The sequence below is a fragment of the Gavia stellata genome, chromosome 29 (assembly GCF_030936135.1).
Source record: "Gavia stellata isolate bGavSte3 chromosome 29, bGavSte3.hap2, whole genome shotgun sequence".
NCBI lineage: Eukaryota > Metazoa > Chordata > Aves > Gaviiformes > Gaviidae > Gavia > Gavia stellata.
In genome coordinates this window covers 4,234,913-4,366,317 of record NC_082622.1, presented here as the reverse complement: position 1 = coordinate 4,366,317, position 131,405 = coordinate 4,234,913, and the positions used below count along the sequence as shown (strand labels likewise).

Sequence of the window (131,405 nt, the reverse complement as noted above, 5' to 3'; positions counted from 1 at the left end):
AGAGCATCTCCTCCCATGGCTGAATCTCACCTCCCAAAGCATCAGCCTGCCCTGCATCATCTTCCTCCTCTCACCGGTGGTCTGGCAAAGGGGGTTTTCCTCCTTCTCAGGGTGCTAGAGACACCCCCCCACCCAAAGCCCTGGGCAGAGCGACCCCGGGGAAGCCAGCCTGGCTGGCACATCCACAGCCCATCTCCTCCAAACGCTGGCAGCTGCAGCCGACACCGCCCTGCCCTCAGCCCCTTCCTCAGTGCCGAGACCTGGAAACTCCTTGCAGGTGTGGCCAGAGCAGCACCCTCCAGATGCCTGGCCCATGGGGATGGGGTGGGGGCACCCAGTGTTCAGCCGGCGGCAGGGGGGGAGCTCTGCCTGCAGGCGATATAGTCCTGCGTGCCCATGGGTGCAAATGGGCACAGGGGCTCAATGCCCCCAAAATACAGCCCGAGGGGCGGTGTGGGTCTGGGTCAGCCCAGACAGACTCTTCTCATGTCCCTGCTCCTGCCATGCCTCAGTTTCCCTACCTGTAAAATGGGCCTCATGCCCAGGAGCTTTCAGACCACCTGTGGGGAGATGCCCTGCGCCAACCCCCTTCATAGGGACAGTCTCCAGCTCAGCATCACCCGGAGGAGCCCAGGGACTGGGCGGCTCTGTCCCTGCCACCGTGGGTGCCCTGAGAGCCCTGGTGGTGTGGGCAAAGACTTTGTCCAGGGAGGTGGCGTCGGAGCATCCTGGTCTCCACATGCAGAGACCTGACACGCTCGGTGCACCTTGGCGAGGCCCCGCCAGCGCCACTCTCCTCGCCGGGTGCCAGCTGGGCAGCCAGACCCAAAGCCGTTTCTTGTCAACACCTCAATTTATTTTAAGCTCTTGGGCCCTTCCAGGAAAACCCAACTCGAGTGAAGCGCAAAAGGGCTGTGAAGGGCTGGGGGGTGTTTCCGAAAGGTGTCTGCTGCTGGGGCCGCGCCCAGAGCAACCGCAGGCTAAGGGGGAGCATGGGAGGGGGGGTTTGGGGACCCCCTGTCCCAACCCCTGGGCATGGGGTTGCCATCAGCACCCTACGCTGCCAGGAATCCCAGCTCCATGGACGGTCTAGGGATGGGTGCTGGATGCTGCTGCTGGGATGACAGCAACATCCCTGGGGGCTGGAGGGGTCAAGACGGTGGGGGGGGAGATATGGGGGGGCATGTGCAGGTCACACATAGCATGAGCGTGTCAGGTCTCAGCTCCGGCTGTGTGCTGGTGAGCTGCTGCTGCTGGAGATGCTTATCTCGAGTCATTGTGGGCAGGCAGGGAAGGTGTGAAATTTTGGAGGGGGAGATGCTTGGGTGCTGAGCAGCACCACGCAGGTGCTGGGTGCTGCGAGCTCAGGGTGCAGGCAGGGGGGATGGTGGTGCCCACTGTCTTTTTGAAGTGCTGGCAGGGAGGAAGTGGTGACATCTCACTGCGGTCCCCAAGCGCTCACTGTCTCAACTTCCCCAGCACCCGGCACCCCATTTCCTCCTCCCTCCTTCCCTGCTGGTGGGCTGCTAACCATCGCCTTGGTGCTTGTAATGCACCCAAAGACCTGCAAACCTGCACCCCTGGGCACCCAATCATCCCCCCAGCACCCTGCCATCCCCTCCTTGAGCACTCCGTCACCCCCCAGCATCCTGACATCCACCCCTTGGGCACCCTGCCACCCTCTTGGGCACCCCATCATCCCGCTAGCACCCTGCCATCCCCTTCTTGGGCACCCTGCCACCCCCTTGGGCACCCTGTCACGCCCCCAGCACCCTGCCATCGCCTCCAGGCTCTGCAGCCCCCCAGCTCTCCCCAGGGCACTGGGGTGCGCTGCGGTCCCAGGACACATGTCCCCACCCCAGCCCTGCCTCACCCCCCCACCAACCCCGGCTCTATTTTGGTTTTGTGTCTCGATCTCTCTCAACCTTCTTTTAATTTTCCTTTCCCTTCCCCTCTCGCTGTCGCCTTGCCTGGAGGGAGGATGACGGCAGGGACCCCTCTGCATCCCCCCGGGACACCCCCAGGTACTGTGGGGCTCCCTCTGGTCCCATATCCCCCCCGGCGGGTGCTGCAGCTATGCCCATCCCTGTCCCTGCAGCCTGCCCCATACCTTGTCCCTCCCTTTGCACACAGTGACTCAAGGCCCCAGCTTGCCCCGGCGTCCCTCCAGTTCCCCCAGTGCCTGGGGAACTGGTTTGCCCCGGGAAGGACCCTCCCCAGTGCTGACTAAATCCTCCCCGGCCAGCCCCGGCGGTGCTGGGGGACGTGGCAGGGAGCTCCTGCTTCCCACAGAGCCGCGGCCAGCTGGCTCGGCTGGTTTGGCATCTACACACGCTTGCTCATTCTTGCACATGCTTACACACGCATGCACACACACGCTAACACACTGCAGCCAGCCCCAGGGCTCCCAGGACCCCCCCATCGCTGCCCCTCATGGGAGCCCACTGCGCTGGAGGGATGCAGGGGCTGGATCCTGCTGCTGTGCCAGGGCCATGAGGACGGGCAGCTGGGCCCCACATGGGTGTTCAGCCACCCTTGGGCTCCCCGGGGCCGCTGGGGACCCCTCCGTGTCCCCTCTGTCTCTGGGGCTGTTCCCGAGGGGACTCAGCTGGTGCCCACTGGTACCACCACGGAAGCAAGGCCGTGGCTCCAGGGTGGCCGGGCAGGAGCTGCTGGCGTTCCCCTTCTGTGGGACCCCACGCAGGAACCTTTCCTCCCAAAGGAAATTGGTGTGAAAGGAGGTTTCTGCCCCAAAACCCTTCCCCTACCACTCCCCACCTGGTTGTGTTTTGCATGTGGTTTCTTAAGCCACTGCGTTCCCCATGAAGGGTGCTGGAGGGGGGGCAGAGGCTCTGCTGAAACCCCGCAGAGAAGGAGAAATCAGCTTTTTCTGGTCTTTCCCGGTGGGGCAGCTTTTTGGGAGGTACTGGAGTGGGTGTGGGACTCGTCCCCACTGTCACAGGAGAAGGGCAGCCCCCGTGGGTCAGGGTCCCCACCAGCTGGAAGCTGCTCCGTGCGCTCACTGAGCGCTTCTCTTCAAAGTGGTGACCATGTTAGCCACCAGTAGGCCTCAGAGTTAACGCCCTGTTTAAGGGGAGCCATTCATGTGGTCTCAGGCTGTCGGACACTCCCAGCTGAAGCTGCTGCCACTCCTGGCACTTCTTCAGGCTCCCGGTGCAGCCGGGGCTGGTGACACCAGCTGGAAGGTGGCTGAGGTCCCTGTGGTGGGTGGCGATGGCACCTCTGCCACACCCAGCCGGGGCAGGAGAGCCCGACTGTGTGGTGCTTGGGGCCCTGCTGCGTCCCCATCCCTCACAGCTCTCAGTGCCTCCAGTGCCTCCAGTGCCCCCAGTGTCCCCAGTGCCAGGTTCAGCCCTCTGTCCCGCCAGCTGCAGCGGTGGCAGGCGGGTGGCCGGGGAGGGGACAGTGACCTCCCTCTGCTTTCCTGGGGATTTTCTGCTCCGGGAGAGACCCCATCATGGTGTCACGGGTGGCATCTCCCGGTGGCGGGCCATGCCCTGGCGAGGGAGCCGAGTCCCCGGCCGCGGGGCCGTGTCTATCAGAGACAACACAGTCCCACCTCCTCCTCCTCTTCCTCCCTGCAGAGCTGCGAGTGCTGAAGCTTCACCTCACCTCTCCAAATTTAGCAAAGGTCCCCGAACCCAGAAGTTTCCTGTTCACTCTCTCCTGGCAGCCACTGAACGGTAACACCGCAGCGGCCAGGGCTCATCGGCGGTTGCGGTGCTGGAGAGGAGCAGGTAGGAGCCACTGCGCTGCCATGTCCCACAGGGACGCCCCCATGTGCAGGCATCCCTGCCAGCTCTTCTGCCCTTTCCACCTCCCCTGCAGATCCTGCTCCCATCGCTCCGGCTCAGGGCTGCCATCGCTGCCATTTGCCATTTTACAGGGCACAGCATCGGCTGGAGGGGACAGAGCTCCTCGGTGCCAGGACACGGTGATGCTGGGACACAGTGATGCCGGGACACAGTGATGCCGGGACATGGTGATACGGGGTGGTGCGCGGCTTTGCTTGTCAGGCTTTGGCTTCCCCAGCCCGCGCTGCAAACCTGGTCTTTAGGCTTGACTGTTGCTTTGGGTTTAGTTACCCCAAAAACAAGCAAAGGGGGGAAAAAAATGCCTGTTTGCCTTCCGATGGCTGGGGAAGTGGGGCCGAGCCGAGGGCACTGCCCTGCCCGGGTGCGCCCCAGCCCCAGCTCTGCTCCCTGCCTGGCCCTTCGTTTGTGCTTGGCGGGTTTGGGCAACCCTCCTGTACATGCTATTTTTCCTCTGGCAATGGCTTTTCATGCTGTGGGTCAGGGTCGGTACTGGGGCACCAGGACTGGGTGCCAGTGCCGTCCCCAGGGCACTGGGACGTGGCCAGGCTCTGCGCAGCCCCACGCACTCCCCGAGCGCGGCCCCGCACAGCCTTGTCCCGTTGTGGGGGCTCAGCCCGTTGGGTCTGGGGGTGTGGGATGGGGCAAGGAGGTAGCTGAGCCCCCCTGGTCCCCTCTGAGTGGTGGCTGGTGCCCCCCCAGACTGGCCGTGGGGAGCAGTGAGTGCACCCCACAGGACACACAGGTCCGGTTGCCACCTGGGGACATCTACACCGAAGGGGACATCTGACGGGCAGCCCTCCTGGCGGGTAAGTACCGGCGCCACTGCCACCGCCATGGTCCCCCAGCACCCCACAACCTCTCCCTCACCTCCAAGTACCTGTGGGGACACCCCGACCCCCCCCAACACAGCCCTGGGCTCGGCGGGGAATGGCTCAGCCCTCCCCAGATGCTGCTGCAGGGGGGAAACTGAGGCACGACTGGGGTGGGGCAGTGGCAGACCGGTGACAGCCAAAGACCTTGCTCCACAGACTGGGGGGGGGCCCTTGGCCACCCCTCATTTCCAAAACCTCCTCCAAACCGCAAGGCTGGGGTTTGAACCCCAAACCCCTATGCCAAGATCTGGTGTCCGCAGAGTCCCGCCCCATAACTCCGCTCCACGTCCCAGCTCGTGTTCCTCCCCCCACAGGTCTCCTGGCCAGAGGGGACCTCCGGCCCCCCCCTCGCCACCCCTGGCTCCCGTCACAGCGCCTGGATGTGCTACATGAACCCGGGCCCCATGGTCCCCAACCTCCTGCTCTGCCCCAGCAGCCTTGGCGTCTACTTCTGCTGCCTGTGGCCGCTGCCCACCCACCCCGAGCTCCCCGTGGGGCGCAGCCAGGAGCACCCACCACCACCACCCACCACGCAGCACCCACCACCGCCACCGTGGCCCGCGTGGTTCTGTGAGGATGCGGCCAGGAAGGGGATGATGCTCTCTGCTCCAGCTCTCTGCGCTCCTTCCTCCCCATGCTCTTCCTCCCTGCCCTCCTCTGCCTCTTCCCTCCCGTCCCTGGGATGTGGCCGGTTTCTCCCGCCTTGTCCCCAGGGGCTGGGGCCAAGCTGCTGGCTGTCCCCAAAGGGCTCCTGCCCAGGGCTGAGGGCTCGGCAGACCCCCCCAGCAGCAGAGCCTCCGCTCGCAGCTGCCTGCACCCCTGGCCCCACAAATCCGGCAGCGGGTGCTCCTGTCTGTCCTGCAGACACAGCGTTGCTCCCGCCTGTTTGGCTCCCCACCACCAGCCCCTCATCCCTGAGCTCCCTGTGCCCCCCGGGCTCCCCGCTGACCCCCCGGCTGCTCCTCTGCCCGCAGCTCCTGATGCCACCAGGGCCACCAGCTGCGGGACACCCACGGGACTGCCCATGGCCCCTTCACCAGCGTGGCCGCTCTGCACCGAAGACATCCCCACCAGCAGCACGGAGGAGGAGGAAGAGGCAAGAGCCGAGGCCGAAGAGCTGCAGGGAGCCGTGGAGGGTTGGAGGAAGGAGCCCTTTGGCCGAGAAGAGCCGATGCCAGTGGGGGCCCAGCCACCCACCCCGCTGCCCACGGAGATGAGGGTCCACCTGGGCAACCTGTGCCCCCTCCTCCTGCCCCAGCCGTGCCTCTGCGGCGCCCACTGCCCTCGGCTCCTGCTCGCCCTGCAGCCCACCCCACCCCTCGCTCACCTGGGTGACTTGGGGACCCGGGTGTCACCTTCGCAGGGCGGCAGCGGTGCCCTCCTCCAGCTGCCACCCTGCCTGCTGCCATGCGGGACCCTCCTGCCCGCCGGGCAGGGAGCTCCCGGGCTGCCTAAGCCACTGGTGGGATTATTCCCTCTCCTCCAAGGGCCTTTCCCCTTCCCCGGCTGCGGGGCAGGGGGGTGCCCGCTGCTGCGGGAGGGGATGCCCTGCTCTGCCCCACAGCCAGAGGTGCCCAGCCACAGCGTGGCCAAGCCGTCCACCAGCACCGGGCCGTACCCGCTGGGGAAGGACGCGGGCAGGAGCAAGTACGAGTGCAACGTCTGCGCCAAGAGCTTCGGGCAGCTCTCCAACCTCAAGGTACCCGGGGTGCTCCAGCACCCGCTCTCCCCCCACCAGCCTGGCAGCGCACCCCACCTGCCTCCCTATACTGGGGACAAGGGGCAGCAGGGACTCGTCCCAGCTGTGCGGGCAGGTCATGGGCCTCTCCCTGTGCCTCAGTTTCCCCCCAGCAAAGTGCCCATCGGCATGAAGTGCTCCGAGATGGGCTGTGGATATACCCGCTCTGCGCTCCAGCCGTGCCCTGGGGTCTGCGGGATGCTCCCGGGAGCAGGGGGCTAGGGCAGCCCGGACTCCTGGGTTCCCCCAGTGCCCCCCTGTAGCCCCGTGTGTCCTCGCCCCGGCAGGTCCACCTGAGGGTGCACAGCGGCGAGCGGCCCTTCCAGTGCCTCGTCTGCAAGAAGCGCTTCACGCAGCTGGCACACCTGCAGAAGCACCGGCTGGTGCACACCGGCGAGAAGCCCCACCAGTGCCCGGTAGGTGCCCGCTGGGTGGCAGGAGGGTGGGTGGGGGGTCCCGAACTGGGGTGCAGCATCCACCCTGAGCTCCCCATCCTCTTGTCCCCGCAGACGTGCCACAAGCGCTTCAGCAGCAACAGCAACCTGAAGACCCACCTGCGGCTGCACTTGGGCGAGAAGCCCTTCCAGTGCCACCAGTGCCACAGCCGCTTCTCCCAGCACATCCACCTCCAGCTCCACTGGCGCCTGCACCAGCGCCAGCGCCCACCCCCTGGCCCCGTGGTCCCCCACGGTCGCCTTGCCCAGGCCGGTGGGTGCTCCAGCCTGGATGCCAGGTGGCCAGTTCAGGAGGAGGAGGAGGAGGAGGAAGGAAGGAGCCGGCCTGACCGGGCTATGGCGCTGCTGCAGGGCTTTGTGCTGGGGGAGGTGGGGAAGGGGCTGCCCAGAGTGGACGTGGGGACCCGCCACGGTGTCCCCAGGCAGCAGCAATGTCCCCCAGCGAGGCCTGTCTGAGCTGGGATGGCTCCGGGGGCTGCGCAGGTGGGGGCTGCCCCCCCAGCCCCGGACCCTCAGGGCCAGGAGGAGCCACCACCATCACCCACTGAAACCCCCAGCTCCAGCAACGCTGCCCCAGCCTCAGGGACAAGGACGGAGGAGGGTCCCCCCCAAGCGCCGAGCAGCCCGCTGTCCCCAAAGCCCTCGGGGAGGGCAGCCCCCCAGCCAGCCCCCCCGTCCCAGGCCATGCCCACACACCCACCCTGCAGCACTACTGCCCCAGGGCTGCGCCTGGGGTGCAACAGACCCCCCTTTCCATGGAAAAAGCTTTAATTTCTCATCCCCCCCCAATCTCAGGAGCACCCCGAGCTCCCAGTGTGCCACCACCATGGCACCGTGGGGGCACGGCTCTGCCTGTCACTGCTTTCCCTGGCTTGGTGGCACCACCGAACCCTCCCAGAGCTTTGTCTGGGGGTGCCATGCCAGGGTGGGCATCTCCACCTCCGATACCTCTGGGTGCTGCTTCCCACATCCTGCCAGCACCTCAAGCATCTCGCTGACACCCAAAGCTATGTGACGGCCCTGGCTGTCCTCACCTGCTGCCAGGGTTGGGGCTGGTGAGTGGCACCCCTCTCGTGATTTTATTCAATAAACATTTCTGCCTCTACAGCTCACCCGCCCTTGGCAGCGCCCAGCCCCAGCCCGGTGGAGCTCCCCAGGGAGGGGAGAGAAGGTTCCCAGGGCCCCTGGGACATCCCTGCGGGTGTCCCTTGGGAGATCATGGGCCGTGGGATGGAGCCACTTCCTCCTGTGCCTTCAGGCAGCACAACTCGGTACCCTGCCACCGTGGTCCCCTTGGCCAGAGGCTGGCAGGGCTCCCCAGAGCCCCCCATCCCCATGACTCTGGGGGCCAATTGGGCTGATCCCTCCCCTTGGGGACCAGCACAGGGGGGGCTTCAGAGACCCTTCCCCAGGCGGGGTCAGGGACACAGACCCCACGGGTGTCCTCAGTAGCCTGCAGCTCCTCCCGGGGGGTTTCACAACCGCGTCCCACCAGCTGCGGCGGGGAGGGACAGGGCAGAGTCCAGCTGATCCGCTCCAGCCCCTGCCGTGACCCGGCACTTCTCCAGGACGGGCAAAGCCGGCACGGCGGTGGGTGAAGGATGGCCGAGCCGTGGGTGCCGCATTGCTGGCTGGACCCCGGCGCTGCTGGCCAAGGTGCAGAGGGATCTCGGCTGTGCCTTGGTTTCCCTGGCGTGTGACCGGTGGCACCCAGAGGTGGGTGGCCCCGGGCACCCCAACCGGAGCTGAACTTTGGCCATTTGCACGGGGCCAGCTGTGGCTGAGGAGGCTCCCGGCCCGGGCAGGCAGCCGGGAGTGGTGGCCCCGGGGTGAGGCAGGCACCATGGTGGGGCACCCGCAGGTGCTGGGGAGGAGCAGGAGGGCAGGGTGAGGATACAGGGCGGGTGCTGGTTCTGCAGTCGCTCCGAGCCCTGCCAGGAAAGGGCCCTGCACACCGGGGTCAGGTCTCCTGCAGTGGCCCAGGGCTACCGTGACCCCCGCTCTGTCCCCAAGGCAGCGCAAAGCCCCTCAAGAGCCCCAGCTCCCCGAGACCTGGGAGACCGCCCAGCATCAGGAGCCTCTTGGGAACGTGCTGCAGTGCTGGGGGGGGCTCTGCGTGGGACCCCCCATCTAGCTGATGAATCTGGGTGCAATCGTGGCCCTGGGGACCCGTAGCCCCTCACTGCAGTGTGTTGGGACCCCGCCAGCCCCATGGCCCAGCCGAGCCCGGCTGACGTGCTGCTCTGGCAGGCTGGCGGTGCAGAGCCGTGGCGGCGAAGCCGGGCACTGATGTCCCCTCCAAGATTAGGATCACCCTCACCGAGATGGGTGGCGGGGGGTCTGAGGGGGCCCAGAGCCACCCAGGCTGGCCAGGCTCCCTCCCGGCGCTGCTGAGTCGGAGGAAACAGAGGAACCGGGTGCCGGGGAACCAGCCTGACCGGCTCCCCGGCTGTCAGCACCTGAGGAATGCCAAACCTCCGCTGCGCCAGGGCTGGGTGCTCAGGGCTGGGTGCTCAGCGAGGGCTGGGTGCTCGCCCGGTGACTCTGCCGGTCCGCCCAGCCGCGGTGTGCAGGGAGAAGCACCCCCAGCCCCACTCGGCACAGCACAGCACGGCACAGCACCCCGCTCGCCACCCAGCCAGCGCGGCAGGACCCTCAGCCAGCAGGTACATGGGGGTGCGGGGCGGAGGCCCTGGGCGTGGGGTGCTGCCCAGACCAGCCCAGCTTGCATGGGTGCTGGCGAGGAGGGAGCCTTTGCGGTACTGGGAGCCGGAGGGCACCGGTGCTCCCATGCCAGCTGCCAACAGTGGGGGCTGCGCAGTGCTCGGACCCATGCCCTGGCTCGGTGGGTGCTGGGATGGGTCCCCACTCACCCAGGATTGGGATCAGCACTGGCTGGGGAGGGGGGACGGGGCTGGGAGGTGGGGGCTGAGCCCAGCTCTGCCCCTCTCAGCTTCAGCCCCCAACATCGTGGGGCTGCTGGGGTTGTAACCCCGCTCCTGCCACCAAATTGTGTCCTCAGAGCCACCGGCGCAAGCCAGGGCTCCTCCAACTCTGGTGGCCTCACGACCTGGGCTGGGGGGACAGTGGGGCACCCCTGTCCCCCCTGTCCCCCTCCTCCCCGCAGGGCATGTGGCCGCCTGTGACACAGCTCGGCGGTGGGGAGGCAGGGGCAGTGAGGGGAGACGGCGGTTCCCCTGCCCTCGTCATGAACCCCAGCCTGCGCAGCAGCCGCCCAACCCAAATCCTTGATTTTCCTGAAGGCGGCAGGTCCGCTCTCACCCCATGGCAACGGGGCTCAGCCCGACATGGCCGGAGGCTCGGCTTAATCCGTGGTCACCGGCTCAAAGGCAGCCGCAACCACTGCCCTTGGTCCCTCTGTCTCTTCTGAATATTAAATGGCACCCTGCACCTTTTACTTGGGTGCTGGGAGACCCTTTGGGATGACGGGAGGCAGAAAATGAGCTGAGTGGGTTGGCTTGGCTTGGCCAGGGGGGATTAATTAGCCGTGCCGGGTGCTCTGGTGTGGCAATACCGCTGGGATCCAGCGCGGCATGTCCTGGCGGGTAGGGATGCTCGGCAGGAGCAGCTGGGAGGCTGCAGGGTCTTGCCCTTGTGTCCTCGTGTCCTCATGTCCCTGACCCAGGACAAGGACATACTATTTCCCACTAGGAAATATTTTAGCAAAAAATGGGGTGCTGAGGCAGAGCAGGGTTCTGGGGTGAGCTCCTTTCCCAGGGCCGGGGGCACAGTGGGTGGCCCAGGGTGGCACCGAGTGCCGATCCAGCTGCAGGGATGGGATGGGAAAGACAGACCTGGAGATCTTTGGAAATCCGGCTCCAGACGAGAGGCAGCTGTGACGCTGAGTCAGCAGCTCCTGCTTCCCCACCACCACCCCGGTGCCGCGCGGGGCCGGCATCCCTGTGCCGGTGCCTCCCTGGGGCCACGGGCACGGCGGGGCCGGGCACCGCCAGCGAGCACTTGAGAAACCAGCGCTGAAGCAAGCCCGGGGTGCAACCAGGTGCCAGGCGGCTCCAGCTCCAGCACCGGTGGGATGGCAATAGTGCAGGGCAGAGAGGGGCCACGTCCCTGGGCAAACCACACTGCCCTGGCACCGCCAGCCCTGGCAGGAGCTTCTGAGGTGTGGGGGTCCCCTGTGTGCCACCACGGAGCCCCCGGCTCGGGGTGCTGGGGCTCCCTGCAGCCTGACCCCACTCTTGCCCGTTTGTTCTGACGCCCGTCTTGTCCCCAGCACATTTAAGCAGCTTTTCCTCTGCACTGCCGAGTGCACCCATCCCTTTTCCACTGGCGGGTGCTGTGACCCTGGGAGTCCAGCTGTGGCCCTGGGGATCCAGATGTGGCTTTACCCATGCAGATGTGTGGCCCCGCCCAGGCTGGTCCCAGCCTCCAGCAGTGCTGGCTGTCCCAGACGAGGTCTCATCGTCTCCTGGAAAATGACACAAACTCTTCCTATCTGTACCGGAAAGACCTGCCGGGCCGGGGAGAGCGAGACGTGGAGGGTGCGTGGCGGGCTGGCAGAAGGGGCAGGCAGCTGCCTGTCCCCGGCCTCCCTGACCCCCCTTAGGGACCGGTAAAGCCCAACCTGCAGCCGTTGGAGGGAACCCAGCCCCAAGCAGTGCAGGATGGGGCCCTCTCCCGAGGTGCCCCATGGGGAAACCAGCCCTGGAGGCTGTGCAGGGAGGTGTCCCCGTCCCCGGCTGGGAGCCCCCAAGCTCAGCCTGTCCTCGGGCTGAGCCCAAAGCCCTGTCCCCGTAGCCGGGTGGTGACACCAAACAGCTCCTAATTGGGAGATGCCGAGGTGCGGGCACGCTTCCGGCTCCCTCCCCGGCTCCTGCTGCGTCAGCTGCTTCCCAAACCCCAACCCAGCAATAAAACCCTTCTGGGGCAGGGACGCAGCCACGGCGCAGCGACGCCTCAACCGGCATCCCCCCCAGCCTGGGTGTCCCTGTCCCTTCCCTGCACCCTGGGGACAACAGTGACGCCCACCCTGCAGTGCCGAACACAAGGATACAGGAACTGAGTGCTGGGTATCAGCTTGGATCAGGGTGCAAGTGCCGGGTGATTAGTGCATCTCGTTTTCTCGTGGCTGCAGAGGTGGATGAAGCCATCCCACCTTTGCCGAGCAGCAATAGGGAAGGGTCAAGGGAAGGTGCTGCTCAGGTCCCCACCTCCTCCTGCGAACCCCACGGCTGCCCCAGCCCCGGTCCCAGTCCCGGCCAGGCCCTTTTCCCCCACGGAGCAGCTTCCCTGTTGCTTTTTCGGCTTGTTTGTTTGCTGCATTTGCTGACTCGGCGCAGTCCTGCTGCCCGCCTGACTCATCCTGCAGCTTGGGGCATGGCACAGCTCGGGGCACGGCATGGCACGGCCGGATCCTGCACGCTCACCTGTGCTGTGCCGGCCCACCGGGCTCTGCCGGAGCCCACCTTGGCGGCATGGTGGAGCTCCCCACCATCTCTGCTGGATGCAGAAGCGTTGGCAGGCAGAGGGGCCCACGGTGTCCCCCACATCCTGCACCTGCCAGGACGGATGACATAAGCACCCCGAGAATTGCAGAGAGCCCCAAAGCCACCTGTGTGCTCATGGGACCCCCCCAAAATGTCCTGCAGGATCAGAGGGAGGTCTAGGGGATTTTAGGGTCTGGCTTGGGGTCCAGGGCTGGTTCCCTGCAGGGCGGTTTCTGCTCAGCTCTCCCAGGGTCTCCTTCTCTCCCTGCAGCTCTGCCAGCCCCAGCGCAGCAGCCGCCGGGACCAAGCCCGGCAGCGCGGGGTGTTACGGGGCCACGGCAGCCCCCTCCCCGGCCCCCCGGCATGGATCCGCCGTTCCGGCACGCCAAGACCAGGGGCTTCGTCTCCAGTGCAGAGCTGAGAATGAAGCAGGCGACGGCGGGTGCTCCAGGGTCCGAGGGCAGGTCCCGCTTCCAGAAGGTCTCACTGGTGTCACGGCGGCTGGAGAATACGGGGAGTGTGCGGGGCCGGGAGGGGAGCCCCTCCCGCGTCTCCCTCCTGCTGCAGGCCTGGGAGAGGGAGATTGTGGAGAAGACAGCATCCAGCCCCGCCACCGTGACGCACCGGGAACGCTCGTCCTCTGTCAACCTCCTCAAGGACTTCACCACGCACGGCCCCATCTTCTCGCAGGTGTATTCCCCGGCGCAGAAGCCCCGGCGGCAGGATGAGAGGGGGAAGGCGGAGGCCGGTGGCGGCGGTGATGGCATCCCTCGGCTGGTGGGTGCCCCCCGTGAGATGCCCGTGCACAGGGAGAGCTATGTGCACGGCACCCTCCTCCCCACCCGACCCGCTGAGCGCCCTGCAGGGGGTCCCGGTGAGGGTCCCGGTGCCCCGTGCGGGGTTGAGCCCCACTGCGTCCCTGCCCTACCCAGGCCCAGGAACGTCACCGTGCTACGAACAGGCAGGGACGCAGCCGGGCTTGAGCCCGGGCTGGCGGAGGGAAGGGAAGCCCGAAACGGGATGCACGGTGATGCCAGTGCCACGGTGGCCCTGCCGCAGCGGGAGAGCAGTGAGCGGGACGGCAGCAGCTTTGCTGGGGCAGCAGCAGGCAGCGAGAGCTCGCCGGGCACTGCGGAGGCCACTGGGCTCCCGGCCGAGGGATCCCCCGGGGACAAACACTTGCCACAAGCCGAAGCCACGCCAGTGAACGCAACCTCGAGAGACAGCGACAGGCCCGGGGACCCACAAACCAGTATAACCAGCTCCCCGCAGTGTCCCTCGGCGGATGCTGGTGGCCAGGCTGATCCAGCTGGTGCGGGAGACGGAAGCGCAGCAGACGGGGACGGCACCATTTCAGCCACGCCACCAAGGACAGAGAGCACTCCGGCAGCCAGCAGCACCCTTGAAAACCCCTCCTCAGAGGCGAGCGATGGTCCAGAGCCTTCCCCCGAAGCATCAGCATCTCCAAAGGCTGAGGTTGAGTTGGAGGGGGGCGAGATGACAGGGGACCCCCAGAGCACAGCCCAAGAGCCCGAGAGCAGCCCAGAGCCCCCCACCGAGCCGCCAGCCCCTGACCCCCTGGCTGAGAGCCCCCCAGACGTGACCGAGGAGGACCCCGAGCTGCTGGTGGACATGGAGATCTTCGTGGACACGCTGCGCAACATGGAGCCCTCGGAGATGCGGAAGGCGCCCAAGACCCCGCGCCAACCCCGGCCGTCGTCGCTGGGCCGCTGTGCCGCTCTGCCCCCCATCCAGGAGGACCGCGTGGCCCCCCGTGCCGCCGTCTCCCTTCCCCAGGCCCTGCACGAGCTGCTGGTGCGGGGCCCAGTGGGGTGGCAAGAGGAGAGCCCCGAGGAGGAGGTGGAGATCGAGAACCCCTACCTGAGCCCTGATGAGCGGGCGCAGGTGGGGACCCTCCATGGAGCACCCGGGGACAGCACCGCCAGCAATGGCCAGGTGGAGGGGGGCTCGCTCCCGGAGACAGCGGGGCAGGCGAGAGCGGAGGAAAAGGCCAAACCGGTGGCCGGGGGCTTGGCTGAGCGGAGCGTGCTCTTCCGAGGGAATGTCCTCAAGGGCATGGCGCTGCTCTCCCACTTCTTGGAGCACCGGGCGGCCGCAGCCGACGAAGGCAAGCCCTACTCGCGCCTGGACAACAGCGTGCTCTACAGCCGCTTCGTCTCCCCCAGCACCGCCCCGCTTGAGCTGCCTGGCAGGGACGGCGGGGACACAGGCTCGCCCACCCCCGGGGACTACAATGGGCTGGGTCCTGGTGACCACCGCGGCCCCGAGATGGCCGTGCTGGAAGCCCTGAATCCCGGCTCCGTCCTTCCTGTTACCGAAAAGCCAGAGAGTGCCGTGGCCCTGTGTCCCACTGATGTCCTGGTGAGTGAATCCCACAACACGGCGCCTGGGGAGGTGCTCTGCCCTCCTGGGCACGCGGGGAGGTGGGGGGGGGTCGGAACCCTGGAGCATCTTTCCCTGTTCCCAGCACATGGCTTGCGCTTCCCATCAGAGAGGCCATGGGGTGAAAGCCCCTGGTGTGATGGGAGGGTACTGGGGCGGATGATGGGAGGGTACTGGGATGGGTGACAGGACGGTAGCAGGGTGGGTGATGGAGGGTATTGGCATGGGTGATGGAAGGGTACCAGGATGGGTGATGGGAGGGTACCATCCTGGGTGACAGGAGGGTACCAGGCGGGTGACAGAAGGGTACCAGGTCAAGTGATGGAAGGGTGACACCACGGATGATGGGAGGGTCCCAGGGCGGGTGACAGGAGGGTCCCGGGGCAGGCGGGGAGGCTGATCCCCATCAGGGCAGGAATGCTCGAGGTGTGGCTGCTCGGGGCGGTGGGAGGGATTGGCAGACGCCAGACGTGAGGCTGCAGCTGCAGCTTCCTTGGGCTGCGGGGAGATGGCTGGTGCAGCCGATGTCCCTCTGTGCTCCTCACGCGCCCGTCCCCTCGGGTGTTCACAGGAGGAGGACAAGGAGGGCTTCGAGAAGATCAACATGAGACCCGGCAAGGTAGAGGGAGCGTGGCGGGGCCAGGCTGGGCTGGCTGGCTGGGGCATGGCGCGGTGAGGTGAGGTGTGGTACGGTAGCACCTCTTCGCTGTGTCACCTGTTCCCAGATCATCCTCTTCTCCGAGGCCGGCTTTGCGGGCCAGAAACGGGAGATATGGGGCGACATACCCGATGCCACGTCCTGGGAGTTCTCGCACACCATTTCCATCCGGGTCATCCGAGGCGGGTAGGGGACGGTGGCAGGGCGAGGACGCGTGGCGAGGACGCGTGGCGAGGACGCGGAGGGAGGGCTTGGCCTGGACTCGTGCACTCCCCATGCTGGCAATGGCAGCTGGGTCCCAGCCTGGGGTTCAGGAGTGACCGTCCCGCCAGTGCTAATTACTGCGGCTGCGATCCAGCATCGCGGCAGTGGCAGGACGTCCCCACCCTCGCACTGCCCCGAGGCTCCCGACGGCTGCGGGGCTGCAGGTAAAAGCAGGATTTTCCCCTGTTTGCTCCCACCCTGCTCCCAGGTGGGTGATGTACGAGAAGCCACGGTTTCACGGGCGCAAGTGCGTGCTGGCCGAGGGGGACGTGGAGATCGACAACCCCTGGACGGCGTACGGGCAGAGCGGGCAGCCCCACGGCAGCCAGCCTTTCCGCATTGGCTCCTTCAAAAGGGTGGTGCGGGTGAGCGCAGGGACACCCCCGAGCCTTCTTCTCCCCCCATGCCTCCCAGTCCCCCCCAAGCAGGGGGTGCCGGACCCCCGTAACGCTGCTCTGCCCCATGCCAGGATTACCGCACCCCTGAGATCAGCCTGTTTGCGGAGGAGAACGGTGAAGGCACCCGGCTGAAGTTCACCGACTCAGCCGAGGACACCCGCGTGCGGGGCCAGGCACTCACCGCCGCCTCCATCATTGTCCACTCGGGCCTGTGAGTGGGACTGTGGGGTCGGGTGGGCACCCGCTGGGCTCCAGCACGGGCTGGAGTGGGGCGTGATGCTTTCCCCCTCTTCCCCAGGTGGTTGGTTTACTCCAAGCCTTTCTTCGACGATGATCCCTACGTTTTGGAGCCAGGAGGGTACCCCAATTTAAAGGCTTGGGGAGCAAAGGACCCATCCATCTGCTCCATGCACCCCATCAGGCTGGTGAGTGCCGGTTGCTGGAGCGCGGTTACTGGGGTGCCAGGGCCGTATCCAGCCCTGGGCGTGACAGGCGAGAGCATCTCCCAGCAGTTCCCGGTTCACATCAGTGAGAGCTCGGTGTGGAAATGTGCCGAGCGTGGCTCTAGAAAGTGCTCCTGTGGGTTAGTGGTGAAGAAAAGCAATAAAACAAAGCCCAAAAGAGCTTGTTCTTGAATGAAAATGACCCCCAAACCAGCTCAGGCTTTAAAGAGGGGGATCGGATGCCCCCGCGCTGTCCCCTCCTGCCACCGCGGCCTCACTGGGGCTCCTTCTCCTTCCAGGGCTGCCCCGTTGTGGAGAGACCCGGCGAGCCGCAGGTGAGCGCTGGGCCAGCGCCCGGGGAGGCCACGGGGCCGGGATGGCGATGGGACCATGCTCACTCCGCCGTGTCCTCAGGTGCTGCTCTACGAGGCTGCAGGTTTCCAGGGCCGCAGCTTCGCCATCAGCCGAGATGTCTACGACCTGAAGTGCCTGCGCGGGCCAGCGCTGGCCACTGTGGGCTCCCTGCATGTCCTGGGCGGCTGGTGAGCAGCGTGGGGTGCACAATCCCGGCTGGAGCAGGCTGGGAAGGTGACGGTCACCCTGGGGAAAGGGCTCGGATGAGCTGCCCAGAGCTGTGGGATGTCCACAGGCAGCTTGGGGGAGAGGGTGGCACTGGCGGAGTGTGGTTGGTGTTCCCATGTCCCGGCACGTGGAAATCCTTCACTCCGGAGACCTCACTGCCCACATCTGCCCATGCTGCAGCTGGGTCGGCTACGAGAAGGAGGGCTTCCGCGGCCACCAGTACCTGCTGGAGGAAGGGGAGTACCAGGACTGGAGGCAGTGGGGCGGCTACAGCAAGGAGCTGGTGTCCTTACGGCTGATACGGACGGTGAGGGCAGGGGTGGCGGCATCGCTTGGGGACGGACCCAATGTGGGCAGGGAGAGCCTCCCCCCCCCGGTCCCATCCTCACCCCCAAAGAGAGCCTTCCCTGCCTGCATCAGGCAGCTGGGCACGGCCTGAGTTCCCCCAAACTCATCACACGCGGAGGTCTAGGTGCCCAGAGCTGCTCCCACCCTCCCCGCTGTCCCTGAGGCCAGGCAGGACCCCAGCTGTGTGTGTCAGAGTGCCCAGCCCGCAGCCCCTTCCCCCCGACAGACCGAGGGGCTCGGGGGGGGCTCCTTCTCCCCGCAGGACTTCTCCGACCCGGCGCTGGTCCTCTTCGAGGCCATGGACTTCGAGGAGGGCCCGAGCGTGGAGCTGAGCGAGGCGCTCCCCGACACGCAGCTGGCTGGCTACGGCACCGTCACACAGTCCATCCACGTGCTGAGCGGCGTGTGAGTGCGGGGACGGAGGAGAGGGGGCACGGGGTGGGTGGACGAGGTGGGGGCTGAGCCAGCACCCACATTTTCCCGGCAGGTGGGTGGCCTATGAGGGCACCAACTTCTCTGGCGAGCAGTACATCCTGGAGAAGGGGGTGTATCGCAACTGCGAAGACTGGGGTGCCATGGATTGCCGCATCGCCTCAGTGCAGCCCATCCTGCAGGTGAGAGCACCGGACACCCCCCTCCCTTCGCCGCGGGACCCGCCGGTGCCGCCGCGCACGGGGCTGGTGGGGGCCGGGCTGAGACACCAACCAGCCCCACTCTGTCTGCTTCCAGGTCGGGGAACACAACCTCCATTTCGTCTCCAAGGTCAGGGGTGGTGGATGGGGAGGGGGACGTGCCCCCCGGGGGACGCAGCCCCTTGTGGGGTGGTGGCAATGCTCTGCCCCCCTCACCGAGCCCCTCGCTCTCCCTCCCCAGATCCTGCTCTTCTCAGAGCCTGACTTCTTGGGGGATCATGTCGCCTTCGAGGAGGACCAGGACACCCTGCCCGCCGCCTTCGTCCCACGCTCCTGCAGAGTCCGTGGGGGCAGGTAGGGTGTCCCGGGGCCCCGCTGCCTCCGGCTGGGGACGGGGACAGGGAGGCCACTCGGCCGGCAGCCCCACAGGGCTCCCTGGGAGGGTGGGCAGGCCGGGGGGTGCTGGGGGGCCGCAGGAGGGATGGATGCCCTCCACAACAGCCACGTCAGCCCGGGCACGCTCCTCCCCGCCAGCTGGATCCTGTTCGACGGGCAGGCCTTCGTGGGGGAGCAGCACGTGCTGTCCGAGGGCGAGTACCCCACGCTCAGCGCCATGGGCTGCCTCTCCTCCACTGCCATCCGCTCCTTGAAGAAGGTCCCAGTGGTGAGTACCAGCCCTTCCTTCCCCTCACCGGCACTGACGCAGAAACCCGCCAGGAACCGCGTTTTTCCCCTCCCACGGACACCCCTGGTGCTGGCATCCAGCCTTGGAGCCCTCTGCACCCATGGGTGCTCGCTTCTCCTGCCTGCTCCCCTCACGTCTCTTCCCCCATCCCGCAGTTTTTCTCGGAGCCCTCCATCTTCCTGCACGGGCTGGAGTGTTTCGAGGGGAAGGAGATTGAGCTGAACAACGAAGTGCGGAGTCTCCAGGCAGAGGGTTTCAACAACCACGTGCTGTCGGTGCGCGTCAAAGGCGGGATGTAAGTGAGCCCCAGCCCTGCTCTCCCCCCAGCCGGTGGGTGCCGTCTGCCTGCCCAGGGGTGCCCATCCCATCCCATCCCATCCCGTCCCATCCTGTCCCGTCCCATCCCATCCCATCCCATCCCATCCCATCCTGTCCCCTGCCAGCTGGGTGCTGTGCGAACATGGTGACTTCCGAGGGCGTCAGTGGCTGCTGGACTGCACCGAAATCACCAACTGGCTGACGTACAGCGGGCTCCAGCACGTGGGATCCCTCTACCCCATCCGCCAGGTGAGTGCTGGGACGGGACAGGGCACTGGCACTCGGGAGGGTGAACCCCAAAACCCCGAGGCAGGTGGCTCACATGGAGCTAAAGAGCTGCCAGTCCCGATGGCTGGGAGGAAGACGCGGTAGCAGCTCCAGGTGAGCTGGGGGAGGCAGCGGACAATGGCCTAGAGAGCAGCGGCATGCCGCTGGCAGCTCTGGTCCACGAAAGGTGCCACCAGCCCAGCACCGTCACCCCCAGATCCCTGTCCCCCACCCTGGGAGTGGCCGCTGTGGTGGCGAAACGCTCCCCGCGGGCAGGCACCTTGCAAAACACCCCGGCATCCCGGCGGGGAGAGCTGTGCCCATGCCAGCTAGGAGAGAGAGGCCAGGGCCACAGCCATCGCCCTGGGGAGAGGCAGGGACCTGCCGGGGGGACGAGGAGGACCCTCCGGGCAGCCACCCCAGGGGACCAGGGTGCTCCCTTCCCAAAGCCACAGGTGGGGTAAGGTCCTTCCTCGGCCAGCCACGGTGTGTGGGGCCAGGGGTGAAGGCAGCAGGGCTTTTTGGTGCAAAAAAGGTTTCTCTCTTTCCAGAGACGGATCTATTTCCGCATCAGGAGCAGGGAGCTGGAGCTCTACCTCTCCGTCCCCGATGACGTGGAGGATATGAAAGCGGGACGGGTGGTGGTCTCCAGCCTGAGCGAGCAGAGCAGCTCCATCTGGTACTACGAGGATGGGCTGATGAAAAACCAGGTCAGGGCTCATGTGTGACAGCCAGCGCCGCGGAGGGGAGCAGGGGACCCCCTGCAGGACTCCTGCTGGGGTACTCCCCACCCCACAGCGATCTTTTAGGGCTCATAACAGCCTTTCCCAGCATCTGACCTCAGCCTTGTCCCCGAAGATCAGTTGATTCTCTCCTCCCCAAGTCTCCCCTGGAGCCATGAAGGCATCTCTGCCTTCCCTGACAAGTTTTTGTCACTCTAATGATCCCCACCTCTCACTGAGGGGTTTTCCCGCTCATCCCATGTACCACCCCAGAACCAGCTGCATTTACAGGGAAACCCTCCGAGCTCCAAGCCTTTGCGCTGGACGGAGGCGATGGAGAGAAGTGGGCTGACCCAGCCACTGCTGCTCCTTGCAGGTGGCCCCCACCATGAGCCTGCAGGTCATCGGGCCGGCTGGGAAGGGTGCGAAGGCTGTGCTGTGGTCCGAGACTCGGATGCCACGTCAGACCTGGAGCGTCGATTCTCAGGGACGGATCCACAGCCAGATGTTCGAGGACATGATCCTCGATATAAAGGGTGAGGCCTCCGTGCCGGCACAGGGGCTGCTTTCCCAGGGACCCTCCAAAAACGGGGTGTTTGGCTGTGAGATGGGGCACCCACCCCTTCAGTGCCATCAGGAGCACAGTCTGCCCTCCTGAAACCCTCCCCTCACTCCGCAGGTGGCCGATCCTACGACCGGGACCACGCCATTGTTTGGGACATGGCTGAGGAAAGACCCACGCAGATCTGGGACATACAGGTGCTATGAGGGGGCGGCGTGTGGCCCTCGCACCCAGAAGTGCCACGGGGCAGGACGAGGACACCCTGCCAGCGTCCTCACACTGGGGCCGGGAGGCCTCCTACCCCACGCGCACCGCACCCCAAACACCCCTCTGCCCCGGCTGCTGGTGTGAAGGATGCCCACCATCCCCTCCATCACAAGGGGGAACGAGCCTGCCTCCCTCCCGGGGAGCCCCGTAGGTGGCTCACGAAAGACCCCACAGACGTGACCGGCGTGGGACCCTCCAGAGAGCGGCAGAGCCCCTTCCCCACCAACTTCCCCCTCCGAACTGTATTTATGTACGTGTGTAAGATACGGCCCTCCTCGTCCGGGCCAGCTCCGCCTGGGTGGTTGGCGTCCTTGTCCTTGCACTGACCACAGCCTGGCAGCCCCCATGCCAAGGAGCTGCCTCCCATCCCAGCACCTTGCACCCCACCAGCCCCGGGCCCAATCCTGCTCCCAGGGTGGGAGCCCGGTGCCCTCTAGTGTCCACGGGTGACAGGCAGCACGGGAGGGGTTTTCAGAAGGGAGGCACAGGCCAAGCTGCGTCCCCCGGAGCACCGGGGGCTGCTGGACCCCACCAGCCCCAGCTCGGGGCCGGGGGAGCCCAGCCTGCTTGTGCTGCGGGCTCGGGGGTGTTCCAGTCCTATCACCCCACGGTGAGCTCTGCGTCAGCAGCGTTTAGCGGCCACGCTGCAGAGCTGAGTCATGGCTCAGGTCACTCATCTTCGAGGTCCCCAGGACAGAGGTCTCCTCCACGTAGGTGAAGGCAGGAGCTCCCCAGGGATGTGACTCAGAGCCAGAAGGGACGTGGGGTGAGAAATCCACACACGGAGACATCAAGCGCTTCTGTCCTCACTGCTGGGGAGAGGAGACGGCTGCCGGCGAGGGCCCGGTTTGCTGAGCAGGTTGAGCCCAGTTTGGGGAGAGTCACTGCAGTCGGGCAGCAATCACTTATCAACCCTGCAGCGAAACCGGGCTGTTCTGGCAGCAACAGACAGTGCAGTGCCTCCCCGGGAGGTTTCCTCAGCAGACTTGGGTGCACAAAGGTCCTTACATCAGGCGTCTCCAGCTGGCCAGCAACTGCTCTGGCTTTCGGCAATAGCCGTCATCTAATGTCCATCTTTACGCTGAAACATGCCCCCAGTTGGTCCAGGACCTGTTTGGGCAGGAGGACCTGTAACCATAGAACAGGAGAGCGGAACGTGCTGCATAGGGACGCCCGGCTCCCACGTGCTCCTCTGCCAGGCCAGCGGGCAGGCACATTCTTGCTGGCCCAAACCACTGCCGGCAGGCAGCGGTGACAGTGGCGTGGCTGCTTGGAGAGGGCAATACCAGTCCCGCAGAGCCAGCAGGCACACAGATACCGCGTGCCAGGCTAAGCACCACAACCCCATCCCCAGCCTCTGAAGAAACGCTGCTGGGGGCACAGAGGAGACCACCACAGAAGGGGGAGTGAGGGCCTGGGCCGGGCCTGTGGCACTGCTTAGGCGCCTGGAAGCTGCGGAGGGACATCGAAACACACCAGCTCAGCCCGGTTGGGCATGTAGGGACGCTGCCAAGGGGGGAAATCCTCTCAGCGCGGCCCCGATCGCGCAGCATAGATCCCACGACCCCACACCTCCTCCCCCCCCACCAAGGCCGCGGCTGACAGGAAATGTCCTCCTCCCTCTCCCGCCCTTATATACCACCCGCCAGGCTGGGATTGGCTAATAGCAAGGTGTTTGCCAGCGTCGGATTGGTGGGGAGCGCATGCCCCTGCCGCAGGATTGGCCAGGACTCATCGTGGGGCTGCGGGAGGACAGCCCGGCCTGCCGGGGGCGCTGTGTACACTTGTCGGCACCGGGCCCCGACCCCGGCCCCGAGGCCCGGCCCCGGGCCTACGCCCGGGGCCGGGCCTCGGGGCCGGGGTCGGGGCCGCCGGGCCGGGGTCGGAGCCACCGGTCCCTCTCGCCCCCCCAGAGCCCCAGCGGGACTGGGGAAGAGCCTCGGGGGAGCCAGGCCGCGCACCCCGATCTCACCCCCTGACCCGCGGGGCTCAGGCCTGGCACCACCCAGCACCAAGGGTTGTTCCAGGCCGCGGGCCGAGGGCCGGTGCTGGGATCCCACACCGGCCCCCTCAGCCCCGTTACCGAACCTGCCCCAGCCCCACAGCAGAGAGCAGCCCGAGGCCTCTACACCAGCGCTTTATTTCTCAAAGCCTCGCAGCAGGTCTGCTCCCAACCGGCCCCAGGGGCCTTGCTTGGAGCCCAGGAGGCTTCAGGGTTTCGTTTCGAGGCCGGAGGGTGAGGGCTGCACTGAGCGGAGGGAGACAGGGACGGGCGCGATGGCAGCGTGCTGGCTGGTCCTCCATGCTGCGAGGGTCCAAGGAGGTGCCGGTGCAGGAGATGCCATCCTGGGGGTGTCTTCTTAGGGGAGCCGCAGAGGGTGGGGTGCACGGTGGCCCATCCCGGGTCAGCGCAGCCACAAGAGAAAAGCCGCAGCCAGCCCCAGGGCGAGGGAGAGGAGGGGTGGGCTGCCGCAGGGAGGGCTCAGGCTGCTTGCAGAGGGGTTTGGAGAGGTGGGGAGGGGGGTCGTGACCGTCTCTGCCTGGCCAAGAAGCTGCAAAAGAAAACAAGAGGATCAGCCATCGCTCCAAACCAGAGCAGGCAGCAGCACAGGGTGGAAAACCCCCCCGCCCGAGAGCCCTGACCCAACTCCCCTGCGGACAGAAAGGAGCCGGGGGCACCCTGGTGCCCACACTGCCCCTTCCCAGGGGGGACACGCAGCCTCCTCTCCCCCCCCGGCAGATTCTCCTTCATGCCACACATAGAAATCACCGTCAGCTTTGGGGTTTTCCCAGCGCAGGGAGCGAAGCGAGCTCTCCCTCGCCCTGTTTCTAGCCAAAGGCTTTTAGAAATTGGGGGTGGGGGCAGCAGAAGCCAGGGGGTTGGTCTCTGCCCCTCAGACCGCTGCGAGGAAGGGGCTGGGGACGTGGTGGCCCGCGGGCCCTGTGCAGGAGGATGTGGCATGCAGGAACAGAGCTGGGAAACATCCGTGCTGGAAGCGAAGGGGAAGAGGAGGGACCCCCATCCCCCCGGGCTGTCGCAAGCAGGGACATTTCAGTCGGTGTGTGAAATGTAACACAGCTGGGATGGTGATTTCAGGGCAGTTTCCTTCCGTCTCTAAAGATCAGCACCTTCCAAATTAAGGTGTTTGCATGAATCCCTCCTGCCCCGGCTGTGCGGGACCACTGTCACTGGGGTTTTGGACCTTTCCTGGGACTCCTGGTGTAAGCGGCTGTGCGTTACGCCTGGGAATGGGGACTTCAGCAACAAGCACTGCCCTGGGCTGCTGGAAAAGGGATGCCATCTCCCTCCGTGAATCAGCCCCCGCGCTGGTTCGCACCGTTCCTCAGGTCCCTCCGGAGCTAGGACAGGGCCAGGGATGGGGCCCCACCGCCCAGCTCTGCCCCCTCACAGGCAACCTCACGCTGTGAGGGTTTTTGGCTGGTTTGTCCGCCCACAGACCGGGACTCCCAAAAGGTAAATGCACCCTGTGGAGCCAGCAGCAGGGCGCAGCTGCGTGGAGTTTGTGAGCGAAATAAGCACAGAGAAATCTGGCCCTGCTACCAACACCCTGTAGAAAAATAAATCATGCCGACAGCTGCTCCGAATAGCATCACCCTCCCTGAAAGCACCGGCGTGTTCATCCCTCCCACACAACCGTCCCCACCCCGGAGACAGCCGACATCCACCAGCGCGGTGCTTGAACTGAGCCCCCACGGAGCCTCCTGGCAGGAAGGAAAATAACCTCCACTGGGGAGAGGCAAGAGGAAACCACACAGCTGTGCACCCACCCAGCGTCCCCACAGTCGTGCCCGGCGTCCCCACGTCCTCACAGCCATGCTCAGCGTCCCCACACCAGGCGCGGGCTGGGGCCAGCATGCAAGGGAGAGGCTGCAAGGTGGGGTGGAGAGCTAAGTGCGAAGGTTACGGATATGAATGATGCTCTTAAGTAAAAAATGCTTTAAAAAAAGCAATGTATGGAAGTATTTAGATCTTACAGACCACAGTGCAAAGCTCCCAGTAAGAAACCCAGGGTTAAAGTCAAACAGAAAGTCAAATGCTCAGGTTTCCAGCTGAAGTTCAGCAGAAATTCTCCCACTGGTTGAACCCTACAGCCCCCCAACTGCTGTCACAGCCACGGGACAGAGCTGGCCAGACCCCCCAGCCTTCACGGGGCCCCGTACCGTGGGGTTTCTCTTACCATGCAGAGGACAAGCAGGGCAAGCAGGAGGGTGAGCTGGAGGGGCTGCATGGTCGGGGCTCAGCTCACAGTGTGCCGTGATACTTCCTCATCCGCTCGCAGCAATTGCAGTCGGAGGCTTTAAGCACAGCGGTGGCCCTGCCTCACCAATCACGCCTTCCTTCCCTGCACCAGCCCCGCCACCCCAAAGGGCTGTGTGAACCCAGGGCGATTTGGGGAAGTTGCATCTGCTGCTGATGCTGCAAGGGAGAAGGTACAAGGCATGGCATGGGGGATCTCCAGGCGGGGATGACACCGTACAGCCCTTTCAGCCTCACTTCTCCGGAGCCATCGGTCTCCATCGCCCGACACGAGAGCAGCTCCTGCTCCCCCTGTTCGCTGGTGTGGCCTCACGGCCAGCTCCGAGCGGGACATCCTGTCCACCGTCTCCAGCAAAAGCAGCAACCCCCTCACCCTGCCTTTTCCCACATCACAAAATACCGTCTGCAGCAGGAAACCCCCCAGGTTCTCCCCAGGGGCTCTGTCCTGTGCCCTACACCCATGAAGGACTAATAGCGGTTCACTGGGAGAGTTTGCAAATCACAGCCAACGTTTCAACAAGGGCTCTGCGTTGCACCGTATAACAAACCTCCTTCCCTGCAGCTCGGGGCAGAAGCTGGGTGCAAGCTGTCCCTCTGAATTTCAGTTACAAGCCTGGGGTAGTCTGATCTGGGGAACAGATCGGGGAAACGCTTCCTTCCAGCCCCCCGACATCTGTCTCCTCACAGCAGATCTCAGAGCTCCCTCACCCACTCAACTGCAGCAGCAGGAAACAAAAGGGACCTCGTCATTTTAAGATGGTTTGAAATAAGTAAAGCTACTGAAGTGCGCCGAGCACATACACCTGGCGTCTGGTTTTGTGCTGGTGAAGCGCATCACAGCGAGCCCGCTGCCAGCCTCCGCCTGGAGCTGAAGGCTCCTCTGTGGCAAAGCTTCACCAAATTTAGTTAATTTTTGCACTTTATAGAAGTGTCAAAATGAAAGTATTTGGAGACAGCCGACATCCCATAAAAGGTGCTAAAAATTGGCCTGTCCTGCTCCACTCCAAGCGGCGAGGCTGAGCTCTCTGAAGACCGGAGCAGCACGGCGGTAGCGGGCAGGATGGGGGACGCGCAGGGATGGTGGCAAGCGCTGGGTGGAGTTCAGAGCATCAGCGAGGCAAAACAAGCGTGCGGTAGTGCGCGGGTGAGGGAAAGCACTGCTAGAAAACAGAAACAGAAGGAGGTGAGGAAATCAGGAGCAGCTGTACAGCATGTGATGCCTCAGGTCAGGCTGTGCCCCAGACTTCTACCAGCTGAGGCTAAGGCTGCGCGGAGGGTGGCTGAGGAAAGGAAGCGTGGCTGCGCGTGGTGCTCCTGCACCAGGTCCCGCCCCAGCACCGGGGAACGTTCGAAGCGCCCTGAAGCGAACAGGGGGTGCAGAAGCACCATTTTGCGGGCAGGCGTGCGGGGCAGGGCACAGGCAGGGAGCAGTGCGGCCTGGCTGGCGGCCGCGCAGGATGGAGACTGCCGGCAGCGCGGGCCTCCCTCCTCAAGCGACAATCGGAGGGGGTGTCCCCCGGCTTATCCCTCCTCCAGACGCAGGTTCGGGCAGCAGCTGGCACCGAAGGCCCGGCAGGCCCCGAAGGCCCGGGAGGCCCCGCCACGGATCGGGAGGCCGGATCACCCACAGCGCAGGCCCAAGTGGCCCCGGGGTAGCCCACCAAGGGGCTGGGAAGGCCGGGAGGGCCGCGCTGGGGCCCGGTGGCACCAGGGCAGCAGCAGGAACCCCGGCGGGCCCCGTAGGTGCCCTCGCAGGGCCCCGGGCCCGGCCCCCCCCGCCGCCCTCCCGCCACAGCCGGGGTCCCCCGCCTCCCCGGGGGGCGTCGGAGCGGTGCATGCCGGGACGTGTAGTCCTCGGGCTGCCTCGCCCTCCACGTGACCAGGACTAAGCCAATCGCAGCAGCCTCACGTCGCCGTGGCAACCGCCTGTAAACAAGATGGCGGCGGCGCGCTGAGCGCGGGGTGAGTGCTGCGCCAGCCCGGGGAGGGGGGAGCGGAGGGATCCCCCCCCTCGCGGTTTGGGACCCCCCCCCGCACTGTGAGGGTCCCCCCAGCACACGGTGCTTCCCCCCGCACACTCCAGTGTGCATTGCCGCCCACGTCGGCCCCCCCAGGGCCCCCCAGGCCTGGGTGGTACCGCTTACCGCCGTTATTTTGAGCCCCCTTTTGTCAACGATCCTTCAAAAAGCTGATGGCCACCGGCCTTCTGGGGACCCACAGGGCTGCACGTGGCGGTGACAGCCTCAGAAACAACACCAGCTCGAATAAAACCTCCCCAATTTCTTATCTGCTGCCTCCTGGCCGGCATCGGTCCCCAGCAGGTACCAGGGATATCGGTCAGTCCGGTCTCGCACGGGTTCAGATGGCGTTTGCGTTCCCTCAGTCTCAAGCGGAGAAGAGTTGCTTCCTGCAGCTGCAACGGCATCGCAAGCGTCGGCTCTTTCACCCGCTCCTGCCCTGATGCAGCGGGCACCGCTGCACCTCACTCACCCGGCTCTCACCCCCTCTGCTCTCAGGCAGCTCCCACAGATTGCGGCTCGAGGATTTTAACAGTTACTACAAGGCACGGATTTAGTTGTGGGTGTATGAACACGCACTCTGCCCGGAAAGCAAGGATATATGGACTGGGAAGATGGGCTGATGAAAACAATGTACCATTCCAGCTTTTTTGGACAGCCTTTTCAGTTACATTTTAAAAAAAATTTTAAAAATTTGCCCATCAGGCAAATCTTCCCAAAATTAATGAACCTATGTTTTATTTTTACATATTATCCCCTCTTATTTTTACTGAAAGGGCAGAGCTGTCCAAGTTCATTGCCTCCACTGGTAAGGCTTTCCTTACCATCCTACATGTTTTGCAATGATTGTAGCTCTTTCTCTCCTACGTGTGTCCAAAATCAGATAAGTAACAAAAGGTTTCCACATCCTCAGCAAGACCTAGAGCACGGTAGAGCCTCATCTATTTTTACAGTTCCATTTTAGGTCACATCCTTCCTACTAGACCTTAGAGCAAAAACTCCCTTTCCACTTCCAGTGAGGTTTGCTGCTTCTGTTAATCAGAGTATTGTGCTTTTTGTTAAAGTAGCTCAATATTACCACTTTCTGCCTCACTGTGCAGCGCAGGATGCTCTGTACGAGTATCATGGTCTTTTTCTGCTAGCCCCATTTTGTGTTCACTCTTCCTGGCTGCTGAGATTGTACCTTCCCTTGCGTCCTGGCTCGTAACGAGTGCCCACATACACTCAATTAGTCTGACAGTGCTTATGGGAGCAAATGGACTGGGTCACTCGGCTTTCTCCCGCCCTCTCTTTCCCTCACCATAACCCCAGTATTTCTTTACCTGCTTTTGGAGAAGTTGTATCCAAACCGCTGACCTGTTTTCTTTCTTTCATGCTCTTCGTGCCTCTTCTCAGAAGATGACAGCCTGTCTCCTAGGAGAAAGAATCCAGTCCAAGGCAGTCTCCCCTCCTGCTCAAGGGGGACAACACTGAAAAAGAATATGCAGGGTAAAGTCCCTCAATGATTAGGGGATTCCGGGCCATCACAGTTTCTCAGTGACAGCCTGGTGGACTCAGTACCCCAGGCCAGGGCTAATTCCTGTGGTCCCCCTCTCACACACACAGTGTGCTGTCAGTGACACAGCCACCTCCCTACCAGTCAGGAGCCAAGGGATTTCAAGCCAGTACCCCCAAAGGGTACCCTCGTCCTACCTGCTGTGGCAGAACAGGAATTCTTGTGTGGGGTCCCCTATCGCGCAGCTAAATCTCCAATACCAATCGCCGTTTTAGAGAGGTAACACGCTGTATTTGTGCTTTCAGGCACAGCTCACACTGACATGGAGCTCATGTCTTCCATGATGCAAAAAATCACTCTGTTGGAACAAAAAATAGAGAAACAAGTGCAAGAAATCCAAGCGAAGGTAAAAATCCTGCTCCTTATTGAACCTGTTCTGTGCTCTGCTACTGTGGCTTCAACCGTCAAAGCATTACACGGGCTCAGACCTAGTTTGGGCAAAAACAAGTTAATCTGTTGCTTGCTCTGTTAATTACACAAACGAGGCTTTGCAAAGTGACAGAGCAATTGTATCAGTCCTTGGGGTGGGAGAGGGGACAGTCCCTGCTGTGACTTCTTACAGTAAAGACTCTCAGCACCTTTTCACTGATATTATTAGCTGTTTGGCTTCAGACCTTTCTTTTCTTCCTTTTGCTTTCTGAAACAACAGCTGCTCATACAGCAGAGTCATCCTGGAGCAGACCTCTTTGCATTTCTGCAGCTTAGCATAAATACCCTTTTTTTTCTTTTTTAAAGAGGTGGCTGCAGAGATGCTGATTTCATTTCTAGATCAGCCACTTACTGCAGGTCAGAGCATGAGCTGTGCCTGGGCAGGAAGCGCAGGGGCACCAGCCCGTGTGTCTGCCTACAGCTCTTGTGCAGATGGAGGAAGGGGAGACAGGTCAGCGTGTCCCTCACCTGTTCTTGGAGCAGTGTATTTATATCACACCCCTGATTTGAGTCTAATTAAGGTATTTGTGAAGATACAGCCTTTCTGACCCTTATTTTGCCTGCCTCTGAGTGGGCTGGAGAGTACGTGCACCACTGACTCACCCAGCCCGGACTAATTATGCAAACTGTGCCTCAATGTCCTGAAGGCCAAGGAACTAAACAAGGTCATTATTTGTTCTGGTCCTGAAGGATAGGAGGATTGCTGAACTTGAAGAGAAGATGAAGACTCTTGAGAAAGGAGAAGGTAAAAATTGTTCTACCCTTGGCACCTTACTCCCACCTGTGGGAGAGCTACAGAGCTCCTGGTACTGCAACAGAGCAGGCTTGGGGACCTCCTCTCTGAGCCATCCTTGCCTTCAAAGCCCAAGAGCCTCTTTGGTGAGTGGTATCAGTTACACGCACACGGTACTATTTACCAAAGCAGATCCGCACCTTACACTTGCATCTGTTAGTGGGCTTTTCTGGTGCGGTGCAAAACATTGTTTCCTGACCTATTTTCTGTGGGTTACTAAGTTTCCATGAGCATAGACCAACCACACAGATACTTGAGGATGGTCAGAAAAAAAAAGAACAGTAAATACCGCAGAGTTCAAACAGGCTGGAAAGACAGGGCTAAGTGAAACCAAAAATCAAGTTGGAGTCTCAAATAGTATTACAGGTCCAGGCTCACTTGTCCCATAAGGCAGCCTAACTCTAAATTGAACCCAGCTTTGAGTGCGTCACTGAAGGTCTTCCCCTCCATTCAGTTCCTTGCAATCCAGCAGCTCTCCAGCTGAGCCCAGACACGTTTCCTACAATGGCTGAACTACCTTGTTAGCACAAAGCTGTGGTAAGTTCTCCATTTCCTGAGCAGAGAACAAGAAGATGCCTGTGAAACCACAAACATGTGTTTTGTACCTCATCATGCATTGTTCTAGCCACTCAGCCTAGGTTTCTGGATCCAGCTTTAGTGGACACCTGCTCATTTTTTTTAATAGGTCCCTTAAGACTGAGTAAGCCAAGTAATTCTCATTGTATAATTGCGAACAGCACGGCTCACATCAGCTTCCCACAGCATAAAACTTCACCAGTATTGTTCACAACTATCTTTTAGTCTATCAGCATCTTTCTCAAAGGGCTGCAGGTTGAATTTTCAGGGACCAGCATGCAGAGCTCAAGTTCAGCTCCTGTGTTGTACAGGCTTGAGTTCACTTACGGTACAGGCAGGTACTGCTGGGGCATCGGTGCTACGTGACACAGGTTATCTATAGCTCTTCTTTAAGGCTGGACATAGAAAAACAAGTCTTCCCTTTCAGATGCTCCTGACTCATCCACAGCAGAGGAACTGGAAATTAGGTGCCTTCAGCTGCAGACCCAGGTCTGGGAGATGGAGGTGAGACACCTGCTTCACTTGCCTTAAGCCATCTGCACCTTTGGTTGGAGATCATTGCGGTCCCAGGCTGCTTGGTCTTTTTCAAGCTGCCACTTTGATCATCACAATTCTTCACCTCACCCCTCTGAAAAGAAAGAACAGGTTGGATGTGAGCTACAGGGCAGTAGGAGTTTTTTTAATACACAAACATTTGTGCCTCCTGCAAGCCTCTTCATTTTGACTTTTAGGACCGTAGAAATATTCTTTGCAACTGCTACAGTCTTGGAAGATTACTCTGTCACTACAGATACTTTCATTCTCCCTTTTGCCTACTAGTAGAGTTGCTACTACTACCCTGCCAGAGCCAAAGACCCTCAAGACAAACTTTTTCTTTCACCTCCCCTTCTGCTTCTCACAGTCACAGCTGACCCCTCTCAGACTTCCATTTCTAGTTTTTGGAAGCTTGGGTCTACAAAGATGACTTGTACTTTCTTCTTACAGCGGTTTCTAAATGACTATGGTCTGATTTGGGTTGGAGAGAGACATGAACATGAGCTGGAAGATTTAGAATTGCTCAAGAATGAAGAAGAGCTGCCAGCAAAGAGCCTTTGGAAGCCAGGTAAAGCACCAGCACTCTTTGCTGAAAGCAGCTATCCTAGCTCCTGCTGCATGCTTAAAGAAGGTATGATACTCCCCAGAGTAGGTAAGTGTCAAAGACCCAGAATTTGGGTCTTCAGAATTTGTGATCCTGTGCTGAGGTCTCCACATCAGTCCATCTCAGGGACAGAGACATGGAGCAATTTAACAGGAGCTAAGCCAGGCAGAACATTGGTATTTTATAAACTTATATTTTGTAAGCCCCATCTAGGGGGAGAGGAGGGAACCCGATGGCTCAGCTATTTGGAAGGATACCCTCGCAGCAGCTGCTTCCTGAAGAGTTCACATACCCTAAGTGTTTGAAGCTTGATTGCTTTAATAACACTGACGTAAAATGAGTGGAAAATGGAATCAGATGCTTTGTGTATATAGTAGCTGTAGTAACTTACCCATATTGTCTGGCCCTATCAGAGACTATTGTTTGCCTTTCCTCCCAACCACCACGTGAGTGGTTTAATTGAGACCTGATTGTGCTGTATGGGGTCCAAGCACATTTGGCAACGGCTTCTTAGGAAGTGGTAACGGAGAAAAAAAAATACTTGGGCTGTACAGCCAATGCTGCTTCCTAACCAGCATGCAAATATTAGCTAACTAATCCTTCCCTCCCTTAGATGCAGGAGGGGAGAAGATGAGGGAAGCAGAAGAAATAGCTTTCATTGTTTTCAGCTGACTTACCCTTTTTAAGGGAGATTTCCCCCACCCTCCTTTATCAAATCATAAAAAAGCAGAACAGAAAATACCAAAAGCTTTACCTATGCCTACATCTCCTCTTTCATTTCCTCTTCTGATTTCATTTTTCTGTCCCATCAAAACTCTTTTACTGCTTCACTCTACCACCCTCCTCAACCACCCTGATAAACATCCTCAGCAGTGTCCCAGCAAGAGCGAGCAATCTGCTGGTGGCAAGGAGCAGGCAGCCGGCTGTGTTTACACCAGCATTTCTTCAGCCCTGATCCATTTATCCCATCTAGTTAAGTTCCCCACTCGGTGCATTTTACACTAAGGGGCAACACAACACTTTTGAAATTACAACCAAAGACAAGGAGCTGAGTGTAGTCTCTAGAGCTGGCTGCATCTGTAGCTGGCTCTGGAGTTACAGTAGCTTGTGGCAAGAGGGCTGTTTCCCCACTGCCCTGCCCTTGTCGTTTTGCACACACCCATGTAAAGCTGGCAGCGCTGCACCACAGCGGCACACGTTGCAAAAGTGCGAAAGGTGAAGCATGGAGAGGCAGCACAGACAGCCCAAAAATGTTAGGACTCAAATCCACCTTGAATTCACACAGACGTGAAAGCTGCTTAGGCTGGCATCCCCTTCCCCCTGTAACTCTGATCCCTCTGCCACAGGTGAAGCAGTTGTTTCCAAACACCAGATTAATTTCGATTTAATCTTGGAAAACGTGAAGGATTTGAATGTGCTGGCTGGAGAAGGCATTTCTCAAATCGAGCACACACCTGGGGGTGCTCGGCTGAGACAGCCAGAACCCCTCCCTCTTACGCTGTATCAAAATGGGATTGTCATGTTCAACGGACCCTTTCGGCCCTACGAGGACCCATCCGCACAGGTATGGAAAGGTCTGTAGAGGAATTAGACTTAGAGCCACCCTGCTATCATTCACTAAGCCTCAGGAAAGGGAATGTATAGGGACAGGGCTTGTGAGCTCATCTCAGTCCTAAAAAGGAACAGCTACTGAGACCTCCAGCTACTCACCTGCGTTCCCATGGTGCCTTTAAAGATTAGTATGTCTTTGTATAGGAATTTTTAGAAATGGAGATTCTGGGTCTTTGATGCAGACTCCTCTGCACGGCAATAACAACACAAATAGGAGCAGCCCAGAAGGAATGTATCAGTCATGAGATAAATAGAAAGTCTAAGGTACGACCACAAGCTCTCATTTTGTTTCAGCAATGCCTGCAGGATATTATGGATGGCTATTTCCCTTCGGAGTTGCAGATGCGCTACCCAGATGGCATCCCTTTGCAGGTAAGCGGCACAAAACCCTATTCATCACCTTTTTGAAAGAAATTGCTCCCTTGCTTCCCAAGAAAATCGTTCAGGTTTCTTTCACCAATCTGCTGGATGCTCCCCATAGCAAATTAAGTTTGAGGTTTCTGAACACAGCATACATGCAGCTTTTTTGTGCATGTGTGTCTTGGGGAAGGGGTGGCTGGGAGCACACCTGCTAGAGCCGTTACAGGAAGTGAGCGAGCGTTTCGGCATTAGGACTGAATGGTTTCTCTGCCTCGGTGAGTCTTGGCTTTGGAACAAGACTTCTAAGAGCATAGCAGGCTTTGTAGAAGAGAAGTAGTACGTGCAGTGTCTGAAGAGCTGTGTAACAAGAAGGAGAACGAGAGTGCTCAAATAGTTCCCCCGGAAAAACTTTTAAAAACAGTTTGAACAACTCTCAAGGAGGATGTCAGGAGAGTGTCTTTTACTACAATTGAAATGTATTTGACCACCTGAGCTTCTTTTGGGCCCCACTTTTTGATTTCTCAGAAATGGCAAAAAGCCAAGGCCACATTTTCAGGCAGAAAACAGGCAGAGAGCCTCAGAGGACTCTAATCTAGGTCTTGAAGTGCATCCGAAATGTAAGAAGGCATAACCAGAGGGGTGCACCTTCCCACTGCCACAAAGAAAGCAGGGCACAACTACACGGGTAAGTGTGAGGTCAGGACAGCCAGAGTGAGCTGGTAGGTGTGATAGTTAAAGTCAGATTAAAGAAGGGTTCTGGGAGGCTGTTGGGGCTGTGGTTCCCTATAATCTGTGCATAGTTGACCACGTCTGGAAGCCACAGGACAGTACCGTAATCTGGGGTAAACACAGAGCGCATCCATCTGTGATATGGACAGACAGTGTAAGAGGAACATAAGTGGAACCCAGACAGAAAGACTGCCCCTATTTATACAGCTTTGCCCACTGCTGGGGGCCTCAGGGTAGCACACTGCCTTCCTTGGTTTGTTAGCGCTGTCTGACAGTCCCCACCGCAGCTTCTTACTGCCAAATCCCTCCCCACCCCCAACCTGCTGCTTTCACATCACTTCCCACCCAGAAAGCCTTTTCAAGTGCAGAAGCAGACGCAGGTCCAAGCACACTTCTTACAACTCGTGGGAAGGAGCAGCTGCCCAGTGCCGGTTGAGATGGATGAACAACTACCCTGAGGTCTAGGTGGGCCATCCTGGGGACTTGAGGGATCCACCAAGATTTACTTTGTTAGAGAGCCTATAGGAGCTGAAAATGCATTTCACTGAATCTGGACAGCTGGAGCAGCTTCCAAGGAAGCAGCTCTCTGGTTTCACTTGGGGTTTACAACTGGTGGTTGTCATTGCTGTGTTTTATTGTGCTCTGATGCAGTGAGAACACATTTGTGCAACAGTCAGATTTGCTTATGGCAGCTGACCTTAATTCAACAGATCACTGACAGAAGGGACGCGGTATTTCGGGAGAGAGACCTTCCAGGGAGTTTTCCCGGCCATGGCCAAGTGGTTGGCCATTCAAAATCCAGTGAGGTGCAGGAAACCACTGAGATCCCAGGTAAATTCTTAAAGCTGCCTCAAAAATGCAGCTAACTCCCAAGGAGGAGCATCAAAGCCTTACCAGGGCAGTCTGGCTAGTAGGAAGGGAACATGCAGGGTTTCAGTGAGGAAGGGAACACCTCTGGGTCAGAGCCCTGCGCTTGTAGCCCCAGTGTTGCTTCAGGAGCTGGGAGTCAGGCAGCACACATGGTGTCCTCCCATCATTAAATCCTCCTAAAGAATGAGACACACCAAGTAATAAAAGACCAGAAGATCATCAGGTTTGCAAAAACATATCTGCCCTGAGCCTTTCTGAAAGGCCAAACTCCTTCTAGCTTCACCTTTATCAGCATCCAAGAGTGCTGAGGGAACCCTGCAGACCTGGGAGGGGGGAGCACCTTGCAAACAACCTTTGGTTCTCCTACAAGCTCATTCCGTAAAGGCGTACATCTTCAAGCCAGCCCGATCTTAACTGTACCACATATGGGACAATTCCTCTTCAGACTTTCATAAGAGAATATGGGACATAAGGTCAGGCCACAGATTCCTCGTTTTGCTTCTAGACTCCACCAGTCTGCATAAGCAATACCTGTCAGGGTTGGAAAGTCAAATGCAGTCAGTCATTAGACAGAAATAGCAGTTTTGTGCATGCATAACTAAACCCAAACACGTGCATTGCCCATCAGCAAGATCTTCCTATTTATATAAAACTGTACTACTTGTTTGTTCATCTCAAGGCCATTCACAAACAGAAGCTGTGCTAAATATTCCCTTTATCCAAGTAGTAAAAAAAAAATACTTGTCTAGTGACACCACAGAAAAAGGAATGGACACCTACAAGATGAAAAATTTTCCAAGTCTGTAAAAATTGTATGGTTTCAGTTTTTCCTGTTCACAGCAGGGCTAACCAGGTTTCTACCTGTTGTGCACCCCAGCTGTGTGCTGAACAAGCTGCACAGTTGCTCACTGTTGATGTTGACAATCAAACATTTAGTGGGCCAGAAAGTGGGACAAGCTTCAACAGGGGAGACCGAGAGCCAGTCTCAGCCTAGCTAGGGGAGGTTAGAGCTCTCCCTGTTGGCTGTTGCACTCCCTCATTTCACCAAATCAGCCTATTCTGGAGGCAAATTGTTTGTCAAGAAGGTCACACATGGACACATCTCCCCTCTGCTCCGGCAGGTCCCAAAGTCTCCTTGGAGCAGTGTCTCAACAAGCTTTCCAAGCCCTTGAAACATGGAGAAGTGATCGGTGTCCGAGGCTCGGCCAGAGCAGCGCAACAGGTATGAGTGGACCCCCCAAACACCCACAGGATGAGGCCAGCAGCAATTCCCCGGGCTCAGCGCCCCACACAGCACCAGAACCCCCTCTCCTCAGGCCTCTCTCAGCTCTGCATAACCTCCTCCTCCCAGCAAGGCTCTGCCAGAGCACACTTGGCACTTTGGCACCCGCTCCCGGGCTTTCCTGGCACTGGTTGCTCTCTGTGCAGAGCAGGCAGCGGTGACACTCACTTGGTTTGGTTTCAGGGCTCTGGTGGGGTGCGGAGCAGCAAAGAGATCCTGGTGGAGACACCCAGGCTGTCTGCCCTGGAGAGGTAGAGGCACAGCCCCCTGACCCCTGCCCTATCAGGCTCCCATCTTCCTCCTATTTCATCACTGCGGGTTTATTTCAGGGGTTTCAGTTGAGGAATTAAATGGACTTGCCCCTTTTATACCTTAGAAGTAATTAGAAAAAAGGCCCAGTTTGGTCTTTTGGGAAGACCACTGAATTGTTCATGGTAAACCTGCCATCTTTTACATCTCTAACAAAAGCTTCTGTTGTTCAAAATGTTACTTACTTATTGCTGTGAAATACTTTTCCCAACAGCAAGCCAAGGCCTAAGAGTTTGAAACCATCTAAGAAGCTGTTTGCAGTCACGTTAAATGGGAGAATCCCTCCAGGAAACTGATGCCCAAGTGGGAGGTCACACTAACAGCACTTTTCCACTCATAGTCTTCTGGCAAGACAAGACCCAAATAGCTAATGAAAAAACCACCAAGCAGATTATTTTTAATCAAAGAAGTAGGGCGAAGTACTTACCAGACAGCTCTGATCTAAAATGAAAGAGCTAAAAAAGGTCAGCAACCTTCTTTTCAAGGCACCTTTAAGCAGGGAAAGCAAAGCAGCAGTTTGGTCCATGGGTCAGTTTGCTTGCCTGCAGTCAGACAGGGCCTTGTTCATCTCAAGGACATTCCCAAACATGAAACACCTCTCCCCCGTTCAGATCACCCTGGCAGCCCAGGGGCTCTGCCCGTTGAGTAGAGCTCATAGGCTCTGCCGCTGGCAGAGCCCTCACTCCTCAGCTGACGAGGTTTTCTAACCTCCAGGGTGAAGATGGCTGAAGAAGCTGGAGCTTCTGCCCCTGATGTCTGCACTCTCCGCATCAAATCTGAGAGCGGGGAGCAGATGTACATTGTAAAGATGCTGTTCACAGAGACCATAGGTGACCTACGCCAACACCTCACCCACGCCAGGTAGGCCTAGAACTTCCTCCCCTCCTCGCTCCCCAGCCGGCTCCGTCAAGCCCCAGGGAAGGTTTCTGGGCTGCCGCTCAAAGTCCTGGAGCTGTGCTTCAAACAGATCAGCTTGAGCTGAGCAGGGCCAAGGGTTACAGTCCCAGGAGCTGCTGGGCACCCTTGCTGCTTTGGCTCCACCGCCCACCGGAGATGCTCTCTGGGCAGCACTGCCAGGGCCATGCTTAGCTCAGGGCATTTAATACCCACCTTTCCCAAAAAGCTGACACAGCAGCAGAGATAAGCCTCTCTCGTCCTCTCAAAATTGCTATCTGACCCAGGTCCATTGCTGCCTTTGCCTCCTTCCAGCTGCTCAGGAGCACTCATCTGACTATTGCCACCGTTCCCAAGGTGTTGGTGCAGCCTGGAAGCTGAGCTGCAGCCTTCAGCTTGGCTGATGGATCCGCTGCTGGACAAACACCGCCCTTTGCTCAGCCAGCTCTATATCCCAACGCATTTAATGCTGCCCAAGGGCTCACACATCCCTTTAGGGACAGTACCAGATGGCAGAGGGGACCCCTTTGCTCTCCCCTTTTCCCATTCCTGTTGCGGGCCGTAGCTCTGGCCTCAGTCTAAGCCCACAATGAGCTCACTGCTGTTGGGATGCAAGAGCCTCCTTCCCCACTGCAGCTGTGCAGCCTGGAATGGCCGCTCTGTGCCTGGCTGTTTGCAGTTTGGGCGGGAAGCCCTTTTTTCTGCTCAGCCTGTGCTTGTGAAACAGTCTCTCCCTTTGCTCTTACATAACCGCAGCTGGATCAGCCAGAGCATCTCAACAAAACCTTGGGGGAACCCGCGTGTAGGAAAGATTGTGCTGTTCTTTCCTAGGGGTGGAGACTCCGACTCATATGAGATCATCAGTACCTTTCCCCAGAGGGTGTACACGGACAACTCCAGGAGCCTGCAGGAATGTGGCCTGATCCCCAATGCCTCCTTGCTGCTGCGGAGAAGAGAACCCTCCCAACAAGAGGGGACAGGGCTGCAAACAGCTTAACAGCTCCTAGCAAGAGCTGCTTACCCCGAGCAAGAGGAAGGAGCTGCCTTCCACCATTAGCTGTTGTAACCTCCCCTGTCTGGGAAGAGAAGAGAGGGGTGTCTTTCCAGATGTAGTTTCATTGCGCCGTTACCTGGGATGGAGAGAAGAGCTCGGAGGCAGTTTGGCCTCTGCCTTTGGCGGAGGGTGCCAGGCCCAGTGCTGCTACCTTGTGGGTGGATGCTTTTCTCCAAGAGAGGTGGGCTCCTAACATGGGGGCACTTCTGGCAGCTCAAACCCGAGGCCTGGGTTCCTATCTCTGCTGAAGGTTACACAGGTTGATCCCTGCCCAGGGAAGGCTGCCAGCTTTACACCAGTACTGGGCAGCTGCTTAGCTGGGCTTGGGGATTCTCTATAGCAGCAGGAGAGACAAACAGCTAGGCTCAATTTGCTTTCCACACACAGTTGCTCCCCAGAGATTTCAACTGCACTTACACCACGAGAGAAACAGGCTCAGCTATCCGGTCCCTGGTGAAGCTAAACCAAAGGCCTTGAGCCATCGCAATGCTGGGACTGAGCCAGACTCATCTCAGCCAGGAGATCCTGCTACTGGGTTTCCTGTACGTGAACAACTCCTTCCCTTGGACAGCCCCCAGCTCCAGTGGGGCCCAGGCTCGCAGCCACGCTGAGCCCGCCTGCATCAGCCCCAGCCGCCTCCCTCCCTCCCAGCCAGGAGCTGGATGCTGCAACAGGACACCGTGTCATTGGAGAAGAGCATAATCCCTTCGCTGCTTCTCTACTGAACCCTGAGTAAAGCATCTTCCTCCCTCTCCCGCGGGCTGGGGCTGTGCTCTGCAGGCCCCTTTCCCCAGCACATTCTTCCTGTTTCAGCTGTGACAAGCTCCCACTTGACTCCCAGCTGACAACACTCCCACTTGTGCAAGGCAGCACCTTCTGGCATGTTCCCTTTTAGCAGAGGCCCTGCACATGCTGCCACCCAGCCCTCATTAAAGGCTCCCAATAAACCCATTTATTGAAGTTGCAGTTTCTGCTTCCATTAGGATTTCAAAGGCACAGATGCTGTGGAAGGGGGCAGGATGCCCAGAGCACTTCCTAGACCCCTCCCAACCAGAGCTGGACCCTGCACAACTCCAATACAGGAAGTGCCACTCATGCAAACCAGACACTTCCACGGGCTCCCCGTGACCAGTGACTCAATCCCCACCACTCCAAGTTAGCCTCCTCCTTTTTCCACCTATAGCAGATATAGGGGTGTACAGGGGACCCTCCTACAGGGCAGCCTTGTGCACTGCCCCTCTATATCCTGGTCTATAACCACCCAGGTAATCTTTGTGTTTGTTTTTCGCTCACGTGTCTGGCTGAAGCTGTCCCTCCCTCGGGCCGCTGCTCTTACCACGCAGAGGAGAGGCATTCTTGAGAGAGGTACCTGTCACTACCGCGCTGTAGGATATTCAGACAAGTCCTCTGAGCCTTTGATTAGCGGCAGCAATCTAAGGTGTTAAGATCTTTGTGTCAGACTGCAGCAGCGAGTACAACTGACTCAGCTTCTCTGAGCTGGAAATGACTCAGAATCGTTAACATAGGGTGATGTTTTAACCTGTAGTCAAAATAAAACCAAATTTTACACAAGTACCGATGTGAAAGGTACAGTAACATTTAATAGCATCTCGGAAGACAACACTGGTTATAAACTCGCTTTTTGGCAGGAAAACAAAATGCACTTGGTCCGGGTTGCAAAAAAGCCAACTCAAAGAGGAAAGATAAGACAGCTGGAGCATCAGCTGTTCTGGAGCAGCCCTGAGCCATTAACGCTCACGAGGGAGCCCTGGCACTGCATCGCAGCGGAGGGCAGACGGAGCAGCATGGGTCCCACTTCTAGGTCCATCCATCCCCCCAGGCAGCCTGCCCAGTGACACCGGGCCTCGCCCCCAGCCCCAGCCTTCTCCGCAGTGGGTGGTCAGACCCCAGCTTTGTGCAGCATTTTTGCATTAAAACAAACGAAAAAAAAAAAATCAACTTAGTTGCCATAATCTCTGCAGTTGAGATGAAGAAAAAAATTAATAAAGGAAGTGAGGCAGCAGGATTTACAATTTTAACAGCAACTGGGCGAAGTGAGAAGTAACATGCAACCCTAAGCCCTTCCCTCCTGAAGCAGAAGCTCTCCCTGCAGAGGAGAGGGCTGACGGACGGCTGCACTTCGCACAGCCCCAGAGGCTTTGCTGTTTACAGAGGCACTGGAAGCTGCGGTGTGAGCGAGGCCCAGCTTTGTTCAAAGGCCATGCGCAGTGAGCGTCAGACTTTCTTTGGATCCCTCTGAGATGATATCAGGGTTAGGCAGGAGGGAATCGTAGGCAGCTGCAATGAGTAGTTTTGGTCATGGGTTTCCCTATGCTGGGATACAGGTCGTGGTGCCAGGACAGTGCTGACAACCTGGAAGTGAAGGTGGTCAGAGATGAGGGTGCTCAGGAATGCAGGTAGAGTCCAGGACGGGAGGGGAGCCCGGGGCTCAAGCCAGCTTCAGGAACTCCTGCAGGGTGTTTTGCTCCACTGCTTCCACAAAGAGCTCGTAATCCTGCAGGGAAAAAGCCACACGGTCGCTCACAAGGCAAGAGCGAGCTATATGCTCCTGCCGGGCAGGCAGCACAGGGTCCCCTGAGCACGCAGCACAAACTGGTTCACAGCACGGGTGCCAGTCAGTCACGCAGAGGACGACAGGGCGAAGTGGGGACAGCCCCACGCAGCGCAGCCCCGCTGCCCACAGTCACCCAGAGTCCCCCTGCATGGGTCCCATTTTTCACAAGCCATCGTGCTCCAAATGCCTGTTAACCCTGGCAGCACTTCGCCTGCACATCTCACATGAAATGCCTTTTAAAAGGTGCCTTGACATCACTTGTAGCAAAAACAAGGGGATGGGATTATTGCCCACCACCCAACCTCGATGGTGCTTATCCCCCATGCAGAGCATGAGCCTTACCCCGCAGTAGTGGTCTCCGTTGACGATCTGGGGCGGGATGGCTTTGGGGTTGCCTGCCTTCGCCCTCATCTCCTCCCGGAGAGCGTTGTCCTGGGAGATATCCACCAGCTCGTACTTGATGTTTTTCCCATCGAGGATTCTGGTTACTTCGCTCTGTTGGGATTTGATCTGGAACCCGGGCGGGAAAGGCAGGTTATGGGGAACTGGAGAGGAGCCCGAAGGGCAGGCACGCAGCCCAGCGTGCCAGCCACACTCAGCACAGAACTCACCCAGCGACCGCTCCTTATGGGCCACGGGCCAGACCCCACCTGGCCACGGGGCTCGGGGGATCACCGAGCACGGAGGAAAGGATTCAGGGGGAGTAGGGGACGGTGCAGCGTGAGCAGGGGAGGGGACACCTGGGATGGGGCGGGGGGGGGGCTTCGCAGCTCCGCGGGGAAGAGACGCCCACCCCCGGGAAGAGGGGCCCCGGGGCACCCAGCCCCGCCCCGCCGCCGCCGCTCACCTCCCGGGAGCCGGTCACCGAGGTGCTGTAGACCTTGAGGGTGCTCATGCTGCGATCGCGGCCGCTCCCTGCGCTCAGCCCGGCGGAGGGAGGCTCGGAGGGAGGGAGCGGGCGGCCCCGCCGCCGCCCGGCATGTGACTGCGGGGACCAATGGGGCCGGCGAGCCCGGGCATGCGGCATCGGCCGCGGCCCTGCCCCGGGCAGCCACCGCCCCCCCGTCCGCCCGGGAGTGCCTCGCACGAGTGGAGCGGAGCGGCTTTATTTTATACTCGAAACAGTCGGTACAAACAAGAGGGTGAGACAAAGGCTGGTATAAATACACGGCGCCCAAGGCGACGGGCAGAGCGCAGGGAACCGGGCGGACAGGCGCTGCACAAGGGGACAGCGGGGCGAGAAGGTGGGACGGGGCGGGAACACGGTCCGGGGTGCCCGGTAAGGGAAGGGCCAAGATTTCCCCCGCGTGGAGAGCGGCAGGCACAGGTACGGCAGATGGGATCACCACCTTAGCTTACAGGGCCAGTTTTGCAGGAGGACGATGTGGGGGCATTTCTCTTCCCCACCTGCAGCCCAGCCGCTGGGCCAGGGCCAGGCTCCGAGCACCGGCAGAGATGGGGTTTCGGCCGCGATCGCATTCGCGCAGCCAGCTCTGCAGGGGCAGAGGGCAAACGTGTCCCCACACGACACCTGGGAACCGGATCTCCTGCTTGCACCCCAGGGGAATGGAGGGAAAGGGGATGGTGCTGAACAGCACCCTGCTAACCTGTGGGTGAGAGCAACTTTCACAGCTGGTGCTGCTCTGCACCCCAATGCCTAGAGAGCTCCCAGCAGCCAGGACAAATGACTTCAAGAAATAGCCTTGGCCCACATTTAGCTCAGTACATGGCATCAGCAGCCTGGGAACAGAAACAGCCAGAAATGTAATACACCAGATGCGGAAAGAACAGGGCAGACACTGGTGCGTTCCCTCCCCGTGCCGTGCAGGGGGTAGCTTGGGACAGTAACCTAACCAATTCGTTGCCACCATCACCCGTGTTGGCCAAACACTAAGAACAAAACAGATTTGGTCTTAAATTTTAACACAAAGGAATAACGAAAGCATTTCTCCCAAACCCAGGGCTCACAGCCCCAACTTGAACCAAGAGCAACCAAACGACAGAAGTTTCAGCAGTATTTTCCCCTCCCGTTATAGAACCGACTTCTTATCTTGCTCTTAACTCAAGCTGAAAACCAAAAAAGCTCCACCCTCAACACCACGGCGTTGTCACAAGCAAGCACTCAGTACTGTAAAGTTGCCACTAAGGTTAAGGAGGGTTGTGCAAAGTGAACCGCATCCCATGCTGATTTATTTAGAAATTTCATTATTTAGCAGAGGCACAGGGAGCTCCCAGAGAACAAGAGGCAGGTCTACAACAAAGCCTGAGTGGTCACTGCCTTGCAAGCATCAGGAAGAGCTCTCAGATCTAGCTGTACCTCCTGCCACATTAGGACCGGCATGGCTTTCTCCCTAAGCAGCAAGCAGAGCGCCAAGCAGAGGTGTGCCTCCCCACTGGCCTGCAGTGGGGTCCCCCAGGGACGCAGAGGCTCTCTGCGGCTCTGGCAGGGGCTACAGACATTTGAGGCTCCCCAGGATTGTTTGTGATGGCTCTAAAGGCTGCTGCAAGAAACAGCAGTTCCTCACCCTGCCAGCAGATGCATTAGGCACGAAGCAGTGTGGGGACAGGAGGTTTCTCTAGCACATTAAGGCACTTCAGCATCAATCCACTTCCTCTGCAGTCTGAATCATACCCACAGAGTGCTATTTTGGGGGGATAAAAGGCTTAAGGCTTCTGGGGTAACAGTGCCCAGGGGGAGCGTTTTCAGAGTTTTCTTTTAGTGTTGCTTTATTCCCCAACTCCTGTTGGCTACTGAAAGACTCTGGTTGCGTTTACCTGAGCAAAGCAGGTCCTGCTCCATGAATGGCTACACAAGCATCCAAGCCAGAACAGCGCACGCAGCATCTGAGGAGCCTGTAGCACCTCGATGTAATTAGCACACTGTAACTGGCACACCTGCTTGCCTATGAAGTCCACAGATATCCCCTGAACACTCTGATAATCCTCTGGTCTTACTAGTCACACAGGATCTGCGCAGAGAATTTATCAGAAAGACCAGGGCATACATTTCCTTTCAGTGATGATTTTAACTGTCACATTTGCATGTTCATCATTTGACATGCCTGGAAGGCAATTCAGAATTCATCTCCCAGCATCAGAGACCACACCAGCTCCAGCAAACACAGCATAAACACATTCCACAAGATCAAAGCTACTGCAAAGCCCGACACCGAAGCCCTGAACGATTCCAGTTAGCCAGTCAGCAGCTAAACACTTCTGGCAACAAACCCCCTGATTTCTCACGGATTGGATAAGTCACACATCTTGTACCCGAGCAAAGGGATGGTAAAGTGCTGAATAGGTTTTGGGTTGTAGGAGCTATAGACTCCTGAAGGTTTCAAGTCTTCATTTCCCATCTTACTTTGGGGAGTGTTCTTTACTGGGTGATGCAGTTGTCTCCCATGTCCTGAGCATATCTGTCAGATATTGCCGTCCTTAAGTCCTCCACCTCTTTGTGAAGCTGTTTTACCTCCACCAGTTTCTTTGCAAGTCCATCAGGGCTCAGCAAGTCGTCCTTCTCCTTAGCAGAGTACTGCACAGCTGTGGAATCAGAGAAGGGAGTTACTTCACATGCAGTTCTGACCAAGGAACACACACATTTGCAAGCGAGCCAGGAAAAACAACGCACATTTGCAAGAGAGGTATTACTTAACATTTAGCTATTACAGCATGCACCTTTAGAGCTAGCTACCCACAGAAAGAAGGTTCAGAATCCCAGAAAGACGAAAACCTTCCGTGCTATAATATATGCGAGTTATTTAATTCTGCCACAGCACAGGAACCGAAGGGTTCGCTCTGCCATTATTCCACATACTTACAGTGAATGCCCAGGAGCAGAGAGAGGTTAGGATCCTTTCCCTGAGCCCTCTGAGTGACAATGCTGTAGACAGACTGCAAATCCTGCAGACAACTGGCCAGCTCGCTGTGCAACTCCTGGGCGAGGCGGGCTGTCTCGGCAGGCAGTGGCTGGGTTGTTAGCTCTGCCTGCCGGAGTCGTTCCTGAAGGGTCAGGTTCTTCTCAATGAGATCCTGGTTCTGCACTGAAAGCTGAACAAACGGAGGCAGCAGATTAGAGGTCACTTGGTACAGAACCAGCACACTTAAAGCAACTTAACGCAACTGCTCGATGATGATGGGAGCACCGAGGGCAGGAGGAGCTGGTTTACATCAAGCCCTCCAGACTCTTGCCAGATGAGCGAGTGTCAGTCCTACAGGGTGTGAGCATTCGGCTTTCCTGGCTCAGACAGGAAGGGCCTGATGACATTGCACCATCCCTGCCGAGGAGCGATGCACCAAAAAAAAGTTCCCAGGAGGCTGTGCACCAGCCACTCACCCCAACACGGGCCATCCCTTCCCTCAAGGGCTGCCATTGTGCTTGGCTTCTTTTAGGCTTGAGAGTGGGGCTCTGCCTTGCCCTTCAGCCAGGGCTGTAGCCAAGTTTGGACTCCTGCTCGCTGCCTTGCTGCCCCCAGCTGGCAAGCTCAACGTCCTCCACCACAACCCACAGCCCCAGCTGAAGTTCCCGAGGCAGAAACTGCCTTTCTCCTCCTGCTTTTGAACAGAGAAGAGCTCCTTTCAGAGCTCTGTCAGGGCAACTGACTAGCAGGAAGCAGAAGAGGTTGTGCTGCTGACTGCAAATTAAGGGCCTTGCTAAAAAGACAATTCATTGTTCATTCAACTGCTATGCTTGGGCACTCTAAATGCTCCCGCTCTGACCTCTTTCACAGCAGTCCGGAGCTGCTGCAGTGCATTGTCTCTTCTCATTGCCTCCTCTTTCAGAGCTTGGCTTGTCCCCTCTTCCTGGGCCACCTGTTCTTCCAGGTTCTGGAACAGACCATGGGAAAGTAGCAAGTCTAACTCACTTCACAGCAGATTCTCAAGTTCTAGGTCCCTCCGCAGTCACCTCTCACCTTTACTTGCAAGGACAACTGCTCCATCTTCTTCTGCTGTTTGTCCACAATCTGGAATCAAAAGCAGAGGCATCAGAACTGGCCGCATAGACTCAGTAATATCACCAGGATTTCTCCTTCAGTAGGACAGCATCCCCTCTCCTCCTCTTTCCTGTCCACTTACTGCTTTAATCACTGCCTCTGTTAGTAATGGACTTAGATTCCCTGATAAAAGGCACCTGATAAAAGGCACCATTAGAAGTATCAGCTAAAAACAGACTGGAGAAGTTGCATTCTTGTGGTTTTCCTCTCCCTCCTTCTGCATTCTGCAGCTTCTCACCAGTGTTACTGTAGGAGTGCACGGTTATCACACCAAGAACAGCTTTTAAAACCCCCCAGTTTAGAATTCCAGGAGCTGCTGCTTCAGTGCAATTGTGATTGCCTATGACTGAAAAAGTCCTTGATTTCATTTTAGTGCCTGGTGTGACTCAGTGGAAGGAAAAATGTGTGATTCCCAGCTGGGACAGTCTGTTACCTTCCTGAGGCAGTCACATTCTTTCTTCAGAGAGTCATTTTCTATTTTCTGTCTCTCCCCATCCTGGGCAGGGGGTCCTCTCTCTGCATTCTTTACACACTGCTGCATCTTGTCCTGCAAGCTGAAATTAGCAGAAGACCATGGGAAAACCAGCTTTATTTGGGGTGTTTCCCTCACTAAACAACACGAGGCAGTGAATGATTTTCATATCAGGTGCCAGCATTGCCCTGTTTGCATCCCAGCTTGCAAACTGCCAGGGCTATGAAGGAAGGAGTCCCTCTCCCTGGACACAGCCCTGCCCATGATATTGGCACATTTGCAGAGATGCAACAATTGTGGATTACATAGTCCATTTTGCAAGGAGTTACAGTTGAGAGCAATAACCTGAGGACACAAACCCAGGTGACAAAACAGGGGCCCCCTTCCTTTCAGCCATCTGATTCTGCTCCCACTCTCCACTATTGGCACACAGAATTTGGACACTGTGTTTTGGCAAGCACTCACATAATCACCACAAATCCATGGTAACCTGGTCCTGCCAGGTGGGACAGTGGCTGTGCTGAATCATCACTGTTCTCATGCAGCGATTACTTCAGTGCTAAGATGAAGCTTATTCTAATCTTCCCAATTTTTACCTGCGCACGGTGGAACGAAGCTCCAGCTCCTTTTGTTTTTGGGTTTCTAGCTGCATCTCTTGCTCCCTGAAAGCAGCCCGGACATCTCCAAGCTCTGTTTCTAGTGCCAGCACTGTTTCCTGCATAGCAGTACTCTTCAGTTCAGATTCCTTCAGCTGCAACAAAGACCATCATAACACCCTAGAGACCTCCCAGGGGTTTCACCACACACACCATCTTTCAATACATTCGCAAGGCAGATTTTTAGTACCTATGTGGCAGTTCTCAGCTACAGCTCAGAATATTCCTCCTCCAAAAAGGCCACACCACAACTTTAATTGAGCAGCTGCACAGAGGATTAACTGCAGCTGGAGAAAAGTCACCTGAGCAAGTATGTGAAGAGCTATCATCTCAACTCAGAAAGTTTTACCTTCTGACTTTGTTTCTGGTGGTCCTCAAGGGTTGGTAGATCAGCCAGGTATCGTTCCAGGGTCTCAATTCTCTGTTGTCTCTCCCTGTTTTGTTCCGATTCCTTCTGGCATTTCTTTTTAAGGTTATTAATGTGTTTGTCTCTTCCCTTTACCTGCAGGGACAGTTATAGACAAGTTTAGTTTATATGATTTCTTGTCCATTCTTCAGTCCTCTGTAAGCCCACTCATTTACCTTTTTGTACAGCACTCAACACCAAAATACCAGATCACTAACTCAGCAGCATTTCCGCTCACTTAGCTAAAGACAAGCTGCTTCTCTGGTTAAAAGAAGATGTACTGAAATACTTCTAACTGCAGGAGGAAGGGCTTTTGCCTATAAACCAAAGAATTCTACAAGGAGATCAGAAAAAACCTACACTAACACATTGCCACAGAAAACTTTCACCTAGGCACTACATTGACTTTTAGCTTCTCAAAGAAAAAAACACCTTCCCATTTCTAGAGCAATGGGGATCATACCCTTTCTTCCTGTTTCTTTAACTCCTCTGCATGTTTCTGCATAGTTTCCTTCAGCGACTCCCGGATCAGCTTTGCATCCACCTCTGCAGCAGCCAGTTTTCTCTCCAATTCAATCTTTTCCTTACTGAGCGATTCAGTCTTCTCTGTGAACTGTGCTCGAAGAAACGTGTTCTCTCGCTGCAGCTCCTGCAAACAGAGACAGCCTATGAATTCGGTTAGTTACAAACTGGCACTGAGCAGCTGCATCTCAGAGCTGTGTTCTCAGCCCTCCTAATTCCCGAACATCATTCGGCCCATCTTTTATACTGAGGTATCTGAAATAGCACTTGTCAGTGCTGTCAGACATTTGCATCACTAGCACAGCTTCTAAACAAACCATAGTACTTCAGGGCTTGAAATCTCAAGAGTCACAGAATATCTCAGAGATGACAGGTAATCAGGACCCCATACAAAGGGTAGTTTTACTCTGCATAGCCCTCCTACTCAGGAAATGCCTAGTGAGAGATAGTAGGGCTGTTGGATTCAATACATATTTCTTACTGACACCCTGTTGCACCCAGTTACCTGCATTCTCAACATGTAGACATCTCCGTAGGGTGCTGGACAGCCAAGCAGGGCACTATGAACCTGCAGTTCACTTTCCCGGACCTTCTGCTCCAACTGGGATATGTGTTGTCTTTGTCTGTAAAAAAAAACCCACAAAAACCCACAAAACAAAAAACACCCCAGTTAATGCACTGGTCTCAAACATGAAGTAGAGAGCAATACAACATGAATAGTGCCATCACAACTCTAATGCTCCATACAGTGACAAGCAGAACAGAAAGACAACTCTGCAACTCAGAACTGACCTGCAGAAAAATAGTCTGAAAGGTATCGATTTCAACATTTTTACAATTGATATTAACTTCCCTTCCCTCCCAGCAATTATTATACATAAAACACACAAGCCTCATATGCTTTGGAGGATCCAGCTTGGCTGTGGAGCTTATGAGTAAAATGAACAAACATCAGACGACTCAAAATGAGCAAGCAGAAAAAGTATTTACAGTCCAAATGCTGAAGGTAGTTTTCATGAGGACTTACTTTTTCGAAAAGTTTACAGACCACTGGCACTAGGTATGAGAAGCGTTGTTCGCCAGCCCAAACTCACAAAGAACAAACTTAAAATCAAGATCTCAAAGAGCTCCCAGAAAGTCCTCAAGCAAAAAGGCAATAGTTTTGATATTGCAGATAATTGTGTTTTAAATAGAAATCTTTACCCCTTATAAAACACAGAAAACCATAACCAAAATTGATGTACTTGAACCCTTCAGGATCACCACCCTACTTCCAAGAGGAAGGGGCAGAGAGCTGTTCTCAAAGGTCGTTGTGTTGTTCTTTGCAACAAAAGTGCTCAATTGGGTAAAAGGGACTCTGAGATACGAGCTTTCCATGGTACTTTCAAAACTCTCCCTTTCCAAAAGCAAATGCACTGGAATCCTTAAGCCACATGTCAGTATCAAACTCTCACCTGTCAATGAGAAGCTCTTTCTCCTTGAGTAGGTTTTCATTGGAGTTCAGGATATTGATCCACTGGGCTGGATCAGGTGTAGGCAGTGAAGGAGAATACATTGAGGGATGGTGGCAGGCACCTCCATTTTGTAACTGAAAGAGGAGACAAAACGAGGAGGGAGAGGTTTGTGCTCCACAGAGGTAATTGCAACATTGCTAGAGCTATTTTGCACACTGTGTGCTCATCTGCATGCCAGGACATAGCTATTTCAGTCTCTGTCAATGTCCAAGAACAAGTAACTTTGCCCAAGCACAACTGGAGATTAACAAATAATTTTAGATCACTGTGCTAGCTCGCTGGAAACAATTTGTCTCTATTAGGGTACAGCTGGTGGGAGGTGATAAACAAACTGTTTCCATCTAATAAACTGCAGTTAGTTTTATGCATATTTTCAAAAAAGTTTGTTTCCTAACTCTAGCTACAGAATACAATTATTCTAGAAACTGTTAAGAGCTTCGTGGCATGCTTTTGCTTTGCAGTTTCTAGTGGACAGGATATTTCATCTCGATCTGAACCGTTGTGCAGTGCTGTAACATAATACAGGGCTGCTCGCAGCATGACAAATGATACCTGTGACACCACATGTTGTAAAAACAGATCATTAAGAGACTTCCAGTGTAAGACAGGGAGAAGCATGAGACATTTTCACCCTTGCTTCATAAGTCTGGGACAATGATTCATGACTAAAGAGACAGGAAGGGTTTCAAACTCATATATTCACACAAGCAGCTCCCTACCTGCATTTGCTCTATTTGCAATCGCACTTTCTCCAGCTCTTGTTTCCAAGCACCAAGCTCACAGACCCGCTCATGCGGGTGTAGCATGCAGGCTTCTTGCATCCACGCTCGAGATGAAGGAGTTACAGGTTTTGAAAAGAAACTGTTGGCCTGGAGTCCCGTTGGCATCAGTCGGCTCCCGCTCGGCCACGTTCCGTCCTGGGGCTCACAGACTCCGTTAGCCCCTGCTGCTTGCTTACTCTCTGGCAACACCTTATAATGGTCCTTTCCTGTCTCAGCTGCCCCAGAGTTTGGATTGAACTTCTGGAACCTGTGCAGAGGGTCAGTGCACAAACTATCCGGAAAGAGAGACTGGTTAAGGGTGCGCTCAATGGCAGGGGTGTCAAACTTCCAAGTATCTTCTGTTCTCATGTGATCAGAAACAGGATGCCATGATGGCTCAAAACCATTTTCCCCTGAAGTCCCGTAGACTCGCAAGAGATCCCTGGGTGGCACCTGAGATGACCTCCCAGCATTAAAATCCCCGTTTCTCATGAGCCCTGCGTGTTCAGAAGCAGATCCTGGCATAGCAGTTTTTGAAGTACTCTGCGAACAGCTCTGGTCTCCCACAGAGCACAGCTTGGAGGGTGAGGCACCCAATGTAGAAGGCATAACATGGGCTGTTGGGATGGTCACTTGGGTTTTGATGGGCTGGAATGAGGAACCGTTACTGGAATTGCAGAAGTCTAGGGGAAGAAAAAGAGTGATGCTTTAATTACAATCCTGAAAATATTCTGACACAAACAGCCATTCCTCTGCTGAACAACTTTCTGAAAGAATTTTAAAAAACTATTCTTTTCCCCCTGAACACATCCTCCTAAGCAGCAGCAAGACTAAGGCACACCTGTGTTCCCCCTCACTACAAGTTTCACAACAATTTTTCTACCACCGTAAGCCACAGGGAGAATCCAAGTTTAGTTCAGTACACATTTTTAATCCCTTGTTTTTAAGCTACTCTAGTATAATTTTAAATCAATAAGGTTATCTTTCTATAGGTTTAGAAATCAAGTCCTTTAAATTGAATAAAAAGGCTGAAACTTACTCAGCTGAACACTGAGACCTTGACTCTGTTCTGCCCGTCTCACAGCTCAGCGCCTCTGAACCGTAACCAAAGCTAACTGGAGCCTTCACTAAGCCCATGATGAGCTTCAATCATAACTGGACACTAGATCACCAAGCAGTTGACCTTCGAATTCCTCCAGGACGCTGCAGCAAGAGTTTTTTCTAGAGGCTAGAGTAATGGCTCTCGCCTTATTGCCACAGGAAATGAGAGAGAGTTCAGCGCACGCACCCCAACGTGAGCCTGTCCTCTCAGACGGGGACCAAACCTGGCTACATGGAAATACAGAGTTATTCTTAGCAACTCTCAGATTTCAATACAGCAACAGGAAGAGCTAAGAAAGGCAAACAGCAAAGTGCCTCATCGCGATACACTGTGTATTGCAGTAATTCCAGGTTTCTCCCCTATACACAAACTTGTTTTCTTCATGGGTTTGGCTAAAGGCCCATCCCCACATGATGTTTCTTCAATCCAACATCAGGACTGCAAGGTCACCCTTCCACCTGTTTGTAACCTCAAAGCATTGCTACAAGAAGGAATAAAAGGGTTACAATTTGAATAGGACCAAAACCAGGTTCTGCAAAGACCACCATCAAACTGCAGGAAAACTATCACAATAAAGACACAAGACCCTCTCCTCAAAAGTGAACAGGAGGGAGAGAAAATCTCTTAGACATTACTTGGTTGCGCATAGGAACTCCAGAGAACACCATGCTACCAAGCAGTTACAAGCAGGTTCACCTTGGCAAGCTGAAGAGACAGTACAATTTCCTTTTACAGTTCCTAAATTTATACCCCAGTATCACTATCAGGAACTTGAGTTCTCTGACCAGCGTGCCACGTGCAGATGCTGCAATCAGTTCCTTGAGTGTGCCAAGGGTCGTCACAACAACATTTCTGACTAACGTACTGACCCAAAAGTCAGCGTGCTTCAGCCAGCTCTCAGTGCTGCAATTCAGCCTCAGCTCTTACAAACAAGGCTACAACATTACAAACATTCAGAAAGGCAGTTTCGGAAAGAGCCGTCATTATCTCCCTTGCCCTCAGCATGCAACTGGATATTTTATTATCCCGAGAGAGGCTACATGGGACACTTAAACATGCGCTCTAGTAATATTTCTAGCAATATTTCCACAAGCCAGACTTTTTAAAAAGCCTTCACTTCAACTCACACATTATTAAGATCTATAGCTCATTCAAAAGGCTCAGGGCACCTTGTGAAATGCACGAATGTGTGAAGTGCATTGTTTTAAAGAACGACACAAACTTCCTCGCTGCTGAAAGAAGAATCAGTGAATCAGTAGTGGTTTATGTCACTTTCACAGATGAAGATGAAAATACAGGTGGAAAGGATTGCTGGGACAAGCAATTTCACAGAACACACCTCAGCTGAGGGCAAGGCTGCAGTGTTCTTCACTGAGAAGCACACAGCTCTAACACTGAGGAGACTTGCACACAAAGGCATACTGATCTGAAGTCTCTAGAGGCACCTATAAATTATTTCTTAAGAAAAGCATGCAACAGACTTTCTGATAAATCACTTGTAGGTCAATATGAGCCAGCGAATCACCAAGGTGGCTCTTTTAGTCAGCTAAAATGCTTATTACAGTTAAAAGATAACCAAACTAGCTCAGAAAAACAGCAACTCCCTTAATCACTTGTTTATATTTCAGGCAGCATATCTGTGTACTGAGGCACTGGTTTTGAAATAGTCTCCAAACACCATTACAGATTCTGCTCTCCCCGAGTTTTACATTCCAGGGTTCACTAATATCAGGCTATTTAATGCTTGTTGGTCTTCTAAGAAAACTTGAAGTCTTTGGCTGTTATTGTGCAATCCCATGCTGACCATCACCTTCTGTACTGTCCGAGCAGGAGGTCCCAATGCCCCCATCCCCACTGTCCGCCACGCTTGAACAGCGACTGACACGGCTCTGGAACTTCACGGACAACATCGGTGTTTTCCAGTCAGTCTCCAAGAAACTACTCTTCTGACCAGTGCTGGGATCTGGAAAGAAAAAGCCAGGGATATTTATGTTTTAGCCAACAGACTGAAAAGCCTTTTAATACACCTAATCAAGCTGTATCTAATTACCCGTGCTACCAAAACCCAAAGCGATCCTTGCCTGACTCCCCGTATTGTTGCTAAAGAAGTATCTTTTGCAAAAGGAAATGGCAGCAAGCACAGGGAAGTCAAATAATATCAACAGGAGATTGAAAATCAGTCTTGTTATGGAAGTCAGAATGCAAAAGCAGTAAATCATATTCCCATTGATAAGTTTGGTGAAATTACACCCAGCTGATGCTCAGGTACCCAGACTAAAAAGAAGAGCAGCAGCGTTGGCACACAGCAAAACTGGTTAAATTAAAGACACATTTTTGCATTAACTGTTAAGAACTCTTTCCCATTTATCAGTTATTACTCAAGAGATAGGTTCGTTACCAAATGATTCTCTACCCTTGCATACCCATGCAATTGTTTTATTTTGCAGGAATAAGACTCTTTTTTTTTAAATAAAAAGCTTTTGGTAAAGAACATTTCTCAGAGCCACATGTCTCCTCAGAGAAACTGAAACAGGATCCAACAGCAGCAGGGCTTTAAAGAAAGGACTGTCCTTACCCGATGGATTGTTCTGCTGGAGCCTCAGGTCTGGATGTTTCTCAAGAGCAGCCATCTTATCTATCCAGTGAACTACAGGGCAATAAATAAAAATCACATTTTAAGTCAGCATAAACCAAACCCTGTTCCCACTAACCAGGCGAAGGTTACATACACATTGGCTACTTTTCATTCAGAGTAACAGAGTATTTCATATTTAATTAGCATCTCCTCCCAAGGGTATCTCTGTTTCATCCCCGCAGCAACAGAGGCAATACTTAAAAAACCCTTGGAGTTATCGTATGTTTTCTTCATGCCTGAGAAATGAGGCGAGTTCCTGTTTGCAACATTCTCCAGGTATGCAGCAGTTCAGCAGCGCCTTTCAACTGGGGCATGTGTTATCCCCATCGTAGTTATTTATAGAGCATCAGTCACCATGGTACCTACACAGTGGCTTTATGTCTATAGAGACTAAAAATCTCCCTTTAAAAATCTTAACTCTAAACCAGTTCATTTCTGCCCTCTGTAGAGGTCACTAAGTAACTACATGCAGAAATGCAGTCATTCAAAACTTAGCGTCGCTGCTCCATAAATGGCAATCATTATCTATCCAGAGCTTTGGTTTAATTTACCTGCTTATCTGAGTACTTCAGACAGGGAATTTCCTGCCTCTGATGATGCCAGTATAATTTACAGCTCTCGGGCTTCACTGTGGAAATTCAAGGCCTCTCACCTCTCCACCAGTCAAATACTAAATCCTCGATTACCAGCTCTTACAGATTTTTGCTTAACTGATTCAAAGAGCTCACAGAAACCATTAATTCTTCGAAAACACACATTTTACAACATAGGATAGACATTGGGAATACAACAGGATAATGAACCAGAAGCAGCGTTTCACTCAGACAGTGAGGAAGTAAAACACTTCTAGCTAGATGTGTTTATGTTTCATTTAGGTATGTTTCAGAAATTCCTGAGTTTAAGGCTCAGTCTCCAGCACTACAGTCAGGCAGTTGTAACAGGGAAATTCAAGTGGGAGCCCTTGAAATAAAACAGCCAAAGCAACCCAAGCATTCCCGCCTCACTCAGCACCACCCTCTCACAAAAACACCCCACACACACCCACAGAGCACCCACACCACCCTACAAACCCCCCACCTTCCAGCAGCGGGCGCGGGGCAGTCCCTGCGGAGGGGGTGGGAAGGGAAGGGGGGGTCAGGGAGAGTGCGGGAGCAGCGCTTTACCCCACGGAGCGGGGAGAGCTTGGCGGGTTCGTGGAGTGATGTGAAGCCGGGGTGGGGGGGGGCGGCCCTTCGCCCCCCAGAAGGGGATAGGGAGGAGAGTGACTTGGGTGGAGGGAAGGGAGAGGGGAAGGCGGTTGACCCCCGGGGGGTGGTGGGGGAACAACCGCCTGGAAGGCGCAGCCCGACCCCGGGGGCCGGTCCCTGACGGGCGGGGGGGGGGGCCGGTCCCTGACGGGCGGGGGGGAGCCAGTCCCTGAGGGGCGGGGGGGGCCGCCGAGCTGCCCGGGCCGAAGGAGGAGGGATGGTGCCACCGAGGGGGGGGTGCTGCCCCACGCCGGAGCCCGCCCCGTGAGGTGTGAGGCCTGAGGCCCGGCGGCGGGACGGCTCCCGGGCGGGCCCGACCCCCTCACCTGGCTCCGCCGCCGCGCTCGCGCTGCCCCCGCGCGCCGCGACCGTTACAGCCACAGGGGAGGGAGGGGGGAGCGGGAGAGGGAAAGGGGCAGGGCCCCGCCCGCCCCTCCCTGCCTCTCAGCCTATCGGGGTCGCCAGCTCCGCCCTCGGCTCTCGCTCATTGGCTCACCGAAACGCTGATCCCCGCCCCGCACCTTCGCGGAGGGAACGACGGCTTCTGGCGGAGGAAATCTGTCCGCAACCGCCACCCGTAGGGCGGGGCCTGACAGAGTGGCACCGGCGCTTCCCCCGCGCCTGCGCAGTGCTGATGGCAACGGGGTTGTGTGCGAGGGCGGGCGGCGGGGCCCGGCCTGTGGCCGTCTGGGGCAGCGGGCCCGGCCCCACCATTGCCCCCGCGGCCCGCACAGGCTCCACCGTCCCCTCAAGGCCCCCCCGGAGCCCCCCAGCCAGCCCGGGCCCCTGGGCTGAGGGGTAAGGCCGGGCAGCCGCCCCCAGCTCGGCCCCCTCACGCCCCTCTGCCCGCTCGGCCGGAAAGGTCAGCGCTGCCCTGGGTGCCGGCAGCAGAGAGGCTGTGGCACTGGGCCCTTCGTTATGCCCGGCCACGTCGGGGACTCTCACGTGTGGTGCGGGGTCACCTTCCCTCCCCGGCTCCACGGGCAGGGCCAGCCCCAGCTGGAGCAGCGGCACTGCCAGCAGCGAGGCCTCGCCGGCGATGGGGACCCTCTCTCTGGTGTGGGGGCTGGCGCTGGCCCCCACGGGCTGGGTGCTGCTGTTGGCGGCCACAGCCACCCCACGGTGGCGGGAGCTGCCCGAGCGGCCCGGCTACCCCCGCGACCTCTCCTTCAGCGATGGCCTCTGGGAGAGCTGCATGGAGGCGCTCGCCCAGCCGGGCCCAGCCTGCCATGCCCTCCCAGAGGACACGGCCCATTGCTGGCCCATGCGGGTGCTGAGAGCAGCCACCGTGGGCTCGCTGCTGCTGGGGGCCCTGGTGTACGCCCTGGCCATGCTGGGGGCACGCTGGTGGGCCCCCCCTGCCACGGCCCAACCTGGTGACCACTGCCGGACTCCTCCTGATGCTGACAGGCGCCATGTACCTGGGTGCCGTTTCCTACATGGCTCATCGGGTGCTGCAGGATTTGACGAGCCCGCAGACCCCCCCCAGCAGACCGCTTCCACCTGGGGACATGTCTCTACCTGGGCTGGAGCGGCGGAGGGGCAGAGGTGCTGGCTGGCATCTGCCTGGCCGCCAGCTTCTGCAGGAAGAGGGGGTTCGTCGGGGGGGCCGGCTGCTGCCCCTTACGAGGTGGATTATTGAGGCGCTGGGACAGACTGGTTCCTGCCACGAGCATCACAGGACGATGGCACTTGCTGTGGGGTGATGGCGACTCCTCAGCCTCTCACCGTGGCTGTCCTGCACCCCTGGATGTCCCTTGGACTCTCACTGGGTGGAAGAGGTGGGTCCATTCCCCATCTTACCTCTTCATCAGTAATTTTTCACATAAAAGCAAGCTGGTGTTGATGCTTTCTTGCCTATTACTTGATTGTGCTTTAATCCTTAGGCAGGGTTTAGCCTCTGCAGCCAAACAGAGGGCCCCATACCCAGCCATAGCACGTCTGTGAGGGGCTGGGGGGCACAGGGAGGAGCAGGACCCCTCTGCCATTTCCAGGCTGACGACATCTCCTTCCTCCCATTGCCCCTTGCAAGCTGCACAAAGCCCCCAGAGCACCCCAGCCCTCCCCAGGAGACCTTCTCTGCTTCATTGCCCTCCCAAGCCTCTCAGCACCATCAGAGCCTGTCCCTGTCCCCCCATGGCCCCCAGGCTGGGCTGGCACAGCCCACAGGGAGAGGAGAGCAGGGCACAGAGGGATGCCACAACCCCTTCAGGATGGTGACACATGGCACGGGTAGGAGCTGGCTGTCACTGCAGGGACATTTCAGCATCAAAAAACCCCACGGCACAATCAGCCTTCGTCGACAGAGTTTTATTTACAGCAGAAGAAACCCTGGCCGGGCTGGCGTGCACAGCGCGGGCACGTTCTTCCAGGAAAAGGCCCCTGTTGCCAATGTGCAGCCGAGGCAAAACGTCCTTGAAAAAAGTAAGACTGTCACTGCAATGTCCCGCCCCAGGGAGGGGGGATGTAGCAGAAGCCGCTTCTCCTGCAGCAAGTCCATTCTGGGGGCTGAGCCTTCAAAAATGTCATGAATCCCCCTGCGCACCCCCCCAGCACGGGCAGAGCACCCGCTTTGCTCCCGCAGCACTGTGATTTTTATCAGCAATGATTTGTGCCAGAGAGGTCCCAACGGGGTATCAGGGTTCGGCCGCCTCTTCGGGGGGGCCATGCTCGGCCCTGAGCCCCCCGGCGGGGTCCTGGCCCTGCCGCCCTGCCCACCACTCCTGCAGCTCCTGGTACAGCTCCTGGTGCTCTTCCTTCCAGTGCGTGAACTTCTCGGAGGTGAGCGCAGTGTCACTGAGCAGCAGCTCCAGGGCCTGCAGCTCCGCCAGCTTCGCCTGCCAAGAGGAGGGACGCATTTTGGGGTGGCAACCCCTGGGCAGGGGGCTTTGGGGGGGTTCAGGGGGCTGCGGGCTCCTACCTTGAGCGTGCTCTGCAGAGCCCGCACTGCGTGCACCTTCTCGTTGATGTGGGGGTTCTTGTTGCGTCGGATGAAGGACTTGCGGCACTGCTCCTGCGTCAGGAACCGCTGCTGCCCGATGAGGGACACCCCTCCCTGCTTCAGGCACCGCATCAGGCACTCGAGATCCTCCCCGGCGGGGTCTGGGTGAGGAAAAGGGGCACTGTAGGATGGGGGCAGCCCCAAATCCCGGCGGTGCTGCCCCTGCACACGACTCTGCCCCGAGAGTATCCCAAGACATGACATGGCTGACACTCGAATACATCCCAACTCGAGTTATCCCCCCTGCACACGCACACAAAAGGGTGGCCCTAACTTCGATTAAAGGGTGCACACGAGGTGACAGGGTGACAGATGTCACTGCCCCAGCACCTACCCATGGGTGAGCCGGACCGGGGGCTGCCCTGGGGGCTGCTGGCTGTGCTGCTGGGCTCGCCACCGGCTGGGAAGAGCTGGACTTTCTCCGGGGCGTTTTGCAGCCTTTTCTTTGGCTGGGGGAGAGACGGGGCGGGAGGTGAGACGAGGATCTCCCATCCCCTCCCCAGGATCTCCCATAGGGCCACTCACCGAGTCGCAGCCGTGCCTGGGGGACTCCTCGTCGGGGTCTTCGGCTTCTGTCTCGCTGTAGCAGTCTGGAGGCCACGGGGGAGGATGGTGGGAGTGGGAAGCCCCGGACTGTCCCCCCAGCCCTCCCCGGGGCTGAGCATCACCCCAGCCCTCCTCTCAGAGAGCATTTCTCACATCTACCCCAAATCATGGGCAAAGCTCCCAGCAGTCCTATGCAGGGGCTGTAGCTCCAGTCGTGCCTGCCCCACCAGGACACCCAGCCCGCAGCTCCCCGTGGGGTCCCCATGTCCCGCAGGGGAACTGACCCCATCTCCCACCCCGGCAAGGGCCCGTTACCTTCCTCCCTGTCTGGGACTGACTGGTGGGCCAGCGTGTACTTCGTTTTGGCTGTTATCAGGTGACTGACCCACCTGAGGAAAGAAAGGACAGACAGACAGACGGAGGGTCATGGCCAGCCTGCTGTGGTGGGACCGGCCAGCGCGTTACTCACATGCTCAAATCAGCCAGTGTTTCTGCGGCGAAAATGAAGGGCTTGTACCTCTGATGGGAGAGCTGGAACACGCTGGAAGAGGACAAGCCTTTGCTGCTGGGGCTACCCAGCACCAGAGCCAGCCCCGAGCCCCTGTCCAGCCACAGCCCCCCCGTCCCGACCCAGCCCAGGGGTTTGGGCTTTTCCCTGCCATCGGAGATGCTCCAGTCCTCAGCCCCGGCCCAGATAACACCAACAGCACAATGCACATCTTGCTCAAAGCGTGGGCTCCCGTACTGCAAGACGAGAGGTCCTGCCAGCACTGCAGGGACCCCACCAGCCCCCTGGGGACCCCACCATCACCGCAGGGACATGCAGGTGGTACCCAGCAGGGCTTATCGCCACGCGCCCGTGGGACAACATCCTCCCCTCCACTGCCAGCTGGGAGGTCTATGGCGAGACGGACCCCACTCACTATTTCTTCTTCTGCTCCCTCGTGCTCTCCAGGTCATAGGTGGCCACGTTGATGAGACCTGCAGCCTTCTCATCCTGCAAGGGAGACAGCCACGTTCACCGCCCGCCTCGGCTGCCCTGGCTGGGGATTGAGGACACCCAGCATCCCCACTCACGTTGGGGTGGTGGTACCAGTAGAGCGTGTGGCCCTTCAGCACAAACCAGCACCGCTTCCACTTCTGGGCCATGAAGCCCACGTGGTCCTTCTTCTTCAGGAGCCAGCCATCGCAGTCCACCCGGCCCAGGTCCCGGCACGAGACCCGCCGGCGGCTCAGCCTGGTCGCCACTCCTGCCAGCCACAGCATTGGGGGGGTGTCAGGAGCAGGGAAAGGGAGAGCAGGGGGGAGAGCCCCCAGTCCCATTTGTCCCAGCCCCGGCAGGGTCCCACTCACCTTTTGGTCTATGTCCCGTCTGGGGGCTGCCCTGGATGGGGAGACAGAGGTGAGCGGTTAGGGACGATGCAGCGGGGAAAGGGCACCGCAGCGTTAGCCAAGCCCCCCCCAGGCAGCACCCACAGCCCCGTAGGGACCCCCAACTCGCACACCCCACAGCAGCTTGAAGGGGAACCCACCCCAGGGACAGGCATTTTGCCTCCCAGCTCAGGCGGGACATGAATCCCCCAGTGACGTCTCCCCCAGCATCCCGCCGAGGCTCAGTGCTCTTCTTCCACCAGCTCTCACCTCCCCAGGGAGCTGGCTGGGCTCTGTGCCCCCAGCCCCTGTGGCGGGGGCTGCCGTGGGGCTGAGCTCCGCAGTGCAGGGTCTGGCAGCAGCAAGGGTGCCTGGGGAGCACGGGGTGCCCGGCGGGGTGCCCAGCGAGGTGCCACTCTCCCACGCTGCCTCCTCCTCTGCAGCAGCTGCAAACAGCAAGCAGGGCTGCAGGCTCCTGTCTGGGGGGGGGGAAACCACTCCGTCCCCAGAAGCCCTCTCCGCTCCCCTCCTACCACGGCTGGGCAGCCCTGGCAGCGGCCCCACGGGCACCCCGGGCAGCCTCGAGTGCTGCTCGTCCTCTCCGTCCTCTTCGTCAGTGACGGGGTCCGGCACCGAGTCTGGTCCTGAGTCCAAGTCGGCAGCAGCGCTGGGAGAAAAAAGGGATCCCTGAGCCCCAAACCCCCTCGACCACCACGGGGGTCCTGCTATGGGGCTCCGGCTGGCCCCACGCTTGCTGGGGGCACCCACGGTTCTCCCTGCCCGAGGAGGAGCGGGGCTGGAGGCGACGTGGCGGCAGTGGCTCGGCACTGGCTCCACTGGCCTCCACGCTCCCCAGGAGGGTCGGAGCCCAGCCCGACAGCTCCTGCCCGGCTCGCCCGCAGTGCCGCCGGCTCCGCGCACGCCTTTCCATTCCGGGAGAGGAGAAGGGTCATGTCTAAATATAGTTTCAACCCCATTAAAACGTTACCAAGTGAATGAATTACAAACACAACCACTCTTTTTCGTTCCTTAAGACTACTGGCAGCTTCCCGCGCCGCTTGCAGGCCGCTGCCAGCACTTATCCCCCCAGAAAAAGCTGGGAAGGGGCCTTGGGTGCACCGTGCTGGCCGGGCAGGGGGTGTCGGGGTGTCAGGGGACGGGGCTTACCTGGAGGTCAGAGACACGGGGCTGTCCGGGCACTCGCCGCTCCCGGTGCCAGGGGCATCCGCAGCATCTGAAAACGCTCCTGGGAGCTGCGGATGGAGCGTCAGGGCCAGCCCATGTCCCACCATGGTCCCCCAGAGCTTTAGGGACCACCAACGTGATGGGAGATGCCTGGCTCCGAGCATCCCTGCCTGGTTCCCAGCACAGTCCAGTGCAGCACTGGGGCTGTACTGGGAGCACTGGGATCACTCACCTGCTGCTTGGGAGAGGGGGGCGAGCCGGGCAGGTCAAGGGGGATCTTCTTCAGCACCAGCGTCACCCCGCTCGCCTTCTCCAGCAGCTTCTTCACCAGGTTGACGCGTGTCCAACCCACCTGCACACACACTGGTGAGCCGTGGCCCCGGCCTCACGCTGCCCCACAGCCTCATGCTGCCCCACGGCCTCCTGGCCCCGGCCCCGCTCCCAGCCCCACGGCTCCCACATCCTGCAAACCCTTCCTGGCTGCAGCTCCGGTGTCCCCCACATCCTCCCCGGCCACAGCTCCCACGTCCCCCAAATCCTCCTCTGCAGCGGCTCCCGCATCCCCCAACCCCCCCGGCAGCGGCCCCTGTCCCACCCAGACCTTTCCCAGCCACAGCTCCTGCATTCTGCAGATCACAGCTCCCGTGTCCCCCCAAATCCTCCCAGCTGGAGGTCCCATGTCCCCCTAGATCCCCCCACCCACAGCCCCTGTGTTCCCCCAAATCCTCCCAGCCCTGCAGCCCCCCATCCCTGACTTCGCTGCCTAAACCAGCACCACCCTCCAGCCCCCGTCCTCCCCGACTCACCACGACCTGCTCATTGACCTGCACGATCTCGTCTCCGGGCAGGATGCGGCCCCCATGGGTGGCCAGGGCCTGGGGCAGAGGCAGGGTGGGAGCAGGGTGCCCGGTCCTGGGTGCTTGCCCCCGCCCCCCAGCTAACCCGCACTCAGGAGCTCTCCCAGCTGGGGAGAACCCGGGGGTTAACCATTAACCCGCAGCCTGACCTTGCACAGCACCAGCCCCAGCGGCTGGTGGGAGCGGGGTGCGGAGTGGGGCTCCCACCATGGCCCAGACTGTGCTCACTCATGAGATGAGTTGCACAGTCTCAGCTGCAGGCAGCCACCCCAAGCTGTGGGTTGGAGGGGGCAGATTAGGGCCCTAAGAGGCTCGCAGGATCTGGCCAGATGTGTGGCAGCTGGGATGGGTGGCATTCCTCCACGGCAGGCACTAAAAGGGGGTGACTGAGGGACAGGGTGGCACGGCGGGGTGACAGACTGAGAGGCGCAGCCCCTCACTCACCTCCGAGGTGGTGGCAGACACAAAGTGCAGGCAGGAGCTGGTGGAGGTGATCTCAAGGCCCTGGGGGGGGACAGGAGGGAGGCATGAGCGGGGTGCAGGGGGTGCCGGGGTGTCCCAAGGCAGTGGGGGGCACCGGGGTGGTGGGGACTCACCAGCGGGGCAGTGGGGAGTGGTGGGGCATTCCCCAGCGAGACAGAGGGCAGTGTTGGAGTGTCAGGGGACGTCAGGGGGCTTCCCCACAGGCTGGCGGGCAGCATTGGGGTGTCTGGAGATATTGGGGGGCTCCCCCCCAGGCCAAGGGGCAGCGTCGGTGGGTCAGGGGACATTGGGGGGCTGCCCCGCAGGCCGGGGGGCAGCGCCAGCCCCACGCGCTGCAGCACAGCCCTGCGGTCCAGCAGCGCCGGGGGGCTGCAGCCCACGATGCTCTCACAGATGCCCACGATGTGCTGGCACTGGGGGTGACAGCGGGGGGCTGAGGGGGGGCCCTGGCAGCACTGGCATCCCCGTGCCCGCTACCCGCTCCTCACCCAGCACTTACAATCCACAGGATCCGACTGTCCCTCTTGGCCGCGGGACAGTCCTGGGGGAACAAGACATGGGGCTGAGTAGGACAGGGTGGCTCAGCCCCCCTCCAGCCCAGCTGGGGGGGGTCCTGTGGGGAACCCCCCCGGTACCACATCCCCCCTCACCCCTGCTCTCCCCCTGGCTCCAGCGGGCAGAGCTTTGGGGGACAGGAGAGCGGGCGGCTGGCTCCCCACTAACACTGTGCCCATCACCGTGGCCTCGGGGCAGCGCGGCCGCCCTGGGCACCCACCGCCTGCAGCGTCTCTGCCAGCTGGGTGCAGAGCAGGACGATGTCCCGACTGGCCGAAAAGTCATTGAGGGTGGAGAAGAGGTACCTGGGGAGGGGGACGACAGAGAGCTCAGCCGCAGGTGTGGGGGACACCCAGCACCCACCGGTGCCTTCACCCGCCCCGGACCTGTTGAGCCAAGAGAAAAGCTCCTTGGCGGCCCCGACCAGATCGACGACGCAGGCCAGGAGGGCGAGAGGGGGCGGCCGGGGGGCAGCACCCGCCGGCGGCCCCCCCAGCACCAGGCTCTGGGTGCCCTGTGCCAGCTCCCGCAGCCTCTCCGTCAGCGTCCGCAGGCTGGTGCTTGCCAGTCCCGCGTCCTGGGGGGGGACATGGACACAGGGGGATGGCGGGGCAGTGGGGGTCTCTGGGGTGCCCCCATGTCCCCATCCTCACCCAACCCAGGGTGCCCCTGAATCCCACCTCCACCCAGCTCAGGGTGCTCCAGCATCCCCCCTCCACCCAGACCAGGGTGCCCCCAGGTCCCCCACCTCCACCCGGTGCAGGGTGCCTCCATGTCCCCCCCCTCCACCCAGCCCAGGGTGCCCCTGCATCCCCCCCCTTCCAGCCAAAGGTTACCCCATGTCCCCCTCTCCACCCAGCCCAGGGTGCCCCTGCATCCCCCCCCTTCCAGCCAAAGGTTACCCCATGTCCCCCTCTCCACCCAGCCCAGGGTGCACCCACATCCCCCCTTCCGCCACGGGAGCCCCGCAGCACCCATGGGTGCCAGCACTCACCAGGGCGCGGAGCTGCTCCACGGCCTCCAGCAGCAGCTCCTGGTGCCCCAGGCGCCACACGCCCAGCGCCTCCAGGGTCCCCACCGACAGCCCCAGCAGGTCGGGCCCCGCCAGCCCCCAGCCCTCGAAGGGGTACCCCTGCACCGCCGCGTCCAGCCCTGCCCACAGCCCTGCTCTAGAGCCAGCCGGACACTGGCGGGGGGGGCCCAGCACCCCCCTCGCCAGTGTCCCCGCTGGCCCCTGGCCGGGTGACCCCAGGGTGTGACGCCTGGCTGCCGGGAGGGCCATGTCCATGTAGTGAGTTTGCCCAGTCTCAGCCCAGATGGTGGGGATGGTCAGACCCCCACTCACCACCAGCCAGATCCAGGACTGACCCCCTCCCAGGGACAAGGGGTGAGGGACGGGAAAGGGCTGCCACACCAGGCCACCCACATGTCCCCAAGCTGGGGACAACCCACCCCAGACCCCAACCCCAAGGCCAGCATCTGGGTGTCCCCCACGGCCTGGGTTGGGGGGCAGCCGGGGCGCGGCAGGGACTCACCTCGGAGCCAGGCGGCCACCCGCGCAGGGCCCCAGGCACCCACGGGCTCCATGGCGGCCAGGCCGGAACCGGCGGCAGGAGCGGCTGCTCACCTGCGCCAGGGACGGGCGGCCCCATTGGCGCACCCGCGTGCCGCTCACCGCGGCCTCCTGCCACACCCGGAGCCACCCGCCCAGTACGACCCCGCAGGGCAAGGCCCCACGACGCACCCCAGTGAGTCACGGGCCGGACGGTGACGCACGGCTGCCGAAACCCCCCCGAGGAAACAGCACCCACCCAAGGAGCACTCCCCCCCCCAGCCTCAGTCTCCCCTCAGCTGGGAGATGGGGCGTCCCTCTCCCACCAGTGCACACAGCGAGGGCTGAGTCCCAGCAGAACTCATGACACTAGTGGGTGTCCCCCCCCAGCGAGGGCTGAGTCCCAGCAGAACTCATGACACTAGTGGGTGCCCCCCAGCAGCCAGATGCCCCATGGGCACAAGGTTTGACCCCACAGAGCCCTGGGAAAGCCTGGGGGGAACCCCTGCTCAACCCCCTCCCCACCGCCTGGGGAATTTAGGGGGTCACCCTCCCCCAAGGCACAATTCTCACACCTTCCTTTGCAGGTGGGGAAACTGAGGCAGGGGGCAGCCCCTCTGCAGGCCTGTATGTGGGCTGCCCCCTTGCTGAGCCCAGCTCTCCTGCCCCCCCAAATCTGCCCTGGGCTGGCGCTGGGCCCCCCCGCCAGCGCCTCGGCGCCCATCTCACCCCGCCCCGGCGTGTGCGCTTGGGGGAGCAGCGGGCGCTGATCGCGGCTGACAGCTGCTCAGCGCTCTCCGGGTGCGTGCCGCCCTTTCCGAGGGGTTGGCGGGGCCGGCAGGCGGGCAACAGCCGCAGACCCCCCTCGCGGTGGCTGGGGTGGGGGTCCCAGGGTTGGGGGGGGGGCCCAGCCCCATTGCTGCTGCTGACCCACAGGGCCTGATCCTGCTGCTCCCCGCTGCGCCATGATCATCCGCCCCAGACGCTTAACCCCGGGGTACTTCCGTCTGCTCCAGGTAAGGGGTGAGCAGGGTTGGGGGGAGCCCGCGGGGACCCCCGGGAGCCTGCCCGTGCTGCCCATCAGGCCTGCGGGCCGCGGAAGCCGTGCCCGGCCGTATCCCGGCTCCAGGTTAGCAGCGAGGGTGCTGCTGGTGGGGCCCCAAAAGCACCCCTGGATGCCCCAGGGGGGTGAAGCCCCAAAAGCACCCCTGGATGCCCCAGGGGGGGCCACAAAGCTGCCCCCATCGCCCTTACATCCCAGCCGGGTGCAACGGGGGCGTTCAGGGCACGGCCTCAGGTCCCCTGTCCCCGGGGGGTTTGGGGCGCAGGGTCTCGCAGCGCTCCCCTCCCCTCTCCTCTCTCCCCCCACAGATGCAGCTGGCGGCAGGGCGGGGGGCTGAGCCGGGGGGGCGGCTGCTGACCCCCCTGGCACTGCTGCTGGCAGCCGCCGGGCTCTGCCTCTCCTTCTACAGCGCCCGGAGGATGGCTGGCCCTGCCAAGGCCCCCCCAGAGCCCTGAGGAGGGGGCCAGTGGGGCCGCAGGGATGGTCCCCAGAGGGGTGCCGGGTCCCCCTCTGCCCACCGGCCCCCGCTTGAGCTGAGCTGGCGGCTGTGGCAACTTTCCAGCCGATCTGCGCCACATCCAGCCCTTCCCTCCATGCCTGGGCGGTGCGATGCCCCGGGGCTGCAGGACACGCGCCTCTGTCCCCCTGTCTGTCCCCGCTTTTGGGAGCTGGTTCATCAAGCGGGATGAAGAACGGAGAAGCCAACTCCTGGCTCCGGAACTGCCGGCCGACCCCCTGACCGAGCCACCGGCATCCAGCCACAGCAAGACCAGAGGCTGAATGGACAGACAGACGGATGGTGGAGCCAGGTGCTGCATCCATCTCCATCTCCCCCCACCCCAAGCAGAGGGACCCCGGGGGGCCCCTTGCACCCCGCTGGTGGCCCTGCAGCCCCCCCCCAGTCCCCGCGGTGACGCGCTGCAGCCAGCCCAGCCCCGCAGAAAGGAGGTCAGCCCCGAACGCTGTTAGGTAACATGGCGGGGAGCGCTGGGACCAGACCCTGCAACAACAGCGAGGGGGGAAGAGATGGGGCCACGGGGTCAGCGATGTGTGCCCCCCAGACAGGCGCATCCCGCTGGGATGGGGTCTACAACCTTCCCGGCCCCCCTTACATCCACTGAACCCTCGCAAAGCTGCGGCGCAGAGCTAGTGAGATGCTAACAGCTAGATTTAGTCGCTTCCATCTCCCCAGGGCCAGGGGGGACGGACAAATCCGGGCAGGCTGCATGGAAATAAACCCTTTCCTGCCGAGCACAGCTGCCTTGTCGCACTGCCTTTCTGCTGCGCCAGCCCAGCGCCCTGTCCCCCGGCTCGGCAAGAGGGATGAACCTCCAGCCTGAGGGTTTTGCTGCCAGGGCTGCATCTGCGAGACCCTCTCTGCAGGAATTTGCAGCAGCGGGTGGTGGCTTTGTCACACAAAGTCCCCCGAGAGCCGGGCAGGCGGAGGAAGGGTCACCGGCGGGATCACAGCAGCATCAGGCTGGTGGACACGAGGTGGGGAGGCTGATCGCACCACACACACAGCCCCAGCCCTCTAGGAAGATGAAATCACGTGCAGGCATTGGGTTTTAGGGGACAGCAGCCTAAAAGTGTCCCTGCCACTCCCCCCACAAGGCCCATACGGGCAGGGCCAGCACCACAATGAGCTGCTCGCTACAGACCCAACTGCTTGATGAAGAGTTCATTCACTCACATGCTTCCCCCTAAAAAGCAGCCTCGTATCTGCTACCAGTAGGCTGGGATCCCTCTGCCAGGAGGGCAAAGCAGAAGGAGCTTTACCACCCTGCCAGGGCAGGAGCACCGGGACGAGGCTGTTCCTCCGGGCTGGCACAGATGCTGGAAATACTTCCCTTGGAGCGCTCGGGAAGAACACAACACCAAGACGTTGCCCTCCACCCCAAGGGGCGGCTGCTGCCCTCCAGCCAGGGCCGGGGTCACACTCACAGAGAGCTCCCAACACTGCCAGGCTGTTGGTTGACATATTTTAATGGGTGACTCATCGGCGTCAACCTCTGACCCAAGCAGAGAGGCCTAAAACCGCTCTAAAAGCAAAAGAGATGAGTGTACAGTCACGCCAGCGCTTAGGGAACAAGAGGCTTGCCCCTTCCCTGAGAAGGAGGCCACACAGCGAGGGCACCCGGGGTCTCGCTGGCTCCTTCTCCCCATTAGTGCTCCGGCGAGGAGGGCTGCCGGGAGGAGCGGTGCGTTTGCCTGCTGGCAGGCTGCGCTGGGGCACGTTTTTCTCACAAAGCCAAGGACAAAGACGCCCTTACGGAGCCGCTCGGCCCCTCAGTCCACGCTCAGCTGGATGCCTCCATCTCGATGACTTCCTCGAGCGGCTGAGTCTGCACTTCCACCTTTTTTGGGGGGATGTAGGAGCCCATCCCAGCGGCACGCTCTGCCTCCTCCTGAGTGTACGGTGCCTCCCGCAGCTGCTTCAGCCTGCGGGGAAGGCAGAGAGGAGGGCTGGAGCCTTCCACCCCACCTCCTCAAAACAAGACAGACCCGGAACCGACACCGCCACCCACTTCACCCCGAAGAAGTCGGGGCAGGGGGCCACGGCCTGCGCCGGGGCAGGGCACGGACCCACGGGGCGGCTCAGGGCCCCGCTCAGGCCCCTTCTTACCTCTTCTTGTGCACCTTGGACCTGAAGTGCTCCTTCATGCTGGTCAGGTCCACAAAGTAGCGCCTGAGGGGGATAAGAGGGTGGGGGTCAGGGCGCCCTGAGATGGGAGCAGGGCTGGGGAGAGCCCTACCGAGGGGCCAGGGTCCCCCCACACCCCTGGGACCAGTCCCCCATGGGCCAGGGTCCCCCCCGAGACCAGAACAAGCTCCCCCCAAGGGCCAGGGTCCCCCCCGAGACCAGAACAAGCTCCCCCCAAGGGCCAGGGTCCCCCCAAGGGCCAGGGTCCCCCCAAGGGCCAGGGTCCCTCCTGAGATCAAGATCCCCCCCAGGACTCAGAGCCCCCCTCCCCAAGGACCACCCCCAGGACCCGGACAACCCCCTCCCAGGGACCCCCCCCGGACCAGGGCAACCCCCCCCCCCCCCCCCGCGCAGGGCCCAGGCAGCCCCCAGCACCAGGGCAAGCCCCGCCAAGGGTCAGAGCCCTCCCTCCCCAGCCCCACCGCGGCCCGGGCCCCCCGGGACCCCCCGCGCCCGGTGCGGTCCCCCCCCCCCCCGGGCCTGTCGGGCCCCCCCCGGCCCACGCACGCGCAGTGCAGGCAGTAGAACTGGGCGCAGCCCGGCAGGTCGGGGTCGGGCTCTTGCCGCAGCAGCCGAGCGGCGTTCTCGGGCTTCAGGTCCCCGTGGATCTCGTCCAGGTCGCGGCGGCGCCGCTTCGTCTTCAACTGCCGGGCCAGCGAGTGCGCCCGGTGGGCGCCGGTGCGGCGGCCGTTACGCGGCGACATGGCGGCAGCACGCCGGGCCCGTGCTCTGCAGTGCGCAGGCGCGGGTGGCTGCGGGCCACGCCCCACACCGGTGGACCCCGCCCACGAAGCGGCAGACTCCGCCCATGAGACGGCGGCCCCTATCCTGCGTCTGCAGGCCACGCCCACGAGGCGGGAGACCACGCCCTTGAGCTAATAGATCACGCCCATGTAGGGGCTGGCCACGCCCCCAGGCTCAGCCCCATACCTCTGCCCCACGGCTGTGCCCGGTCCCGCGCCGCCCTGGGCCGGTGAATGGCCCCGGGGGACAGCCGCGACCCCAAGGGCCCGCAGCACCCGGTGGCGGCCGTCCCCAGGCTGTCCCTGCAGTGGGGCACAGGGCCTGGCCTGGGGCCAGGGGGTGAGCGGGACCCGTGCTGCCCCGGTCACTGCTGTGATGAGCTGGGGAGGGCTCAGCACACCGTGTCCCGGCACTGATCGTGTTTCCGCCACCCTGGGTGATCAATTATAGATGGGGACCCATGGCGGGGGCAGCGCCGAGCCCCAGCGCCTGCTCCGCACTGTGGGCTTGGGGTGGCCCCAGCCCTGGGGGTCCCCTGTGGACAAGGCCACTGGGACGGGGAGGGTGAGGGGGGGCGTTTGGGGGTGACCAGAGCAGCTGCCCCCGCGCTGCCCCCGGCTCAGGCCGGGCTCAGGTTCCCCTTTGTGCATTGGAAGTGGCCCCTGAAACTTTAATGAAGCCACCGGATCGCCGGGGTGGCGCGGGGGGGCCCAGCCCCGCACCCCTCCCGCTCCCCGCGGCACCCACCGGCTCCCGGCCCCGCTGAGCCCCTCACCATGACCCAGGGCTTCTGGCGGCTCTACAAGGCCAAAGTGCTGCAGACCCTGGGGGGGGCACGGCCAGATGGGCCGCTGCAGGAGGAGGTAGAGTGGGGGGGTCACCACCAAGCCTGGGTCCCTTCGGAGCAGGGTGACCTCCCTGTCCTCCCCCTGCCTGCACCCCTGCCCTCACGTGGGGGCTTCGTTGCAGGGAGACCCCCCCGAGCTGATGGAGACGGCTGAGCCCCCCACACTGATGGAGGAGGGACCCAGCCCTGTGTCCCAGCTGGCGAGGAAGGTGAGGAGGGGGCTGGGGGAAGCTGGGGGGGTCGGGGGGGGGGTGCTGCTGGGACCTGGAGGTCCCCAGTGAGCCCAGTGCTGCCTCCCCCGCAGGTGCAGGGGGTGGGTGCCCGGGGCTGGCGGACGCTTTCATCCCTCTTCACCCGTGAGGACGAGCACCAGCTGCTCAGCCCGGAGCCCTGCGCAGACCAGTAAGTTGCAGCTCGGTGGGGGGTACCCCAGAGCCTGGTTCCAGCCCCCCCCGGGAGCTGCTGAGCCCCCACATCCCCCCCCATCCCATCACCAGCATCCCCCTCCCCTGCCTACACCTGTGGGGCTGGGCTGGGGAGCAGCAGGAGGAGAGCTGGCATGGAGGGGAGATGTGGTGGGGCTTGGGGGTCCCAGTCCTGGCCACTGTGGGACCCAGTGAGAAGGGTCCCCATACCGACGACCCCGTCCCCACTCTCTCCCCAGCCCACTGGCTGCCTCGCCGCCCGAGCCACCCCACTCCGAGAAAGCACCCGGCTTTTGGGATCTCTTTGCTACCAAGTGGCAGCAGACATCGGCGCTGGACAAGGGGGTGCCCCCCCCAGAGCCGGACGAGACCCCCGGGGAGCCGCTGGGTGACGATGGCAGCGACCTGCGGGAGCCGGAGGAAGGGGCCTTCCGCTGGGGCTTCCTGGCCAGCAAACTGGCCGAAATGCGGAATAAAAATGCCCCCAAGGGCAACTAGAGGAGGAGGCACCGGCTGGACTCCCCAGCAGCGTGAGCGGCCTCCCCACCCCTGGCTGGCAGCCCCCTGCCCCGCACCGGGTGGCTCCGCGGTGGGTTTTGGTGACATGTCCGCACTAAAGACCCCGAGGTGCCCCTTTTCCCCAAGCCCTGCCTGGTGCTTTCTTCGCCCTCGCCCCCCCGCCCGGCAGCCCTGTTGCCCCTGGGGGGCAACCGTGGGGATGGGGAGCTGCCACCCCCAGCCTCAAAGCATTCCCCGCCGCCCTGGGCTCTGCCCACACAAACCACACACACCACCAGGCTAGAAAAAAAAAAACCAACAGGTTTATTGAGCGCTGCTCCGGCCTCAGCAGCCCTGTTTTCAGGGAGGAGGGAGCTGCGGGTGGGCACTGCCCACGGTGGGGGGCTCAGGCGCTGCCCACCCCCCCCAGCCTGAAGCCGGTGCAGGACATGAGTCGCCAAGGGGGCTGCAGCCCTGTCCCACCACCCTGGGCTGGAGACAGGGAGGATCGAGAAGAGGGGCTGCAATGGGGGGGACAGAAGCCTGCTAGACCCCGGGACCAGGGACTCACCCTAGGGTGACCCTTCCCTGCCTGCCCCTCAGGTGCCCCCACTGCCCTCAGCCCCGGGTCCAGGGTAGACCTGGTGGCTCGGGGGGGGGTAGACCTGGTGGCCCTCCCAGCCAGCAGCAGCTCCATGGTGCTGGGACCAGGGATGCCACCAGTCCATTGGCCACATCCAGGGAAGGCAAGAGGCCACGTTCAGCCACCGGGACCCACAGGGGTGTCCTTGTCCCCAGCCGGGCTGCTTCCGCTCAGACAGTGGACTCCTTGGCGGCCGCCCAGGCTCTCTGGCAGCCATAGAGCCACTTGATGACGCGGGCGTTGCGCTCCACCACCGAGATGGCAGAGCCCAGCCGGGTGTCTGGTTCCTCCTCGGCTGGTCCCGTGTCCCCCTCGCTGCCCTCCGAGGCCTGCCCAGGTTCCGACTCACAGGATCCAGGTAGCTGAGCCGAGGCATTGTCCCAGCCCGCCGGCCCGAACCGCTCCCGCCCCAGCAGCTCCACCAGCGCCCGGTCCAGCCCGCAGTAGTTGAAGAACTGCTCCTGCTCCGAGAGCGGCAGGGAGACGCGCAGAGCCAGCGCCTGCTTGCTGGGGGGCTGGGGGGGCTGTGCCACCGGGCTGCTGGGCAGAGGGAAGATGCCACCACTGCCACTGCCGCTGCTGGCACCCAGCATCCTCACGTCCTCCTTCTCTGCAGGGACCCACAGCATGGGGGTCTCGGGGCTCTGGGGGGCTGGTGACACCTTGCCCAGCCCCCTGGCTGGGGGGGAGCTGGGGGGCTTGTCTCTCAGGGGTCCCTGGAAGAGGCGTCGCACCAGCCCGGAGCCCTTGGTGTTCTCCTTGTCTGCCCCCACGCAGTCCCGTTTCTGCCGGTAGATGATGAGTGAGTCGGGTCTCAGCAGGCGCCTGCTGCCAGCCCGGCGCAACATGGGGGACTGGGGGCACGGCAGCTTCCGGGGGCCCTCCCGGCCCAGCTCTGAGCCCTGACACAATTCATTACACTGCTGGCGGGTGAGGAAGCGCCGGCTGCGGGGGGAGAGCCGGGGTGAGCAGCCCCGGAGTGCAGGCTCCTGCCGGCTGTTGATGACCTGCTGGGATTTGACATATTTAGCTTTGTCGGCCTCCAACCGCTCCACAGCGCTGGGCACCCGGCCCCCACCACCGCTCCCCGGCTCCCGTGGGCATTCGGGGCTGCGGTTCAGCCAGGCCAGGGGGGAGCCGCGGCTGGGGGCCACGAGGCGCAGGTTGCTGGAGGCACAGACGCTGAGAGGGCTGCCAAGGGGCACCATCACCCCCCAGCCCTGACAAAGCCCCCCTAGTCGCTCTGCTCCTCCCTGGGTGGCTGCGGGGGGGTCCGGTGCTGCGGCCGGGGAGGCTCCCAAAGCTTCGGTCGGCTCCCGAATTCGGCCCTGGGAGGAGAGAGGAGAGCCGGGGTTAGCACCGAGGACGCAGCAGTGGCAGGAGGAGGATGGGGGGGCGAAGCGGAGCTGGGGGTCCCCTCAACCCCACACATGGCAGGGCAGCGCTGCCCTGGGACAAGCAGGCAGGCAGCGAGCCCTGCCAGCCCAGGCAGGAACAATCCGCCGGCAGGAAGAGAGAAGCGCCGAGCATCCGCCAGCTTCACCGGCATCCCAGGAGCAGCTTCCAACAGGAAAAAATACCGGAGCCAGCTGCCTTATCTTCCCGAGCACAGAGACAGCAGAACAAAGCCTGTGAGCAGGAGAGCTGGCGAGCTGCCCCGGCCGGGCCCGTGCATGATGGCAGCGGGGCAGGGGCTGTGGGATGGTTTGGGGTCTCTGTGCTGTGCTCCCCACAGCCAGGCTGAGCTCAGCTGCCTGGGAGGGAAGGCACCTCTCCTGCTCAATGCATGGAGCAAAGGGGCTTTTATTAGCCCTGGGGTGCAATGGCTCTTGCTCGGCTGAGCATCCATGTGGGACAGGGGCCGTGAATCCGGCGGTGGAGGTGGGTGCCGGGGTGGGGGGTCTGGAGCCTGACCTGGGAGCTTTAAATGCCCAAAGCAGATGCTTTTGCTGAGCAGAAGGGGCCCAAATGGCCATGAAGAGCCGCCCCATCGCCATCAGCTGACTCAGCCCCACAGCTTCCCTGGGTGACGGTGGGGACATGGGGCCAGGCAGAGCAGGGCTCGATAGAGAGCAAACAGCATGGGAGCCCTCTGCCCTCGCACCTCCACACACACACAGCCCACGGGCTCCAACACCACACCCAGCCCTGGTGTTCAGATGGGGAAACTGAGGCACGCGGTTTGTCTGGTCCTGTGTTCCCAAGGGATGAGTTCCCCAGCCTCCCCCGCTGCGGGGCAGAGCTTCATGGCAGTTCAAGGGAAGGTGGCCCCGGCACGCCGTTCCATCTCCCACTGGCTTTACCCTGGCAGAGCCAGCGTGCCCGGGATGCGACTGCCCACGCCAGTGCGCCTGCACACTCCCCAGCCCAGCCCCGCTGCCAGGATCCGCGCCCAGCCACTGGGCTCGGTGGGGCAGGATGCTCTTGCTCACCTGAGCCCACGCAGGGATGGGATGCAGGGATGGGATGCAGGGATGCTCTGGTCTCACTCAGCTCCTGCCCCTCTGGCTGCCGACAGCAAACTGAGCCCAGAGTCTGCAGGAGCCTCATATAGAGGGTGAGGAAGAGGAAGAGCCACCCCGTTAACCCCTGCCAGCCCAGCCCCGTCAGCAGGAGCCTGCCCTTGTGCCCACCCTGCCAGCATGACCCCCCTGCCCCAGCCACAGCCTTCACACCCCGGAGCCCTGCCCCTGCCCAGCCAGCATTAACCCTCCTTCTCCGGCAGCTCCAGCTCACCTCTGCCAGCTCTCCTCCTCCTTACAGGAGCCTGGCTGGGATTTTGGGATCTGCAGCAGAAATCTCTGCCTCCTCCCAGGCAGGACTGAGTCTCTCTGTCCCCCCAGCACACGGGGCATCAGGAACAGGACAGGGAAACCACATCCACTCCGGCAGCTTCTCCTTCTACATCCACCCCAAGGTGCTGGGTGCAGCTCAGGAGCAGGAGCCCACCACGATCTCCTTCCCTAGGATCCTGCCCCGGCCAGCGAGGGAGAAGGAGGGAGCAAGGGTCCTTCTGGCACCTTCTCTTGCCGGTGGCGAAAGGGTCAAAGCCAGCCCCGAGTCAGGCCGGTTCCTGCCTCCTCTTCCCCCCGGGAAGGGCTGTAAATCGCAGGAAGCCACAATGGGCTGGAGCTGGCCCAGGGGTTATTTTTAGCGCTTCCCTCTCCCCTTCCCGAGGGCTGAGTGATCCCACGGGGGCAGCCCCCAGCCCCCCTCTCTCCCCAATGCCTGCCCGGGGAGGGGGGCTGTGAAGGTGGCACCGCAGCGGCCGGGAGGGGAAGGACATGCTGCACCCTAAGTTTGGCTCCCAGCCCCTTGGAGCGGGGCTGGAAGAACCCCCAGTGCTCCCTAGGGACCCACCAGCTCCCTCCGTCCCTCTCGCAGCCAGTACGGATGGAGAGCTGGGGTACAGCCCAGCCCAGCCCAGGCTGCTTGCAGGGACACAGGGGACCAGGAGGCTCCAGCGGGGACAAAGCCATGGCATTCCTGGGACCCGCAGGCCAGGGCGCTCTGTCCCTGGATGAGAGGGGACCTGGCCCCGAGCACTGCTGGCCCCCACCCCAGTTCCTTCCTGCAGTGCCGCTGCTGGGGACCCGGTGCCGGGAACCGGGGCTGGGTCGGTGTCCAGCACCTCCCTGCGTGACGGTACCGATGCCAGGAAGGGGCCGGGGCCGGGAGTCCCGGGCTGACAACAGCAGAGGCTAAAATGGAGGCTGAGCGGGATGAGAGCGGCCAGGGCTTGTCCGAGCTCTGCCAGCACCAGAAAAAATCCCAGTGCAAGTGAGAAAGGGACAAACCATCTATTCTAATAAACCTGGAGAGGGGCAACGCAGGCGGCTGTGCTCCCAGCAGCACTCGGGCTCTGTGTGCAGGATGTGGCCGTGCCGAAGCAAACCCAACCATCTCCACAGGAAGATGGGGAAAAGGATGGGGATGAGTGACAGAGAAACCCGTGGCAGCCCTGGGATCTGCCCCCAGAAGAGAGTGCCTGGGTTCCCAGCCAACAGGGCCTTATTTTTAACTCCGGGCAACATGAATCACTGTTTATTAGGACAGGTTTTATTTTCCGAGCTGGAATCACAGCAGCCGTTCCAGTAAAGCCACAGGTGAGTAAGAGCAGCCCTGGCTTCACCTTTCTCTGGCTGATTCATGGTGTTCCCGGGGGACGCTCCTACCCTGAAGCGAGGCAGACGGAGCGGCCGTCCTCTCTGGCTCCTCCTCGGAGCACCCGCCAGGCACTTACTGTTAAACTGTTATGTTTGGACAAGGCAGATTCCCTTCGGGATACAAAACGGGACGGTGTGAGGAGCCCTTCCTGGCATCAGCATCCCGGGCAGCTCCAGCCTCCCCTGGGGAGGTGATGGGGGTTTTGTCACTTTGACTTCTAGGAAGGGATTTAACCAATTAATCAGCCTCTTGTGAATGTACCAGGTGGCTTTTCTTAATCAACGTGGATGCTCCAAAGTCCCTTGGTTTTATTTAAGGTTACTCAGAGCTCTCACAAGGCGTTCTCTGCTCTTCAATGGGGCTCTGCTTCCCTCCCCTCCCGGCTCACCGGGGAAGCGAGCACGGTGCCAGGCACGCAAAGCAACCCCGGGCAAAACCCAGCCACGGCTGGGGCCAGGTATGGAAACTTCCAGTCCTTGCAGAAGGTGAGAAAGTCTGGGGAAGTCCTCACAGGTCACGAGTCCCAGAGCACCGATCCTCCTTCCAACACCATGTTTCAGAGCATGTGTAGCTCCCGATTAAACAGCTCTTATCCCCGCAAGCCCTCCTCCCTCCCAGTCCCCCCCGGTAATGGGGACACAGCCCTCTCAGCTCTGCTAATTACATCCCCACCCCATAACCCACACACCAGGCTTGAGGAGCAGCAGCAGAGCAGCACAGCCAGCGCAGGGTTCCCAGCGCAGCTCCGATGGATCCGGGCGAGCGGGCAGGGGAAGCCAGAGGCCCACAGGCAGTGGGAGGGCTGAAGCCAGCCGTGTCCCATTCACTCCTTTCCAGATGCATTTCTCCTTTAAGAATAATTTAAAAAAAATCACTTTTAACTCCACCATGACCAGATGCAGACAGGACTGCAGCACCTGATAACACAGCCATCTGTTTCTACTTGCTGTTTTACTTTCACAACCCACAAAAGCCCTTTCTGGTCTGAGGTCCATGCAAATGTCACCGCCTGGAGAGCAGCCCACGGGAGCTGCGTGGCTGCAAGCCAGAGAGGCCCCAGGGTGCAGGCGCTTTCCTTCAGGAGAGGGCAGGAGTGGAAGGCTTGCTATACAAGTTTAAAAATATCAAGGGCTCAAATGGGCATGAATAAATCTGAAACCAACACTTAATCTAAGGCAGCTACCCACAAGTTGGTGCAAGCAGGACCTAGACAGCAGCTGGGCTCAGGAGAAGACACGGAGGCTCCCGTGGATGTTCACAGCCCGCAATGGGGGCTTCAAAACCCATGGCAGGCGATGGCTGGCCTTGCTGACTTCATCTGGCTCTCCGGTGTCTGGGAAGCAAAACTGGTCAGTACTGGGTCCACGGGGACAGACAGGAAAGGCAGAGAGAGATGGAAGGAGCTGCTGGGACTGAGGGAAGCCTCCCCAGGGTGAGAGATGAGCATCTGGGCTGAACCCACCACCTGCAAAAGTTTTTAGGTTGCATCTGTTTTCATCTCACATCCCAGAGATGAAAGAGGTCTCTGAGCGATTGCAATTCTGGCGGGAGTTCTCCCTTTGCCCTCCTTCAGAACACAAAGCAAGTCAGCTGCATCCTCCAGCGCCCCAGCCCAGCGCACGTTACCTGGTGGAGTGTGGGATGGGAGCTGGGCATATGGGGCTGCCCCAGAGAGAGCAGCCGCAGCTCCAACCACCAGCTGCTGGCTCAGCCCCACAGCTCAGCCCGGCCCCTGCACTGGCCCCGGCTGCTCCTCATGAACTGCAGCCCTCATGCAATTACTTTCTGCTTCAGGCACCCAAATAATCTGGAAATTCATCTGGGAACAAAGGGATTTAACAAGAACGGGGCCTGGGCCACAGCTCCTCTCGCAGCGACGCAGTGGTGGTGCTGGCTTGTCCTTCAGGTCACTCGACTTCTCCGTGCTTGCTCTGCTTATAAGAGTGTGCAGTCCCAGACTCCCCAAAAATGCTCGCGGAGCTAGTGAACAGAGATCTGCAGCAGCCCAGTCTTGTATTTCCACCTCCTGCCCCTCCCCAAACAGTGCAGACACTCTGGACGGTTTGTGGCATTTCAGATACATCCCTCTTCCTTTATTGCACTTAAGAACTGAAATCGCGTTTTGCATAAACGGCTCCTCAGCCCCTCGGACCGAAAGGGGAACGAAACAGTCAATGCTCAGCAGTACCCATCAAATAGCTTGTGTTAAAATACTCCTAACTACTTCTCCATGGGACAACTCCTTGCGTTCGCCATGCAGACCACCAGTAAAGATTAAAAACACTTTACAAGAGGATATCCCACAGATGGATTCGCGGGACATCAGTGGGGCGAAGGGAAAAGCAATGCGAAAAGCCAGCTGTTTGTGCTGCCCGCAGTCCAAAGGCCACCTGAGCGTGTGTGCTCAGCCAGCTACCACGCGGGGAGGGGAAAAGTTGTTTTTCTGAAGCGAGGGCACCCTTCCAAGGGGCGGGCAGGCGGCTGCTGGCTCCCCGAGACAGGACTTTATCTCCACCACAAAGCAACGTCTGCCATTACGCTGCAGTTTGCGCAGGGGCCGCGATTGGCTGGTGCGAAGAAAAACTCTGTTTAAACCAAAGCAAAGCGAAAATACAAACAAGGCGAGTTCCCCAGCCCAGCGCTGCAGAGCAGGGATCACCTAGCCAAGCCCTGCCCGAGGGAACGGGATGGGCAAGCTGGAGCCTGAGGCCTTGGCATCCTGCAGAACAAGGAGAATAAAGCAGAGGTTGGGTTATTTGAGCCGAGATGCAGCCTTAGTTACATCTAATTTCTGCACCAGGGCATTTCCTTGGAGATTCCACCCTCCCCTCTACGGACTAGATCTATTTCAAGTACGTAGGCTTAGTTCTCTTCATTTTGTAGGGAAGGAATTTTCTTGTGTCTGTATTTAAAATCACTACTCTTACAACTAATCAAAGAGGTGGGACTTTCTCTTTTAATTAAGGTACATATCCTTTAAGGTGCTTATCCTTTAATAAAAATAATCTAAATTTCAATCCCTTTCTCTCTTGCAACAACTTCATTGACTTACTGATTTAACCACACAGCTCCTGCCAGGTGGGGCATCTGGCTCTCTCCGGCACCAGGATACGCAGGAATCCGCAGGCAACAATGCAAGCGCACAGCACACAGGAGATGACCGGGCTTGGGTTTGTTGCGGGGGTAAGAAACAGCAAGGCAAAATAATTTACAGCAGTTCCAGTTTGCACCATTCCCACTCCGTCTGCACAACCCTTTGTTCCAGAGGACTGTTAATTAAAACATGCAGATGACTACTAGACTCTTGTATCATGTATAAGTAATGGCATTTCCTCAGCTTTACTTCTAAGGTTTACGCCTGCTCCCTCCACTAGCTCCGGGCACGGCCAGCGGTGCTCGGCCCACGTACGTGGGAGGGAAACAGCAGAGCACACCCTCACCAGGCTGCCTTCAGCACTCTGCACAGGGCAGGGGGGGGCAACAGGGTTCACCCACAGAACGAGGACTGGGGGCTTTCTGGGTGAAACCCTACTGCAGCACATGCAGGAACTAGAGGGGAAAGGCTCGCTTCAGCAGGAGGAGTGTCAGCATCTATTCGCAGCCTCAAAAATCCAGTAGTACCAGTAGTGGGGTAGGCAAAGCCTGCCAGATATTTCCTTACAGCCCAGGGTGGTACTCACTCTGCTTGTAATAACAACTTCAAGTATGTACTGGATGCAAGAATTTTTTTTTTTTTTTGGTCTTTAATCCCCTCTTTGAAAATGAAGCACACCCAGAATAGCGCTGTTTTGATTCTTGCAGGGCTGGGCAGGAGCCGCAGGGTCCCCACGGACATGGCTCACCTCACCCGCTCCAAGAGACAGCTCTGTTTTCACATTCAGTTTGGCCTTGCTCCGACGAGTCCTCCAGCAGCACGTTACATATCAGTGGAAGTCTGGCACTGCCGCTACCCACAGAGGATAGGCAGCGCAGCTAATAGCCAAGCTAGCATCTTTCACAAGCCTAGGATCGCTTATGGTATGACTGTGATGAACTACTACAGCTTACTTCTGTCCTAACACAGCAAATAAACCCTTCGGTAGCTTTGCTGACAGCTAGATGACATCGCACTGACTGAGAAGAAAGCATTTCTCTGTAGAAAAGTTCAAAAACTTCATTGAAATTCAGATTTTATTTCAAAAACAGTCATGAACTTAATAAATTACACAGTAATTTTCCTCATTATAAGTTCTCCATAAAATATATTTTACAGTTTTTAAAGAAAGATTTGAAAAAAATCTTTTCTGAGTGCTGAAAAGTATCTTGACTTTGTGTCACGCTGGTGAATACCTCTGTAGCTGCTACAACAATTTGATTTATCAGAGGTTTTAAAACAAAGACCTCAGACAACACCAACAAAAAAAATAATCAAACAGAACACAGACCTCGAGGACTACCAAGGAAACACTCAGTGTCACCCAACAACAAGGCTAAGCACCATGAGAGGGATTTCAGGTACCCCCACCCTTTAAAGTGGCAATCAGTGCAAAGAAACACTTTGGGAGTCAAAAAAACCCAAAAAACCTTTCCTGTGCCATTCACTAGCACTCGTTTCTGCATGGCAGGCAGGCAGCACATTCAGTGTTCATCCTTTGAAATACTTCAGAGAAGAATGAGGTGATTTGCAAAGCGCCTTATAGGTAAGTAGTATTATTCTGCAGTAGATTCATACTTGAAGATAGTTGCTTCTGATTTTTGGGTGGGCAGAAGAGAGGAGGGAGTAAAAAATACGTTGTTAAAAAAGCTCTCAAGTTTAACATGGAAAAATGATACAAGATCTTAAAAGTTTACTCATCAAATGACCATGCTGAAATGTAAGTACTGTGAAACAGTGTTGGCACAGCCAGCCAGCGGTTTGTTTTCCTCCTTTCAGTACTGAACCTGGTTAAAATGTGAGAACAAACAGATCTCCACCTCTGGAACATAAGAATAAATAGATCTCTCCTTGTCGTTACTCACAGACAGGCTCCGAGTCTTCTTTTATCGACTAAGCTCCCTGCAGGGAAGGAGGGACACTGGGACATCTACACAGGCAACAGGCTGTATCCTCGGTATGATGCAGTTGCCTCTGTCCCTGCCAATCTACACTGAAGCGAGAAGCTCTGCTGTCCTCAGGAACAGTCTTCTGAAAGTTACTTCTACAGCCTCTTCTAAACAATAAACACTGTTTTGAGACAAAGTGTATTTGTCTGAGAATCACTGTTTAGAGAATTTGCCTTAAACAATAAAGTGAAGCAAAATAACAAGAATTAAGGACTAAGACCCCTGGGTAACTGTCACCAGCTCTACACAGCACCAGGTAAGAACCAGCTGTAGCCCATAAAGCCTCAGAAGTTTGGTAAAGTTGGAATCCTTTGCTTTTGGAAGAACAAAAAATTCTATTTTGTTTGTGCTGTTTATTCACACTTGGGCAGAATAAACACTGACTGATCAGAACTGCTCTCACAGCGCTAAGAGGGAACAGTATCTGAGAAGCAAGTTACACAAGGGAATACTAATGGCAGTGTTCAGGTAAGATTTGGGAAAAAAAACATTAAATTGATTTTATTAACAAAACCGGCCCCTGTTACAGCTTTAATGTATCTGCCTTTAAAGGTAATTTTTTAAGACTCTACTTTTTCCAAAAGGTCAAATTGATGAGAAAGGTCACAGTCCTGCACCCAAGAGAACAAAGTGTTCTACTATTACAAAGCAGCTTCTGTCTGCTGTCCAGCATCAGGTGGCCCCAGGGAAACCTCTCTCAGCATACCAATCTGCTTCTGTGGAGTAAGAGCTGGGGATAAGCAGCCTTTCAACCTCCTCAAAGCTTTCCATCCTACCGTCCATGGTTTTATGTAAATAGTACTTCTCTAAAAGGAGGAAAACAAATGAAAAAATCAGCCAAGGTCGCCACACAAATCTGCGATACCAGTCACATACCAGTTACTGAGATTTCTCTCGTATTTAAGAATAGGTGCGTTCTACAAGACAGTCACCCCTTTATCTCCTCATCACTACCAGGTCAGAGGCAGTGCCAGAAAGGAAGAGGCCGTGACCAGTATTATTAGATTCACTCAAAGGGAAAGCTGTGCTGCCACCATCTTCTGAAGAATCTTAAAAATAACGCTCTATGCTGCTGGATTCCCTCGTCCACATTTCCATAAACTAAGCCCACCGTACTCTCCTATTTGAAGTACCCAAGGTGCTATTGGATTATAGATACAAGAGTGGAGAGCATGTTGTGAAACTGTAGATTAACTGATTAATAAAGTATTTGATTACTAGGAGAAAGCAAAATCAAATGATTAATGAACTAGCCAACATGCTAGCACCTGATTGCATACATTTGTAATTTGACTCCCTCAGCAATGAGCTCATTAGGCTGTAAGTGCTAAGCTTGGCCATGTCAGCACTTTAAAAAAACTGCTGATCCCCTTGCATTGCATTTTTTTGTCTACAAAGTCAAGTCTCAGACCCTATCTTTGACATGAGATAACAAAAATAAATAATAAAGGTATTCAGGCCTGGAGAAGAAGGAATGCTCCTCATCTATCTTCTTCACCTAGTTTTCCAGCAGACCCCAATCACTCAGACCCATAGCAAATAATTTAAGAAAAGTGGCATACACTCCCAGTCACTCGTATACTTAAATATATACACAGAGTTACTTCACAAAGCCTGAAGATTTGCACTACCAGCATGCAAATCTCTTTTTCCATGAGAGTTCCTAATACTGACAGAGGAAACTGGAATGTACGAAATACTCCATGACAGAGCTGGAAATCAAGTCTTGGCTCTTAAGACATCCCACTGCCAGCATACACACATGAACATTGTCACATCTTACACTTGCATGTAACATCCTGGTATTATACACATCGACGCATCGTTAATGCAACAACCAACTCAACATTCTTATCTTTTATGAAACTCAGAAGAGATTCATTTGGGAGAAACTACACCCTGCAGGTTTGAGTTCAGGCTCGTTTCTTTTACTGCCATTAAGCTGCACCATCAGTTAGGTGAGAAGGAGCTCTGTCGAGAGAGACATGACTTGGCAGGTCACGTGTCCCAGCTGCTGTCTTTAAAAGCTATGTTGACTAATCGCAGTTCTAGCTCAAAAGCATCGGGTCGGTCCTGCGGGTTGGCAGCCAGCATTTCCTTGATCAGCTGTTTCATGCGAGCATTCATGGATTTTTTCTTCACGGGGATGAGCAGTTCCATTTTAGGGTTTTCTAGAAGCGCCTCTCCAACAGGCACGATTGCTGTCCCCTGCTTGACGTAACTCCCCAGAAGTTCTTTCTTTGTTTCTGTATCTATGAAAGTCATTCTTTCCAACATTGCCCAGATTATAATCCCTAACGCAAAGATGTCCGCTTTGGCAGTGTAGTGTCCTTCCCAGACTTCGGGAGCCATATAGAAGTCAGTCCCACATGCAGTTGATAGAAAACACTTATTTACATTGACCGGTTCCTCAGGATTCTGTCCCGAGGCTGAACATACTTTACTCAGCCCAAAATCAGCTACTTTCAGGGTAGGCTCCAAGTCACTAGCATCCATCCTGCTCTGAGATATCAGAATATTGTCAGGTTTGAGATCACGATGAATAATCTGGTTTTTGTGCAGGAACGCCAGTGCGCTGCTGAGCTGAAGCATGAAACTGGTGTTGGTCTTGCGGTTCGGCTTTCGGGACAACAGATACTCATTCATGTCTCCTCCATCACAGAAATCCATTACAAACCAGAGGTAATAAGCACTTCTGGGGTCAAAGACTATTTCCCCTTTTAATGAGGTCTCTACAAGCTGCAACAAGGAAAAGAAATGTCGTAACTGTCTGATGATCACAAGAATATAAAGATATGACGGAAAAATGCATGAAGTATGGATCTTCCTCTCAACAATCCAGAGAGCAAGATACTGCAACTGGTGAAAATAAAACTATGCAAAATTTACGATGTAGGGAAAAAAAAAAATCACAATGTATTTGACAGCCTCCTTATTTTCGTGCGTGCGAAGCCTATCAAGTTCACGCTCCTGCCCAGGAGCTAGAGCTAGACCCAGATAACAGTATTTTGAAAGATACTAAGCGGCCATTGCACTCCCATCTGTTTCAGCTGGACAGTGTCCCACCCCAACAAAGCCTGTCCCACCCATTCTGCTAACAACTTTAATGTATAAACAAAGTCTCAACAAGTAACTCCGTACAGTGCCAGGGGGTTGTATTTGTTCTCCGCTGATGAAGCGGCACCACAATAGATTTAAAGCCTATCCTCCATTCCTTACACATGAATGTATTCTAGCAAGTGTTAACATGGGATCCCTTCACTCAGGAGAATGCTAATCTGTGGGCAGAGCAGAACAGCTGCTGCACGTAACACCTTTCCCACCATCATGATCCACTAGCTATTTTCTAGAATATAAGCAGTGAGTAGCTCAAGCAGCCAGTTCTAACAGCTGCTTCATAGAAAAAGCAAAGTAAAACCAGCTATCAGTTTTACTAATTCTGTTTACACAACTACACATTTGTCTCTTCAGCTCCTCTGAGGTGGCTCTTAGCATGCTCCGGAAGGTAGGTCTTGCAATTATTTCTGTTAGTAGTAAACCAACGTATACTAAAGCAAACACAGCTCCTACAGGCTTTCAAAAATTAAAGGCAGCTATTAATATTTAGAGAGGCATTTTAAAGTGCTTTAAAAAAGTGACCTTTTCCATTCAAGAGCAAAATTACTAGCAATTTATAGCTATCTTTAATTACAAGCACAGCTAGTACTCAAACCGGACCAACTTAAAACAGTAAATCCATGTTAGAACTAGAAAACTACATCTTTAGGGTTTATAGTCAGTAACAGAGAGATTAAGGTATGACAGGACCTCCCCTAGCAGGGACACTCTTTTGCTAAGTGAGCACCAACACACAGCTCTTCCCTCCACAGGGCTTTACAGAAGCTGTACTTGCATCTCAGCTCAGACCATTAAGACAAAAAAATCCACTACCACATCTGTGACAGGGGCAAAGCTAGTTTAGGACTCTCACTTTACTGACTTAGTGCAGCTGACACCAGCTAAGCACCTGCCCCAAAGCCCTTCAGGAGACACTAATACCCCCCTCCCCAACCAGCCTCCTCACAGACTGCACCCCTTCAGCTCCATAACAGTATCACCCAGGGTGGGGAGAGGAGAGGGCAAGCCAAGGGAGATTTGATTTTCTCCATTTTAGCAGATGCTATTATAAAGTGATGCCAGTCTCTTCAGAGTCATCTCAGCTCCGCTCTTCGCTCTTCTCTGCTCTCTGGAGCAGGAAAACAATTTGCAGTGCTCACCCCTGACACAGGCAAGATCTACATGCCACATTGTTAACCGGCACTACCATCAAAACCCAATGCTGCAGGTGATCTGGAAGCTCTCCCCCACCTTGCAGTTCCACCCTGCTTTTTTTAAGCTCCTCCCTGTACAGCTGTCCACAGGTTTGATGCAATCTCTCACAGATCCACTAACAACTAGGAAGGTAAGGCACTAATTTCTCCCACATGAGCTGGCCAGTATTATTCTACCCTAATCCCTTCATGAAAGCAGGTCAGTAACAACTACCAAGCTACAGCGAGTTTACAAAGGCAAGGATCCTCCTTCTCAGGCTTGTAGAGCACTTGGCACAACGGGATCTGGACAGCCGTGAAGGGCTGCGAGACGAATGTTCAGTAACAAAAGGTCCTACATTAGACATGCAAGAATGACAACAATAAAAACTGAAATGATAAAAGCTGACTAGGGATAACACAACAAACATTGAGCAGGCTACTGACTTTTAAACTGGAGACACAAATTTCTGCCAGGGGATGATTTCTAGTTGGGGCAGCTTCTTGACAAGGGAATGAAGCAGATTATCCTTCAAGGTCCTTCCAGAGCTACTTATTCTTCAAAAATATACATCTTCAAACTTAAAGGCAACTTAAAGGACACTTTCAGTACCCACGTAGAGGAAGCGCTATTTATTCCCTTATTTATCATACCTTTACCTCTCTTTGAAGGGATTAATAGTTATTTATTCAAAAAAGAAAACAGTTTACCACATGCTACCAATTGCTTATTATTTCTGCAAGAATTTTAAGTGTTGGCTTCCTAAATCAAGATGGTTACTTCCTCTTCCAAGGACATCTGAGATTAAGAAATTCTTCAGAGCTCTGTCCCAAGACATTAGTACATGTCTGCTCATTAACCCTGCAGCAGGGCTTCTACCAAGTAACACAACAGCCTCCGCCTCCCTTCTGCTTTACCTGTGGTGTTTCCTCAAGTTATCAAAGCAGATTTGCATTAAAAAAATCCCGGAGTCTTTCAGAGAGGCACAGCTTCACATTACAAGATACAAGTGACTGTTCAATAGATAAGCTCTTTTAAAGATGATAATTTTAGGGTGTCAACAATGTGAGCAATACCCTCTCCTAACTAAGCATACCTCAAAAAAAAAAAAAAAAAGATCTTCACTACCCACCTCCTTCCCCCCCAGCTACACATCCATATTAATTACTTCCACCCCATTACCTCAGCTTCATGTACCTGTAAATAAAGGGAGGAACTGGAGCCATGGGACATCTTCTGCACCATACCATCTTTCTGCAAGATGCACTCCTCCAGGTGAATGACGTTGGGATGCTGGCTCTTGATACTGCTAAGTGCCCAGAACTCACGCAGAGCTAGTTCCACATTCTCTGGAGCATGGCACCGAATCTTTTTCACCGCGACCCGTGCAGAGGTCTTCCTGACGACTGCTTCGTACACCACACCATAACTGCCACGACCAACCTCCCGTATTAGATCGTACTTAGGCTGGCTACTCACCATCTTCAAGATCAAGGGTTCTGGGGAAGGGGGAAAAACCCACAGAACTAAAACTTATGAACAAGAACTGGGCTGTATTTTCCCCCATATGGCTTGGTGCAGCAATATTAGGCCTACCAATACCCTTCAATTAACAGGGCAGTGCCTCCAAGCGTTACACAGAACGCAATGCTGCATTCGAGTGCTAGAACATTCCAGAAGCTATTCCGTAAACCTGTACCTGTTGCCATGGACTAGTTAAAAGTGAAGTTACATCATTTTGGTGGGACTACTAAGATTTCAAATACAGCCCAGCTTTCAAGGTGGCAACAATTCAAACCTAGACTTGCACTGTGCCAAGACAGGACTATCACGTATGCTCCTGCTCTTTTCCCTCAGTGTCTTCCGTGAAGTTCTGCGGGAATAATAGTACGGTATCATGCTCTCCATCCACGCCTGGGATAGCAGAGAAGAGGTTCTAGTTGAAGCCTGTGGTTGGGCAGTAACAGATTTAATTAACACTGCCTTTTATAGAGATGACTGCATAGGTAAACGTTTCTGTTGTAATTTAATCATAAAATTCTTTTACTGATACTAAGACAAGAGGATGCTTCGGATCGCTTCTGACTTATTTTTTAATGTTACTATGATTTTTCACCTAGTCTCCTCCGAATGAGGAGTCCACGGTTACAAAAAGTTAAAAAGGGTAACCGATTGCAGAAGCTTGTACCCAGCATCTAACTTTCACTTTTGCTCAACAGGGCAAGGACAAAAGGTAAGATATTGCTCTATAAGTAAAACAAACACACACAGAGAGAAGCCACCAAACACTGCTACAGATTTATGACCCTCCCTGCACACTTCCCTGCAAGATTACAAACCAAACCACACCAGCACCACCTTCACACAACCAAACTGAAATGGGACACTGACTATAGACAGGAAAAAACAAAGCTTGGCTAGCCAATTATCACTGGTCAAACAGAATGAAACAAAAATTAAAAAAAAAACACAGCTACTATATCAGAACTAAAATAGTTTGTAAGACTGCCAGTGATAAATGCAATTCTCTTTCTGTCAGTGAATCAGGCAACAAGGACCACATCGAAACAGCCTGTTATTAGTAGGAAGCTTTCAATTATTTCCACTGTTTTAGGTACTTTTTTTTTAGGAAAAAAAAGAAAAAAGAGAGAAAAGAGGTATCATCAGTCTCAGGGCAATACTACACCAACATTTCAACCTTTCAGCAAAGTTCTGTGATGCACGTTTACAAGAACATTTTGAACTGAAATGTGATGTGCTCAAGAAACGCATTACCATGAAATTCTGCTCACAGGATGCATTGAGCCTGCACCTGTAGCGGGACTATGAGGAACAGATTAAGATTACAGCCTGAACGTTAAGATCCAATAGGCCAATGGCCCTTCCCATGCAGGGGAGAAGAGCAGGGTCTCTAATCTCACCAGCGTCCAAATAACTCCTGAGGAAAAGACTGCGTTACTCAAACACTAACACATCAGGTTCAAAATGAGCAGAAAATGTCCCCCCACGTTGAGAGTCAGTTAGCTGTGCGCTGTTACCAGAGAGGATCTGTCATTCTGCCAAGCGTCGGGGTTGCTACCCACCTTCCTTCACCCCCACAGCTGGCTGGGCTGGCCTGGAAATGCCAGCGAGGTTTATTGCCTAACCCGATGAGAAGTGCCGCCTGCTCCCCAGGGCAGCTCATGCCAAGCGGCAGGGCCCGGGCAGCAGGGACAGGCACAGGCCAGGCAGTGCCAAGCAAACAGGCCGGGCCTACCCCTGCTCCCTCCTGCAAGCCGGGGAAGCTGCCCCCGGCATCTCACAGGGGAAGCACTTTCTCTCCCTGGCTGCCCCGTTAGCAGCAATAATTACGGAATAAAATGAATTACCCCCCCCCCCTCCTCCAGGGAGGCCCTACAAGCGGCTGTCACAGCGGGACCCCACCAGCACCGAGGGGGCCCTTGCTCCAGAGGGAAATTACCGAGGCACCGCTCGCTTCAGGCGGAGGCCGGGAGCAGGGTCGGTGCCCGCCAGCCGCGGCCCGAAGGGGAGCCCGCCCCGCTGGGCCTGCAGCCGCCTCAGCAGGTCCCCGGGCCCCCCCCCAGCCCCCGCGCACACCTGAGGCGGACGTCCCCGCCCGTATAGGCCCAGCGCGGCCCCCCCACTATGACGCACCGGGGCGACCGCCCGGACCCGCTCCCCGAGCCCGACCCGGGCCGGGCACCGCGTTACCTCAAGGCCGCTGCCGCGCTGCCTCCGCCCGGCCGCCATTATAGGGCTCCCCCCCTACTGCGCCGCCGCTGCCACGCCCCCGCGCGAGCCACTCCCCCGCGCAGCCGCTGCGCCCTCTGATTGGACAGCGGCGAAGGGGCGTGGGGAACGCGCGCCCCTCCGCGGCGGGGAGCGCGCGTGCTGTTCCCGCGCTGTCCCGGCGGCGCGCGCGGCCGGTGCAGCCGCCCGTGCAAAGCGATGCGCGGGGGTTTGTGCATCCCCTTCTCCATCCCCTTCTCCCCCCCGCCGGCCGCTCTCTGTCCTGCCCTGTGCCTACATCTCTCACCACTGTGCCCGCCCCGCTTTGCAATGACGGCTCTCCTCTTTTGTTGGGGTGTTTCGTGGGGTTTAAAATTTATTTATTAATTTATTGCTTGGCATTAAGCAAAAAATAAGTGGAGTCTCTCACGCCTTTGGTTGCGCTCTGGCTTTGTGCACCCGGTGGAGAGCTGTCCCGCCTCCCTGCGCCCCGCTCTCTGCCATCGCCCCCTTTCCTCTGCAGGGCTGCAGGTGCCCCCCCCATGCACAGGAGTTGGGGGGTGTGGGACTCCTGCCATGGTCCCTGCTGTCCCCTCAACCCGTTGCACAGCCATCACAGGGCCACTTTGGGAGAAGCCAGGGCCTCCCGCTGCTCAGAGCCCTGCAGAGACCAAACCAAGGCTGTTCAGATACACTCCGGCCACAGCGACACGCGCTCGAGCCTCTCCCCGGTTAATTGGAACGAGCCCGGTGGTGATTAGCGCCCCGGGGCCCTGCCTAAGCTGCCCCAAGCCAATTAGGGGCCGACGAGCCCCTTGTGGGTTTGAAAGCTGATTAGGGCATTACAACTCCTCCATTCGTGCCAATCCCCTTAATCGAGTCCAGAAGCAATTAGTTAATCAATGCCATCCTCGCGCAGGGCCAGCTTGTGGGCATGGGGTGGGTGCACATCGGGGTGCCCCACTGCTGGCTCCGGTCGGTGGCCGACCCCTGCGCTGCCCTCCCGAGTGCCCGGCCAGCCCTGCTTCCATGGCAGCACCTCCCTGGAAGAGCCCCAAGTGCCCAAACGGGGACAATTTTGCAAGATGTGCTTGGCCGGTCCCAGCGCAGTCACTTGGTCGACATGTGAGCCTGCCCGGAAGGAGGACCCGAGCTGCGGGGCTGCCCTGCCCCAGGGGGGGCTGGCTGCAGTGAGAACGGGGCCTCTGCACCCCTCTACCCATGCACCCCTCTAGCCATGCACCCATGTATCCCTGTACCCATGCACCCATGTACCCATGCATCCCTGCACTCTTACACCCAGGTACTCATGGACCCATGTACCCCAGCACCAGTGCACCCCTGTACCTATCCACCTGTGTAGCCCTGCACCCATGTAGCCCTGCACCCATGTACCCCTGGACTTGTGCACCCATTTACCCATGCACCCTGTGCATCCATGCACTTGTGCACCCATATACCCATGCATCCATGTACCCCTGCACCCATGCACTTGTGCACCCATTTACCCATGCATCCATGTACCCCTGCACCCATATACCCCTGTACCCGTGCACCCATGTACCCCTGTACCCATGCACCCATGTACCCCTGCACTTGTCCACCCACGTACCCCTGCACCCATGAAGTTGCACACTCATTTACCCATGCACCCATGTACCCCTGCACTCAGGCATTTGTGCACCCATTCACCCATGCACCCATGCACCCATGTACCCCTGCACCCACTTACCCCTGTACTTGTGCACCCATGTACCCCCGCACCCCAGCACCCGTCGTCTCCTGCCCGCAGTTGCTGTGGGTGCAGCAGCAGCCACCATCCCGCCCCACCCCGTCCCCCCACCAGCGTGACCCATAGGTGCCAGTGCTATAATTACCCCTCTCTCCTCCTGCAGCTGCCAATATTTACAGGTCTCGCTGTGGACGGGCGCTGGCATTTGGCACAACACCCTGTTTATCGCCAGCCGAGCACCCTGCGCTGGGGCTGTTTTCCCCGGCGGGTGCAGGTCGCTTACCCCCCAGCCTTTTCTGGGTCAGGTTTTGCAACCGAGCGGAGGGACCGGCCGGGTCATGGCCGTGCACGCCAGCATGGGGAGCAGCCCTCGCAGCCCTCCCTGTGGCCGCCCCTGCATCTGGGGGTACAGAAGAGCCCCCCAACCCCTGCCTGGGGAGGGGAGACCCTGGTGCATGTGCCGGGCATGGGGGCTGCTTCTCCCCGGGGCTGCCTCTCCCCTCCAAGCACAGCCTGGGGACCCACTGGCGAGGTGCGTGTTTGCACCCCAGCAGTGGCTGCATTTTGGGGGGGCAAAAGGAGATGCTCCAAATAAGCCACCCCCCGCTGCTGCTGGCCCCAGCTCTGCCCTGTTCCTGGCACCATCACAGCGTCTCAATGACTGGGGGGCTGGTTTTTGCCCCTCCTTGCCCCCACCCCGATGCCGTTGTGGGGTGCAGCCCCAGGATCTGGCCACGCGGCCCCCCAGGGTGTGCAGCCATTTGGCCCCGGGGTGAAGCCTGGCCATGTTTACCCCCCAGCTCTGGTTTCGGCGTGCCAGCAGATGCGGCACGGGCAGGCAGGGCCTCCTGGACAGCCTGTCCCCGGCTTGTTTACCGCCGCCGCGGCATCCCGATGGCTCAGTCCCGTGTGACAGGTGCCGCTGCTTCCCCGGACACCCGACCCCGCATCAGGATTTGGCTCCGCGTGACCGGGGAGCGACTTATAAATAGCAGGACGAGGGGTGCTGCCGGCAGCCGAGAGCGGGTGAGAGGAGTGCGCCGTCGTGCCGATGGATTTCCAAGCCGGCATCCTGCGGGATGGCAGCCCCATGGAGAGCCTGGAGAAGCAGCTCATCTGCCCCATCTGCCTGGAGATGTTCAGCAAGCCGGTGGTGATCCTGCCCTGCCAGCACAACCTCTGCCGCAAGTGTGCCAACGACGTCTTCCAGGTGAGAGGGGGTCCCTGCACCCATTCCCCCCGCCCTGGCCGGGCTGGAGGTCCCCGGGATGCTCGTGGTGCTGTGGGGATGCTTGCAGCGCCGTAGGGATGCTCGTGGTGCTGTGGGGATGCTCATGGACCTCCCAATGTGCATCTCCCCTTCTGAGGCTGCCAACCCGTACTGGCAGAGCCGGGGCAGCGTGATTTCGGGGGGCCGGTTCCGGTGCCCGTCGTGCCGCCACGAGGTGCTGCTGGACCGTCACGGCGTCTACGGGCTGCAGAGGAACCTGCTGGTGGAGAACATCATCGACATCTACAAGCAGGAGTGCTCCAGGTGGGCACGGGCGGCCGTGGCTGATTGCTTGTGCCTTGCCCCGGCGGGGACATGGGGACGTGGGGATGTCCACCTCCCGAGCCCCAGCACCATCGTTGAGACCGCAGGAGATCGCAGCTGGGCAAGAAACTGGGGGGGCTTTTCTGCTGGCTCAGTGGTCCCCGACCCAAATCCCGACCCCCTGCCCAGAGCAGTTTGGGTCCCTGAGCAGCTCAGGGGGACGGTGGGTCCCTGGGGGGTGGTGGCAGCAGGACAGGTCCTGCCCCCCTTCACGCTCTGCAGCCGGAGCATTCGGTGGGAGATAAGAGGTGTGGGGGACAAATCCAGGCTCTGCTCGTGACAGTGGGCACTGCTGGCTGATAAGGGGCAGAGGGACAGTTTGGGGGGGCGCCCACTCAGTAAAAGCTGGGGGGACACGGGGGGGTCACAGCTTCTCGAGGCAGAGCAGTGGCTCCGGTCAAATTTCCTGAACCGCTGTAAATATTGTTTGAGAGCCATGGGGACAGGGACGATGGCACGTGGCAGGTGCCTGCGGCTGCCGGGGGGGAGCTTGGGGGGCCAGCCCTGTCTTTGCTTCAGTGGGTTGGCTTGTCCCCATGTCTCCCCCTCGCTGCAGAGGGGATGATTTGGCTGCGCCGCCGCCCCGGTCACGCGTTGGGTGACAACAATAAATCCCGGCAGCCCAAGGCTAAAATTAGGCGCTTGTGCAGCGTCCCTGGAGCGCAGCCCTGGGGCCCCCCGCCCACCGGTGCTGACTGCTGCTGTGCCCGGTGCCGCACTGGTTTAAACTGGGGCTTACTGGGCTTGAGGCTTACGGAGGCACAGAGGTTGGTGGCTCCCAAAGGAGCAAATGTGGGGTTGTGCCAGGATCTGGCCTCTTTCCTGGGGACCTGATTTTGGGGTGGCTGTGCAGCATCAGTGGGAATGTCACCGTGGTGGGGATGATACTGCGATGAGGACATCATTGAGGCAGGGATGGCACTGCAATGGGGACGTCACCCCGATGGGGATGTCACCATGACGGGGATGTCACCATGACGGGGATGTCACTGCGGCCGTGCCGCTCTCTCCAGCAGGCCGCTGAAGAAGGGGGAGCACCCCATGTGCAAAGAGCACGAGGACGAGCGGATCAACATCTACTGCGTCACCTGCGAGGTCCCCACCTGCTCCATGTGCAAAGTCTTCGGTGCCCACAAGGACTGCGAGGTTGCCCCCCTGCAAACCATCTTCCAGGGCCAGAAGGTGCTATACGGGGGGACGGGGGGGACAGGGGGGACATGGCCAGTCCTGGGGCGATGTTCTGAGCTGGGGTGGCCACAAATAGCACTGGGACCCGCTCATGGGGTATTAATAGCCCCCGGGTGACTTCACCCGGGAGACAGCCTATATTTAGAGTGGCCGTGGCTCGGGGAGGACGTGGGGGGAGTAGAGTTGGGGCCGGGCAATGCCCAGCCCTTCCCCACGTCACGATGGGAGATGTCCCCGTCCCCACTGGGGTTCAAGCTGTTTCTGTCCGTCCACCCCTGCCCAGACGGAGCTGAACAACTGCATCTCCATGCTGGTGGCGGGGAACGACCGGATCCAGACAATCATCTCCCAGCTGGAGGACTCGTGCCGGAGCACCGAGGTGAGGAAAGTGGGAGAAGGAGCCCTCCGAAACCTGGGGGTGAAACCTCAGCCGGGGGGCATTTGGGATAGCTGGGAGGGAACTGGAGCCCCCGGAGCAGGGAAGCCCTCGGGGATGCTGCTGGTGCCGAGGGACACACACGTGACATCCCTTGCTCCCCGTCCCCGCAGGAGAACAGCGAGGCGGCCAAGCGGGAGCTGTGCGCTCGCTTCGACGCCTTGGCAGCGCTGCTGGAGGAGAAGAAGTCGGAGCTGCTGCAGCGCATCGCCCGCGAGCAGGGCGACAAGACGGGCTTCATCCAGGGTCTCATCCACCAGTACAAGGAGCAGCTGGAGAAGTCGAGCCGGCTGGTGGAGACAGCCATCCAGGCCATGGAGGAGACCGGGGAGGCTGCCTTCCTCATGGTGAGACCCCCAAACCTCCCCTCCTCTGCCAGTACCCGCATGGGGTCCCACCGGCTCAGGGACATCCCGGTGGCTGCCACACGGCTCCATTCACCTCTCTTCTTGCTCCCCGCAGAACGCCAAGCAGCTCATTAAAACGTAAGTGCCCAAATTGGGAAAATTTGGCTATCCCCAGTCCCCGTCCTGCAGCCAGGCGGGATTCGGCCACGGGGCACCCAGGTGGTGAGCGTGGGGGTGCCCTGACCCCCCACCCTGGCAGCCCGTGGTCCCCCAGCCCGGCAAGAGGACATAGAGGGACATGGCCGTGCTCTCCCTGCCTAGGATCGTGGAGGCCTCCAAGGGTGGCAGGCTGGAGAAGATCGAGCACGGCTACGAGAGCATGGACGCCTTCTCGGTGAGCCTGGACCATCTCACCGAGGCGGTCTGCGCCTTGGACTTCGACCCCGGTAATTCACCCCCTGAGCCCCCGATGCCCCTTTACCAACTTCCACCGAACTGGTGGCACCTGCCGTGTTTCCCGGTGGCCCCGTGGTGACTTTTGGCTACCTGTTTGCAGCTGAGGAAGATGAGGAGTACTTTGATGGGGAGGAAGAAGAGGTGGAGGAGGACGTGGCCCCCGAGAGGGCAGTGATGGGTAAGAGGGGTGGCATGGTCAACCCCACCTCCCCAGGACCCTCAAGCACCCATGGGGGAGCTTTGGGGGCTTGGGCCCCCCTTGATCCCCCTGTCCTCTCCCCGTGACAGCTCCCCAGTAGCCGCAGCGATGTTGCCGGCGCAGGAGAAATGCCACGGGCGCAGGATGTCCGGCGACAGGACTCGGGACAGGGGGGGACACGCTGCAGGGGCCAGCAGCCTCACGAGCTGGCGCCTGCTCCAGCACGGGACACTTTTCTATACGGGTGCAAACAGGACAATTCCGCACGTTTTGTATCTTCCTTGTTTTGTATATAATTGTCACGGATTTGAATTTTGTGTATTTTGTAAAGAAAACTGGTGGTTTGGGTGTTTTTTTTCCCCTCGCCTCTCGTTTTCAGCTTGCCGGCCCCGCGATGGGTGCTGGGGATGCAGGTAGGTTTGCTGGGCTGGTGCCATCACTGGTGTCCCTGCCAGCACCCAGCGCGGCAGAGGGACGCCTCCCGGTCCAACACTTAATTTTCGGCCTCATTAGCACCTCCGGCAGCGCTGACACCCCGCGCCTGGCCACCCGCCCGGGGATGTAACAGGTCGGCACCCGGCAGGATTTATCTCCTGGCGATGGGGTGCCCGGGGCCAGCGCTCACCCGGGTTTGGGGATGCAGCAGGGTGGGAGAGGATGCTCCGGGCTGTGCCAGGGTCCGAAACAGGGACGGCCTCAGCATCGAGCTGCTGGTTTGCTGCCGGCTGAGCTCACATGACTGCAAAAATACACCGTGAATGCAAAAATAGACCACAAATTATTTTCTCCTGCAAAAACATAAGCCTGGCTCGGCACCTGGCCAAGGGGAAACTGAGGCAGCGCCCACGGCGGTGCTCTGGGCTGTGCCACGACTGCAATTAGCCCCAGGGCAATTAGTGCTGCTCCCCCGGGGGGGTGGGCAGGAGTCACTGCCGTGGGGGGATCTGGCCCCAGGCTTATCCGTCACATGGCTGCTCCACAGCTGGATCTAAACTGGGGGGGCCCGAGGGCTCCCCGGAGCGGGGAGGGGGGTCACAGGGTGCCTTTAGGGGGGGACAGGGGATGCTCTGTGCCCCCCCCAACTCAGGGGCTGCATCCACGCCCTGCTGCGCGGTTCCTGAGGGGTGCCCATGGGGGGTCCCAGGGCAATCCCCCCCCTCCACCAGCAGACCCCTGGGTGCTGGGTGAGCAAGCCCACCCTGGGGCAGGCGGCCGTGGGTGCTTTGCAGCCGGCCTGGCCCTCCCTTCCCCCGGCAGGGCTTTGCACACGAGTCCCCGGCACTTCACACGGGCCGAGGCCACCGGCCACCGGCTGCCACCAGCGCTGGCCACGCACCGGGGTCACCTGCCCTGGCCCCCCGGCCCGGAGGAGGATGGCAGCCGGCGAGGAGAAGCAGCACCTGCTGAGCGAGGGTGCAGCCGGGTAAGGGGGTGCCCGGGGGGGCTGGGGACGTGGTGTCCCCTCTTCCCTCTGGGGCTCCCAGGTGGGGTCCGCTGGAGGCATCTGGCTGGGGAAGGGGCTGGGGGGGAGTATTCAGGGTCCAACCAGCTCCCCAAAATTCTCCCAGGCTCCCCGCTCTGGCCCCTGACCACCCCTCTCCCTGGCAGGTCCTACCTGGGGGCCACGCAAAAGAACGGGCACAACTCGGTGCAGGGACAGGCACCCGCCCTGGAGCTGGGGGCACGGCACAGCCGGCACTGCCACGCGCGGGGGGACGCCGGCCACCCCGGCCAGCAGCAGCGAGCACGCAGGAAGCTCTACCTGGCTGCCGGCATCTGCCTTGTCTTCATGGTGGGAGAAGCTGTGGGTGAGTGGTGGGTGCAGTGTCCGGACGGGGTGGTCCCCATGGGGGACCCGCAGCCCCTCTTGTCCTGATTCCCCGCCACGGGTGCAGGCAGGGTGCAGGCAGGGCTCCCCGTTGCTTTTCGGCAGGTTGAAGCTCCCAGTGGGGCCCCCACTGCGGCATGGGGTGACCTGGTCTGTGCCCGGCTCGGACTGGGACCACCCGCCGATGCCCCCGCCGCCCCCTCTCCGCAGGCGGGTACCTGGCAGACAGCCTGGCCATCCTGACGGACGCGGCCCACCTCCTGACGGACTTCGCCAGCATCATGATCAGCCTCTTCGCGCTCTGGGTGTCCTCACGTCCCCCCACCAAAACCATGAACTTCGGCTGGCACCGGGCAGGTAACGGGGTGGCACCACCCCCAGGGCTGCCCTCTGGCTCCTGGGGACCCCGGGGAGCGCTCGGAGCATCCCAGGGTGCCCTCCCCACGGAGACCGGGTGCCTCGGGGAACCCTGGGGAGCACGGGGAGCCCTGGCAAAGCCCCAGCACCACGTGCACGGACAGGGCAGGGCAGAGGCACCGCCATCCCCACGCAGGGAGCAACCCCGGGGATGGGTGCCGGGTGCTCACCCTGAGCCCCGGTGCTGCCGGGGAGGCTGGGAGGGTGCTAAGGCTTGGTGTGGCAGCGAAGCGGCAATGTGGGATGGGGGGGCTCCTCTCCACAGAGATCCTGGGGGCCCTGCTCTCCGTGCTCTCCATCTGGGTGGTGACGGGCGTCCTGGTCTATCTGGCGGCCCAGCGCCTGCTTTCAGCCGACTACGACATCGAGGGTGATGTCATGCTCATCACCTCTGCCTGCGCCGTGGCTGTCAACATCGTGTACGTACGGCCAGCTCTCGTCCTCCGCGGGTGTCCCCCCGTCCCGTGCCCGGTGGCCCCAGGGATGTCACCATTGCCCTGCCCGCAGGATGGGGGTGGCCCTGCACCAGACAGGGCACGGGCACAGCCACGGGGCTGCCGGTGAGCAGCCCAACGCCAGCGTCCGTGCCGCCTTCGTCCACGTCGTGGGGGACCTGCTGCAGAGCGTTGGCGTCCTCATTGCGTCGTACATCATCTTCTTTAAGGTCTGGGTGGTTACTGGGGGCAAAGGGGATGCTGGGGATGGGGACACGGGGACAGCGGCTTCAGCCAGCCCTGGCCAGGCACAGGGATGAGACGGAGGGGACTGTGTCCCCTCTCCACTGGTGCCGATGGGGATTTAGGGTGGGATGACAGCACCGGAGCTGCCTCACCCTCTCCCACCCCCTCCAGCCCGAGTACAAGTACGTGGATCCCATCTGCACCTTCCTTTTCTCTGCGCTGGTGCTGGGGACGACGCTGACCATCCTCCGCGACGTCCTCCTCGTCCTCATGGAGGGTAGGGACCCACCGGGGGGTCCGGGCTGTGGGGCCACCCATGGGTGTGGCAGCCCCTGTCCCTCCAGCGCCTGCCCCTCTCCCTCCCCAGGCACCCCCAAAGGGATGGACTTCAACGCCGTGCGGGAGACGCTGCTGGCGGTGGGGGGGGTGGAGGCCGTGCACAGCCTCCACATCTGGGCGCTGACGGCGGCGCAGCCGCTGCTCTCAGTGCACATCGCCATCAGTGAGTGTCGCTCCCCGGGGAAGTGATGGCGGGGGGGCGGAGAGATTCGGGTGTCACCCACACCCCAACATCCCCTCCCTTGCTCCTTGCAGACGCGGGTGCCAGCGCGCAGGAGGTGCTGGAGGAGGCCAGCTCCCGGCTGCAAGGCACCTTCCACTTCCACACCACCACCATCCAGGTGGAGAGCTACTCCGAGGAGATGCGGGACTGCCGGGAGTGCCAGCCCCCCCGTGACTGAGCCCCCCCCCGGCAGCCCCCTCGTCTCCCAGGGGGGACTTTTCACTTGTGGAAAATAAAGTGGAGCAAAGGGCTGGGTGCGTGCAGGGGGGGATGTTGGGTCTGGCACCGCCGGGGTGTTATCTTGGGTGTCTGCTAGGAGGGAAGGCAGCAAGGACAGACTCACAGCTGCGGCAGCCGGAGGAGAGCCACTGTGGGAGGCCAGCAGCCTTAATTTTCCCTATTTAGATTCAGCTGGGGGGAAAGGCAGCTGAAACGACCCTTTTCCCTTCTTTGGGGGGCGCTGGGAGGCAAGGGGGTGCTGGGGTGCCTGGGGGCTGCGGGGGGACCCATCCTAGCCGGGGGGAGGGAGGACACACTCGCTCTGCTCTCGCCTCTTATCGCTCCTCTGTTTGCCCTCGGGAAGCCAAAGAACTCGCCCTTCCCGCAGGGCCGGGGGGCTGCGTGCGCAGGCGGGCGCCGCATGGGTGATTCCCAGGGTGCCCAGGCGGCTGCCAATGGCAGAAGCACCGGTGCACCAAACGGCCAGGGCTCCCGGTGCTCCCCGCCGGGCACAGACTGCTCCCCGGCATCCTACAGCCACCGGCTGGACTCTGCCTCTCCACCCACCTTTATTCTACTGGTAAAACCCAATAACGAGTAAAACCCCATCGGCAGCAACCGCCTGCTCCGGAAGGGCTCCGTGCACCGGGAACGGGGCACCCAGGGCCGGCCCCGACCCCGATCCCCGGCAGCCCTCAGGGTTTCTCCAAGCGTGGGTATTTCTTGCGTAGGACGGAGACCTGGTCCTTGAAGAGGACGGGGTCGAGGCGCAGCTGGGAGGACACGAGGGGCATGTAGCCGAACCAGTCCGCCAGCTGGTTGAGGCAGTCCTGCCGCTGGGAGAAACGCCGGCTGCCGGCCGCCCCCGCCGTGCCCTTCACCTTGGCAGGAGGGGAGCGCGGCGGTGAGGGGCTCCGCTCCCCGGCCGGGGGGTTCCCCACATCCTCATCCTTGCACCCTACCTGCTGGGGCACGGTCTCCTTGTGCTGCTTCCGCTGGGTGACCTTGATGGGCGGCAGCTTGGTGACGGCGGCCACGAGGACATTCATCAGGATGTCCTCGCAGGCGGCCAAGCCATCCACCAGCTCCCGCAGCCCCGCCGGCAGGTACTCCGTGAAGAGGCTGTGATAATACCTGGGGGAGGGAGCGAGGGGGGGCAGGATGCGGCCGAGCCCCTCGCCCTGCCGGCCCCTCCCCGGCTGGGTACCTGTGGTAGAAGGCGGCGGCGGTGAGGATGATGGAAAGCTCGTTGGTCCACTTGGAGGTGTAACCCCAGCGCCTCTGCTCGGGGTCCCAGAAATGGCTCCGTGCGGGGAAGCCCACGATGCGCTCGGGGAAGCTGCGCCACACCACGAAGGCAAAGTCCACCTGGCACGGGACAGGGGACGGTGTCACCGGGCTGCGGGAACCCGTGGGAGGGGGCTCACCGCCACCCCTGCCTTCCCCCAGAGGTGTGCCGTGGGGACACGGTGACAGCGGGCACCGCTCCCTGACAGCCCCATGGTGACCACTGAGACTCCTTCCCGTCTCAGCACAGGGGTTGCCCCAGCTCCATGGGGGCAGGAACCACGGTGCCCATGGCCTCACCTCGCTGGTCGAGAGGCTGGTGTGCTCGTCCAGGCTCAGCACGGCGTCCGTCTGGATGGCCGCGTAGGGGAAGAAGCGGTCGCTGAGCTACCAGGGGGTGGAAAATCGGGTTGGGATGTGCCATGGGGTGGGTGCCCCAGCTCCCTGCCTGTGTCCCGGCTCCCTGCCTGCATCCCGGCTCCTCTCACCTTCCCCCGGCCCTGGATGACGGTCAGAGGCACAGCGGTCTGGGGCCATTTCCCGCTCGGCGGCGGTGGCTTCTCGCAGCTCCACAGCACCAGGATCTGCGGAGGGGGAGGACCGGCGTGTCCGGGGGTGTTTGGCTGGGCTGGTGCGTTGGTGCATCGGTGTTTGCAGGGTGGCCATGGCTAAGACCTCCCCAGCCCCGCAGCAGGACCTGCTCCAGCCCAGCTTATCCCCAAACCATCTCATGGCAGTTTGGACCAGAATAAACCCACAGGTGGTCCCACCTCCACCCCGCTGGGCTGGGGAGACAGCTCTGCCCACCCAAGGGTGACACCATCAGCCACCCCCTCCCACCCCTAAACCCACCCATGCCCTTCCCAGCCCTTGGGACCCTGCCCCATCCCTCCCGCTGCATCCCTGGGAGCTGCACCGAGCGGCGCAGGGCTCAGCTCCCCGCACCTGGGCGCAGTACTGGGATCCGGAGACGGCCTGGATGAGCCTGAGGATGGGCTGGGAGAGGGAGCCCGCCGGCGAGACCGCCCGGATGAAAGCCGTGAACTTCTCAGATGGGCTGGAGCCTGAAAAAGGCGGGGAGAGGGTAGGTGTTGTGGCATGCACTGAGTTTGCCGTGCTCAGCTGGGGCAGGCAGGGTCCTACCATGCTGCAGGTAGTAGAAGGGAAAGTCCCCGAGGTGAGTGGAGAAGTCCGGCAGGGCCAGGAGCCCCCCGGGCAGCGCGTTCCAGAGGAAGCGGGATCGGGATCGGTGCGGGAGCAGCCGGTCCTTGATGATCTGCCAGAGGCCAGAGAGATGCTCTCAGCACTCCAGTTGTGACCCCAGGGGCTGGAGGGGGTTGGGGGGGGGACTCACCTCCAGTGTGGTGTGCACGATCTTGTCGACGGAGGAGAAGTACGCGTCCCAGAGGAACTGGGTCTGCTGCTGGAAAGCCAGCACGCGCTCCGGGTGGATGCAGCGGACGACGGAGGGGATCTGTACCGGCCCGGGGGGGAGCTGGTTTCTCACCACGGCCCCCCCCAAGCCCCCCGGCAGGGCTGCCTTGCCTCCGCCACCTCCACGCCGTCCCAACGGACATCCCCCGGCCAAGGATGCTGCGCCACTGCCCCGCTGCGGCTCTGCCACCTCCTCTCCCTGAAGCGGGATCTGGCCCAGGACCCCCAAGGGCTTTGGGTCTGGGGAGATGCTCAACAGCCCCCCGAGACTAAACGATGCCTCAGGGCTGCGGCTGGGACAGAACCCCCCCTCCGGGCTGGATGAGACCCCCCTGCATCCTCCTGTGGGATGGCTGCCAGGCTCGGTTGCGGAGATTTCACCCCCAGGCTCGACTGGGGGCTCCACCACCACTGGAGTCATTACGGGGGGGTCCCTCGTGTCCAGCGTGGGGCAGGATCCGGCCGCAGTACCTGTAGCAGCAGCCTCTCATTGCCCATGACGGCGGCTTTGCCCCAGTCGATGGCCTCGGCGAAGGGCAGCTCCCAGCCGTCGCTCAGCAGCACGGGGATGCAGGCAGCCTGCGGTGGGACCCCAGACAGGCTGGGACAGAGCCCCCCAGATGCCGGGGTGAAGGTCCCCCGTCCCCCCCACCCATCCCATACCTGCAGAGCCTCCAGGAAGCGGAAGGAGCCCAAGCGCCTGCCCCGGGGCACGATGCAGAAAGTGGAGTTGTGCAGCAGCTCCTGGTAGTCAAACCTGGGATGGGAGATGGGGTGGGGGTCAGACACAGCCCCCCCACAACCCATGACCATCCCGGGGGGTCTTGCTGGCACCCGGCAAGGCTGAGCATCCCTTCTGGGGGGCACGGGACCAGCCCAGGGCAGTGCTAGGATTGATCAGGGATGATTTTGGCTCTGAACAGCCCCGGCTCTGCGGGACCAGTGGAGCAGAGATGCCCTGGATGATGGAGGGACGTGTCCACAGCCGGAAAGGGAACATGTGGCAGAGCCAGAAACCAAATTTGGCTTGAAGAGGGGGGTCAGGATAGCACCCCGGTTCCCAGGCAGCGCTTGGCTTTCCGTGGTGTTACCCAGCTGCCTCCGCCCGCCTGTAATGAAACCCCATGCAAAGCCAGCGCCCAAACCCCCAAGCCCGAAACTGCGGTGACTCCTCTGCCGTGCCCAGACTTGCCGGGCAGGACTGGCCCTGCCTGCCCTGGCAGCGTTTCGGCGGGGGCAGAGGGCCGGCTGCCCGCAGGGGTGCAGGCAGCGTGCCCCCTCCCCGGGCTGGGCTCGCGCCGTGGGGCTATGAAAGCCCCTTCTGTGTGGCCGGTGGGGAGAGGCGCGTCCGCTGCCGGGTCCCTGCAACCGCGCCGGAAAATCCAATATTGACATTAGGTCGGGACAGACCCCGTCTGTTCCTGCCCGCAGGGAGGGAGGGATGGGGCAGCTGGGTCCTGGATGGGCCGGGGGGGACGCGCATGGTCTGGCCGGGGGGGCTGCGAGGCCAAGCGCTGCTTGAAGTGTGCTGGTCCCCAGGGGGAAGGGTCTCCCCGCGGTGAGGATGTAGGGCTGGTACCAACCTGGGGGTTGAGGACATGTCCCCTCCATGGGTGCTGGAGCACCCTGGAGCATCCCAGCACCCTGGGATGTAGGAAATCTGCCGCAAGGCACAAAGTTTTATGATCAAAACCCACACCCAGATGAACCACCCCAATGTCTCCAATGGGTGCCGAAAACCCCATGAGCGCACCCTGCCCCATTAACACCCCAGCTCCTGGCCGAGGGACCTGCTGGAGGGGCGAGGGTGGCTCAAACAGGGCTCAGACCCCCCATGAAACCACAGCGGTGACGGCCACGTCCCCGGGGCTTGCCCTTGGGGCAGCCCTGCTGCCACCTGCTCCTTGGGGACCACAGCCTGGCCATGACCTCCAGCACCTCTGCGGGGCCATTCCCACTGCCGGGCTGGGCGGGCAGCAGGATACGTCCTGGGGAGCAGAGCAGCCGTGGGCAGCCTCCCCTCGCAGGCAGCCGTCGCGGGGAGGCTGGCGCCGGCCGGGCTGCGGGGCCAAAACCTCCCGATGGAAATACTTCGCTCCTGACGCGCTGCGGTTTCCGGGTAATCACGCCGTCAGGGCTTCCTTGTTTTGTTAGGAGCCGGGATGGGCGCCCGCCGCGCTCCCTCTGCCTGGCCCCTCCGTGTCTCCGGCCAGGCACGGTGCCGCCGGGGGACCCGTCAGCTCCAGAGAGCCTTTCCCAACCCTCTTTGATTGCTTTAAAACGGGGGGCAGTCCGCAGTGGGGCTGGACCGCGGCGCTGCTACAAGCCACCCTTTATCAGGGCACAGAACTGGTTTGTTTTCGGCAGCCCCCCCGGGAACGAGGAGGGTGATGGAGCCCCCAGCAAGGCCTTCCTCTGCTCCCGGTGCTGCCCTCCGCCACCCCTGAGCAAATGGAGATGTCCCCAATGCACTGGGCAACACTTTGCCTCCCCATTGGCCTGTCCCCATCGTCACCCTGCCACCGTGCCAGCTCTGGGTCTGGGGACACCTTCTCCCCGGGGCAGGAGGGCATAAATCCCCCGCGCGAGGTCGGGCAGAGCTGGCCCAGCGTGACGGAGACGCCGATGGCTTTTTTCCCGGGTGTCCTATGGGGACGAGTGGGACGGCGGAGGCGCGGGGTCACGCGCGAGCACGCTGCCCTGCGCCACGTGTTCCCCATCTATCTGCTGCCTAAAGCCGTCCTGGGCGAGGTGTAAATCTCCCTGTACTCGCAAACAGCATTAGGGGATTACCTGGGCTGGGCGGGAGGGGGATTTCCCGTCCCACCGCGCCTCAGCACGGCGCAGGGCTGACCTTGGGCCCCCCGTCCCACCAGCCTGCGGTATCTCTCAGCGTCCTGCGATGCCCCGTCCCCAAAAAGCTCCGCCGCAGGGGGCTGACCCTGCCGGGCTGGTGGCACCCACCGGATGGGGCCATGCAGTGCCCAAGCCACCCTGAAGCCCCGGCTAATCCCGGTGACCGCAGCACCCCAGCTCCACTTTTACCTCCCGGCACCTCCTAAGACGCTTTGTGGATGATACCCAACGTGGCCTCTCCCCATCTGCTCTCCGGACAGGTGGCTGCGGGACGTCCCCAGGTAGTGGGACAGGGACCTGCCCATCGCCCGTGGGACGGAGTCTGTGCTGGTGACCGGGCAGCTAGCTGGTGACGGGTCCCAAGCAGCGGGACAGGGAGGCGAGGAGCCGGCATGCGTCCCCGCAGCACGGGGCCCCCCAAACTCTCAGGACTTTGTCCCTCCAATTTTTCCACCAGGGTCCATCACATGCTGCCACCACCATCCCCGTTTGCAGCGCCGGCGAGAGGGGACGCAGGGGGACCCCCCGCACACCCCACCACGTCCGGGTGAGCTCGGGGCCGCCCACACTGGGATGCCCAAGCACCCGCCAATTTTGCGGGATTTTTAGTGGAGCCAGTGAGGGGGGGATGTTTCAGGCTCATCTCCAAGATAAACATTTATGTTAGGGGAGGGCAGGAGGGGGGAGAAGAAAAGCATCATTCATCAGCGTTAGGAAAAAGGGAAATCGTATTAGAGGCAGCCGCGGTGATTGCAGATAAGAGCCGCTCTCGCCAGATGACTCGAACTTTAATACAGAACAGGAAAGCCCAGAACAACCAGCACCTCGCTCCCCACTATGGAAATTAAACCCCCATCTGTTTCAGGAGAGCCAAAAACTTTCCTCTCTCCCCACATCTGGAGGTCCAGCCACCTCAGACGGGCACGGCTGCGCTCTGCAGAGGAGCAGGAATATTTCTGGGGTGTCCCCCCCCGGCCAGACCCCCTCTCCCACCCCATCTCTGACTCACTTTTCATAGTCGACGTTATCCTTGTCGCAGCGCGTGTCCTTGTGCTTCTCCCAGTCCTTGCCGTGCTTGCAGGTGGTGAGCGAGACGATGTCCTTCCCGTTGTGGATGTGGTGCAGCGCGTTCCTGGTGCCGGAGCCGATGCCGGTCAGGTACCGCTTCCCCTTGAACACCAACAAGTATTTCTTTTTGGGGGGAATCGAGTCCTGATACAACCACCCCTTCTCCCCGCCACGCTGCGGGTGGTCCTTGGAGAAGAGAGGGATGGAGATGTCGAAGCCGGGCCTGAAGCTCTCGGTGTAGAAGCTGGCTTTGGCCAGGATGGCCTGGCCGATGTCGAAACCCAGGTCCTCGGTGTAATTGGGCCAAGTGCCTGAGTAGAGGTTGAAGATGAGGTGGTTACGGCCGCCATTCCAGAGCGGGAAGCCGCGGATTTTCTCATCGACGTTATGGACGTATTGACCCGAGAGATGGTCGCGGTCCAGCGTGTCGATGCTGAGGATGAAGAGGCAGGCTTCCTCGGGGTTCGGGGTGTAGTAGCGAGAGCGCTCGATGGAGGCGAGGATTTTGCCGTAACTCTCCGAGAGGGGCTGGTCCCTCTCCCGGGGGTAGGTGAAGACTTTGAAGCCGTGCTTCTCGCACCTGGAGAAGTCAAAGCAGGTTTCCATCCGGCATCTGCTGTTCTTGTAGACGCTCAGCCGCACCGCCCGCCGCTGCCGGGGCGATGGCAGCGAGGGGTCCCCATCCCTCTGGAGCTCCTCGGGATCCGCAAAGCTTTTGAGGAGGGACCGATCCGTCCAGTGGGGCCAGTTCCTCCGGGCTTCGGCTTTCCTCCCGGAAAAGAAAGCGAAACGGCGCAGCTGGTCTCCTCCAAAGAAGAAAAGCAGGAGCCACGAGGCAAGGAAAGTCAGGAAAATGTATTTCTTCCTGGTCTGCATAGGTTCACCTGCGGCCCCGGCTCCTCATCGGGCTCGGAGGGGCACCGAAGTGCGGTCGAAAGGCTGATGTCCCGAACCCCAAGCGGGCGGTGGGATGGCTCCCAGCCCCCAGGTATTGTCCCGTGGCCCTTGCAGCCCGTGGGAGCGTGGATGAACCCCACGGACCTCTTGCTGCCCCCTCCGAGCGGGGCTGCGCTGGCTTTTCGGGGCCGTCCCTCTCTCCGGCAGAGCTTGGTGCAGCGGCGTCCCGCTCCCTTCCCTGCGACGCAGCGTTTACTTCGCTGGGCCCCCGTGCCGCGACAATGACACTTCCATCGCCGCTTGGCCCAGCTTCAAGTCCCTGGAGAAGGGGAGAGGTCACGTCGTCGCCGTCCTGCCGCCGCCAACCGTGTCACCGCAAGTGGCTCCCCACGTCCCCGCAGCGGGACCCCCCACCCCAGACCCCTCCTGGGAATAAAGCCCCCCGCTCCCTCCGGAGCCCCCATCTCGCCAACCTGCCCCTTCCCCGTCTCCAAGCCCGGTGCCCCCGTTACCTTTGGGGACACGCAGCCCCGGGTGGGTTTCGGGCTGTCGTGCCCCGAAGTCTCGCTACGCGGCTCCCCGCGGCTCCGGGCTGCATCCCCGGCCGGGGACGGCGGCGGAGCAGCCGCCGTGCCGCCCTACCGGGCTCCCCCCGCCCGCGGTGCAGCGCTCCCGGTGCGCAGCCCCGGTCCCGGGGGTCTCCCCCGCCTCTCGCCTGTCCCGGGGGTGCCCCCGGCGGGGTGCGCTTGGCCGGGGGAGGCTGGCGGGGGGGGGGTGTGTGTCCCCGCCCTTGTCACCTTGTCCGTCTGTCCCTGCGTGGGGCTGTCTGTCCCCGTGTCCCCCCGCCTGCCTCTGCAAGCCCCCAGCTGCCTGCACACCTCGTGGCTGCCTGTCCGCCTGCCCCCGTGTCAGGCCGCCTGTCGTCCCCCCCCCCGGGGCTGGCTGGCTGTCCTCCGTCCGTCTGTCTGTCCCCCCCCGGGGCTGGCTGTCCCCCGTCCGTCCGTCTGTCCCACCCCCACCCCGGGGCTGGCTGTCCCCTGTCCGTCCGTCTGTCCCACCCCCACCCCGGGGCTGGCTGTCCCCTGTCCGTCCGTCTGTCCCGTCCCTCCTGGGGCTGGCTGTCTCCTGTCAGTCTGTCCCCCCCCCCCTGGGGCTGGCTGTCCCCCGTCCGTCCGTCTGTCCCGTCCCTCCCGGGGCTGGCTGTCTCCTGTCAGTCTGTCCCCCCCACCCCGGGGCTGGCTGTCCCCCGTCCGTCCGTCTGTCCCGTCCCTCCCGGGGCTGGCTGTCTCCTGTCAGTCTGTCCGTGCCCCCCCCCCGGGGCTGGCTGTCCCCCGTCCGTCCGTCTGTCCCCGTCCCTCCCGGGGCTGGCTGTCCCCTGTCCGTCTGTCCGTGCCCCCCCCCCGGGGCTGGCTGTCCCCCTGTCCCCTTGCCTGCCAGTCTCTCCCCCGGTCAGTGCCCGGCCTCGCTGCCCGGCCGGTCCCCGTGGTCCATCACCCCCCCCGGTCCATCACCCCCCCGCTCCGTGCCCCCCCCGCGGCATCTGCTACACCGCGTCCTACTCCCACCGTCACAACATTCGCCCTTGACCCCGCCCACCCGCCTCCCATTGGTCGCCCTCGCCCCCGTGGGCGTGCCCCGCGGAGCCCCCCCCCCCGCGGCGCCTTCCCATTGGCCGCGCCCTGCCGCCCGCAGGGCTCCCACGTGGGACGGGGGTTCCCCGCGCGCCGGGGGGGTGCCCGGAGTGGGGCGGGGGGGGGGGGGGGCCGGGGTTCCGCAGGGTCCCTGCGCCGCCCGCCCGCTGCGGGACCCCACGCGAGGGCCGTCCCACGTCCCGTGTCCCCACTCGCGTCCCTGCTCGCGGGGGCGTTCTGTGCCGGGGAGCCCGGCGGGGAGCGGCCCGTCCCGCTGGTCTCGGCCCTCGGGTGCGGCTGCCTTCGGCCCCTCTGTGCCCTGGAGCCCTCCCGGGAACCCCCAGGGGGACGGGGCAGTTATAGGTCAGCAATGGGGTCACGATGGGGCAGCGATGGGGAGCAGGGATTGGCCAGAAACACGGGTGGGGACACCTCCACGAGCGACACCCCCGGGCTCCCGTGTCACCCCCAGGCTCCAATGTCACCCCCAGGCTCCAGTGACCCCCGGGCTCCAATGTCACCCCCGGGCTCCAGTGACACCCCCAGGCTCCAGTGATCCCCAGGCTCCAGTGTCACCCCCGGGCTCCAATGTCACCCCCAGGCTCCAGTGACCCCCAAGCTCCAATGACACCCCCGGGCTCCAATGTCACCCCCAGACTCCAGCGACCCCCGGGCTCCCGTGTCACCCCCAGGCTCCAGTGTCACCCCCGGGCTCCAATGTCACCCCTGGGCTCCAGTGACCCCCAGGCTCCACTGTCACCCCCGGGCTCCAATGACACCCCCAGGCTCCAGTGATCCCCAGGCTCCAGTGTCACCCCCGGGCTCCAGTGACACCCCCAGGCTCCAGCGACCCCCGGGGTCCCACCACGGGGCGGGAGGGACGAGCCCTTCTGCAGCCTGACAGCTCTTGCCTAAGTCAAACCCAGCTCCAAACCCATCCGCGCACGGGAGCCGGGGCCTCGGCGGAAAGCCGGTGGTGGACTGTGGGGTTCAGCCTCCCACGGGGCAGAGGTGGGGGTCCCAGCCGGCCTGACCCCCCCACATCAGCCATCCACAGCGCACGGCTGTGAGAACTCTTGTTGGGGTGGCCGGAACAGGATCCGAGCGGGAGCGTAGGCCGAGTGAATCCCTTTAAAAAAGCCCCTGTAGACACCGGGTGAGCCCGGCGTGGGGGGGACGTGGCCAGCAGCAAAGCCAACCATCCCCCGGCGCCCCCCCAGCAGCACCCACATGGCTGGGAGCCCAGGGGTTCGCCTGCGGGACCCCCACAACCCTGTCCCGCAGGGCTCAACGGGAGGTGAGAGCGGGATGGCCCCCAGCAGCCGGACTCGCCGCCTTGAGCAGCCCCCACCACCTCCACCCAGGACCCTCTGCCGGGGTGATGTGGGGGTGCTGGGGGGGCTGAGCCCCACTGCGGGGAGCCAGGCGTGGGCATGAGCGGGTAGCAGGGGCAGGTCGAGGCTCGCCTCTCCCACCCTGCCCCGGCATCCCCGGCCGCGCCAGCCACCCTCCGCCCTTCCCCGCAGGCCGGGCAAGCCGGGACGCGACGGGGCGCTGGATCCCATCCATGGGTGTAACAACCTGGCCGGCCTCAGCCTGCAGGTGGACCAGCCTCTGGGCAGGATGGGTGCTCGCCATGGGGCAGGGTGCCACCAGCCCCAGCTGGGCACCCGGGGGTGGCTGTGCTGGCGGGTATGGGCTGGGGTCCCCTCTCCCTGCCCCAGCAGCCCAGCGGGACCCAGGGGACACACACCCAGTGACAGCCCCAGGGCCCCATTCGGTGCCCAGCCTGTGCCTCAGTTTCCCCGTGCACCCAGGGGACCACGCTGGGGAGCCCAGCGCGGGGCTGCGTGCGCGGCAGCTTGGTAGGGACGTTTTTAACCAAATCTTTGGATATTTATTTGCTGGGCCGGGCCGGCTCGGCCCCGCGGGGAGTTAATCTGGCTGCGGAGGGGATTACCACCGGCCAAGGGCCGCTTTAGCTGCAGAAAGCGGATTAACCAAAGGACAGGGAACGTGGGGACGCAGCGGGAGCCCTGGGGACACCTTTGGGGCTCTGGGGGGGACATGGGGACACTCTCCAGCCCCGGGGGACAGGAACTCAGCTGGGGTGCAGACAGGGACAGGGCAGCCCCGGGGTCAGGGTGCTGCCCATGGGCATGGCCCCCCGCAGCTCCCCACAGAGGGGCCACGGCAGCGATGGGGGGACTGGGGTTGTGCCCCGCACTGGGGGCACTGGGAGCTGTGGTTCTGCACTGGTGGGACTGGGAGCTGCATCCGGCACTGGTGACACTGGGAGCTGTGGTTTTGCACTGGTGGAACTGGGTGCCGCAGCCTGCACTGGGAGCACTGGGAGCTGTGTCCTGTACTGGTGACTACTGGGAGCTGTAGTCCAGGTGCACGGGTGGCACTGGGAGCTGTGGTTTTGCACTGGTGGGGCTGGGAGCTGCATCTGGCACTGGTGGCACTGGGAGCTGTGGTTTTGCGCTGGTGGGGCTGGGAGCTGCATCTGGCACTGGTGACACTGGGAGCTGTGGTTTTGCACTGGTGGGGCTGGGAGCTGCATCTGGCACTGGTGGCACTGGGAGCTGTGGTTTTGCACTGGTGGGGCTGGGAGCTGCATCTGGCACTGGTGACACTGGGAGCTGTGGTTTTGCACTGGTGGAACTGGGCGCCGCAGCCTGCACTGGGAGCACTGGGAGCTGTGATGTTGCACTGGGACCTGTGTCCTGTACTGGTGACTACTGGGAGCTGTAGTCCACGTGCACGGGTGGCACTGGGAGCTGTAGTGCAGGGCGCACTGGTGCGTGCTGGGAGCTGTGACCCGGTGCACTGGTGAGTGCGGGGAGGTACTGGGGAGGGGGGGAATGGGGGCTACTGGGTGCTGGGAGGGGTGCTGATAGCTGGGGAGCACAGAGGGAGACTGGGAGCTGGGGGAGCACTGGGAGCTTGGGAGGGACACTGCGATCCGCAGGAGGAGGTGGGGGGGCACTGGGAGCTCTTGGGGAGCACTGGGAGCTGCGGGGTAAGTGAGGGCACTGGGAGCTGGAGGGGGCACTGGGAGCTGGGGGTGGAGCTGGGGGGCACTGGGAGCTGGGAGGTGTACTGGGAGCTGTGATGGTAACTGGGGGCGCTGGGGGGAGCACTGGGGGCTGCGGGGAGGGCTCTGGGAGACGGGCACTGGGAAGCACTGGGAGCTGTAGTTCAGCTGGGGATACTGGGAGGTGTAGTCCGGGGACCCAACGCATACTGGGAGGTGTAGTCCGGGGACCCAGCGCATACTGGGAGGTGTAGTCCCAGGCCAGGGCTATACTGGGAGTTGTGGTTCCCCAGCCCCGGGGGCTGCTGGGAGCTGTAGTTCTGCACTGGAGGGTGTGGGGGGCTGGGGGGGGGGTGCAGGGCTCTGTGTCCCCCACCCGTGTCCTCAGTGGCTCCCATGGGTGCTCAGGGCTGGCAGACGGCCATGTCAGCCCCACACTGACCCCTTGCTCGCACAACCCCTGTGCCACCCCAGCTCTGCAGCGTCTGGCCGTGCTGCCTCCCCCCAGCCCTCAGCATCCCCGGGGCGCAGGGGGGGACAGGGACGGCTGCCCCTCAGCAGGGTGGCCATGGGGCAGGTCCTGCTCAGCCCCACCTGCCCCATCGAGCACCGACCAGCCGTCAGCCCCACCGTCCTGCTCCGGCAGCGCGCACCCATGGGAATTTGGTGGGGGGGATTGGGACCCTCATTTCTCCTCTTGCTGCCGGTGGTTTTGCTGGCAAGGTGCTGGGGGGATGCCGGGGGTCTGGGCAACAGGAGAGGGGTGGGGGAAGGAGAAGGGACGGAATCGGGGTTCCCCCGGGCGGGGGACGGACCCTGACCCTGTGCCTCTGCCTAGGCTCGGCCGCGGCAGCATGGGGGGGACACAGTCGCTGGCGCTGCCCCTGGGGAAGGGCCCTCACCATGTGGGCTGCATGGATGTCATGGTGGGCCACACACGGCAAGTACGGGACGGGGACAGGGATGGGGATGGGTTTCCATACACAGCATGGCGGCTGCAGCCAGCCGGGATTTGCAAGGGCTGAGCTCGCCGAGGACATGGCCACCGCTGCTCCATGCTGTCCCCACCGCGTCCCCCCTTCCTCTCTCTCCCCCAGGGGCTCTTCCTCCGCCTCTTCTACCCCTCCCTGCCCCGGGCAGGGGCCGAGCGGCCGCTCTGGATCCCCCGCTACGAGTACTGCGGCGGGCTGGCCGACTTCGTCCACCGCAGCCGGCGCTGGTGCGCGCCCCTGCTCAGTGTCGCCATTGGTAAGGGGACGGCCAGCACCCCGTCCCCCATCCTGGGTGCTCCCCTGTTCCCTGGACATCCATTCCCTTAGCGCGGTTCAAGGCCACCAAGCCCGTCCCCCATGCTCAGGGGAGCTGGGTGGCAGGGATGGAACGGAGCAGGGACCTGCTGCAGCAGCAGCACCCCGATGCCATCTCCCCCCTTTTCCTGGGGGGTTTCTCTTCCCCGCAGGCTCCTGCAGAGTGCCGGTGAGCTGGAACGGGCCTTTCAAGCCCTGCAGCAGTGGGTACCCACTGGTCATCTTCTCCCACGGCCTGGGAGCCTTTCGGTAGGATAAGCCCCGAGCGCGGCTGGGGGTGCTGAGCCCCTGCTCAGGGCCAGAGCCAGGATGGGGACGCGGGTGTCCTGGGCCCCCCGTGGCCCCGCTCGGACCTGCCTTGCGTTGGCAGCGCAGCCCTGACCCCGCTCCCCCCCCGGCTCCCTGGCAGGACCCTGTACTCCTCGGTCTGCTCGGAGCTGGCATCCTGGGGCTTCGCCGTGGCAGCGCTGGAGCACAGGTGGGTGCCCCCGGACCCCACTGAATTCGGCAGCCGTGACGGGGCTGGCAGGGCATCGTGCCCTGGGGAGCTGCCGGTGCCCCTACGACGCGGCTGCCTGCCCTCCTGCCACTACAGGGACCATTCCGCTTCCGCGACGTATTTCTGCACGGCGGAGGCTGGGAGAGAGGAGTGGATCCCCTACCAACGGGTGCCCCAAGGGCAGAAGGAGTTTTATTTCCGAAACAAGCAGGTACCGGGGTGAAGGGTGGGCAACGTGGGCAGGCGTGAAATCCCTCCTGCAAGCTGAGCTGGCCCCCCATCCCTGGGGTCTTCATCTCCTGCCCTTCCCAAACCCATACCGCCGTGATGCTGGGGCTGAGCTGTCTCCTTGCAAGCTGAGAAAAATCTGTTCAACCTGTTTATCTCCGTTTCATGGGGTTTCTCTGCCTGGCTCCAGCTGACACCAGCAGGAGCCGGGCTGGGCTTTGCCGCGTTCCCGGATGCTTAACGTCACCTGCACCGCGGGGAGAAATGGGCTTTCTGCCCAGCCCAGCACCGCGGGCTGGCGAGGCTCTGGACCGGCTGCTGGGTTTGTTCACGCTCTGATTTTTGTCTCTCCGGGATTACCCCGGAGAGCTGCTTGCTGGGGAGCAGGAAGGTTTCTTGCTGAGACAGGTCGCCCCTTGCTCGTTTCTGCCTCGTTTAAAAGGACAACATCGAGTTGAGATTTGTTGTGGAAAAGCTCTCTAGGAAATGTAGTGGTTGGAGGTGCTTTTGGCAGTCTTAAATCACCTCCCAGCCTCTTATTTTTGTGTATGTGCTGCCTCACGGCGCATTGCACAAACAACAGCAGCAGTTTTCATATAAAGACAAACCCATGAGCATAAATGCTGAGGGTGAATAAGAAATAAATTATAAATAGAGGGAAAGGTTGCATCTGAGCACTGTGGTTTTAGAGGGATGAGTGTGGGGGGACTGGGGGGGGGAGGATCTGGCTCCAAACCTGTGGGATGGAGGAGCTGGGTTAACCGGGGAGGGGGCAACTCTCACTCCCAGGTTCATCAGAGAGCGGAGGAATGCGTGCGAGCGCTCCGGCTCTTCGAGGCCATCAACAGTGGTAAACCTGTCCCAAACATCCTTCACCAGGACTTCGACCTCTCCGTGCTGAAGGTATCTGGGTCTGTTGGTGCTGAAGGACCAGCCAGGGGGATCGTGTGGCCGAAGGGGGGGTCTGGGTGCCCTTAGCTGGCAGGGTCAGTCCTTGTTACGTGGGACTTCTCCTCCCAGGACAAGCAGGGACTGCGCAGAGCCACAGCCTTCCACGTCTCGGCTTCTGGGTGCCTCTCTTCTCCTTTTTCTCCCCCGTGCACGCCGGGGAAGCCGGTTCCCATTGCACCGGCGGTGAAAATGGGACACGGCATCCCTTGAAGAGGGCAGAGCAGTGGGGCTTTGCTGATCTTCCCTTGGCTTTTTCTCCCCTAATTAGGGACCTTCTGCAGCGAGGTTTGGGCACAGGTTCCTCAGCCTTCTCCTTTTTGCAGGACAGCATTGATCTGACCAAAGTCGCCGTCATGGGCCATTCCTTCGGCGGGGTGACAGCAGTGCTGGCTTTGGTGAAAGAGCCCGGCTTCAGGTAAGCCGCAGCAGGGACGAGGAGCTGTGGGAGGCTCCGGGGACATGTGGCTCATCCCGGTGGAAAGGGAAGACGTGGTGTGGGCAACAGCGCCGGGTGTCCGTCCTGCTGCAGGTGTGCGGTGGCTCTCGACGCCTGGATGTTCCCCCTGGAGAACGCGCTCTACCCGGAGGTGCCCAAACCCGTGCTCTTCATCAACACCGAGAAGTTCCAGACACCAGAAAGCATTGCCAAAATGAAGAGGCTGAGCTCCAGAAACAGCCAGACAAAGATTATAACCGTCCTGTGAGTCAGGGGCTGGGGGCACCCACCTCCCGGTACCCTCCTGGGAGTACCTACGAGCTGTGTCCCAGCAGGAGGACCTCTCCTCGGCTCTCACTAAAGCAGATCCCTTCCCTGTCCCAGGGGATCTGTGCACCAAAGCCAGACCGACTTCACTTTTCTCACCGGGAAGCTCATCAGCCGCATCTTCAGCGCAAGGGGGACCCTCGACCCCTACAAGGGTCTGGACATCACCAGCCGGGCGGCTCTGGCCTTCCTGCAAAGGCATCTCAGTACGGCGTGGGGTGGAGGGCACGTTGGCCGGGGGCTCGGGAGGGCACGAGAGCTTCCCTGCTTGCAGGGGGCTGCGGGGCGGCCGCTGCCTGCCTGGGTTTGGGTTTGGTGCTTCCCATCCCGTTGCACAAAGCAAAGGGGTCCGGTGGCTGCTCCTCCTTTACGCCTGGAGCCAGGCTGATAATCGCTGGAGTAACCCCGTCCCCATCTCTGCCCCGTGCAGACCTGGAAGAGGAGTTTGATCAATGGGACAACCTCCTTGAAGGCATCGGAGAGTCGGTCGTTCCAGAAGCACCGTTCTGCCACTCCAACCTGTAGCCTGCTCCGAGGTCGCTGGTGGGAGCCGGGTACCGGGAAAGCGTCTGCTTCTTGTCCAAAATGAGCCGTGCAGGAGCCAACAAGGGCAGGAGGGCCCATGGGGAGAGCAGGACCTGGGGACCACGCTCGTAGGACGTCTGGTGGCCAGGGTGCTCAGTGAGCGTGCCGGGAGAGCCCTCCCTGCTCAAGCGCTGCCTGTTGTGGCTGCTGCCTGCGGTGAGGGCTGTGGGGCTAAGGGAATAAAATCCCTGGGGAGAAGGACTGAGCTGGCTGTCACTCGGGCGCGAGGTGACACCCTTCTTGCACGCAGGGGGTAGGTGGGCACTGATCCCTCGCTGGGCCTGGCTGGATCTGCTGCAGCTGTGGCACATCTGGCAGGAGCAGGCAGGGGGGTTGTTTGCCGTGGGTTGGGGGTAGTTCAACCACAGCCAAAAGAACCAGCGCAAAGAGTTGCAGCATCAGGGCTCCAAGCACAAAGGTAATGAAAATCTTATTATTGTACTGGAAAGCTGGCCAGATTGCTGACTCCACACCTAAAATCTGGGGGAAAAAAGAAAGAGGATGGTTTTAAACAAGGGGCTGGCTGGAAGTACCTCTGAGCACCCCAGCAGCGCAGAGATGTGAAACGGGGACTGAGATCAGCCCTGGGGACGGAAGGAAAACGGCCCAGTCTGGGTTTGCAGCATGAAGAGCAACGCTGCTGCGAACAGGCACATGCTGGCGGTGGGAATAAGGCGCTTTGGAAATACCTACAGCACATTTCTGGGTAACACCAGAGATGTTAGAGCAAGGGCTGCTTTTTAAGGGAGCTCCAATCCTCAGCCATCCCAAAGCAGGGCTGAAGCTGGCGGAGCTGCACAGATTTACCCCACCGGAGACCCTCCCCAGGGTCCTCGCTGGCACTGCGGCGGGAGAGGCGGCAGGCAATCCTGGACACGCCGCCTTGGCAGCTGCGAGGAACGTCGGGGCTCCTGGCACACCATCTGCTTTTGCATTGTCCCCACCACCACCGGCGCAGCATTCCTACTGAGGGACGCGGGGGGGGATGGCGGCAGCGGCCCTGGCTTTGCTTCACCTCCTGCCATCGCAGAGAGAAGCTGCTGCAGACGACAGCGCCCGGTGCCGCGCGGAGGCAGGATTTCCTGGGGTGCCGAGGCTGGAGGAGAAGGGGGGTTTGGGTGGCACGTGCTATTCCTCACCCAGTGACAGCGGATGACATGGGCAAAGCCCTTCTCACAGGGGAAGAAAGGGGAATGGAAAAGCGGCATCTCACTCCTCCGGTGCCCAAATTGTTTGTGTCACTGTGACGGCCGCTTCCTCGCCTCGCTGGTGGCCCCTGGCCCCTCTTGGTCGAGGGCGAGTCCTAGGGCTGAGGGTGCTCCGGGCTGGCCTCGGGTGGAAGGCACAGTGCTGTGCAGCAGCAGAGGGGACATCCTTCAACGTCTCCTCCGCTCTCCAGTGACACAAAGGACTGATGTGAACAGGACTGCCAGACCCCGGTGCTCTTGAGGCTTCCGGATACTTTTTTTTTAATTGTTTTACATGTAAAACACCATCTCTAGCCCTGGGAGCAGGCTGGGGTGTGACAACCCAGGGAGCCTCAGGACTGCTCTGCTGAGATGCTGAGGGTGGGTGGGGAACACTCAAGGTCGATGTATGTGATGAATCGTGTGGGTGAGCCGGGGGGGACGGACAGAGCCCGTCAGGTCCCGTTTTAACAGTGAGAGACAGTGACTGGTGCAGAAATCAAATCCCATTTTCCTCCCCGAATTAGCACGGCCGGGGATCTGTGCTGGCAGCTACAGGGGAGCAGCCCGGTCGTGGCTCCAGCGCGGCACAGCTGAGGCAGGCTATAAATTCTGCAAGACTCTTATGTAAAGGCTTTTGGGAAGGGGGTGGCAGAAACCGACTGTGCTCAGAGGGTGACTCTGATATTCATTAACCCTTTGGTTCACAGAAAACTGCTTCTTCCCATCCCCAGTGCCCCTGGGGCTGGGGGAGAGAGGAAGCAGGGAAATGTCTTTCTGCCTGGTCCTGCATCCCGCCCGTGGGCTGCTCCCCACTCCAGAGCCAGTTCCTGCACCTTCTGTTCCCAATCGTCTTTGTGCCTCTGGAGGAAAACCCCACCAGAAGAAAGAGGAGAGTTCAGAAAAGCCCCTGGTGTCACTCGGGCAGGACAGACACCCTCTTTCCTCCGCTCCAGCGGCCTCTCTCTGCTCTCCGTGGGATGTGGTGGTGTGGGAGCCCTCTCCAAACACTTTCCTACTTCACTGACTTGCTGCATCTGCTTTACAATCCAGCCCGGAGCCATCTCTTCAATCATGCTCCCTTTGCAAGCAGCACTTTCCTCCAGATCCCCATTACATGCTCCAGCCTCGAGGCCGGAGGCAGCGTGCATGAAAGATGCGGCACAAATACCCGGTGTAGCACGTGAGGAAGGTGTTTTCCCCACATCCCAGCTTGCTTGGATTGCTCTGCTGGGCCTGAGAGGTTGGAAAGAAAGGGGCTGCGACAGCTCTGCCGGAGCCAGCGTTTCCCAAGCCAGCCATAGGCAGGGACAGAGCATCGTTCCCTGCCACCCGCCCAGGCCAGTGACCGGAGGGGAGAGCCCTCCAGCCTTTGGGGTGGCCCGGGCTGCTCCAGGCTTGCCTGTGCCACACTGGAAGGTTTTCTGGCAAAAAGCAGGAGTTGAGGGTTGGCCTGGTCAATCTGCCACAGCAGCTCGCCGGCACCAGCTCTTGGTTGCTGTGTCCTTACAACACAGAGGTTTCGGGTTTGAATGTGAACTAGCCGGGTTTTATATCCGTAAATCCCCCGTGTTTTAGCCACAGAGGGATTTTGCTTCTGAGGGACGTGGGAAGGAAACACCGACTCCGTTACCTCGGGGGGGTCGGCACCCGGGGCACCCACCTGCAGGTTGGCAGCCCAGCCGTCCCCTGCCCTGAAGGGTTGTGCGTTGGAAAGAGTTCACTTCCAGCCAAGCATTTCAATGTGTCTGATCTGCTTTAATATTCAAACTGGTGGCTTTAAAAATAAAAAAAAACCCGCTGCCCATTTATATTCCCCTCACAGCTGTGCTTGCAGCATGGCTGGGGTATGAATGGACGCATTCCTCTTACCCACGGCTTATCTCCGCAGAGCAACCTCCGCTCTCCGACCAGCTTTGGCTTCAAAGCTTTCCCCTCTCCGGGCTCGGGGCTGAAATCCGCCAGTGTCAGCACAGACCCAGCTTGGAGCTTTTAGTATCTTAGAGCTGAGAGCCTTCTTCTCATCCTCCCCACCCCCAGCTGGTCCTGCCTGCGGCTCCCTCCCTCTTGGGAAGCCCCTTCCAGCCGGCAGATCCCTCCCCATCCCACCCCACATGCATGCAGCAAACTGGAGTTACCAGCTTCAGCCTGCCGCAGCGTTTGCTGCCGCTTAGAAAAAAACCTCGTGTACTCAATTGATGCTTCCCTCTTGATTTAATTAATGCAAATTGAGACATGTGTTAAAACCTCCTTGTAATTACCGTAACACTTACTGTCGGGGTTTTTTCTTCCCTTTTTCTTGTATTTTTAAGGAAAATAGTAAGGCCTGGATTCACGACGGCTTATAAAGGTCCACGGCCCTGCAAGCTGAGCCCAGTGCGTGCAGTGAGAACCGCACGAGCTCTGGCAGAGGAGCTTGGTGTCCGGCCGTGGGCTGTGATACCAGCCCCGAAGACCAGTGCGGATGCAGGTGCAGTGCTGACCCCGCTCCTAACCCAAACCCAGGCAGCACCCTCTTGAGCAGAGTTCCTTAGATTCCTTTGACTGGTGAGTATATGCTTGGTTTTATGTTGATTTTTCTATTGACAAATCAAAACTTTGCTCTGGGTGAAGTTCTGAAGAAAAATCAAGTTCCTTAATCTCCAAAGCGAATTATTGTCATCTAATGCATCGACTTCCAGGCTGCCCTGAACTGGAAACCCCGGATGCTCACAGTCACGAAGGATTAAGCTCAACTTTATCATCTTCCCAAGCACCAGTTCCTCCCATGCTGGGTTACAGGGCAGGACCTGGGGTCTGCCGCGTGGGCAGACCCTTGGGATCTGGCGCAGGGCACGTGCTTGCCTGCTTCGAGGTGCAATGCTGCAGGGCTGGGCTGCAGGCATGATGCTTGCTGAGTTCCCTGGCCTTTGAAATGCAATGCTGTGTGCCAAGAGGGCTCCTGTTCTCTCAGCCAGCAGCATCCAGGGTATCCTGAGGGCACAACTCTTTTTTCGACAGATTTCACTCTGCAGCAGAAGCCCTGTTTCAGGCTGGAGCAGTCTCTTGCTGACCCTAGAGATGATTCCTGAATAAACAGGGGAAAAAAGGCCTAAGAAGGGAAACCGAGGTGCTGGAGGAGAGAAGGGGCTGCGTGAGGTCTCTCTAGTTCCAGTCAACTCCGAAAAAGCCCCTGAAACAGGCTGGAGGGATCATTTTTGGTCAATATCCAGATTTTCCCCATTTTAGGAAGGAAAAGCTGAGCTCAGCCCTGTGAATGGTGGCTCATGCTTTGCACTGGAGCATTGGCGGGGGGGGGGAGAGCGGAGGGCTGGGGGGGGGGGGGGGGGGTGGTGGTGGGGGTGGTGGTGCCAAATGTCCCATCCTCCTTTTTAACCCCTTGGGTTACATCTTCACCCTGGACTGGGGCGTGGGGAGGTGCTGAGACTGTCAGCACCCCTCCTTGGGTGACACGGTGGCACTGGACCCTCCCCAGCCCACCAGCTTGAGGATGCCTTCGTCTCCTTGTGTTGATAGCGGCTCTCTAACGAAGTTCATCATGCAAGGCCTGGGTTGGAGTTTTTTGTGTGTGGTTTGTTTTTTTTTTTTAATTAAAATGAAGCACTTATGTTGGCAATCACAACATAAGCCTGTGTCTCCGGGTATTGATTTTAGCGTACGGCAGCAGTTTGCTGGTTTATTGCATAAAAGACAGAGATGTGTTTTTCCTCCAGAAAGGCTGGCTTTGTTTGCCTGTTCTCACAGCTGCACTGGATGTGGCTGGTCTTTTTTCTTTTAATATATATATTGATCTATTACGAACTCAAATTAGTGGGGAAAAAAAGGGATCAAACAGCACTGAGCAAATGTTAAGTGCAGGTATTGTTTCCATGCTGGTATTGCTGAGCGATTACAGGCAGCGGGTGAAGAGCCAGCGGAATGGAGCAGGAATTAACCCATTTTGATGCAGAATTGTCGGTGGAGATGGGAGGGGAACTGCTTATTGTCCTGAGAGGATCTAAAGTGCAAAAGCATAGATCTGGACCTCCTCGTTGGACTGAAGTCAAAAGGTGCTGTAAAAAAAAACCCCAGAGCTGTTTCCCTGGCTCACAGATCCTGTGGGAAGAGGCATGTTTTGTTCTGCCCGTGGTGTCTGACAGATCTCGTCCATAAACAGCACCTACAGATATCACCACGGGATAATTAGCTGTGGCTCTTGCACCGTGCAGGTCAGGATCTCTGGCATTACCTGAGCGCGGGGTTGGATGCAAGGAGGGGGGGTCGCTTCAAAATCCTGCCGTTTGATCTGAATTTGACCTTGCGCTGTCTGTCTGAAGGAAGCCAGGCACTTGAGAATTACAAACCCACCTGCTCCCCAGGCGGCAGATCTCTGCAAAAAATAAGTAAAACCTGTTACCATTTGGCTGCGCACTGATTTTGTCACTGAAACAGCTTTGATAGCAAGTGGCCCGAGAGCTCTGCATTGAGCATTATTTTCAAATTTGCTCTTAGTGGGAACAGGCTCAGTCTGAGGGCTGTTACAAGTCCATTCATATTGTTTATTTGACATCGGGGAAGTCGTATTCCTTTAAGAGGATTTCCATCCCTGAACTCCTCCCATCGTGACACTTCCAAGCTACATTTTGTCTTGAAAGGGTGGGAGTATTTTTAACTATATCACGCCAGGGACGTATTAATAGCACAATAGGCTTGCTGAGCTGCTGGTAGATCTGAATCCATATTTTAAATTCAAGGAACAAATTAGGAACTGGGGAATAATCAGTGCTATACCCAGCTTTTCGCTCCCCCCCCACTTCATTTTCAAAGAGCCATAGCAAATGTCTTTACTGGAATCTTCTATGGCTGTTGAATATTTTATGGCTTCCCTATGCATTGCTATTCCATGTGGTTGTCAAAATCACGCTGTCTCCTTTGCTCTATCCCAGCTGAAATGGCTGACTCTGACACTTTTGAAATCTAATTAGTGCATCTCCCGTTGGCTCACATGCAAAAAAACCCCACCCCATAAACCCTTTCTTCGTGCTTCTCTCCCAGCCACTCGCTGTCGCTGGGTGATGCAGCTCTGTGCAGCGCAGTTATTTTTGAACCCTCGGCAGTGAGTTGTTTACGGGCTTCCTTGAATAGCAAAGCTCTTGGTGCTCCATATGGGAAATGCAAATTTGTGGACTCCGGTTGGGAGCAGAAAGGGAAAAGCAGCGAGGATGCAGAGAAATGGGTTGAGGCTCACAGCTCGGTTGGGAGCTATGGGAGCAAGGAGCGGGGAAAGCAATGCGAGGAGATCTCCGGGGCAGCTTTCGTTGCGTGTTTCCGGACGTAGTGGAGGTGGGAGCCAGCATCCACATAGATCTGTCCTTATATTTGGCAGGTAGCTCCCAGGAGAGCACAACTGCACATTAGCGTCTTGGAGGATCTGCTGGTGCGGTGAAGAAAACAACCAGCTCTGAAATTGTACCCGCTGTTGGGAGTGGCTGTGATAGCTCTCCTGGGTGTGAAGTCTCTGGTCTCTAATAATAGTTGGGCTTGTGCTGAAGCCTTTTCCTCACTCTTGCCTCTCCCCAGCCATCTGTTTTCAAGAAACTTGTGGAATTCATGTCACTGAGCTAGCTCTTCTCCATATTTATTGGAGGGGCAGGGACTGGCTCACAAAGCTAAAAGCTGGGAGAGAAGACTAGTCAGAGCTACAGAAGTAGTTTGATCATGTAAAACCTCATTTTCTTCGGAAACAAAGAATGAAAAACATGCCAGGAGATCTACCAGCAGGCTGGGAAGGGAATTCTGTTATTCCTTTGCTCAGGGTGAATCGAAGGCAGAGCTCCCTATTTAGGAGAAAGACCAGACCTCGTTCAGCACCCTGGTTGCAGCCAGGATGAAGGTGCCCACATGTGGGTACCACAGCCGCTGCCATTGCTTTAGGGTCTGTCACCATTTCAGTGTGCTGGAGAATTTTTTGCAAGGAGAGCAGAGTGCTTTCGGGGCCTTTGTCTTTAGTTCATTAGAAGCTTATATTATTTTTCTACTCTATTTAGAGCCCTCGTCACCACAGTATTTGGATATCATGCAGTACAGTCCTATGACTGCATTTGAAGAGGTGAATATGACATTTCAGGGTTACATTGCCCCAATAACAAAGCAATTAATTTATATTTTCATCTCTCTTGCTGCAGGTGCAATGGCCATCTGTGGTGAGTGCTTTTGCTTGTCTCATTTTATGGAGGAATTAAGTGAGTTTGAGTGAATTTCTCAAACAACAAACTAGCAATGGAAGCCAGGCACCCTATTTGATTCGAAAAAATTAAATCAGTTGCAACAGCACATCGGCAAGTGCAAATTTGTTCCGAAGGGAACATTTTCTTAATGGTGTTTTTCAGCATAAATATAGTATCAGCCTAAACACCTCCAGTAAACAAATACCAATTACCTTAAACATTGCTTGCCTGTGGAAGAGCTTTCATTGTGAGGTAGACGCTCTCTGGAAGTCTTGTTTTATTCTTCATTTCTGTGGACCCCTCGACCGCGTTTGGATTAAAATGTATTTTTATCTGAAGATCAGTGAGACCTTTGCAGCCACTAATTTTCTTTCCGAGACCTTTGTCAGGCAGCAGCACATCAGTACAGCCAGTGTGAAGATGGGTAAGCTGTAGTGTTGAGAAAAAATTGCTGAAGGTTAATACAACGACTGAGAAACACGGGTAGAAAGAAATCCTGCAGCCCTTCTCTCTACCTCTGAGTGCAAGTTTCTTTTAAATTACTATCTCCTCTAGCAGGTTATTTGTTAAATCAGTTAAACTGATTGACTCGGGTCAAATAGTGTATTAGATTTCTAATTTTAAAATGAACTTTGCTAATGCAGTGCCTGTTACCAGTCTTAGTAAATACCTGCTAATATGACTTACAAAGATGCTTTAAAACATTCTCTGATTGACAAATAAGCTGTCAGTCCATCCACCATGGATGCTTAAGGGTGGCAATTTAATTCTCAGAAAGCACATTTTCTTATTGGAGATTAAATATTTTTGCAAGTTAAAAGAGCTGCCGTGGGCTGAGTTGTCACCTAATTATGTCAGTCTCTTTGTGGGATATTTTGATAGGCACATCGGAGGAGACGCTTTAATCTTTATGCTAAATCTGATCACGTCACGTCCTAAATTCACACGTACAAGGAATTCTCCCGATGACACCTTGATTTATCTGTTTCACTGGGAGCAGAGCGTGTTGAACCGAAGCTGAGGGGCCTCGTGTTTTGTCTGTGCTGAGAACGAGCCCACTTGAGCTTGCTCTTTTTTTGGAAAAAACTGGAATTGTAGCAAAATGCTCTTGTTGGTGATGAGGAATCCAGGAGACAAAAACCACTGCAGCCACATGCTGTTAGGCTCGACGAAAGAAAAGTCTGTTCAGAATTGCAGTAAATGTGTCAATAAACACAAATCAAATGCAAATTAAATAAAAGCTTTTCATATCCTCCGTTCTCCTTGAGAGCAGACAAAAATAAATGCCACATAAACAAATGGGTTTTATGAAATGTTCCAAAAATAAAACCACTCTTGCAACAAGGCCAAAAACGAGATCTTCTCCGTGCCTTTCCAGCTGCTAAGAGCTGTTATTTCTCTTTGTATCACAATAATACTCAAAAACTTCGTTTTAAATTGAGACCAGTCGTGGCAGGTGTTGTAAAGAGGTTGCTAAAGAGTCTCAACTTAAGTGACACGGCATGGAAAATGTCAAGAGCTCAGAGCAGATCCCGAACCTGACTCCCAGTGCCCCAGGCTCAGTGCCTCTCATCAATAAACCGTGTTGCCTCTTACACAGGAGAGTTCTTATCCGAAAGAAATGTTTTTGGCTTTAAAGCCAATCTGCAAAAGAAGGTAAGTTACATTCTGGTCTTTTTTTTTTTTTTTATTTTCTCTCTCTTTCTTTTTTCTTGTCCCTGTGAGAAGCCCAGGAAATAAGATGGAAAGTGCTGAGAACAGACCCTGCATGACTCGTAGTTTTATCTCAGCCTGCATCCCTTCTTCAAAAGCAGTAAATGATATTTCATCATCGGCTCTCCAGGGGCTGAGAACTGAGTAAAGGCAGTCACACGGGTACCAAACAAAAAGCCCCGAGCCCAGGAAGCCTTGTTTTGTCTGGGAAATCCTGAGATCATCCCAGGATAAGCTCATTGATTTTACTAAAAAGCATTAATATTAAAGCATCCAACACACTGTTGATCTACACGGATGACAATTAATAAATGATAAAGTAAAACACAGGCTGGTGGCATGGTCTCTTGGCTGCTTTGTCTTCCAGCAACACTTATTGCAATTTAATCCAAGCAGTCAAGATGTTTCGTTTAAAACCATGTGTCTTGTATGTGATTATCTGTGCATACACTGCTGGTATTGAGCCAGGAACCCTGTGAATGTACCAGGCGTGATCCTGAAGGGCCAAGCAGCCAAAACATTTTCAGTCTGAAATCCCTTCAAGCCTACAAAAAGGCTCTACCATGCTGCTGGAAAATGGCTCTTCCCATGCCCAGCGAGCCACTCCGGCAGAAACCTCTCCCAGTTCTAGCAGCTCCGCGGCTGGATGTGGTTTCCATGGAAATAGACGTCAGATCAGCAAAAAACAGGGCAAGTGTTTAAAATAATCTCTGTTTTGAAAGCTTTGTGTGTTTCTGTCACAATATTAACCTTCCTCAAGGTAGGATTTTTTCTTCTTTTTGGTGCAAACCCCTTGGTTTTAAGAGTGCGCACAACAAGGGTGGGTCCCCTTAGAAAAGTCCTTTCTTGGGTGTTGAGGGTGCAGAGACTGCTGTGCTGGGCTTGCATCGTAGCAGATTTGTGCTGCTCTCCGGCCATCTGCCTTTTGTGCGTATTGACTCTTGGTGTAAGTCAAGCGACTGTAGCATGGAAACTACCACGGGAATTGTACAGAAGTCGTTTATACAGAACATGCAAAACCGCAGCCAGTTCATTTAAAGCACATTTGCGAGTAAACCACTTATCAGCGCTTGGCAATAGCGTTATCTGGGGAAGGGAACCGCTCACAATGCAGCCCGTAGGACAGGGACACAGTGTCTTTACACGGCCATTATATACATAGTATGGAATCTGCATGGTCGATGGCTTTTCTGGACCTGCTTTGACTTGCTGGTGTCACCCCAAAAGAGAGGGTGGGCATGCGGCTGTCCCCCAAAACACACTGCCAGTGGCTGTGGGGCCAACGCATTGTCAGATCCTCTTTGGGGTTGGCCTGTGGTTGCCGTGAGCCTGAGGTGACCACAGGAACATGGTGGTCATCTTGATGATGACCAAGAGCCCCGAGGTTATCGTGGCCCTCAGATAACTGACTGTCCCTGAGGTGACCATGCCTTCAGGTAGGTGACCATGGCCCCAAGGTGACCATGGACTTGAGATAAGTGGCCATGGCCCTGAGGTGACCATGGTCCTGACGTGACCGTGGCCCTGAGGTGACCATGGTCCTGAGGCAAGTTGCCATGGCCTTGAGGTGACTGTAGTCCTGAGGTGACTGAAAGCCCTGAAGTAGGTGGCTGTGTCCCTGAGGTGACCAATGGCCCTGAGGTAGGTGATCTTTGCTCTGAGGTGCCCGTGGTCCTGAGATGACCGTGGTCTTGAGGTAAGCCGCCATGGCCCTGAGGTGACCATAGCCCTGAAGTGCCCGTGGTCCTGAGGTGACCATGGTCTTGAGGTAAGCGGCCATGGCCCTGAGGTGACCATGCCTTCAGGTAGGTGACCATGGCCCCAAGGTGACCATGGACTTGAGGTAAGTGACCATGGCCCTGAGGTGACTGTTGCCCTGAGGTGACCGTGGCCCTGAGGTGACCATGGTCCTGAGGTGACCATTGCCCTGAGGTGCCCGTGGTCCTGAGGTGACCATGGACTTGAGGTGACCGTGGTCCTGATGTGACTGTAGCCCTGAGGTGACCATGGTCCTGAGGTGACCATGGTCCTGACGTGACCGTAGCCCTGAGGTGACCATGGTCCTGAGGCAAGCTGCCATGGCCTTGAGGTGACTGTAGTCCTGAGGGGACTGAAAGCCCTGAAGTAGGTGGCTGTGTCCCTGAGGTGACCGATGGCCCTGAGGTAGGTGATCATGGCTCTGAGGTGCCCGTGGCCCTGAGGTGACCATGGTCTTGAGGTAAGCGGCCGTGGCCCTGCGGTGCCCGTGGCCCTGTGGCCAGTGGCCAGCCCCGAGGCGACCATCCGAACCACGGCTCCGCTGCTGCCAAACGCCCCTGAGGGGACGGGCGACCCTGACCAAACGAGGCCGCACCGGGGCCCCGCTCCTCCCCACCACCGGGGCGGGAGACAAAGGGAGTCCCGCCGCCCTCCGGGCGCGGGCGGGGAGCGCGGCGGGGGGGCGCACGGCCCCGGGGCGGCCCGCGGAGGCGAGGGGCGTCGCGGCGAGGTCCCGCACCCTCCGCCCGGGCCCCGCCGGGCCGCGGGGGTCGCCGCCCCTCGCCGCCACCGCCCGCCCGTGGCGGACTACGTCTCCCGGCATGCAGCGGGCGGTGGGGAGGGGGCGCGCGCGCCCCCCGCCTCGCCCCCCCTCGCCGGCCCCCCGGCGGGCGGCACGTGCCGCCGCGCTCGGCCAATGGAGGCGGGGCGGGGCGGGTCACGTGCCATTGTTTGGCGCTTTTGTGCGCGGCGGGGCGGGCGGGAGCGGAGTGTGGCTGGAGCGGCGGAGCGGGCAGGTGGGTGCGCGGCGGCGGCGGCGGGGCCGCCCGGGATTGGGGTGGGTGTCCGCGGCCCTTCGGGTGTTGAGAAGGTGGGGGCGATGGGCCGCGGAGGGCCGGCGCTCCGTGGGGCGGGCGGCGGTGCCGCCAGCGGCGGGGGTCTGAGGATGGGTGTCAAGGCGAGGGGCGCCGCCGCCGGCGGCTCCGCAGCCCTTTGCGGGCGCTCGGGGAGGGGTGTCCCTGCCCCTTTTGTCCCCGCTCCTCGCCGGGGTCGCGTCCCCAACCCGCTGCCCGCTCCTCGGGCGTCGCGGTGACAAAGGGAAGGGAGACAATGGGCGGGTGTGGGGGGGGGCGTCCCAACCCCCCCAATCCCTGTGGGGAAGGGGGTGTCTATTGTCCCGGGAGCCGCTCTCTGAGGGGCGACGCTCTCTGAGGGGCGACGCCCTTCTCGCGGCAGCGGCGCCCCCTCCCTGACAGGACCCCGCCATTGTTAGTGGGGAAGGGGCGGCGCCCGGCCGGCCGCACCCCGACGCCATCGAGCTCGGGGACCCGCCGTTGAGCCCCGCTTGGCGGCGGTGGGGCGAGGGTCCCGTTCCGCCCCCCCTCCGCCCCTTCCCCTTCACCCCGGGGGTAGAGGCGGGGGCCGGCACCTGCGGCGGGGGGCGGCAGGTGCCCGGATGTTACCGTTGGCCCCGCCCTCCCTCGAGCCCCCCGCGCGCGCGGGCGGGCGGGAGCGCGCGCTCCCCCTCTCTCCCCGGCGGTTTGAATTCGGTGCGGTTAGGAAGGCGCGTGCGGAGAGGAGGCGGGGCCTCCGCCTGGCCGCGCGACGGCCTCGGCGCCTATTGGTTGGCGGCGGGAGGGGCGGTACCGCTGGGGGCCGGGTGGCTGCGCGGTCCCAGCGCCGCCCGTCCGGGCGGCGCTGGGACCGCGCAGCCACCCGGTCCCCGCTTTATCATCAGCTTAAAACCTGGGGGGAAAAAAATCCTTTTGGGGCTTTTTAGAGCGCTTTGTGGCTTTTCTTTACTACGTCCCTTTATAACAAGGGATGTCGGGCAGCGTGCGTGCTCCCTGCCTGTTGTGATGTGCAGCATCTGTCTTCAGCTGCGCAAATAAAATGGAATTTTCAATGAGCTCCATGTGCACACTTAAAATCCTTTGGTAGCAGCAGGAGTCCTGGCTGTACCGTCCTGCTGTGTGCCCTATTTTAATTCAGAGGGCTATATCCGCTATGTGCGATATCAGTGGAATATCCATAGCGCTGTATGCTGCTGAATTAATGGTAAAATGGGAGTCTTTGTCTGCATATCTTAATTACAGTGGAGTAAAACGGGGACTGAAAATGCCCGGCTGTACAGTTGTATGTACAGATCCTGCAACACCAATACTCGAGAACATCTCTGCTGTTCCTAGCAACGTACATCAGCCTTAGCCCCACAGACTGACTGGAATTACTGACTGCAGTAACCTACCCAACTGTCTTTTGTTCAGCGGGTCTAGTTTTGCTTAGCAATTTTTATGACGAGTTAGCAGAAATGAAATTCATCTACTTACTGTTCAAAGGCACGTCTCTTTGTTATCTAGGAATCCAACCGATTGAAATTCTCCCACAGTTGGCTTCTGGAGTCATATTTTCTTGGTCATGGCTACTTCTGGTATGTAGTATTATGTACGAAATACTCTTGTGTGTTTTTTCTCTTAATTTCCTCGGAAATATTTTTAAATCTAATATAGTAAAATAAACTGTCATCACCATGCTTTCCTCCCATATCTAGGCTGCTTTGGAGAAACTGTTAAAACCAGGTGCTTGTGAAAACATACCAAAAGCCCTCTTAGATGAGGCTGTTAGCAGATGGGCTTCAGCTCATCTGCATGCCATCTGCTCCGTTAACAGAGCTGACTATCATCTAGACATCTTGGCGATCAAAACGGGGTGTGCTGGTACAACTGACACCGTGCAGGGCTGACATGCCTGTTCAGAGGTGTTTGAAGAGACAACGCTGGCTTACATAGTTCTTTGAAAACTGGTTTTGGTTCTTGGCTATGACAAGTCTTAGGTGAACACCTTGAACTCTTCCTCAGACTTGTCATTGGAGAAAGAATGATTTTTTTTTTTTTCCTTCATTTGAAGTACCGTTAAACTTGTTCTCATGATCCTGGATATTAAAGGCTAAAATAAAACATCAGGCTCTTAGGTAATGTAGTATCGAGGAAGAATTGCAAACAAAATTGCCTGCCACGTTTTTGAATGGTGTTGTTGCTGCTTAAAACAAAACTATCGGCTCGGATGCTAACTCTCTCCTTAAGTGAGCTTTGCGGCATCAAATTTTTTGAAGGGTACTGCTTAAGTTGCCTAAGCCAGTTCCTGGCTTAAAATACTGTTTGTTTGGGGTTTTTTTTTTTTCCCATGTTCCTAGATATTCAAGTGAAGGAACTGGAAAAGCGTGCTTCTGGGCAGGCATTTGAGCTGATACTCAGTCCCCGCTCAAAAGAAGCAGTCCCGGAATTCCCTCTTTCTCCCCCAAAGAAGAAGGATGTGTCATTGGAAGAGATTCAGAAGAAGTTGGAAGCAGCAGAAGAGAGACGCAAGGTAAACTTGAAACAACAGGTTAAGTGAGCTCTGCTCAACTAGCCTGTGCAAGTTGTATTGTGGGGTTTTTTTTTTAAATTTACTTGTTGCTTGGGACAAATTATGAGCAGTTTCTGTTATGGTAAACGGAATATTAGTTGAACTTTGTTGGAATCTTTGGGTTTCTTATGAACCTTTATGGTCTGCAAGGCCATAGATTTGTTCCTAAAGGGATCTTGAATGGTCACTGAAAAACTGGGAGAAAACGTTTAGTTGAGAGGGGATGCTCTTCCAGGATGAAGCTGTTTTTCTTGTCCTTGACATCATAAAAGATTAATTTTCCCCTAGAAAATGTAGTGGTGAATCTGTAGTTGGAAGGTTTGCCAATACAATGTCCGACTTGATGCAAGATCTTGCTGTCAACGTGGCTTAGAGCCCTTGGCTGTGCAGGGGCTTACTAATTGAAGTGCAGCCTTCTGTGTGACCTGAATCACAATGATTCACCATTCTGAGAAGCGAGAAGCTTCTAGGAAAGATCTATCAATGTTAACATTAAAGAAAAAAAAAAATCCATGTTCTTTTTTCCAGAAAAATCCCATTTAACAGGACTTGCAAGTAATGGCAGAAACTTAACTTTCCTGGTAGCTTGTAATGGTGAAATACGGGTTATGTGGGTGGAGGAAGCACCAGGGAGCTTTGTCCTGCATTATGAAGTTATGTAAATAGCAGTGAAATAGCAGAAAATCTTTTCTTTCAGGAGTCACAAGCAATGTGACTGTAGTTATCTGTGTAGTTCATCTGCTTTATGTTCAAAGCGTGCATCCTCTGTTTTGTTAGTCTCATGAAGCAGAAGTTTTGAAGCAGCTAGCTGAGAAGCGGGAGCACGAAAAGGAGGTGCTTCAGAAAGCAATCGAAGAAAACAACAACTTCAGCAAAATGGCAGAGGAGAAGCTGACCCACAAAATGGAAGCTAACAAAGAAAACCGCGAGGCACAAATGGCCGCTAAGCTGGAACGCTTGAGGGAGAAGGTGGGTGCAGAGTCCCAGTTCCCCTTTGGGAGAGGGTTTATCCATGCTCCTTGCTGTGAAAACCAGCTAAATAAGGTCAAGTGAGGGGGATGCTATGAATAGGCAGACATCCTTGCGAGTTCTGTGGTGGTCTAATCTTGAAAGACTACTACATCTGCAAAAGACTGTGCAGAAATTCCTCTCTTGGGGGAGAGGGGATGGATGGAGTTAGCGCAGCATCTCGCTTTCTCTTGGAAAGCTTCATCCTGTAGCCCCCTTCAGTAATCGACTTGCAGGTTCCTGCTGTGAGCTGGGGGGGGGGGGGGGGGG

At 58.9% G+C, this 131,405-nt stretch overlaps 14 protein-coding genes across 17 annotated transcripts in view; 7 read left to right on the top strand and 7 right to left on the bottom strand.

The window, feature by feature from the left end:
• The first annotated feature begins 12,729 nt into the window (after window positions 1-12,729).
• Window positions 12,730-20,854, top strand: CRYBG2 (crystallin beta-gamma domain containing 2). The gene is made up of 19 exons (XM_059830943.1): window positions 12,730-14,748; window positions 15,344-15,388; window positions 15,495-15,613; window positions 15,900-16,056; window positions 16,161-16,300; window positions 16,388-16,514; window positions 16,832-16,867; window positions 16,947-17,074; window positions 17,295-17,421; window positions 17,725-17,867; window positions 17,950-18,076; window positions 18,192-18,224; window positions 18,336-18,448; window positions 18,629-18,758; window positions 18,935-19,074; window positions 19,223-19,346; window positions 19,916-20,074; window positions 20,463-20,622; window positions 20,766-20,854. Exons 1-19 carry the CDS (start codon window positions 12,730-12,732, stop codon window positions 20,852-20,854), a joined length of 4,116 nt encoding a protein of 1,371 aa, XP_059686926.1.
• A 6,702-nt stretch (window positions 20,855-27,556) lies between these two features.
• On the top strand, window positions 27,557-38,755 carry UBXN11 (UBX domain protein 11). Its single transcript, XM_009817494.2, has 12 exons — window positions 27,557-27,620; window positions 29,013-29,113; window positions 29,887-29,941; window positions 30,993-31,069; window positions 31,550-31,667; window positions 33,050-33,267; window positions 33,609-33,686; window positions 35,114-35,234; window positions 36,395-36,495; window positions 36,739-36,806; window positions 37,579-37,725; window positions 38,590-38,755. The coding sequence occupies exons 1-12, from the start codon at window positions 27,557-27,559 to the stop codon at window positions 38,753-38,755; spliced, it is 1,314 nt and encodes a 437-aa protein (XP_009815796.2).
• A 1,644-nt stretch (window positions 38,756-40,399) lies between these two features.
• SH3BGRL3 (SH3 domain binding glutamate rich protein like 3) lies at window positions 40,400-42,339 on the bottom strand. The gene is made up of 3 exons (XM_059830786.1): window positions 42,235-42,339; window positions 41,730-41,897; window positions 40,400-41,327 (listed from the first exon to the last, which is right to left on the bottom strand). Exons 1-3 carry the CDS (start codon window positions 42,280-42,282, stop codon window positions 41,262-41,264), a joined length of 282 nt encoding a protein of 93 aa, XP_059686769.1. The 5' UTR covers window positions 42,283-42,339; the 3' UTR covers window positions 40,400-41,261.
• On the bottom strand, window positions 41,861-54,466 carry CEP85 (centrosomal protein 85). Its single transcript, XM_059830785.1, has 14 exons — window positions 54,387-54,466; window positions 53,622-53,774; window positions 50,668-51,392; window positions 49,889-50,022; window positions 48,940-49,057; window positions 48,376-48,561; window positions 47,856-48,008; window positions 47,447-47,601; window positions 46,812-46,932; window positions 46,298-46,348; window positions 46,104-46,211; window positions 45,206-45,434; window positions 42,995-44,927; window positions 41,861-41,897 (listed from the first exon to the last, which is right to left on the bottom strand). Exons 1-13 carry the CDS (start codon window positions 54,439-54,441, stop codon window positions 44,764-44,766), a joined length of 2,352 nt encoding a protein of 783 aa, XP_059686768.1. The 5' UTR covers window positions 54,442-54,466; the 3' UTR covers window positions 41,861-41,897; window positions 42,995-44,763.
• A 3,863-nt stretch (window positions 54,467-58,329) lies between these two features.
• On the bottom strand, window positions 58,330-65,278 carry CNKSR1 (connector enhancer of kinase suppressor of Ras 1). The gene is made up of 21 exons (XM_059830880.1): window positions 65,227-65,278; window positions 64,686-64,843; window positions 64,078-64,268; window positions 63,912-63,996; window positions 63,636-63,677; window positions 63,250-63,549; window positions 63,098-63,157; window positions 62,603-62,671; window positions 62,029-62,148; window positions 61,779-61,864; window positions 61,148-61,278; window positions 60,882-61,048; window positions 60,594-60,624; window positions 60,318-60,490; window positions 60,164-60,237; window positions 59,710-59,781; window positions 59,556-59,629; window positions 59,220-59,284; window positions 59,029-59,143; window positions 58,614-58,795; window positions 58,330-58,530 (listed from the first exon to the last, which is right to left on the bottom strand). The coding sequence occupies exons 1-21, from the start codon at window positions 65,276-65,278 to the stop codon at window positions 58,330-58,332; spliced, it is 2,448 nt and encodes an 815-aa protein (XP_059686863.1).
• Window positions 65,279-68,284: 3,006 nt separating this feature from the next.
• ZNF593 (zinc finger protein 593) lies at window positions 68,285-69,714 on the bottom strand. Its single transcript, XM_059830931.1, has 3 exons — window positions 69,518-69,714; window positions 68,933-68,995; window positions 68,285-68,748 (listed from the first exon to the last, which is right to left on the bottom strand). The coding sequence occupies exons 1-3, from the start codon at window positions 69,712-69,714 to the stop codon at window positions 68,607-68,609; spliced, it is 402 nt and encodes a 133-aa protein (XP_059686914.1). The 3' UTR covers window positions 68,285-68,606.
• An 816-nt stretch (window positions 69,715-70,530) lies between these two features.
• C29H1orf232 (chromosome 29 C1orf232 homolog) lies at window positions 70,531-71,524 on the top strand. Its single transcript, XM_059830971.1, has 4 exons — window positions 70,531-70,617; window positions 70,724-70,810; window positions 70,906-71,003; window positions 71,266-71,524. Exons 1-4 carry the CDS (start codon window positions 70,531-70,533, stop codon window positions 71,522-71,524), a joined length of 531 nt encoding a protein of 176 aa, XP_059686954.1.
• Window positions 71,525-71,991: 467 nt separating this feature from the next.
• On the bottom strand, window positions 71,992-74,638 carry FAM110D (family with sequence similarity 110 member D). Its single transcript, XM_059830883.1, has 2 exons — window positions 74,600-74,638; window positions 71,992-73,495 (listed from the first exon to the last, which is right to left on the bottom strand). Exon 2 carries the CDS (start codon window positions 73,373-73,375, stop codon window positions 72,338-72,340), a length of 1,038 nt encoding a protein of 345 aa, XP_059686866.1. The 5' UTR covers window positions 73,376-73,495; window positions 74,600-74,638; the 3' UTR covers window positions 71,992-72,337.
• An 8,066-nt stretch (window positions 74,639-82,704) lies between these two features.
• Window positions 82,705-88,164, bottom strand: PDIK1L (PDLIM1 interacting kinase 1 like). Its single transcript, XM_009810123.2, has 2 exons — window positions 86,904-88,164; window positions 82,705-84,155 (listed from the first exon to the last, which is right to left on the bottom strand). The coding sequence occupies exons 1-2, from the start codon at window positions 87,186-87,188 to the stop codon at window positions 83,415-83,417; spliced, it is 1,026 nt and encodes a 341-aa protein (XP_009808425.1). The 5' UTR covers window positions 87,189-88,164; the 3' UTR covers window positions 82,705-83,414.
• A 3,980-nt stretch (window positions 88,165-92,144) lies between these two features.
• Window positions 92,145-95,716, top strand: TRIM63 (tripartite motif containing 63). 3 transcript variants are annotated; one of them, XM_059830710.1, is made up of 9 exons: window positions 92,145-92,377; window positions 92,556-92,701; window positions 93,775-93,943; window positions 94,233-94,328; window positions 94,499-94,732; window positions 94,848-94,870; window positions 95,054-95,178; window positions 95,289-95,366; window positions 95,477-95,716. In XM_059830710.1, the coding sequence occupies exons 1-9, from the start codon at window positions 92,219-92,221 to the stop codon at window positions 95,485-95,487; spliced, it is 1,041 nt and encodes a 346-aa protein (XP_059686693.1). In that variant the 5' UTR covers window positions 92,145-92,218; the 3' UTR covers window positions 95,488-95,716. The 3 variants fall into 3 exon arrangements, with proteins under 3 accessions (XP_059686693.1, XP_059686692.1, XP_059686691.1); XM_059830709.1 differs by having other exon boundaries at window positions 92,535-92,701; window positions 93,778-93,943; XM_059830708.1 differs by having other exon boundaries at window positions 92,535-92,701.
• A 1,044-nt stretch (window positions 95,717-96,760) lies between these two features.
• On the top strand, window positions 96,761-99,052 carry SLC30A2 (solute carrier family 30 member 2). Its single transcript, XM_059830663.1, has 8 exons — window positions 96,761-96,810; window positions 96,996-97,195; window positions 97,426-97,572; window positions 97,898-98,051; window positions 98,140-98,296; window positions 98,484-98,589; window positions 98,680-98,814; window positions 98,907-99,052. Exons 1-8 carry the CDS (start codon window positions 96,761-96,763, stop codon window positions 99,050-99,052), a joined length of 1,095 nt encoding a protein of 364 aa, XP_059686646.1.
• Window positions 99,053-99,733: 681 nt separating this feature from the next.
• Window positions 99,734-106,915, bottom strand: EXTL1 (exostosin like glycosyltransferase 1). Of its 2 annotated transcripts, XM_059830766.1 has the most exons (11): window positions 105,680-106,915; window positions 102,478-102,571; window positions 102,286-102,393; window positions 101,735-101,854; window positions 101,524-101,656; window positions 101,326-101,444; window positions 100,869-100,964; window positions 100,681-100,767; window positions 100,301-100,461; window positions 100,056-100,227; window positions 99,734-99,974 (listed from the first exon to the last, which is right to left on the bottom strand). In XM_059830766.1, exons 1-11 carry the CDS (start codon window positions 106,612-106,614, stop codon window positions 99,789-99,791), a joined length of 2,211 nt encoding a protein of 736 aa, XP_059686749.1. In that variant the 5' UTR covers window positions 106,615-106,915; the 3' UTR covers window positions 99,734-99,788. The 2 variants fall into 2 exon arrangements, with proteins under 2 accessions (XP_059686749.1, XP_059686748.1); XM_059830765.1 differs by having other exon boundaries at window positions 99,734-100,227.
• Window positions 106,916-112,160: 5,245 nt separating this feature from the next.
• Window positions 112,161-115,790, top strand: PAFAH2 (platelet activating factor acetylhydrolase 2). The gene is made up of 10 exons (XM_059830856.1): window positions 112,161-112,250; window positions 112,404-112,554; window positions 112,766-112,862; window positions 113,023-113,091; window positions 113,209-113,323; window positions 114,130-114,243; window positions 114,615-114,706; window positions 114,821-114,991; window positions 115,112-115,260; window positions 115,485-115,790. The coding sequence occupies exons 1-10, from the start codon at window positions 112,161-112,163 to the stop codon at window positions 115,577-115,579; spliced, it is 1,143 nt and encodes a 380-aa protein (XP_059686839.1). The 3' UTR covers window positions 115,580-115,790.
• Window positions 115,791-129,086: 13,296 nt separating this feature from the next.
• Window positions 129,087-131,405, top strand: part of STMN1 (stathmin 1) — a 2,918-nt gene continuing 599 nt past the window's right edge. Inside the window, exons 1-3 of the mRNA XM_009821903.2 lie at window positions 129,087-129,153; window positions 129,916-130,088; window positions 130,905-131,096. Of these exons, the coding sequence (XP_009820205.1) occupies window positions 129,141-129,153; window positions 129,916-130,088; window positions 130,905-131,096 (378 nt within the window). The 5' untranslated portion in view covers window positions 129,087-129,140. The remainder of the gene's footprint in view (window positions 129,154-129,915; window positions 130,089-130,904; window positions 131,097-131,405) is intronic.

Bases quoted from the DNA above. Each gene is read 5' to 3' on its own strand.
- CRYBG2 (XM_059830943.1), top strand. From the start codon at position 12,730: ATGGATCCGCCGTTCCGGCACGCCAAGACCAGGGGCTTCGTCTCCAGT. The intron at 18,077-18,191 runs GTGAGAGCACCG...GTCTGCTTCCAG, and splicing joins CAGTGCAGCCCATCCTGCAG to GTCGGGGAACACAACCTCCA. The intron at 18,449-18,628 runs GTAGGGTGTCCC...CCTCCCCGCCAG, and splicing joins TGCAGAGTCCGTGGGGGCAG to CTGGATCCTGTTCGACGGGC.
- UBXN11 (XM_009817494.2), top strand. From the start codon at position 27,557: ATGGCGTTTGCGTTCCCTCAGTCTCAAGCGGAGAAGAGTTGCTTCCTG. The intron at 35,235-36,394 runs GTAAATTCTTAA...CTGCTCCGGCAG, and splicing joins GGAAACCACTGAGATCCCAG to GTCCCAAAGTCTCCTTGGAG. The intron at 37,726-38,589 runs GTAGGCCTAGAA...GTTCTTTCCTAG, and splicing joins CAACACCTCACCCACGCCAG to GGGTGGAGACTCCGACTCAT.
- SH3BGRL3 (XM_059830786.1), bottom strand. From the start codon at position 42,282: ATGAGCACCCTCAAGGTCTACAGCACCTCGGTGACCGGCTCCCGGGAG. The intron at 41,898-42,234 runs GTGAGCGGCGGC...CCCGGGTTCCAG, and splicing joins CGGTGACCGGCTCCCGGGAG to ATCAAATCCCAACAGAGCGA. The intron at 41,328-41,729 runs GTAAGGCTCATG...TTTTCCCTGCAG, and splicing joins ACGGAGACCACTACTGCGGG to GATTACGAGCTCTTTGTGGA.
- CEP85 (XM_059830785.1), bottom strand. From the start codon at position 54,441: ATGGCTGCTCTTGAGAAACATCCAGACCTGAGGCTCCAGCAGAACAAT. The intron at 53,775-54,386 runs GTAAGGACAGTC...TTTTCTTTCCAG, and splicing joins CCAGCAGAACAATCCATCGG to ATCCCAGCACTGGTCAGAAG. The intron at 49,058-49,888 runs GTGAGAGTTTGA...TTTTTTTTACAG, and splicing joins AAAGAGCTTCTCATTGACAG to ACAAAGACAACACATATCCC.
- CNKSR1 (XM_059830880.1), bottom strand. From the start codon at position 65,278: ATGGAGCCCGTGGGTGCCTGGGGCCCTGCGCGGGTGGCCGCCTGGCTC. The intron at 64,844-65,226 runs GTGAGTCCCTGC...GGCTGTGGGCAG, and splicing joins GGTGGCCGCCTGGCTCCGAG to GGCTGGACGCGGCGGTGCAG. The intron at 62,672-63,097 runs GTGAGTGAGGGG...CCTCTGCCCCAG, and splicing joins TGTCTGCCACCACCTCGGAG to GCCCTGGCCACCCATGGGGG.
- ZNF593 (XM_059830931.1), bottom strand. From the start codon at position 69,714: ATGTCGCCGCGTAACGGCCGCCGCACCGGCGCCCACCGGGCGCACTCG. The intron at 68,996-69,517 runs GTGCGTGGGCCG...TATCCCCCTCAG, and splicing joins TTCTACTGCCTGCACTGCGC to GCGCTACTTTGTGGACCTGA. The intron at 68,749-68,932 runs GTAAGAAGGGGC...CCTTCCCCGCAG, and splicing joins TCCAAGGTGCACAAGAAGAG to GCTGAAGCAGCTGCGGGAGG.
- C29H1orf232 (XM_059830971.1), top strand. From the start codon at position 70,531: ATGACCCAGGGCTTCTGGCGGCTCTACAAGGCCAAAGTGCTGCAGACC. The intron at 70,618-70,723 runs GTAGAGTGGGGG...GCTTCGTTGCAG, and splicing joins ATGGGCCGCTGCAGGAGGAG to GGAGACCCCCCCGAGCTGAT. The intron at 70,811-70,905 runs GTGAGGAGGGGG...CCTCCCCCGCAG, and splicing joins TGTCCCAGCTGGCGAGGAAG to GTGCAGGGGGTGGGTGCCCG.
- FAM110D (XM_059830883.1), bottom strand. From the start codon at position 73,375: ATGGTGCCCCTTGGCAGCCCTCTCAGCGTCTGTGCCTCCAGCAACCTG.
- PDIK1L (XM_009810123.2), bottom strand. From the start codon at position 87,188: ATGGTGAGTAGCCAGCCTAAGTACGATCTAATACGGGAGGTTGGTCGT. The intron at 84,156-86,903 runs GTACATGAAGCT...TCCTTGTTGCAG, and splicing joins GTTCCTCCCTTTATTTACAG to CTTGTAGAGACCTCATTAAA.
- TRIM63 (XM_059830708.1), top strand. From the start codon at position 92,219: ATGGATTTCCAAGCCGGCATCCTGCGGGATGGCAGCCCCATGGAGAGC. The intron at 93,944-94,232 runs GTGCTATACGGG...ACCCCTGCCCAG, and splicing joins CCATCTTCCAGGGCCAGAAG to ACGGAGCTGAACAACTGCAT. The intron at 94,329-94,498 runs GTGAGGAAAGTG...CCGTCCCCGCAG, and splicing joins ACTCGTGCCGGAGCACCGAG to GAGAACAGCGAGGCGGCCAA.
- SLC30A2 (XM_059830663.1), top strand. From the start codon at position 96,761: ATGGCAGCCGGCGAGGAGAAGCAGCACCTGCTGAGCGAGGGTGCAGCC. The intron at 98,052-98,139 runs GTACGTACGGCC...CCCTGCCCGCAG, and splicing joins GCCGTGGCTGTCAACATCGT to GATGGGGGTGGCCCTGCACC. The intron at 98,297-98,483 runs GTCTGGGTGGTT...CACCCCCTCCAG, and splicing joins CGTACATCATCTTCTTTAAG to CCCGAGTACAAGTACGTGGA.
- EXTL1 (XM_059830765.1), bottom strand. From the start codon at position 106,614: ATGCAGACCAGGAAGAAATACATTTTCCTGACTTTCCTTGCCTCGTGG. The intron at 102,572-105,679 runs GTGAGTCAGAGA...CTCCCATCCCAG, and splicing joins GATAACGTCGACTATGAAAA to GTTTGACTACCAGGAGCTGC. The intron at 100,768-100,868 runs GTGAGAGGAGCC...ACCCCCTGGTAG, and splicing joins TCATCCAGGGCCGGGGGAAG to CTCAGCGACCGCTTCTTCCC.
- PAFAH2 (XM_059830856.1), top strand. From the start codon at position 112,161: ATGGGGGGGACACAGTCGCTGGCGCTGCCCCTGGGGAAGGGCCCTCAC. The intron at 114,244-114,614 runs GTATCTGGGTCT...TCCTTTTTGCAG, and splicing joins TCGACCTCTCCGTGCTGAAG to GACAGCATTGATCTGACCAA. The intron at 114,707-114,820 runs GTAAGCCGCAGC...GTCCTGCTGCAG, and splicing joins GTGAAAGAGCCCGGCTTCAG to GTGTGCGGTGGCTCTCGACG.